Source organism: Oxyura jamaicensis, chromosome 2 (assembly GCF_011077185.1).
Source record: "Oxyura jamaicensis isolate SHBP4307 breed ruddy duck chromosome 2, BPBGC_Ojam_1.0, whole genome shotgun sequence".
NCBI classification, from domain to species: Eukaryota; Metazoa; Chordata; class Aves; order Anseriformes; family Anatidae; genus Oxyura; species Oxyura jamaicensis.
In genome coordinates this window covers 60432478-60534397 of record NC_048894.1, presented here as the reverse complement: position 1 = coordinate 60534397, position 101920 = coordinate 60432478, and the positions used below count along the sequence as shown (strand labels likewise).

At 37.4% G+C, this 101920-nt stretch overlaps 2 protein-coding genes across 27 annotated transcripts in view; one reads left to right on the top strand and one right to left on the bottom strand.

Annotated features, from left to right (window-relative positions):
- The first annotated feature begins 17637 nt into the window (after positions 1-17637).
- Positions 17638-73340, top strand: LRRFIP2 (LRR binding FLII interacting protein 2). Of its 24 annotated transcripts, none has more exons than XM_035317756.1 (27): positions 17638-17933; positions 27331-27437; positions 36844-36930; positions 37576-37626; positions 40366-40419; positions 42133-42198; positions 44203-44244; positions 45189-45254; positions 46619-46693; positions 47130-47177; positions 47264-47308; positions 48662-48709; positions 48812-48868; positions 51828-51935; positions 54338-54382; positions 54944-55048; positions 55501-55572; positions 59817-59987; positions 60549-60641; positions 61826-61918; positions 65738-65839; positions 66086-66218; positions 67292-67341; positions 68362-68482; positions 69035-69114; positions 70294-70398; positions 71170-73340. In XM_035317756.1, the coding sequence occupies exons 2-27, from the start codon at positions 27348-27350 to the stop codon at positions 71278-71280; spliced, it is 2118 nt and encodes a 705-aa protein (XP_035173647.1). In that variant the 5' UTR covers positions 17638-17933; positions 27331-27347; the 3' UTR covers positions 71281-73340. The 24 variants fall into 24 exon arrangements, with proteins under 24 accessions (XP_035173647.1, XP_035173648.1, XP_035173662.1 ...); XM_035317757.1 differs by lacking the exon at positions 17638-17933 and adding an exon at positions 18250-18608; XM_035317753.1 differs by lacking the exon at positions 17638-17933 and adding an exon at positions 19255-19277.
- A 17626-nt stretch (positions 73341-90966) lies between these two features.
- Positions 90967-101920, bottom strand: part of LOC118161830 (T cell receptor gamma constant 1) — a 30122-nt gene continuing 19168 nt past the window's right edge. For 2 of the 3 annotated variants that reach the window (XM_035317498.1, XM_035317497.1), the window contains exons 4-6: positions 94327-94620; positions 92766-92837; positions 90967-92042 (exon numbers count right to left, since the gene is read on the bottom strand). In XM_035317498.1, the coding sequence (XP_035173389.1) occupies positions 91909-92042; positions 92766-92837; positions 94327-94620 (500 nt within the window). In that variant the 3' untranslated portion in view covers positions 90967-91908. Of the gene's footprint in view, positions 92043-92765; positions 92838-94326; positions 94621-101920 lie in introns of those variants that run through there. The other variant, XR_004748185.1, reaches the window with a different exon arrangement.

Genomic DNA, 101920 nt, shown 5'->3' with positions numbered 1-101920 from the left:
TTGTACATTACAGATCGGTTACAAATAAATTGTTATTTTTTATTTTCTGTTTGGAAGTGGAGAAGGGGAGATGCTCTTGGCAGCCTTAGTTAGAGCCTGTGGTACAAGCTTTTGGCTCCTTGCTGAATATTTGTCTGTGTGTATTCACTTAGCATATTTAGTATTTAGTATTCATTAGTTAGTGTGTGTGTATTCAGCGTAGATGCAGAGCTGCTAGAAGCAGCTGCCACACATTCTCCAACAAGGGGATTGCTCTGAAAGTTGCTGTGTTCCCCGCAATACCATACAGAGGCTAGAAATACATTTTGTATTTGCAAGAAATGCAGAGCCATGAACTTCTATATAGCACAGCACCATACTATGAAGAAGGTATTTTGTAATCACAAACATACAGAAATGTTTTCACGAAATACACTGCTGCCATCTTTAAATAATCTGGGATAAAATATATATATATGTACATTGATCCCGCAAAATAAGTAAGATACATCCACAACAACAACAACAACAAAATAAAGAATTAAAATAAACTTTTTCATAATTTTTGCTACATGTAAGAAGAAAAATTACTTTTCAACAGTCTATTTAGCTGTAGACAGAGACTGGTTGTGATGCTTTTCTATGGGTGGACTTGGCAATGGAGGTGTAGGGAAGAGTCTCCAGGACTAGGAAGGCAATAACACCTGAAGAGCATTCCACAAGGAAATGAGATAAAGTGGGTGATTAAGTTTACTGCTGCTATAAAAAGCAAAAACGTTCTACTTCAGTCAGTCTCTGTTCCATGTAGATATGATATGTCCAGCATGGCTGGACAATTCTCAGGTTAGCAAGCGAGAGAACCTCCACTCTCCTAGCACATCTGTGATTCTCTCATACCTATGTGCTCTGTGCTGGCTCACATTCTCTTAAGCGTCTGTAATTAAACTCTAATTTTAAATCCAAGTCACTAAATGCAGCATGAGAACTTGATAGATAGATGCATATTAAAAGGAAACTAGTTCTTACAGCTATCAGATAAAAAAGCAAAGGTTGCACCTGCTTTTGTCTTGTAGATTATTATTATCCTAGTGGATTATCTGAAAAGAGATCAATGGGACAAGAAAAGTCTTTTTTCCTTTCTCTCAATGTTTCTCTCACTGCGTCTTCTACTGCTGCTGCCACTGCCTTACCTTACGTTTGTCAGGTTTCTTCTTTACATTATTTTTTATCATTTATAGCTTTGTTCATTTTTCATAAAATGTCTCCAACACAAAAGAAAGCTCTGTATTATTTCCTCGGAAAATTTAAAATCAATATGTTCTGAATATATATCTTTCGAATTTTGAAGATATATATGACAATTCCAAAAACACTATTTTAAGCCTTCAAATTTTGCAGTGCCTCGACAAGTTGGATTTAAACATTGCAATATACAAAGAATTTACTCCAAACTCAGCAGAAGTCCTGGGGGGAACTGTCTGGAACCACATTAACTCCTGTTCCTTCTGTGCAAAAAAAGTCCCTTATTTAACTGAACAGTACTTTATTTCTAGAAGGGCGATCTGATTTTAATAGATTTTTCTTGTGTGTGAAGTTAATAGTAGTAATTGAAAGTGAAGATTTGCCTTTCCTTTTTCACCTTCCTTCAGTACACCAGTTAACACAGACCAAATGACAGTTCTTTGACATTGAGCTGTCTGTGAAAGATAAATGTACTTCTGCAAACATTTCTGGTATGGTAGATAATTAAGAATAAAGGTTTGTTCCCAATTGAATCTGTAGCAGTTGTTAATGTATCTCTGTGGGAATGGGAACAATAAAATTCTGCATTTTCGTAGCAGTCTAGACTTCTCTAATTGTCAGTGACCGTAGCAAGCACATCCCTGCAGTCCCATTCCTCACCTTGTGCTCAGGCCAGTGCTTTTCAGACCTTTCCCTCCATTACTGCTGCGTGTTGATCTTGCAGAAAACTAAACTGACAAACAAGCAAATAATTTTTTGCTGACTTACTGTGCTGAGTCCCCCAAGTACAGAAGCTGCTGCAGGAGGGATGGAGGCAGCCAGAAGCTAGCTAGGTTTGCATTGCCAGAGTTCTTATTTCAGATCACTGAGGAACCTATGTATGGTCTTTGCTGAGCAATTGGCTTCATCTTAAACTGAAGTAATCCCATTAAGTGCTATTTCAAGGTTAGCTAACAAGCAGCTCTTTTTCTGAAAGAACTGATACTACCTCAGCCAGTAACTATCTTGGCTGCTAATGATGGTTGGAATATTCATGCATATGGCCTCTAGGCAGTCTGACCTGATTTTCAAAATGCTCTCTTTAAGTTATTGCAGCTTTCTGGAAGTCACAAGAAAGCCTTGGGCATAAATGATGAATGTGGCTTTTCAATACTCTTTTCCACACCCACAGTTCCAATTACATTGTGAAAAATGTATGAATTTGCTAAAAGCTAGTTTTTTCAATCCAGCCATCTATCTCAAATATGGGAAGAAATAAAGCAACATAGTGTATAATTTCTTACAACTTTTTTGTGTTGATTCATATTTTTTGAAAGGAGTTTTGCTATCAGCAGTGCTTCATTTCTCTTTACATCAGCATCGTGTTGTTAAAATAATGTCTGATACAAAATGTAACTATTACTGGATCATATTTGACATTGAGGGCATTACTTTAAAAAAAATAATATGAACTGATAATAAAGTAAACATAAGCAGAAGGAAGCAGTAATCAAACAAGCTCTGTCCAGGGCTGCTGTTCTTTACAGACTGCTTATGGAATGCCACATTTTGTAATAAACAGAGGAGCAGTTTTACTCATACATATAAAATTTAAAATATTAGTGTTGCTATTAAAGCACTCATACAGTATACAGGTGCATAGGTAATAAGTTTTAGTCAGGAAGTATTTTGATCTTCAGCACAAAGGTTACAAACAACAGCACATGATCTGATAGTGCAATGAAAACAGTGACAACTCATTATACAGACAACCTACAGAATGGGGAGAAATAGTTATGCAAGGTACAGACTTTAATTATATTACTGTGATTAGAACCCTACCAATCTTAAAATGAAAGATTGACTTAATATTCAGTGCTTGCCTAGCTTGATTTGCCATTTTCTTTTGCATCTAAATGTTGTGACTTTCAACTACCAGCAGATGTCAGTGTTCTAGAAGAGTATGACTGCCTCTGTAGGGTCATTGTGTTAAAAATGCGAAATTGGATCAACGATGGGATGAGAGTTTTAAAGTGTCCAGAACAGGGAATTGAAAATAATAGTAATAAGAATTCTACATCAACCATATAATTCTTATGCATACAAAGTATGGGCTGCTCTAACTAAGCTGCTGGCTATCAAATACTACATTTCTTTACCGTGTGGCTGACTTGATGGCTGCTTAGCAAACAGGCTATTTTCTATTTCTGCATTTCCATGTTCACCTATGGTGCCCTGTTATTCGTCTGATCTCAGTGAAGGGCAAACAGCAAAAAGGTTCATCAGTAGCCATTTGATTAAAGATAATGAGTGACTTAAGGAAAAAGATTTGTGAGCATGTTGAAAATGCATAAAGCTATGAAAAGATCTGTGCCTGAGAAAGCTGAAAGGCAGCCTAAAGGCTGCAGCTGTTTAAACTGATGAGACAAGAAACTCACTCTGAAAGTGAGGAAAAGCTGCTCTATACCTTGGGAGGGAAAAGAAGCTCTTTGCTCTAGTGGGAAAGTTGTTCAGAGATCACATTTCATGCCACACACCTCTCTTTCCAGAAGTACAAAGTGCAAGTTCAGGCACTGAAGACTACTAAGAACCACTGCAGTAAACTGATTCACTAGTTAGGACTGCAGGATGAGGAAAAATATTTGGATTTATTCAACTGAGTGACCATAAGTGATCTTTTTGTGAACAGGAATAGAAAACATGGAGAGATTTAAAAGCAGGGGGCAGGATTTGATCCTGCAAAAGTCTTACTTTCCTAAAACAAACAAACAAACAAAAACATCCATCATTTTACTTCTGCCTTGGTTAGAAGTTAAGTGGCATTCCCTTTCTGCTTTGTCTAGGTTGTCACAGATTTTCTCTTAGCTTCCATTTCACTTTATTTGCTGTACTGCTTTTAAAATCTCTTGATGCCACAGAAAGGGAGCCAATGATGGTATAAAACAGCAGACCCTTTATGCCAACAGTGATGCTAGTCATGAGTTCTAGTTTAAATTAGCTGGCAGCATATTCTCACTTGACTACTTTCATTATTATTTTTGCAATTGCAATATAAAAAATCCATATGGGACCTTGCTTCTGAAGGCAGTTTCAGAACTTGCTTCTGAAGGAAGTTTCTTTATGACAAAGCAGAGGGCTGGTTTCAAGGAGACCTGGGTTTGATTCCCAGCTCTCCCCCTACCCTGCTCATTAACCCTAGGCAAGTTATTTTGAATTTCTGTGCTCCTGTTGGTGTTTTAAATGAGAAAGTGATGCTACCCAATTTCTTGCAAGCACATGGCTAGTTTTTCTCTTTGTTTTCCCAACAGCTGGTACAAAGGTCAAAGGAATGACTGCTTATTTAAATGCTCTTTAAGAATATCAGTATGCACATTCATAGAACACAATTATTTCCCTGCTAGGATTTCTCTGATTCTGTGATCATACTTCTAAAACCACATCACTGGAGATGCCACACAAAGCAGAATTCAGTGCTGAGGAAAGTCACTGAGTCATAAGAAGATAATCTTACAGAGGTGTCCTGAATATCATTTGCAGCTATCAAGGTAAGCAACTATTTCAGAGCATCAGGAAGCATTTTTCCCAGTTACAGTACTGTGTAATTTGATAGGTTGTTAAAGAACTAAAAAAAACTAAATACACCCTACCAATTTTAGACTAAGATAATATCCTAGTACTGCCATATTGTTGCTTGAGAATTGTCATACTCTAAATTCCCTACTAATCTTAGTTTTCAAATGTTTTGGAGGGAAATGTTTCTTAGCCTCCTTTACTCCTTTTTCTAGCTCCCAGGATTTACTGCAAGCCTTGCTACCCACTGAGCAGGATGAAATATCTGGTTGAAGAGACCAGGCCTGAAGGCTTCAGGCCTGAAATTCCTTTCATGTCTTACTTAATTCTAAGTGACAGGCCCATAGGGCACTTCTACATAGAGAAGAGTTACTTTCCTACCTGGTGAAGCCAGTGAATACTTTATCACCTCTGCTGAACTACTACAGCAGAGATATTATTCAGTATCAATTTAAATGCATAATATCTGCTTTTCTTGAAGCACTTTAGAAACAAGTGCTAGGTAGGTCTGCTGATGTGCCCCTATAATAAACTCAAGCCGTTTTACAGTGGAGTAAAGTGGGTCCTGGAAGACTCAAATTCTACAGCACTACACAGTAACTCTATACTAGATATGGGATTGAATGGACTGTCTGATGCTGCTCCCAGATTTATAAATTAAAACATTTTTAACCCTGTGGTCTAGAAGACATCTTTACTTAATTGTGTATACACATAATGAAAAGGGGTCCCTCCCCTTCCTATATTCTCATGCTATTTTATTGTCTCTAGGAGCTCACATGTATGTAAGGATGACAGCCACTGCCATGCCCCCTTTTGTTATCCCCCCTTGATTAGCAAAGAATTACAGCCAGTGCAGAATCTTGAGACATGAAGCACTTCTTTGATTTGAGAAAACTATTACTTAAAAGGAAGCTATCACCAAACTGTTCAGAATGTTCCAATAACAGGATTTTGCACCTTCATCTGTTAACATACACTATTTCAAATTAAACTCAAATTATCATTATCCAATTGTTCTCTCTCAGACTTTGTTCACCTTATTTCAACACTTTGATGAAGTTTTTTCCTGCTTATTCCAAAAAGGCCATAGACAGAGACATTGGGTTTGGCTTAACAAATACCAGTTACAGCTCACAGCACAGTTATGCTTAATTATTAATATAAAATGTACTTTATTGATGAGTGCATCAATAAAAATGCACCACTTATTTTCTAAATGGTAAAATATCCAGAATTTTCCAACAACCTGGGATAAACTTGATGCTTGTAACTGAAGCATTGCAATGCTACATTTGCAGAGTTACAAACTGCCTCAGAAAACTATCACCACAAAATAGTGACGGGTCTTCCCACAAGTATCTCCTCTGATAATTTGTTTCAAACCTCATGGACTATCCTGTTGCTCTGAGAGGGGAGAGGGTGTTAACCTAAGGTTTGCAATTATATGGTTCAATTTATAGGAAACACAGTATGAACTCAAACTGTTATAGCAAGAAAAACTAAGCTGACCTCGACTTGTCCTCCAGCACCGGAAACTTCATTTGAAATAATATCTGTGGGAGATCAGATTTTCCCCTGACAAAAGAGATGCTGAGTTGACAGGGACTGCACCAGTTTTAAACTGCGTTCAGTGTCACTGGGTCAGACAGAGGTCAGAATCTGAAAGTTCAGATCTAGAAAAATATTAGCAATTTTACAACTTTGGGACTACAACATTAAGCAAACTAGCTTGGCATAAAAAAATAAATAAATAGAAAGCAAGACAACCATGTCTGGCTAGATTTAAAGAATTTCAAGCGACTTGATTTTTATTTTCAACACTGCCAGGTCCTCCTTATGAAACCAGAAGACATAGTGTGAGCTTCTTATTCTGATTTAGCAGCAATTTGCATGAGTAATGCAACCAAAGAAATTAAGTTATGATGTAAGTCCCTGCTTATTAAAGAGTTCACAGTATGACTTTTACTGTTTAAACCTTTTATATTAAACACGTGATAATACTTATCCACAGAAAGGCTACACTAACTTATTTACTGGAGATAAAGGCTAGGCCTTGCACTCAGGCAAGGGGACCTGCTGTGGATATTTGGGTCAGAATACACAGAACTCATGGAAGCACTGAGATGTAATTCTCCTACTGGCAATAACTGCAATAGAAACATGTTAGTTAGTCTTTGATTTCCAAGTGTAAAGTGCCATGTATTGTTCTTTTATTATATTGCCCTTATTCAGTTTATTCCTCTAAATATCATAAATAGCAAAAAGTGTTATTTATATATCATGTAGCTCCCTATACATCTGTTCAACTCATTCTTCACTATAAACTGCTACGATACCAAGATACTTTTGCAGTTAAGACACTGGGATAAGAGAAAAAGTGTTACAAACTGTTAAAAATTCATAATTATACTCTAAGTATGAACAAAAATACTTAGACGGAAGACATAACTTCCTTTTGGCTTCATTCAGATACTGTAAGAAAGATAACTTCACTTGCTGTCATGCATTAACCACTGTCATGCGATTACATAATTCTTGTTCAGCATGTACTCTAAACCACATAGTATTTTGTGCTGAAAATGTTTCATACAGCATTTTCCTCTCTTCCTCTGTATACTAAAAATTGCTTTCTTTTCAGTAGTTTAATCTAACCAAGCACAATATATAAGCATAATAAGCATAATTTAATTATGTATAGTTAAGCAGTCCAAATGTTTGCCAGTCCATTAGGGACGATACAAAGCAAATAACATACTGCAGGTAAGATTAAATATTGTTCTTGCTAACCTCTGTTGCAACCTTTTAATTTTTTATAGCTGCAATGTCAGAAAGTCTCATTGGTAATATATACTGCCCACAAACCACATCGGGCATGGAGTCTTCTGGTGTGGTCTATTTAGCATGTGCTCAAGCAGGAGTCACAGTGGATGGTTAAGTGTAGGGAGATAACTGTGGAATATTATGAAATAACAAACCACTGTGAATGAGGCTGCTTTAGCTTCTGTGGTGTTGGTAATCTAGAGTACACAATGTGTATTTATAAAACATTCTCTGGTTGCTATCGCCTTACACTTTGCAAAACAGCCATTAAAGTATCAAGCAGTTTTGGAAGCGATTTCTCTTACCTAAGCAGACTGACAAACTTCAGAAGCAAAGTGATATTTGTCTGGAGATTAGAGGAGAAATTGCTGCTTCAGGATAATACCTAGTCTCTAAAACCAAAACTGGAAACGCAAACATCATCCAGGTAAACACAGCAGTTGCTCAACAGAAGCCTCAGAGCAAAGAGAACAGATAGGCGGTAGACTACAAACACAATCTGGAGCAGAGAGACATGACCAGCCTTCTAATCACTCTTGGACCAAATGTGACTAAAACTTCTGAATTGCAAGTTCAAAGGTCTGCACATTTTGAATGCATTTTTGTCTCTTCTTAGCACTGACCTAAGTATGCACAAATCCAGTTGTACCATTTGTGTAGAGACACCCTAAGATTAAAAAAGTAGAAAGGATCAAGACAAAAGCTTTGTTACTTGGTGCAAAGGAAATAATGAGGCAGGGAAAAAGTCCTTGCATATGTATTTGGGAAGATTACACTGCAAACCAGTAATAACTCATATGAAATAAACTCTATTAACAACAACTAGTAATTGTACTTCTGGTCAGTGAAAATCAATTTTTGCTGCAATGGAAGAATTTGCTGTTTTGTTAATTTAGTCTAGCACTAAGACTTCTCAAAGGTGAAGGCTACTCAAAGATAGAAATACTGAAAGAACAGAAAAGTGAGATTTGCCCCCAGTGTTCACAGAGAAGATGAATGTATCGAATGTATTTTAATAGCTTGCTTACTAAAATGAAATGATTCCTTTAAGAATGAGAAAGATATCGGGTACAATACAATGCAATACAAAATATTCCTATTTTTAGAAATACAAAATTCAAATTGTACAATTTGAATACAAAAAATACAAAATACAAAAGATATTCTTATTTTTAAAATCAAGCCAAGAATTGTTTGCTTTTTTTACCACCACTTTACTGACTGCTATTAACAAAAGCTAATAACAATTCTAAACATAGGACTCAAAATCAGATTTCACAGTGCAAATACAGAACAGGTGAAAATAGGATTAGAAAATGGCATTGCTGTGGAGATACCAGCATGGTATTGAGAAGTGAGAGTAGTGGTGCTGCCTAATGTTAAGGATACAAGTATTGGGTCTTCAGCACACTAGTGAAGTGACACTGACATCTTTATGATCCTTCTCATAGAATCGGGATATTCTATGATTCTATGATTCCCTTCCAAATGCTTTTGTTACAGCAAACTGCAGCAAGCCTACTCCCTGCCGGCGAGAGGCTGTGAACAGCAGCAGCTCACAGCAACTGCGCAGGGATAACAGCTTCTACTTTTGCACCTTCTTTCTCATCTTACCCTTACTAAACCTCTGCCAGCTCCACTCCTTTGTTTTCTCTGTGGTAAACCACCGACTTCTCACTCCTGGGGTTTCGCCCGGCTGCCTGGTACGTGGTGAGAGCCGCAGCTTTCTGGGGTGGCCAGCCAGAAGAGGTGAGATTGTGCCCTTGTGCTCCCTGTGGGGCACCTGGAAGGCCCCATTGCCTCCCACCAACTCTGACCTTGTGCAGATTTAGCACAGTGCCAAGCAGGGGCTGAGAGCAGAGCAGCTCGGGCAGCCGCTGGCGTTACTCTCCAGGCAGTGTGTTGTGCTCTAAACTGTTCTTTTGCAATTCATTTGTTATCAAAGAAATAATTTCAAGTTAAAAGCATCTGCATTTTGTATTTTACAGAATTTGTAAGCCAAGCTCTCACGCTTCGTATCTTAACCTAGCATGGTGAGGGCAGATGTGAAATAGTTCAGTTCAGTTTTGTTCTTGAATCTTACACAAAGTTGCCAAAAACAGAGGCAGCAAGTAAAATAATTGTATCTAAGAAAAGGCTAGATGAGTTTCAGATTGTATAAGTGGATAAATATATTGATTACTGCACTAGTATCAAACATCTTCTTTAAAACTCTATTCTTGATCCCAATCATTTCTCAGGTGACTTTTTCAGAAACATCCCTCGATGCCTTTCTGGACGCTACTCCTCTAAGTCTCACAAGGATGAACAAATACAGCCTTCAAATAGATAACCTGAAAGAAGAGTTTCTTATTAATTTTCCTCACAGAGCATACAAGTTTATTTTTTTTGCTTTTGTGCAGGAGGAAAAGGTGTGTGCATTTTAACAATAACAACATATTATATAGTTAGCAAGCCGCTTTTCTCCTCTGTCTTCTCTGTGCTAGGTTATAATCCAGACAGACTACTACACTCATTGATGACACAATAACCATTAAATAGTTTTCAGCAACTAAATTTTAGTTGTATGACACAACTTACATTTTGATAGCAGTTATCATCCCACTGGTTATGTCCGGTACCATTTTTTACTGGCAACCCAGCCAAATGTCCTCTCTGTAACATAAAAGCAGATAAACGCAGACGCAGAGCTGGTTGTTCTAAAAATGAACCTAGCTGTTTTTCTTACCAGGAATTGAGAACTGTGGTATCTCCTGCAGGAAACTGGCAAAGCTTGAAAAGCCAGCATACATTTTACTTGTGCTGGTCTGGTAGCTATTTAAATTTCTTGAAGGTTTTGAAGTAAAGCAGACATGGAGAGTTAGTAAAATGCTGTGACATTGTCAGTAAAGCAGCAACCTAACAACATGAAATGGTTGTTTAAGTAATGGCTTGCCATAAGATATCATAACCTGTTTGAGATTCCATTTAGCTTAGTTTTGATATTTAATTTATGAGTACTGGATGTTCTGTTTTTTGTATATATACACACACATATCACATGCATGTACATGCACATATATACATACAAATAAAAGTTGTGATTTCTATTGATGATTAGAAAAATTCTTAAATGGGTTGATTAACCTTTTTATTTTTACTAATAAATCCTCAAAATATTTATTTGTCTTAAAAGATCTGATGTTTGTTGTAACTAAGTAGTAAAACTGACCTGTTGCATAAAAACTTAAGGTGTGATCTAAGGTATGATTTTGCTTTGAAAAATCACTGTTAAAGCAGTATGAAAAAAAAATATAATTTCTGTGTCTTTGTTCTGAGACCAAATGTGCTTTTTGTAATCATGTTGAGGTTATTTTTTGTTTTTAACCAAATTGCCATGCCCACAAACCCAACCTTGGCTCTCATAGTCAACCAGCACTATTTCTTGTTCATGCCTCACTTCCTGTAACATAAGTTCTCTCTGCCAAACACTGTCCTCATCATAATTGTGTAATCCTTTTCTTTTTTTTTAAAAAAAAAAAAAAAAAAAAAAAAAGGTGATGCCCTTGGTGATGCCTATGCAAACTGAATTGAAGTTGTGTAAGAAACAAAGTGGCTCTCTTAACTGGATAATAAACAAGTCTGCACAAGAAAATATAAACCAGTTTTTACGTTCTCTCTCTCTTTTTAGCCGAGTTGGTCTGAGTAGTTGGGTCGTTAATAAGAGTGCAAGATATTTAAGACATGAATCATCAAAAAATTTACTGGATCTCCTTTTGAATGCTACAGAAATATTGAGCAATACTGTCATGTCACTCTTCGGAATTAAATCATGCCTGGAAGCAGAACTGCTGTATATACATTTGCAGTGACATCTGCTTGCTTTTGTATTGCTTTTATACTTGTTCAGTCTAGAAACAATAGAAGACAGATTCTGAATCTTGAAACATCTGTAGTTTCTTTGTTTAAATCATTCTGACTTTTGCTCATATAATTCGAGAAGTCTCACAGAGTCGTGTATGTATTATGCATAGGTGAAGTTTAGGATGTCCCTTAACAATCATGGTTAGTTGCATGATTTTCCTAAAAAAAAATAAAAGAAAACCTTAAAAAATACAAAAAATCTTGTTTTATTATTGTTATTTTAAAAAATACTGAATACAAAGGTTTTTTAGATCAGAACTGTACAATACATATAGAAACATAGACTTACTTTTTACTCCTGGGTCATCAAGGCCACAACCCTCAGACAATACAACAAAGTACTCAGAGATAAATTTGCCACAAAATCCAAACAGCTGATGTTCAAGCTGTAAAATGGAAATGGAAACATTTTCAAATTATATATCCACTTTTCAGTTCAGACAGCTTTCTACTGTTTCAGCTAGACCAGTAGTCTTCTAGTTTCACGCTGTAACTGAACAAAGATCCACATAGTGTCATAAGAAAGACTGAAGAGCACAGGTTTATTTTATAAACCTGAGCAAAGTAAATGAGTAAATAATTAAATGAAAGCCAAATCAACTGGTTAGACCTTACAGACAAGTAAGGCAGAGTGTAAACTATATTGAATTTAAATTAATTACTATGAATTTAAATGAAGTACTATGAAAATTTCTTTCAACTTTTTACATTTTCTTTTGTCATTGTTTTCTAGTGTTTGAATTCTGCTAACATAGTATCTCTTTGATATCTTAAGATACCTAACGAACAGAAACTTACTATACAAATACAAAAAAAAAAAAAAAATAGACCTAAAATTTCAAGCTTTGGGCTTACTGCTCAAATCATAATTTGTCAAAGCTGTTTTTGCTTTAGATGTTGGGTTCTTGGGTGCACATATATCATACACAAATACTACTTAATTCCCACTCTTCCAAACCTTCTACATGTGCTGATTTTCAGTTCAGTAAGTAGAATTATTAAACCCAATCTCCGAATCTGCTAAATTTGATTGGGCTTTTTCCTCTCGGGAGTGTTGAGCATTCATTGACTGAAGTGGCAGCATCTACTCAGGACCTGAAAAAAAATGTACCAAAGGCAATGGTGACTAAGCCTACAGGAAAATACCAAGATGAGTGGCTTTCAGAAGCAATACATGTATTTGACAATCTCTTTTGAAAAAAAAAAGGGGGGGGGGGAGGGGGCAGGGGGAAGGCTGACAAATTTAAGATTTCAATTGCTGGGTTCCTCTTGCTTCTCTAATTTAACACTATTTGTATGAAGGAAGTATCAACCTTCACCTTCAAAGCATCATGACGGACATACAAAGAAGTGCACTGAAGCAGCAAGCAGCAGCACAGGCTCAATGCTAATGGAAAGGAAGCACCCCTCTCAAGCTGCCTTTCAGTTACTCCATTGGGTTGCTTTTTAAATGTGTTAAGCTGAAGGTCAGCTTTGCTGCTGGAGAACATGAGGTGAAGGCTCAGTGAAGGCTATTTTTGTTATATGGGAATCTGTGCTCTTGAGGGTTAGAAAAGAATTGTAAGGGAGTCAGTCTTTCACATAGAAAGCAAAGATAAAAGGAGTATTTTAATTATTTTTGTATTTTCCATAGAAATTAAAAATCATAGAAGGTATCTCTTAGTTATGTTAATAACTTGTTCAGCTTGGCATAGCCAGAGGGACCTCTGTAGTTAGTCAAGGTAATTTATGTTGTGGGGCATAGGGGACTTCTGATAAACACCTGTTAGATTTCCAGGTGTTATAAAATATAAATATTGAGAGAAGTCATGTTTAAGCTATACGTTCTAAGGACTTCTCTACTTAACACATAAAGGGTCAAAAAGTGACTGAAAATACAGATGAGCACATCCTAAAAGACCCACGTGTTTAGTTGCTTATGCATAATTTAGACATTGCTCATTAGTTTTTCAGGCTCACTACGACTATGTTAGAGTGAGGTTATTTCCTTTTCGTGGTTTGTGTCAACAACAAAATCAACTATGTAATCTTTTTTTTTGGTGATACAGACTGAGCTTTCCACAATGGTATCAGGCACAGGTTAATTGTTAGTATATACATGTATCAAACAAACCAAATACACTTAGGAGTATATGTATTAAGTCTATAAGGATGACAATATCTAGATCTATAGGTGTTTTTACACTGGCATAATAATGAAAAGCTTTATATGAAAATTAAATGTACTGCTAGGTAAATATTAACAAATGCAAATTTTTAAATAAGACTAATTTCTAAATTTAGTTTTCACACTATAGCTTCACTATTAAAAAAAATGTTTCTAACAAACTCTCAGCCCACAAACACTGTTAAGGTATTTTGAAATTTATATGCATCTAAATGGGATCAATCAAAATAATGCCTATCTTCTTATTTTTAAGGAGCCCATCTTTGGAAACCAGTGCTAAAATTTTTCAAGTATAAAATGGATACAGATCCATAGTGATCCTATAAATACATTCCCATCACAAAACACAGCATTCCTGTGCTTAAGTTATTTCTAAAAGACTTTACAAAGAATTTAGTGACAAAAACAAACAAAAAGCTAGGAAGTGGAGAGTTCTGTTTTCAATTGTTTGGTAAATTACAGAACCACAGAATGGCCGAGATTGGAAGGGACCTCTAAAGATCACCTAGTTCAATGCCCCTGCCGAGCAGAATCACCTAGACCACATTGCACAGGATGGCATCCAGGCAGGTTTTGAATATTTCCAGAGAAGGAGACTCCACAACCTCTCTGGGCAACCTGTGACAGTGTTCTGTCACCCTCACAGTAAAGAAGTGCCCTCTCGTATTGAGCTGGAACCTCCAGTGCTTCTGTTTGTGCCTGTTGCCTCTCATCCTGTCGCTGGGCACAACTGAAAAGAGACCAGCTCCATCCTCTTTACACCCTCCCCTCAGATACTTATACACATTAACGAGGTCTCCCCTCAGTCCAGGCTAAACGGGCTCAGTTCTCTCAGTCTGTCCTTGTTCAACAGGTGCTCCAGTCCTCTCGTCTTTGTAGCCCTCCTCCGAACTTGCTCCAGTAGCTCCATGTGCCTCTTGTATTGGGGAGCCCAGAACTGGACACAATACTCCAGGTGTGCCCTCACCAGGGCAGAGCAGAGGGGGAGGATCACCTCCCTTGACCTGCTGGCAACATTCTTCCAAACACACCCCAGGATACTATTGGCCTTCTTGGCTACAAGGGCACATTGCTGAGTCATGATCAGCCTCCTGTCCGCCAGGACTCCCAGGTCCCTCTCTGCAGAGCTGCTCTCCAGCACGTCAGCCCCCAATTAACAAATCTGCAGTGAAAACAGATTTTTTCTGCAAAAGTTTGTATTTAGTTGGAAATCCACCTTTCTGGGAAAATACTGGAATACCAAAATTTCAGGTAGCTCTACCCACAGTTACTCAACAAACAGTCTAACACCTTCCCTGCCGAGGATGCAAAGGATCTGACCAGAAGACCTCACGCAATTCTCCTGCTGGAAAGCACCAAAAAGATTTGTGGGTGCTAATTCCCATCAAAGTACATCATATGTGCATAATTCTTACTGTGCCCTACAATTTTTTGCACTATTAAGAGTAAATGAGGTTAAGTGGAAAGGCTAAAGCTCCATGGTTCTGCAGTTACTGGCACTACCAGAAACCTTCCAGTCTTTCCTACTATTTGGTAAATGTTTTAAACATACAAAAGTCTTACAGATGAAGTCTGATAAGTTTTTTATTTCTCCAATGAATTCTAGAAGATATTATTAAATAATGTCATGTTTATGTTCAGCATCCAGTCTGTACGCATTTACCTTTGTACCTATTTCAGTTATTCTCTTAAAAGTCTTAGATTATTTCCCACCACTTACATTTAAACCATATACCCCTTTATCTACTCCTTTGAATGTAACTGAAAATCAACATTACTTTGAGTAATGTTGAGTGCTTCAATGGAACTGGTACTGAATCAATAAATTAAACTAAAATTTCACAGGAGGATGAGAAATGATAAAGAGAAGGATAGAAAAGAAGACATTCAAAACTTCCTAAATAGTAAACATAACACAGGAAGATATATATTTCTGTAAATTCTCTCATCAAAGCTGCTTCAGTGACAAAATCTCTTTAAAACTCTATGCAAATTATTGCAGGAAGTTTACATTATTGAGGTAACATACAACAGACTTACAAATTCATCCCAGATACACTTTCTTAGGTGATCATTACTCTAACTAGAGCTAAGATTTTACCCACAGAATGGCTCAACAGAGGAAAACAGTTTTAGAGAGAGCTTTCCAGGGTATAGAGAGAGTACATCTGCAGGCTAAATAACATATGAGAAGCTTTACAAGGACAAGCTTTACAGTAGCCTCAATAAGATTTTGTTTAAGGTAGATTCATAAATCATTTTCTTTTTTGTAACTGCGGCCATTCCACAGCAAAAGTTTGATGTAATTTCATTTTCTGGGTTCTAATTAAAGGCCTATAATTAAAATGTAGGTAACCTGACTGTTTAACTACTCATTAATGATGCTGAACGCAGAATTGCTACTGTGACATCTTGTACCACTGCCTGCAGTAGCTGCTCTGTGTATACACTGTGCTGCGCACTGCTTTTCAGTAAAGTAAACAATTGCTCTTTCAAGCCACAAAAATGCATGTCTGCTCTCAAGGAGACATGTCTTTTGCTGCATCATTAAAGAAAAATGTGCTGCCTGTGATATCAAAAGACCAAACGTATGCAAATCCCAATGCTTCAACAGGAAAAAATGTACAAACAACTGAAAACATTTTTCCCCTTTATATAGCCATTTATTGACAGAGAGTCATCCTATGGAGACCTGGGACATCACACAATTCATAAGGTTCCACACAAAGTCTCCACTCAAGAGGGAACAAAATATTTCTACCACTAGACCAAACAAAACCACCTGAGACACTCATGAACAGTCTCTCCATAAGCCCCAAAAGTCCGTATCTGAGTCCTTCTGTAAGAATCAACATCAAGTAACTACATAGTTTTAAAGCCAGTATTTTTTTCATGTCTCTCCTGCTGATGTTCCAGGATAAACTTCTCCCTCTGCAACAGCACTTCCTTTCTACTTCATCTCTCTGCAGTGAGATCATCAGCTATTACAACAGAAATTAATACGATGTTAAAAATAAGCATGGTCTGGAGATGCTGTATGAGGAAGGAGACTAAGACACCGTAGCATTTCTCAAATAGAAAGTTATAAAATACTAAATAAACTCAAGGAAGTTGCTTTATGTCTGCTGTAGTAGATTTAATTCACTTGCACGTCCCGTTTTCTTCCCGTCATGTTCATCCACTTGAGCTTATTTTAGTAAGACATTTGACCTCTGCCAAGGGCTCTTGGGAATATTCTTGAGTCTTGCCACTAGGCTTGTCATCTGACTGCGCTTTTTCATTCTCATGCAGTGTCAAACATGCAAAATACCATCTCCAGCAGACCCCTGATCATCTTTATGTTCTCAGTTACCCCACGCTTGGTGACAGAGGTGTTAAATAAAATGCCTACAGATTTGATCCCAAATCTGTTTCACAGCAGAAACACAATTTGTGTATGAACTGAAATATATTTAATGGTACTGTTCTTTCTTTCCATGTGTTATTTCATATCCTTAGGAACTCTCGTTTGCTTGTATGTAAAATGTACTAGTATGTAAACCCAGCAGTGTGTGGGGACAAGGTTTAGACACTTTCCATAGGATTTTTGCCCACAATCATGCCTAGCACCACCCATGCAAACCTCCCAAACCCTTGCATGGCGTGTCAGGTAGGGAGGGCGGGAGCAGGACACAACGTGGTGGAGGACAAAACCAACAGGACCATTCTCCGGAGAGCCTATGAGGCCGAACCCTGCTGCTTGGCCTTCGGTCAAAAACAACCCCTAGGTAAAACCAGTAAGCCATCTGAGAAGAAAAAAGACAAAAACCCCAGCAGCAAACCCCTCTCCGCTCACCGCGAAGCCCCCATTGCGCACGCGCATCCCCCCTCCCAATCCCCACTCCCATCGCGTCGCGCCTGCGCACTCCGCCTCAGCGCCGGCCCCGTCTCCTCCTCTCTCCCTCCTCGCCGAGGCTTCGCCGGTTCGAATCCCGCTGCGGCTCCCTGCCGGCCGCCACCGCCCGGCCTCACGGGGGCGGGGAGAGGAGGGCGGCCCGCAGTCGAGCGCGGCCCATCCCTGCCCCGAGCTCTGGTTCCTGCGCTTCCCGTGACCGGGAAGAGGCGGGGAGGAGAAAGGCGAAGCGTGAAAGCCGGAGCGCAGCTGCCTGACCCGGGCCGCCAGCCGCTGCCCGCCCTGGGGCGGCTCCAGCCTCCGTCCGGCGGGCGTGCGGCGAGCCCGGGGCCTGCGGGGAGTCGCGGGGCCCTTCCCGGCGGGGCGAGGCGTGGCGAGGTAAGGCACGGCACTGGGCACGGCTCCGGGCACGGCAGGGAGGCCGCGCGGCAGCGGCCAGGGTTCGGCCGGGCGCCGTGTGCTGGCCCCGGCCCCTGCGGGGTGCCCCTCACGGAGCCTCCTGGCTGCTGGGTGCCGGGGAGGAGGAGGAGGAAGAAGAGGAAGGAGTCCCGCAATCATAGCCGGCCGCGTCCCGGTGCCGTCCCCCTTTGCAGCGCCGTTCCGCAGGGCGTGCCCCCTCGGCCCGGCCTTGGGGCGCCTTGCCGGGGCTCGCCCTGCACCCCATCACGGTGCTTTTTTTCTCCTGCCGCTATTAATGCAAATAGAGCGATGATAAGGGGAACGGGCACCTTCCTGGGCTTGGAAGGAGCTTGGAGACGGCTCTGGGCGGTGATCTGTGCCCTGTGTTGTTAAGTGCCCTCCAGTTTTATCCCTAATGTGTTGCTTGGAAGGGCAGCGTTTTGTACCTCATTGATGGTAAATCTCGTAAAACCAGCACTGTTACAACCTCCTCATTTCGAAGAGACTTCCAGTTATCTTCAGCGTGAAACAAAGGAGTATCAGTTACATTGCTTCAAAGTGTCAGCGTAGCATTGAACATCTCCAGAGCCTTTTTTTTTTTTTTTTTTTTTTCTTTTAACAAACTTCCTGTGGGATTAAATGAATGCTTCTCTGGTGAGTTCTATAAACATTAATTGCGTCTTGACTGTAAAGTGTTTAAATATATTGAGGCCCAGAAGCAGATACCTTCTTTACGTACACTTAATTCCTTGGTTAATGTAATTGTTTAGTGACGATGTAAGAGCAGATGAAAGGTACTCTGGTAGTACGAGACAGTTAGACATGCTTTTCCCATTGTCTTATGTTACCCAGGTTCAGAGATGTTTGCCTTTGAGTGTGAAGTCAGTTTTACCTGGACACAACTCCCAGCTGCAGCAGAGAGCTTCTGCATAGAAGACAGTTGTGGGAAATGTCAGGTGTAAGCTCGTTGACCTAAACGTCAGTGCTTCTTGTGAACTGACTCCAGAGGAGCTAGTTTGCTTTATGACTCAGACTCTATGGAGGATGACATAGTCCTTTAACACATGAAGTTTTAGAAAGTGCTGGTTAAATTGGACTCCAGGTCACAGGAGGCTGTGTAGAGCATGCTAAGGGCTTAAATTGAAAACAAACTAGGCTTCCACATGGTGTGCAAGCTGTATATATACCTTTTGATCATGATTTAGAAATACATATATTAATGAGTTCCTCTGGTACATAATGCCAACAGAGGTTGAGAAACTGATTACAGATTTGATGCTATGTTGTTGTCTTTGAAAAATCCTGATGTGAACGAGAGTGGCGGTAAGTTACAGGTCAGCACATCTCAGTAGCATTATAAAAATCATCAGAGATGCTTTCTGAGAAAGTAATCCAAATTTCTTATTGCAAGCATCTGGAAGTTGTTTACCAAGTAAGTATATACTGGACAGTTCGTGTTTCTGTGTAATCTTGTGCGTTCCTTGTCCTTCAGAATAGTGAGTAGTGGTGTGAGGTTGTGTGGATGGTGAAGTTGGTGCCTTTGTATTAGGCGTGTCGAGTTAGAGCTGCTGCCTTGGCGGAGGTGAAGGGGCACCTCCCGAAGGGCCTGACAGCCGCTGCCACCAGGGGCTCCTCAGCAGGAGATGCCAGCTAGTGGGAGAAGCTTGTGGCAGTGGCTTTCCTTCATTGCACTGTAACTGTAGTGAGAGTGTAGGTGTGTTCTAATATTAAGTTGTTAATGGAAAAATAACTTAAATAGTTGCAGCTTGTTACTGAACGTGGGCTGTTACTGTGGGCCTCTTTGTTTCATTCATTAAAAAATGGAGTCTCGATATAGTAGCAGTGTGTTGTGTTTTTATTTTTCAGTGAGTAATGAATCATTCTTCTGCAAAATGACAGAAAGGGTGCCCATTTTGAAAAAGCTGACAGTGTAAAAATGTCAGTTGCTTCGTTTTAGAATAAACATGGAAGATTCATGTGACTGTTTTTCATTGTGTGTTCCCGTAATTTTTTCATGGTGTTCATTATAGTACTGTCATTTCCTCATATTTTAAAATCACATTTGATTTTCTTAGTTTGTTCCTGCAGCATCTATGGTAGCACTGATTCTATAAATGTACAAATGTGTTACACTGCTTCTCTGAAACCTACGCGTGCTTTAGGTTGTGCCCGTGCCCTAAGACAGACTTAGCTGAGAGCTTTGCCAGTACTTCTTGTCACTGATGATAATACCCTGAACATATTTTTTTATTATTTTGTGGAGTAATGCTGTCAATAAGTGCAGCTGTTAGCAGCTTTGTAAAATAAGTGCCACTGCTTGAAGTTGTATTGCTGCATGATGTTGTCTCAGAAGTTTAGTAATTTGCAAAGACAAAGCAAGGTCACCAAGGTAGGTTGGTGGGTCTGTAGGTGCCTGGTACTCCTACAGGCCTGTAGGATGCATTGGTGCAGCTACTGTCTTGTGTTGCTTTAAGTTCACCAGCAGTAGCCAGGCATAATCACAGATTATGGCTCCATCAGGCAGCGCTTTTCCAGACTGCATAATATTTTTTTGGTTGTCTCAGTTGTTGACCTTCTGTTTATCCACAGCTTCATAACACTCAGGAACTAAGGGATTTTAGCTCTCTCTAAGGAGTTGCTATTCTATTGTTAAATACCGTGAACTCAGAAAAGTTGTATTTCTCAGCTTTTTAAATGGCAAATAAACTGGGAATATACTGCACTAAAGGGGTAGATTGGAAAGGTGACGGTTAATACTGTGCAGGCTGACAACTACACAAAGGGTATCTTTTACTTATTTATTTATTTCCTGAAGAGGCTGACGTGAGCTTGTTCATTCAGAGCAGAAGTTTTGTGCCAACAGATTCAGAGGTGGGACATGATTTGAGATGAACAGGTTTTCTTGTCTTTTTATTTATTTATTTTTTAATGGGAACACTATTCAAGAACTGGAATAACTACCTCCACCATAACAGTGAGCACTGTAATCTTTTGACAGATGGTAATTTTGTCTTTGCTTTTTCCTTTAATGCTAGGCTCTTTCATTTGTATTTTTATTTTTATCTCTTTTTTTGCAATGATTGTAGTTTCAGATAATCTTTTTCTGATTAAGGTTGTTATGAATGAAAACTCTGAGTAAGTCCTTAAATCCATTACATGAACAATTGCTGTTTTCCCTTTCCTGCTCACCCCTTCATTAGGTTATGGTCACCCTGTGGAAGTAGTACGTGCAGCTCCTCCTTTTCTTTCTCATGTGCTCACCTGGTTGGTGTCATCAGCCTGATGTCCAGGCCATCAACAGAAATTCTAATTACAAAAACATGCCCTTGCACAGGGGAGTTGTATAGGTGAGTCTTCTTGTGATTTCCAGTGTGATTTTTTTCTGCTCCCTCTCACATAAATGCTACTTCTGCTGGTTTGCAATAATACCTCAGATTAGTTTAAGCTATGTTGCTAGAGCTGCAGTTTCATTAGACAATTCTTTAAAATAGCTGGGTTGGGAGTGTTCTGCTGTGTGTGTTAAGTTTTAAAGCTTTGCTTTAATTGCAGGATGGTAGCTTCCATACCTTCTATACTTATGAAATAACCAGCATTCATCTGTTAAAGTAAAGGGCAAGTGTTCAATTAACTTAAGAAGTATATACAAATTCTTCAATTTCAATTCCATCATTGCATCGTAGTGCTGCTACTTAGCTATTTCCTTTTAGTTAGGTGTTTGAAAAAGTTTTTGCTCTCTTTAGTGTATTTTATGAGTTTATCCTTTTGGCATATTTAGCATTTGTGGAAATGTCAGAAATTAAAATGAGTTACTGCTCTTTGTTTTATCAGCAACCTGTGCTCCATTGCTACTTATGAGGGTGTTTTTCCTTTCGCTTCTTATATTCATCCTCCTTCTTTATTGCTGTGTTTCTAACATTGTTCATCCATGTAACCTTCATTCAGAGTCTTTTCTTTTAGGCTTTTACACTGTTTGATCTCAAGAAACTCCAGCCCTCCTTTGTGTTCAACTCTGCCTTCACTTTCTTTGTCCTTATGAAATCAAAGAATTTACCCACTAATTTAAATTGAATCGTCTTGTAATTGAAGTTAATGATGCAGATCTTTAGGTTTTGTTGAGAAAATGCTCAGTGCTATGTCTTATTCCTTAAAAAAAAAAAAAAAGGCAGATAAACTGGTGTAGCATAGACATGTATTTAATACTGTGAAATAACAGTTGGCTTATATTTTATATTGAACAACTTCCCGGTAGTATTTATCTGTCATGTTATATGTCAGGGATAGTTATCCTTTTGTAGAAGCAGGAACAGTTAGTGCTGCTTTCATGGTATTCCATAGAACCTCCTTTACTGTCCACTTACAGATAGTTAAGGTAGAACAAAACTTTGACTTTGCAAGTGGACAGCTACGTTTGTGCAAGAAACTGTGTGTTATGAGCAAGAGGTCCATCTCCTTCCCCAGATTAGAAGAACTGCTATCTCAGACTCTGGCATTAGGAAACTGCAAGGTTGGTTTGAGCAGCCAGTGGTTCTAGAGCAGGGCTGCTCTTTTCTGTTGTTGGATCAGATACACAGAGATTGTTTCTACACAAGTGATTTTTTTAATTGTTTTGTGGTGTTACTTGAAAGAGAAAAGGAGAGTTTCAAGGTGCTTATTTATAACCTGCTCACACTGTAGTATCTGAATGCCTCGTGTGTACGTGGTGCCAAATATGCTGGCATAGACCCAGGCATCAGGACAGGTGGTGCCACTGAAGGTGGTGAGTGATTAAAATGTAGAGTAGCTTGTTTTACATAAGACAGGTCACATTTCTTTTTTTTTTTTTTTTTAGGAAGTGAAAGAAAAACAGATTACCTTTAGTTTAGTCAGAAGGTAATAATAAGAATAGGAAGAAATGTTACACCCGGGGAAGAGATAAAATTTATATAGGCCTCAAGTGAAGAAAAATGAGAGAGGGAACTTGAGAGATTGCTTCACAGATCTTCTGGTTTGTCAGGAGACTTCAGATTTTTTTTGTTGCTGTTTTGGAATGAAATAAAACAGGATGTCACTTCATCAGTTGTGTAATATAACATGTAACAGCTTATGTTAGGAAATCGAACATGTAATAGGCGTGACTTGGGAATTCTGAGCTGTTAGTGCAGCAAATTATAATGTAGTTTCCCTTCTACAGTTTAAGATGGCCAGTGTAACGAACTGTTGTTCATGTGGTTGTGCTTTGTTTTGGAGTTATAGCATATTTTCAGTGTTTTACATTGTGTAGCAGAATTTTTTTCCTCTAACGTGCAAGTTACAGAAGTGAATTGCCTAAGGAATATTTTTGCTCACATCTGTGAAATATTTGGCACGTTATTTTTTTCTAAGAAGTAACATCTTGATATACTTAATAAAAATAGAACTAGATCTCTTTAGTACTGGATCATACAGCAAGGCATGAAATACTCTGTGATACATCAGCTTGATTAAAAGTTAGGTGGAATGGGAGAAATTGTGGTAAGGTTCTCGAGGGTTTATAAAACATCTTGTTTAAGCTTGTATTGAAGGTTAGTTTCAAAGCTGTCTGTGATAATAATAATACAATCATAAAATCTTGTATCTTGGAAGGAAGCTCTGGAGGACACCTCTTGCTTGAAGCATGGTCGGTCAGAGCAGGTTGGTCGGGGCCTTGTCCAGTCAAGTTTTAAATCTCCTCAGGTCCACAGGTTTCAGACTCTCCAGGTCAATGTTTAACTGTCCTCTGTTCTTCAAGTCCAGGGGCCTCTGTTTACACACCCATCCTGTTGGAGATGCTCTAAACTTGCCTGATTTTTTCTTGCACCCTGTGCTGGCCACCTGTTTCTTGGGGGGAGCTCACGGCTTCCAGGAGGGACGCTGTCTGGCCTGGAGAAAGGTCACGATGCAGAGTCAGCAGGGGGACTTCTGGCTGTGTCAAACCAGCTGGTTCCTCTCTAAGGCCTCTCCCACTGGTACAGGTTTTTGCACTTTTTTTTAAGGCTTTTTTTTTTTTTTTTTAATGGTTTGACTCTTTGTTTCAAATGATTCTTTGTAATTCCCTAGTTAGTGGTTTAATCTGACGGTCCTCTTGCTCTTTGTTTTGGGCAAATATGATCTCAGACAATCTTATGTATTTGATTCCCATGTGTACAAATTCATATCTTCATGTTTTTTATTATTTAGATTAAAGGTGGGCTTGTGAGCACGCCTAACATGTCCTCTGCCTTACTGAGCAATAGGTCTACTGTTTTCTTCATCTTTCTTTTGAACCCTATGTCTTTATGGTAGCCTTTTTTGTTGTCTTTAGCAGCCTTTGCTAGTTTTGATTCCATCTGAACTTTGCCTTTTCTAACTCATTGTTGTATACCAAGGCAATACATCTGTATGTCTTCTAGGTAGTCAGTCCCTGCTTTCTTTTCCAGGATTGAGCTCAGTCAGGAGTTTTGTGTTTATCCTTGGTGAGCAAGTGTGGCAGACAGCTGGAGGAGATGCCACACACAGCTGCACAGGGACTTCTGCACCTGCATGCTGCTGTGAGCATGATGAAGTTCTTTTTGTCCATTCATTGCTCTTTATATATACATTAAATACTTACTATTGGTCCAAACATATTATACTAAATATAGCTATACAACCTATTATATTTAATTCTCGAAATCTGCCAGCTAAGAGAATCTCACTGAATTCACTAACTCAAGTTAGTTGTCTATTAGAAGTGGTATGTTGTTCAAATGATGTCCACAAATGCAGTTCAAGTCTCATATGTGCAATTATTCAGCAATTTTCACTTATGTAGTAAATACTTAGTGAAGTAATAAAACTCTAAACATGCAAATTAAAAACTTCATACTAATTGATCTTTCTTAGTAGATAGGTTTGAGTTCTGTTGCTTACATGTACTAATTTATCTTAATAGCATAAATTCTTGTGTTGTTTTATGTAGACTAACATTTAACCTTGTGAAAACCTTCTGTAGTAGGGGACTATAATGTTATGTGTTGATGTAACTTCTACTTTGTGCCCCATCTGCTTTTTTTTTTTACTTGAAACCGGGGAAGAATTATTACTGAATGGAGATGTTGATTTTTGGAGACCTTTCTCCCAAAGAAGGTCAGCAGGCAGTAGTTCTGAGCTTGATTTTTTGCCCCTGAGACATCTCCAAACAGCTTTCTGGATGTGAATATCTGAATTCATCTGAGTGCAAAATCCAAGTTTACTTGCTTCTTTTTAAGACTAAAAAGACAGTAGTCTCTCTGAGTAGCCTGACAGTGGTGGTGCTCATCTCAGACGTTAGTTCAGAGTCTCCACTCTGAGTTTCAGCTCAGCTGACATCCTTCTAAGAACCATCCCAACCTCAGGTTAGAGTGAGGTTGGAACCTTTTAGGTGTTCTTGAAAGTGCACTGCTACCGAACAGCACAGTTAAAAGCAAACAAAAAATCATGTTTTGGTGGAGGAATAGATAAATTGAACCATGAGCCACAGGCAGATGGTAAAAACAGTCCCTGATGAGTCCTGCGTCTTAGTCCAAATGCCTGTGTTTTATTCAAACACTGCACTACAGATTCAAAGAGCAGCCTATAGAGGAATAGATGGAATCCGGGGGGTGCTTATTCACCCTCCTCCCTGTCAAGAGAGTGCTCATTACTGGACTATAGAAGTGCATCTTCTCTGGCCCCTTCAAATACTGTGTTTTTTATTCCTAACTATTCATCCGCAAAGGCTGCAAACTCTCCTTTAAGGTTTTCACACAATGGAGTTGTTGTGCACCTGCAGTATCATGTATGTTTAGGTTTGGTTTCAGAATAGCAACTAGAAATGAGTAAGGTTATATTGCATAATAGTAGTCGGTCCTATGCATGAGTTTTAAGAAGGGGGGTGTGCAGTCTTAAGTCTTTGTTGTCTTTTCTCTCTTCAGCAAATAGAATGTTTCCCTCCTCCAAGCACATAAGGAATAGTAAAATACCCGCAGAATTTGAAGCAGAATAAAAGGCCTGCCTGCAAAGAGAGGACTTGTGGCATAAAGTTATGGTGGGGGCAAGAAGTGTAGAAGCTAAAATTAGAAGGAAAAACAAGAGCTGTGATGCTACTTGATATCTTTGCCAGAAAATAGCCCATATGTTTTGGCTTTGTTACTGCTGTATAAAGATAATGGAGTAAGAAATAAAGAAATGCTCATGCACAAAAAAGAGCCCTTGTCATGGCTGGCTTTTTCCCATTTGATTAAATTACTACAAATCTTTGCATATTTCCTGGTTAGATGCAGTATAAACAATAGTTTTTATACAAGTTCATTTTCAAAAGTGTAGCCAATAATAGTCCCCTCCTAGACCTCTTCTATTTGTATGGAGATTTTTTTTCTAAATAAGGTGTTTTCCCAAGCCCTGTGTGGAAAGATGGCTTATCGTCTTTGTATCAAATAGCTGGACTACCACCACGTTTTGATCTGGCCTTTGTAAGGGCCTGGATGTCTGGAAGTAGTGTTTCTTTAAGATACTTAAGAAAAAAAAAGCAAACAAACAAAAAACAAAACAAAACAACAAAAAACAAACTAATTTACACTGTTAATTTATTTTTGAGTAATGTTTTGATGTCTGTGTATGCAGTATATGTAAACAAATGCTGTGTTTTGGCATGTTAGGGATTTTTGTTCTGCAGTTGATCGCAAAGGTTTTTGGAAGAAGACTAAGAAGATATTTTGTGTATTGTACTGGATATATGATGCTAGAATGTTTCTCATTTCTTTGTTTGCCAAATTAGGCAAGATAATATTTTTTTTTGTTTGTTTCTCCAGAAATGTCTTCTACTGTCATAAACTGCAGTTCTCATTCACTTGCAGCTGAATGAGAACAGCTGCATTAAAGTGTAAATAAACGCCTACTACTGCTTGGATGCTTTGAAAAGGTTCTGTCATCTGAATCTTTTCTGGTTTGGAGAGAGTTCTAATGAATGTATAATTCTAATGCTTGAACCTGCTGTTGACTATGGGTTCTCTCAAGTCCATAAAATAAAATGGACTATTATTTTTAGGAGTTGTGAAGAGTGACAGGCTACGTAAGTATCTTTACTGAGCTAGGAGAGTTAGGAACAGTTGTGTACAACCAAGGACTTTGAAGCTGTAGGTAAACTGACAGTTTCTGTTCAGTGGAAATAATTCTGCGTGCACCTTGCAGGGTGAAGAGGTGTAACAGAGCTTCCAAAAGATTTTGATAACACTTCTCCTGAGGTTGTACTTCTGGGAAAGTTTATATCAATGACGTGTGACTTTGAGTATTATAGAGCAAAAGAATTTGTAAATTTATTACATTCTTTCTTTCTTTGTTTTAACTCCAGATCTGAAAACTTAGCTTTTTCCTGTTTTTTTTTTTTTGTTTTTTTTCTAAATAGGGAATCAGAGAATAAAGATGGGGACTCCTGGATCAGGACGGAAGAGAACTCCAGTGAAAGACAGGTTTTCTGCGGAAGATGAAGCTCTGAGTAGCATTGCCAGAGAGGTTTGTTAACTTGAAATTGTTTCAAATTCAGAAGTAGGGATGAAAGCAAGTTCGTTATTCAATAATTAGACAAAAATATGAAAATTAATACAAACTAAGAGTCCTTTAAATCAAAAAGAATTACATTTACTGGAATATTGGCATAATGATTCATTGCTTGTATGGTTAATGTAACTTCATATGATCATGTGTAAGCTTAGCAAATATTTTTACAGATATATGCTGTAAATGATTATTAGTTTATGATAAATGAGAAATCTAGTTGCTATCTTAAAGTCTAAAAACTAAAAAACCAAACGCTTTCCCACTGCCGTGTGCAATATTCCTAAGATGGTAAGTGTAGTCTGTTAGTATTAAAGGTGTAATAATTATTATTAAATGTATTTGGAAGAGTTGACAAGCATTCTGTTTCAAATGTGAAGTCACTTTTCTGCCAAAATAAGCCTAATATATACTATACCAGGTCTTTTTTAACAGGATCAACAGCTTAAAAATAGACAGTGGAAGGTAGCCAACCAAAAAAAGCTATTGAGAAGAAGCTGATACAAAGGGGAATTTTGTCCCCCTGGTTATAGTAAGGAGATGTCTTGAATTCAGAGTTTTACAGTCCACTGTTTGGGCTTAAAGTTTTCTGGGAAGAAACATTGTGGATGTGGAAACAAAACTTTTAGTATTATTTGTATTGAAGTGGATACAGAAGCTTTGAGCTACATTATGTACAAAGTTGTTAACTGTAGTTGACATAAAGAAGTGCAAAGAGTGGACTCTAACCAGCCTTGTAAAGTACACTGGTCTGTTTGTGTCTGTGAAAGAAAATCATATAATAGGACAAAATATGTAGAGGACAGATGTCTGAAAACAGCCACTGTATATGTTTTCAAACAGAGCTATTGTAGACTGTAGGGAAAAAGTCATTTTCATTTAGCTGTGAACTTTCTGAAAGCTGTGTTCACACCAGATCTGATGGAAGTTCACAGTGCATCACATATGTTCTCTGGGGGACTTTGAGTCCTGTATGGTCCATCTCCTACAATTTGGGCAAAACATTTAAGGAGGAGAAGGAATCTAGCTTTAATTTTTCTTTTTACCTGTTCTCTGCATGGTTCCATTGAAGTAACATCAGCTTGCAACTTAGTCTAGTCAAAATGGTCTCAGTAGCAAGGTATAAGGTGTATTAAGTTTCTTAGAATTACTTCAGGGCTTTATGTTCACTTAGATCACTACTATCCTTAATTGAAATTTGGGCATGAGTTTAATTTAAAGAAAAGTGAAAGATATTCCCCCTTAATGCCAAATTAAATTAATACTAGGCCCGCAGAGGGAGGTGTTCTGTCACAGGGATTAACAGAGTCAAATATGCCTATTCTAGGGATTAATATGTGAAGTCTTCCTTCCTCTTCTATTAAAAAAAAAAGGCAGGGGGTCAAAAAGTTTATAACAATCAGCATTCATGATTAATCTAAATATACTGAATATAACTAAAATTTTTATGCTGATCATCCTGCCACTTCAGGGGTTACACATTTCATTACATCTTTAACTGTTTTATGTCTATTAATTTCTTATTCTTAAAACCTATTTTAATTGTTCTAAATATTCTTTCTGATTAGAATTATTTTTTCCCTTTCTAATATTCTGGCATTTTTCTGTATTTCTAGGGTCATCTTTCATGACTTGTTAGGGAGAAGATAATTTTATGTATTTTAAAATAAAATGATTTGCTGCCTTTACACGCATGTTTTTGAGGCTGTGTATATAGCACCATCTTTTTGTTTTGTTTTGCTGCATCAAGTTTTCATTTTGAGTCTTAGTTCTACTTGCTGTCCAATTTTAAGTAGTGTGAAAAGTTGTACGTCATGAATGTTTATTAGTACAACGTTTACTACTGTCAGGTTGTTAATCCCTTGGTCTGGACAAGCTATTAGATCACGTCAGACAGCAGCTGTTGTCATTGAATTGGTTGCTATAATTAAAGTATTAGCCAACTTACCCTTAAAAAATAAAAAACAAATAATTGTATTTTACTTTAAAGGAACAGAATTCACTTCCCAGGATATAACAGCAGAGGTCAGTTAGTAAATCTAAGTCCTGTCTTTGAATAACATCTCATTTGAAGCTGCGGAAATATTTCCATTTTCCATGATGATGGCATGGGACATTCCAATTCTCTGTGTACAAATATATAAAGTAGATGTTCTCTACTGTTCTGAGTCTACTATCTCAGCAACATGTTTTGTTTATCTTCTTATTGTCAAAGGGTGTCCTGTTCTTCAACTTCCTCTTCTGAAATTACCTTTTTAGCAGATGTTACTCAGAACAGTTGAATTTAGTCCTATAATCTACAAATCAGATGCCTTGTGAGGAAAACGTTTCTCAAAGATGTTCAAAGCAGCAAGAAACAGTAAACAGAGCATGCTAAAACAAAAGGCTGGCACTCAAGGATGATCTGCCTGGAAAAAACTCCATAGAAGTGCTTTGGAATTCAGAGCAGTCACAAAATTCCACTAGGAATTGTCAAAGTTTGTAATACTAGCAAAGACTTCCAGTGCAGTCTATGAAGTTTTGGGGTTGTTTTTCTCCTTTCTTTCTCCAAAACTTCAGATTTAAGAAGGCACTAATCTCAGTCTTCCACACCACTCTGATTTGACAAAATTGAGATTTCTTCATTTTATGGCATGTGTCAAAAAAGGGATTTCTTCCTGATGGTGTCACCAAACATTTGCGTGCCAGGAAATTTGGGGTAACAAATTCTTTGAAACTGATCCAATAAACTCACTTCTGTAGAGTCCTTTCTTTCTGCACTGATTGAACTTTATGCATTGTCTTGTATGAAAATATTTAATTTTAATTGCAGACAAGATCACTACTGTTGGATTTGAGGGATGTGGTCAGATTTTTTCATTTTCTCTCTTTACTCTGTATCAGAAAACTCTCCCTCTGATGGTAGTGCCTCCTCCATTTCACTTCTTGTAGCACTAGCCTTTAAGCACCATTATGTAGGGAGTTTTTGTATCTTTTGCTTGCCAAGGGAGTTTGCATTGAGACAAGCTCTTCCTCCATGCTGTTGAACTAATCATAGCATGAATATGCTAAAATATCAACATTGGAGTGATGGTGTATCACTGCCTTATCCTAAGAACTTCTGAGATACCAGACCACTTTCTTTGGGATCTACCCCTTGGTGCATCTGATTCTTCTTGGCATTGAATTCCCTGTGCTCACTGAAATTGAGGAAGGGGATAAAAACAAAGGGAATAAAGGGTATATACACCTATCTAGAGATGGGGATCTCTGCATCCTTTTCTAGAAGCAACATGCTCTGTGTTATCCTGTGTCTTATGAGAGATAAGTTGCCACTTGCTGTATTATTCTGTGTCTTAGGAGAGATTAGTTGCAGTTGGTAAGTTTGGAAGTCTTGGTACAACAGGGAGGATTGTACCAACAGGGCGTTTGTTTTAAAAGCTATTAGAACAGGTGGCAGCTATATTGTCTAGATGTTCCCTGCAAGAAAAAAAGGAACTCTTAACATAGTTTTTTTTGCATTGAAAGTTGAGTATTGATAAATGTCTTCAGATTATAGCAAAGTTGATTTGAAGTCAGCTAATCTTTTATAAAAGAATGCACATCTCCTGGATAATATAAAGCATTCCTTTAATGCTACTTTTGGGTTTCTTTTCTAATTGTCATAATGGATTCTGGAGGTGTAGGCTTTCTCAGATTGACAAAGAATGTAAGAATATATATATGTGTGGAAGACAGCTTATTCTCTCAAAGCTCTGCTTTTCCAAATATCAGGTACTGCTTGTCTAATGTGACTTCAGGCATCTGTCCAGATTAGGTCCTTCCATGTGAATCCCTTTTTTATTAACTATTTTTTTTTTTTTAAGTTGAGATTCTCAAGGCTATCTTCATGGTCGTACATTAGACACTGCTGATCTTAGTCTTCTCTCTGCTGTTTTTGTGTAGATTCTGTGCTTATAAAGCTGTTTTGTGGACATTGTGTCTGTCCATCAGCGTCACTTTCATTTGTTCTTATGATTTATTGTGTTCCTTTTAAATATTCAGTAGTAACTTCTTGTCAACAGGCTTCTTATACCATTGACACCTTTTTTCCAAGACCAGCCTTACATGCAAGAGCAGATGTTTTGATCACATTTTTGGTTTTAAGATTATATTATGAATTGAGGAAAGTTAACCTAGTCTTCGTCGTATTGAATCTACTCAAAGGTCAGTCAGTACCTGTTTCTCTCTGCATGTAACTTCAACTTTTTTTTAAAGAAAACACCCCAATCAGATTGTTTTTTTTGTAGAAGCTAGATGAGTTTTGAATGCATATTTTAATAAGAGATCACTCAGTTTTAAGTTGGCTATTTCAGTTTAAGTGTTAAGAATAGCAACAAACAAAATGTTGACTTAACAGTAGTTCTGTTAAAGATACTTTATTGATGAGGTAGTCTAGAGATTTTGTAATCTTTGTATAATAAATAGAAGAGAGAGTAAGTCATATCAGAAAAAATCCTAAACCTTTAATCATGTAAATATTAAGATTTTGTTGTTTATAGTCTTTCCCTGTCAGGGCGCCTACCTGGATAACTTGATTTAGGGAACCTGCTTTGGCAGGGGGGTTGGACCCAACGATCTCTGGAGATCCCTTCCAACCCCTACAATTCTGTGATTCTGTGATTTGCTTTGTGGGCATTTGGAGACAGAGCATGCACATCAGAAATAGGTGTGAAAGAAAAGGTGTGTCTGAGGAGGAATAAGCAATCCATTTGGCACGTGAATTATTATGCTGTCTTGAGTCCGGGAGATAGTAAGGAGATGAGGGTAAAAGAGCATGGGAATAAGAATGGAGAAGACGTGAGAAACAGGAGAGAGAAAGCATGCTCACGTTATAATAAATGATGAAATAAGCTTTTATGAGGCTGGTGAGGTAATAGTGCGTAGTAGTATGTTAAGAAATACGGTGAAAGTTTCTAAAATGCTCATCCTAATTTTTAGCTGACATGAAGTCTTGGGTATTCTCTCAGACACCCTGGTGGCAGAAACTGAATCTGGTAACTAAGCACAGGAAGCTGGTGCCCTCACAACTGCCATCTTGTGGAAGAAGAAAAAAAGGCAAACCACTTCCTTGCCTGAGCCTCAAGAACATTGGAAAATGCAGGATTAACACTGCATATACCTCGATAAAAATAGAAAATGAGTTGTATATCTTGTAGCCCATGACAAAGCAGTTTTAATTGTTTTAATTAAAGCATTCATATGTTTCCACAGGTTAATAATATATTTTAGCATAGCCTATATTTTATCTGTATGAAGCTTTTATACTGAATCTGATTAAATCCCCTTCTCTATCATATGGAAACTAAAATCAAAACACTGTTGTTTTCTAGTGATTGTCTTATTGCAAGCCAGGGGAAAGAGGAAGAATGCCTGTCTACACTGTGGAGGCAGATGTTATGTTTGCCTAACATAGCAGGAGGAAAGCTTCTACCATATCGATTCAGTGTAATAGCCTTTTCATTTTGTGAAGAACTTGATCATTGCTGTGAAGACACTAACAAAAAACACTTCAGAAAGGAAAGACTCTAGACTATCTGTACAAAGGTGTTCAAAATCAAATCTGTTTCTTTTTCCTATTTCTTTCCTTTCTTGCCAAAAATATTTTGTGTGTAACTGAAGAATTGGGTGTTATCCCTGGAAGATTAAATAGTTCCAAAGTTTTTCAAAAGATTTTGGCAGAGAATATATTTTTAAAAAAATCAGAAAAGAGGAAAAAATGGCGTAAGCAGAGACAACTTTCTAAATAGCTGTAAGTAGTTGTTAAAAATAATTGCTAAAATAATTGTTAGGTGAAAACAAGGAAACTGACTATGTCACCTGTAATGGAAAGAGAACATTCTGTTTCCACCATATATTTACTAAAATATATACAATAAAATAAACTACTCAGTGATTACTGCTACTAGGTATCTTATGTGCTTGAAAAGAGCAAAACCTGGTATATTCTTCTAGCATTAAATGCTGTTTATGTAGGCTCAAGGAAACATTATTTATATTTTTGAAATGAGTATTATGAATGAAATTAATTCCAGAACTCAGAGGCAGATGGATGTCTTAACTCTGTTACTCAGAGTGGAGCTAATACCCAAAGAAATGCAGATATGGCACTTTGTTTAAAAGCACCTTTGTGATTAGGATAGAAGAAGGAATATAAGAAATAGTGTTTGTGTGTTTATGTATAAAGCAATAGATTTAGATTTCATTATTAAGTAATCCTTTTTAACCCTTTTTTTCTATTCAAATAAAGTCTTGAGGGCCTCTTCCATCTATCTACCCAATCTCTTTCTTTTACAGAGATCTTATCTGTACTCTCATACTTCCATTCTTGGTCATTTCTCTGAATAAATTTCATGCAACATTATTGTCTACTTCTGTGTCCTATTTGCCTTCCATAATTTATATTCAAGGGACTTTTTTTCTTTCTATCCACACATGTAGGTATGCTGGTGTGGATCAAACAGGTCTGGTTGTCTCATCTCTGATTTGCAGTTGAAGTGACTAAGAAAGCTCAGCAATCTCATTTCTTTATAGCAGCTGTGGAAATCCCCTTAAGAAGTTTTCAAAATAGTGTCAAATTTGCTAGGTTATGGACAGTCCAGAGTTTAACTTTTTACTTCAGGAAAATAGGAATTTGGTATATGTTATAACTTCTTAAGAAGCTGCACTTCAATTAGCTGATATTGGAATATATTTAGTATAAGTAAAAACTGTATTGTTGTCTGGTCTATAGGCTGTATATAATATAACAGATGAAACAGAGATGAGGACTGTAACAACAACAAAGTCTTGATTTCCTTTCTGTGCCACTTTTATAGTCCTGACAGCTTCACCTTTTCTACTCAACCATCTATTCAAAGCTGGTGTGGCAGTGTATTTCCCCTAACAGATACTTAATGGATTTATTTCAATGTAGCTAAATAATTTAAATACATAACACAACAGAGTAGATAGCAGCACCTAGGAAGAAAGCTATGTCCTTTTGAATAATGGTTATTTCTTTATTAATATTAATTTTAAATTTCAGTTACATAGTTATAAAGATTTGCATGAATGCTCTTAATAACATGATTTTGCTCTCTAACAAATCTGCTGAAAACACAGAATTATTTGATGGCCTTTTGAATTCAATGTGATTTGTCTCTTGCCTTGCATTTTGGTCTTCTTGAAATGGTGTACTTGTTGGACAAATCTAGCTGCTCAGATTAATTGTTAATGTAGTACTGAACTGGCTCTTGCTAAAAATTTTCTCTAAAAACATAAGGCTTTTTCTTCCATTTCAGGCATGTATTTGACAACTAATACGTTTGTAGATTTTTTTCTGAATTTTATGAAGGGTTTAGTGAAATGGAAAAAAAATAGTTTTCTGTCTATTCTAGGAACATGGCTGTGAAACTTAGGCTGTAGGACTAAGAGAGAACGGTGAAACAGGCCTTGGTTTTTAGCACGGGCCAGTAAATGCATGAACTTGCTATCTTTAACCATAAAGCCCTGCCATGATCTAAAGGCTGTCTGCATATGTCTGCCGATCTATAGACAGAACTAAAACCAGATGTATCAGCTGCTTGAGTCCTTTCACACAGACACACATGCAGCACATAAAGAGAAAGTTTACGTACCGTATAAGCTATGATTACAGATCATTATAGAGTAGGGTTGCAAGGGAGAAAAGACTTCCTGTTGCAGGGGATTCTCTTGCTTTCTTGTATGGATCAGACAGGAAGAAAAGCGGCTTTATTCTGCTGTGAAAAATGATAAAATAGTGGCAGTCAATAGTGCTTGCACTGACTTAGAATCACTTCATCTGAGTATGGAAAATATAGAAAAGCATTCTTGACAAGTCACTTGAAGTTAAGACAAACTATTTTAAGTGACAAAGTTGTAACGTGTTTGCCTTCTTTCTTGTTATTTAATAGATATTTTTGTCCCTGTATTATAACTTAAACTCTAAGTTAAATACCTTTTCCTTTTTCCTGAAGCACAATAGAGATAGCTATTTACAGTTTTCACAATTTTTATAGGTTTTTAATGTTTTATATAAACCTATGCTGTACCTATGGCAAAAAGAGAAAAAACTGCTTGTAATACAAAATCTAATTGCATAAAATTGCTTTGGATTATAGGAATTTCAACGTTGTTGATGTTTGTCATAAGCTTTTAATTAACACTAAAGAGACAACTGAAATTTTTGGTGCAAACCTGTCTTCAGTGGTTTAATGCTTCAAAAAAATTAAGTGAAAATTTTCATAATTTCATTATCCAAATACTGAAATTCAAAAATTGAGAAACTTGAGCTTGTGTTTTCCTCAACTTCTAGCTTTCTGTCAAAATCTTTTTTGCCTCTTTTAATTTGAAGGTTACATTTGAAGTAGTATTTAGGGTCTGAAACCAATGTGTTTGGTTTTTTGGTTGAGGCTGGATAGAGGGGGGGAAAATCCATAGTTGTATCTGGCAATAACCAGGTTTCACAAGCAGTTCATCAGATCTAAGAGCTCTTTCTCACTGAACATTGGGAGCATTCATTGCTGTTTATCTTGCCCTTCTATTTGTGGAGTCTGGTGTTCATAGGATCCTTCTGCAAGCCAATTCAGTCCACTAGCACAGCAGAAAACTAATTAATGTTGTGTGGATGCATTTGTTTTCTGCTGTGGTAGTTAAATTGGCTTACTGCAGATTTCACGTTGTGGAGCTGTCTGAGGAAGCTGATTGGGGAATGTAAGGCCGTAAATGAAAAGTTAGGGAAGTTCCATTTTGGTCAATGCTTAAGTCAGTTCTTCAGAAATTGTAAACATGCATTTGTCTGTCTTATTTTGCCCAATAAACAGTTTGATTTTATGATTGCTATTATAAGTAATTCCACCTCTAATTGCTGCTTGCCTTTTGAAATTATTCCCATGAGTAGAGCCTTTAAATATGACATGAACAGTAGTGGTTGTTTAAAATCTGTTTTGATTCTTTTTTTCTGTTTGAATATCCTTCTGTGGCTCCAGATATTACATATGCTTATGTGCTTGTTTAAATAGGATGCACAGGCAAAGATCTCTTCAAGTCTGCAAGGCCTACATATATTTTAGATTTAGTGGTGGTAATATTTCTGAACTTAGTTCTTCTATCATTATGTAACTCTTTTGACTGCATCTTTATGGATGTAAGACGTTACATTTTAAAAGATTTAGTTATGTATGCTTTCTGAAATGTCATTCTGAGAACTCTATTTTGTCATCTACAAATGTATTGTTATTTTAGAATGTTAATGTATTTTTGTGAAGATGTTGTTAAACTGAATACTCAAACTGTTACACACATAATGTGTTATAAACTTTGAATTCTTCCAATTTACCTGTAGGCAGAAGCCAGGCTTGCAGCGAAACGAGCAGCTCGAGCAGAAGCAAGAGATATACGTATGAGAGAGCTGGAGCGACAGCAAAAAGAGGTAGTGTATATTATCAGGAATTGTTACAAACCTGTTCTAAATATATATATATATATATATATTTATTTATCTATTTTACTTGCTTGGATTTTGTCTTTCAGGACAATTCAGCTTTGTACAGGGTTTTTCAACACCTGGCAGCTCTTAGCTCAGTATCTAAAGTTTATCTTAAGTTTAATATCTAAAGTTGATTTAAAACAACTTAGTGGAATTGGGATAATATTTACACACAGTTGTGTTTTATTCCACATATTTCATTTTTTTTCTTTTTTTAAAAAGCATTTTTTGAGGGGGAACAAAATTGAAAAAGCAGATTTTCAGCACTGTTTGGTTATCTCATGGTTATTGCAGTTGATTCAGATTCTATATGGCGTGCAGAAGATTCAGAATTTATTAGTTATTCTAATTATGCAAATTGTGTAAATGATGCTTTTTTTTCTGTCGTAATGAATACAATTTATAAAATGTGTTTTGCTTTGGTTATTCTATACCTTGTTTTCTAACATCAGTAGGTATCTGATACTGTAGTGAATATTACATGGCAATTAAAGTAGATTTTTCTGAATTTTTGATTTAGGAATGCCATGTAGTGACTAAACTATTTTGTAAATGGCTTGTTTGTTTTTTTGTTTTTATATTCTGTAGTTTTCTCAGCATTCATATGATAGAAAATGGGCTCATATCCAGAAATGGATGGTAGGCTAAAACCGCCTCTTGTGCATGGTTTTGCCACTCAAGGAACTAACAGGATTTGGAGGATGTAATTCACTAATGGTTTGCAGTGTGTCATTTCAAACTGTTTTTTACTACTGAAAGAAGTGCACAAATTAAGTATGGGTGTGGATTTGCAGGGTGCATTATGGAAGCAAAAGGCAAACTGAAATGAAATGTTTTACTTGAAATGCTTTTTGTTTCCACCATGTGCTCGCTTCAGTTTATTAATTATTTCATTTAAAATGAAATTACTTCAGTTTTGATCTATGTAAACAGATAATTTGGGGACTTTGTGGCTTCCTTTTTTTTGTGGTGTTTAACTTTTTTTCTTGGCAGACTTGCATTTATTTATTTCCTTTTAAGTAATGTTGCAAACACTATTTTTATTCACTGATAAGTCAATTCTGTGACTTATAAAATCTATTTTTCAACAATTTGTTTAAAATGAAAAAAGCCCCTTTAATCACTTTCATCCCTTTGCTCATTTTCCTTTGTTTCCTCTAAGTAGGAAGGTATATAAATGAGTTACACCCTTAGAAAAACAGTTTATACTAATTTAATCAGATGTCTCTTTAGAGAGTTCTTTTCAAAGACTTCATGTGCCTTGTAAAAAAGAGTTTTGCTGGGAGCTTCTGTGTTTATTTAGTTGTTTTCTAATGTGGTGCTCACTGTGAATGATTTAAATCAAGAAGATTTAAGACATCCCACAAGTAAAGTTCAAATAATTAAAGCTACCGTGACAGTTAATTGGCACTTCTGTTGAAAAATCCTGGAAGTGCCATTACAATATTAATTGCAAAAGTTGTGCTGACCTGATATTGCCTCTTTGCATAGCTGACATTTGTGTATATTAGTTTTCATGTCACTTAACAGAAACCTTTGTGGTTCTTCATATCTCTTGTTGAAATGCACATTTGAATGCTCTCCCCACACCTGAAAAGCAAAATCTCCTCCGTGAACAATCTCAATTCAAAATTAATGCACATTCTTCCTGCACTTGCAGGAGGTACTTCTGCTACGGGAAGTTTCCAAGCAAACGTGGATTATTTTCCTAGATCAGAAGACATAGCCTCTGTCTTAGATAAAGTGCATATTTCAAACTTAAATTCTTAGAAATCTAGCCTAGAAATACTGCTGTTTGCAATATACATTGTGTTACTTTATCCTTTGGCTCCAATATGCTGAACAGTTAACACCAGCTTTCTATTTTCTGATTGTCTATCAGGAAGAGACTTTTCACTAACTTAGGTAACTGTGTAAAGAAAATTGTATCAAAATCTCAAGTTTTGCATTACCAAAATATAGTTATATATAACTGGGGGAAAGACGAGTGTTACACTGGCAACTAAGAATAATCTTACCTAAGCAGAAAGCTGTCTGCTTGCAAGCTGCAAAAATTAGTAACGTGTACTTGTCCATTCACAGTGTTCTGACTGATGCATTGAAAAGTTACATAGCACAAATCAATGTTCACTTTAAACCTCAAAGTATGTACTTTATAGAGAGGACTAAAACATAATTATGAAATGCCCTTCTTCTTTATGCACCCATTTTACAAGGATGGAGTAATAAAATTATGCAAAATTCTTTTATTGCCAAGAATTAACTAGGCTTTTTGAGTAGTTCCGCAATAATATTAAACATGATAATATATTTAGTAATAAGATAGGAAGTAATCATGTGACAATACGTAACATGAAAGCCAGTTACAGGCTTTAGATGACCATTGCTGACTTGAAGCCTGAATTTTTGACTCTGAAGATAAATGGCTTTCAATCTTCAGAATAGTTTGACATACTGAAAATGATAGAAAATGGGTTGTATGAGGAAAGATTGTAGGTATGGAGCCTTGTTCTGGTTTTCAAATGTGATGCTTTAAAATTATTTTTAATATGCGTATGTATTAAAACTAAAAACTTTGAGAAGCTTATGGAAGTTGAAGCATCTTAATGCTTAATTTTAAATTTGATCTATTTTTGTCCTACTTCTCATGTATTCTCTTGTTTGAGATAAAATTAGCATTTCCTGATCTTCAACCAGAATAACAGAGATTAATATGCCTTAGGTGCTGCCGCCCTCCCTTCCCACCCCCCAATTTTAAAAGCTGGTTCATCATTTTCCCTTGTTGTTGTACTTATGACCTACATACAGAACTTAAAATTGATCAGTTTGCTTAAGAAGCTTTGTTCTGATAATAAGGGAGAATATCACCGAATTGTAGGTGTTAGAAGGAACCTCAAGAGATCATTGGGTCCAGCCCCCAGGTATCAGGAATATCTGAAGTACATATCAGGAAATTGATGAGGGTCATCTCTATTAGGGCTAAAATACCTTTGTAAAATGTTAACAAATGTAATGTGAAACTTTTAATATATAGTTTTTTTATTATTATTTTCACTTCAACTTCCTTAAAAATCTTGTACTATTTTTTTCATTGATAAAGTGCTCAGAAAAAAAGTTTGCCTGCTGAATATTAATTAATTTTATTAACCTTCCTTATTTTCACCTCCTAACATATGTACTATGTTGGTATACTTATCAAAACTAGGTGAAATCACAGTTCTTCTGACTTGAGTGAGTTCACTTGCCACAGTGTATTATTCAAAATAATTCATGGCATTAAAAGTGCTAACAGCATGTTGCTCACCTTTGCTTGCTATTACTTTGGTGATTTTTTTTTTTTTCTCTTTCCATGAAATAACTGCATTTCTTCTTTCTCAGGAAGATTCAGAGAGGGCCAGGTATTCTCACCGGTCCAGTCGACATTCATATTTGGTTTGTGTTCAAACTGCATATTTTTCCCTTTCCATTATGCCCTTTAAAAACTACAATTTATTTGGGTTTTATGTTAATTTTACCAGGGAGCAGATGATGCTTTAAGTCTTCTAAGTATTAATAGTTTTAGGGGTCAGTATTTTAAGTTATGTGTTATGTTAAACTTCATTTGGCATTTTATTTCCATCAGTTTTAACAAGGTAGTTTATATATTTGTGTGCATTTAAATCCATGAATTTAAAAAGAATCTCAATTTCAATTCTATTCAGTCACTTCAATCATTTCAAGTATGTTAATACAATAAATAACTTGGACTTTTATTTAATGTATAATTATATTTTCATGACTGAAAATAATTGAGTAGGCTTTGGAAACTGCTTAGAAATACACATAGTTCAACGATGAGTTATTTGGAATAAGATATATATATTTACTGACAATTTTTGTCATCTTTTAGTGTTAGTCTAACACTATGTATTTCTTAAAAAAAAAATCTGAATAATTGTACTCACTTAGGCTTCATATATTGCCAGTTAGTAAGAATTGATTGTCTTGTCTTACATGGTAGAGTACTGAAATTCCTACACAAGTCGTTAATCATCTCTAAGGTTACTGTTACACATCAAATCTCATGGTTGGATGTGAACATCCTTATTAACCAATAACACACTAGTCTAATTTAGATAATGTTGGTCTAATGGGAAAAAATCTTTCCTGTTTTCCTTGTCTCAGAGGTTCTGCAAACAGGCAAATTTTATTTAATAAAGTAAATATTATTACTGGTGACTCAGTATTAGCGCCACTCAGAATTAGTGCCACTTACTGAAGATGAGTAATGCTAGTTTGTAGCTTCAGCTTTCATTTCAAATAATGCTTGTGGCCATCTGCTCACTGTTTTGTGAGCAGAAGTGTTTTATTTGCGCTTCAAGTATTACTGTTTTTCTATAGTATTAGTGGGAGAAAGAGAAGGAGTACCTTAAGATAGAGTTTAAAGAAGAGTTTTCTATGATGCAGGAGTTTATGGGAAACTCCTGCATCATAGTGGCAAAAACTTACCTGAATGATGCACGTTATTCCCAATCACTGTTAATTAAAATATTTATTGTATTGTATAGGCTTTCCTATAACCTCTTTAGGTGATTATATGGTGCTAAAAAACGGTTGTATTGAGGTTTTGTAAACTTTTTCCTGTTTTCAATTAATCTGCCTAGGAATAAGGTTGGCATTGATTTTCATATAGAGGCCCAGCAGGGGGACAAATTACTAAAATAAGCAGGCTGGTTTTCTTTATTTTGGAAGGTGGAATAAACTGTTTCTCTTTGATTTAAATAAAATAAAAATAATAGCCACTTAGCAATAGGTTTGAGTAATTAAATGTATTCTTTGATAAACTAAATTTTTCATAATATCGTATGTGTCCTGATGTTAAGTGCTTCTGCAATTTTTCACACAGGTATTTTCACCAGATAAATCTTCCAAATCCTCTGCTGTAAACTGCTTTGCAAACAGTAATTGATTTACAGGAAAAATAACATAGCCTATACAATATGAAGGTGCTTAGAAACGTTGAAATGTTACAGGTTTACTCAGTTCTACTTTTATTTTGGTTCAGTTAGCATTCAAAATATGTGAAGATGGAGAGTAATTAGCAGTTACCACTAGAGCTTCTTTTAATGTTTTTATATATTGATGTATTTTGATTTCGTTCTTAAGAGTCCTTTGGATATCAGTGGGTCTCACAGGAGCAGAACAAGTACCTCCAGAAGGAGAGATCTTGTGGTGTGTAGCCTGGAATGAGCATGCTTTGATGTGTTCACGTTCTAACGTTTTCTGTGTATACTTACCAAAGCAATAGTTTGGTGAAAGCATGCTTCTTTAGGGAAAACAGCAGTTATCGGACTGCTGCAATGATTGATGCAATCAAGCACTGTCTCTATGATAGCAAATTTGGAGGCTTAAAGAAAGCCTCAGCTTGAAATTTGCAGGGAGTTAACCTCTTCTAATGTTCCCAAAAGAGAAGTAAAATGAAATGACAAAGGTTGAACATAAGCCTTGGTAGGTATAAAGGTGTGGCTAAAAGTTCTGTCAGGAAGCCTTTTTTTTTTTTTTTTTTTTCTAAATTATATTGCTATGCTAATCCTATCTTTAGGACTGAAATGTGAACAAAAATTCTACTTTTCAGAAATCTGTATTTGTGTCTCCTTTGTGGTAGTTTAGGCAATTTATCAATGAATATTCAAATGCAAGTTAAAATATTTGTTAGTAAACTGTTGGGCTGTTAGTGCTTTACAGTTGTGTAAAGGTGTAAGTTAAATGTTGTGATGATAATGATTATATTAGTATGATCTGTCTTCATTCTCTGATAGCACGGGTACTCATTTATGGGTAACAATTACAAATTTTTAAAAAATAAAGTTGGTTAAAATGAATATAGAATCTTGTGGTCCTGTATGGTAATACTTCCAGCAACCCAGAAGGTTCCACAGGCTGTAAATTGTATGAATTAATAAGTCACATTAAGTTATGTACTTATATGAATATTACATATATAATAACACTTTGGTTCGTGCATTACTTACAGTCAGAATAACTGAGTTATACCTGTGAAATTGTGATTGAACTGGAAAGAACAAGCTTACTTTGTAGTGTTCATGGATTTTTTTACATTGATGTTTTTCAAATGTTGTTGAGTGACAATAGACATGGGGACGCTGACTAATTTTATTATTACAAAGCTGTTTTCATGAAATGCCCTTAAGAATTCCATGTTCCCAGATCCAGCTAGTAGTGGTGATGCTGAGGATGTAATCCTAATTGTGGGCAGACACACAAAGCAGGTGTACAACATATGCCTGTTTAATTTACATTGCTTGTTTATTGGCTGATAACAGATCAGCACAGGCAGAAGCACTCAGCATTCACCTGAACACGAAAGGCCTCATCCTATTCCCCTTTTTTCTGGCTTATGAAGATGAAAGTCTGTTAGTAAGAAATATACGCAATGTGGGCTGGCCTCAGACAGTCTGTCTGTCCACTAACTGTCCTGGGACTTCATACACAGGTGTGCACCCAGAAAAGGTTTTGGAAATGGAAGAAGACAGACCAGACGTGCCTGATTATCATGCAAAGGGCATGGCTAGACAAGGACAGTTGCCAGAAGTGCTTTCTGTGCACAGGCAGACCCTTTTGTCCCCCTGTTTTATCCCACTATCCTCCTCCTTCACACTTGATCCTTCTGAAAACACCTTTATCCTTCCCTTTCCTCACCCAATCCCCAGGTCATATTTCTGTACATTCCATAATGCTTTCCATGCCCTGTGTAACTTCCCTCAGTCTGTGAGATGCTCCAGAGAGCCCCCAGATCCTCATGGGTTTCACACTTTGACAGTGGGGCTGACTGATGGTCTTAGAGGCTCTCTGCCTGTTTGCATGCGAGACTTTCATCACCCAACAAATGCTGCCTCAGTTTAATTTAATCTACCATATCAGATTTTGCTTAATTACTTAAAATTCTGTTACCAAATCCACATGAAATATTTCACACAACATACTGCCATCCAAAATCATCTCACTTTTCACAAATTAGGATGCCATGGGGAAGAAATTAAGAAGTTTTTGTTAAACAGTATTCCAGCCTCAAAATGCCCTTTAGGTTGGTTAAATGGCATTCCTGCATGTATATATTTTTCATAGCAGAATGTTTTCTTGTAATTCCTAAGTCTTAGTCATTCTTTTTTTTGTACTTCAACATCAGTATTTTAATTTCTTTTTCTTTTATCTCAGTATGACAGTGCTAAGGATAGACCTACAAGATACTCGGTCCCTGTATGTTAACATTTTGCATGTTTTTGTATGAGTCTGCTGTGTGATTTATTTTTGTATGTGCCTTTTTTTTTAAGGTGTAATGAGACAAACTGCTACTTTAAAAGTGATTTAAAACTATATAAAAGATTAATACTATCACTTTCAGATCTAGAATAGCAATATTGTCTTAACACTTTCCTTAGAGTGCATGTATAAACTTTCCCTGGGAGAAAATCTAAAGAAATAACATATAGAAATCAGAACAGTTATTTTACAGTAAACACTGTTATTTATTGGTCATTGTTAAACATTAAGTGTAGTAATGTGTGACATACAGAGGACAATTTAAACACAAAACCAAAATTAGGTGTTTATACATATATTTGTATTCTGTATTTCTACGTAGAAACTTAATACAACTTTTTTTCAGTCTAGGGAAAAACAAGTTGTTTGTATACCTTTACTTAAAAAAACAGAACAAGGCAAACTCCTTATCAGGAAGTGGTAGCACAGTGCATCACATTCTTGTTGGTATTACACCAAGTAAGATTCATGTGCATCTCTAAACAAAGGCAAGCACCAAGTACCACAAAAAGAAGTGTGTAAGCAGTTTAAAAAGCTGAATTTGCTTAAACAACATCGTCACCTGATTTATGTGCAAAGAAGCAAACATAGTACAATGTTTAACATAGTCTGTAATGTAAAACCAATAGACTAAAAATGCTTAATCATTTTTCTGAAAGGCTTAAGCAAAGCCTGTCTCCTTCGAAGATGAAGGATGGTTGTAATTTCGCTTACTGTCTTTTTATACAGCAATAGAAGTATGGTGTGTTATTTTGGTCAAGTAGTTAGAATTTTCTATGGTGTTTTCATTGCAGGTGATAAATACCTAGAGTCAAACATAAGGTTTTATGTTTGAAGATGATGTTACTTAGTGGTATTAATTCTCTAAATTTTATTCTTAGAGTCATGCTTACAGTGAATGTCATAGTATGAAGAAGAAAACTGCTTATTCCCGTAAAGATTTCTTGGTTGGTTTTCTGCTATAATATTTATTACCAACACACTAACTGTGTGGGGTTCCATACTAATATAGGGCATGGATAAATTTATTAGCTTGCTGGCATGTTTATGTCTTTTCAGGAAAAAAGAAACCTGTAGTATTGACCAGATTCTGACCTGAAGTTGAGTGTTTGAAGCTGCGGTTATGTCAGCGGCATTAAGTAAATGGAACTCAGCTGAATATAAATGCTGTTCTACGAGGGCCCTATAGAAGGGTCTTTTCAAATTTAGAAGTTGAACCTCTTTGGATTATGGTTTATTCAGTCAGAATGGAGATAGGTGTTTTTTTTGCTTATGCTTTGAGAACTACTAGCTAGAGAGAGTTTAAATGTAGATGTGAATTAAAGTAGATGGTATTTCCCCTAAACTTTGACATTGTCCCATTGAGTTTTTGAAAACAAAAGACGTGGAATATTGTGATCTTCTGAAAACTATTATACAAAATACGGTATGTAATATAAATGACTGTAGTGCCAAGAAATGAAATATTTTAGATACTGTTTTTCAGAGGGAATTTACACTGATAAAATGGTACTGGCTTCAAGGGTTGGGGGAGTTAGAACAGTAGTGGATGCTTGCGTTGAGACAAGGCTGAAATAATTTTTATATTTCATTTTAGTTACTTGTATTACAACATTTTTCTGCGTGCTTTTAAGGTGCAATTGCAAACAAATATTTTTCCTGTACTCTTAGTTCTTAATTAAATGTATAATATAAATCTTTCTGCCTCCTTGGGATACAAAGCACTACTTCGCTGAAGTGCTTTTAAAGCACCACATTGTACCACATCTTTTTATCAAATTCTCCTTGCATGTGCTTATATATACTGACTGGGTAGGGAGTGTCTGAAAACAACAGAAATAAGCCAGAAGTTTAACTGCTAAGCTTCAGAATTTGTGCTTGGTATCAAGAGCAGTGTTAGGATTCACACTGATGCTGAAGAATCACGAAGTGTGATTCTTAAGAATTTTTCTTCCCGCCCCCCCCCCCCCCCCCCCCCATTCTCGTTCAGGATATTATCTAATGGAAAGAAGATCAAAAAAACAATTGTACTAATTATTAGTGAGTTATGTGTATTTTTTTTTTTGGATTTCATGCTGTACTTGTCATGTTGTAGACAATTTTAATGTTTTCTTATTTGTTAGGGAGGTAAATAAAACTATTTACTACTTTGGGCAAGACATTAAAAATACAGAATATGCTGACATACAGAAAACAATTACAATGTTCTGTGAGCTTGGGAATGTTTGGGGAATATTGAGATAGAATTTATATTCACAGAATCTTTAGATGCAACCTTTGTTCTGTCTTTTTTTTTTTTTCCCCTCCACAGAGTACACCTGACCATGATCAAAGAAATTATAGCAGCCTTAGATATAGTAAACCAGTTCCTTCGTATCATACTTGGGTCTGTCTTATCTTCCTATATACATTTATTAATACATAAAATATATGAAGCCTATTAAAAATTGAGCACCAATGTGCTACTTCATTCAACATTGCTGTAAATGATAAATTAACAGCCTGGTGAAATAGGTAGTGTCTCCCAGCAACTGCAGCTACTTTCATAGTCAGGTTTAAGTAAGTATTTAAAGGAAATTGATGTGTCTTTTGAAAGCTACTTAATTTTGTATAATTTTCTTCAAATCTTTTGATAAAAATTCTAGCCTGTTTTTATTAGTGTTTTACATTACGATTTCAAAGACCTTTTCTTAAAGGTTTTCTCTATTATAGCTATGAAATTTAATACTTCAGTCTTAAGAACTTTTGGTAAATGTAGAGCAATAGATAAAAACATTTATTGTACAGAGAAAAAGTTTCTTTTTCTATTCTTCATATTACAGTCGTCTTCCCTGTACAGTGATCCAGTGGCAACAACTAGGAATTACAGGGTTAGTACAACGTGATAGAATATTTTTTTTTCTCTTTAAATATTTTAATGGCCCTCTGAAATTTAAATTAACACTTTTCTTTATAGGTGTTTTCTCCTGTAAACACTGGTTTGATAAGAAGTATCAGTTTGGTTCGTAAGCGCCATTTGCATGGTTGCTTTAAATTTGTACTGTATGGCCATGTGGCTTGATAATATTAAACGTGCATTCATTTCATGTTTTTAAATATATGCAGCTTGTGTGTCTCATTTTTGGGAGGCGTCAGTTTAAGGTTCTTAACATTGCTAGATTGCCTCTTTATTTTGGTAACAGATGTTTTACTGCTATTTTTTACAGATGGTCATAAAGTTTATGAATAAAATAGTGATGTTCAAGAACACTGGCCTTAGAACAAATTAATCCAAGCATACTAAACAACAACTGCATGTATAATAAAAAAAAGTATCTAGCATTTGAATGGGGAAAATCATTGTCAGGAAATTACAGAAATTTGTGGTAAATACACTTCGCATACTTTCAAATAAGATGCCATATTCAAATTTCATAATCATACAAAAATGTAATAGGATGAAAACCTAATCTACATCTTTATTAAATATAAAGCAGATAGAAATGCTTTAAGAATGGCTAAGATAACTCTATAAAACCCTTATTGAAAAGATGACATGCATGCTTGAAACTGTATGCCTTTTGCTGATACAGTAATTCAAATCTAACTTATACTGCCATCTAGAGAAATTCTAAAACTATATAAGAAAATGGTCAAGTGTTTTTATATAATATTTTTATGTAGTTAGGTCCTACTTTGCACTTGGATTGCAAGCAGAGATCATTTACTTTTTGATTTTGTGCATGTTTTTGATAAAACATTAGAGGATCCAGAGAGAGAATGAGACCATTATAATTGCTATTGTGTGTAATTCATTACTGTTGGAGATCCCTTCAAAGGTAGGGAGAAAACATCACAAGACTGTACATTTTTATTTAATCTGGTGCCCAGAGCTTCCTTTATTATACCCTACGTAAACAGATTTCAGCCTTGCACCTTGAAACATTTTATTTTATTTTTTTTTTCAGGAGAACCTGTGTGGGTTAACAAAATCAAATTGATGAGTGTACAATAGAAATTCCATTCCCAGGGTGGTTGGCAACTTCTAAAGGCTTCAGAATAGCGAGAAACATACTTCACTTTAAATATTTTATTTTCTTGTGAAAACAGCTTTCTTCAAAAATTATTTGGCCATTTTTCAGGGGAATTTAGATTTATGTTGGGAAACAGACGTCCCTGTTAGTGGGAGGAAACTGTTGGAAATTTTTAAAACTGTTATTCATCCTTTTGAAAAGTATAAATGTTAACTGGAAAATGCATAGATGGGATAGGGTAATAAGAATGTTTCATTGCTCAATATATTACAGTGCATAAGTGTTTGACAATTATTTCTGAGACAGACTATAAATGGTACTTCATTCCCTCTGTTTCTCAGGCGTCTTTGTGTGGTGATGGATTTCATAGCTCATATAGTTCTCGCACTGTAAGTGTTACAGGCTTTTGGTTCCTTCCTTTCAAAATCTTTGTTTTCTGGAGACAAAAATCAATGAAAATTATGAAAATTTCCTTCATAACTTCTCTTTAGCCATCTGAATACAGTTGGTATTCTTCAAGAGCAAGCTCAATTCGAAGTAGTCCTGTGGTGAGCATTCCTTCTGCATGTTTTGCTGAATGCCTTGATACTAACACACAACGATTATGAGTATTTACACTTTTACTGATGAACACACAGACTTGATACTCACTTCGCATCGAAAAATGTCATTTGACAGATGTTATTTTTAGCAAGATATGAACTCTTAGCAATAAGATAGTAAAGTATAGAAGCAATAAAGAATTACCTATTCTAAGCATCTCTCACAAATCTAAGATGTACCTGCCTGATTTTTCTGATGATTGGTACTCAAAAATGAGAAAAACTATTCCTAGATCTGTATTGTATTAATACTGTCATTCCAAATATGTTTTTTTGTGCTGCAAACTGATTTTAAATAGTTGCACCATGTTTCTGCACCAGAACAACTGTATTGGTTTTATTAGTGCAGCAGCTCATTTGTTATGCTACATTAAAAAAAAAAAAGTGTTCGGTTATGATTTAAGCTGAAATGTTCAGTCCTGTTTTCATTTTTCACATATTCTCAGCAGTGTTACAGAGAAAAAATAAAAACAGATTTGTCAGAAACTGTTTTTTCACCTACAACAGACCTCAGAGTGAGTTTTTAAAGGCATGGGGAGAAAGGGAATTGGAGTTGTTACCATCCAATTCTGAAGTCTCTTGAACTGTGAACATAGTATTTGTCTCCATTAAGTTTCTGATAAGTTTTTTAAGACAAGTAGTCCTTAGTCCCTATTGAGATTAATTCATTAAAATATGTATTTGATACATATGTAGGAATTTATATAATTGGATCTCAGTATGTTTGTGATATCATTAATGCCAAGATACACTAGTGAAGGTTTAATAGGGTTCAAAGTATCTGTTTGACAAATTGAATGAAATAATTCTAAAGGGACTACATTAAGCAGACTAAGTAAAAATGTTATTCATAATGTAAGCATTGTTTTCTTGTACTTGTGTTAATATTTTGGTTTTGTTGCATTGGAAATCAACACACTACTCATTGGAAATCAAAAGGGAAAATAGGACATAACTTGAAACCAGAGTAGAAAACAATGTTGGAAAATTATTTATACATGGTGCCTCTCCATCTTAAAACCAGCATTAGTTTTGATAGACTGACCAAGAAAGAGAGAGGTGTGCCTGCTTCTGAGGCCAGTTTAATAGTTGACATTACTGGCCCCGCTCTGAGAGGGGATACAGCAATAAAGAAACCTTCACCCAGTGGGGTGGTGGTTTCTGTGGTTTCTTATGAGGCTTTTGAAGGTATGTTTTAGGCAGTCAACAGTAATGAATTAAATCTGTAATAAAAACAAAACTCTTAGGGTAATATTTGAGGAGGATCTGAGCAAATTGCAAATTTCCTTTTGCATTGGCCACCATTAAGATTTGAACATTGCCAATTGAATTTTATCACAAATCTAAGTGAATTTTGTTCCATTATATTCTCCTATTACAGATTGTATGAAAGAAAATAAATTGATTAGGGTTTTAGTCTTGTAGGTTTTTTTTTTTTTTGCATTATTAATTTTTTAATGTAAGCCATATTTGATGCCTCAACCTTCTGGCATAACTGTTCCCCTTTAAAACAAACAACAACAAAAACTGAAACCCCAAAAAACTTAATTTATGTTCAGAAAAATTATGCTGAAATATCTGTTCTTATTTTTATTTTTTTGAATGCTTTAATTAAAACTTCACTTTTTTCCCGTACAGAACAGATTTTTCATTCACGTTATACAAGTTCCTTATGCAAAATAGGCAAGCACTTGATTTTAGTAAAACATTAATTATTTTATATAATATAATTATGGGTTTATTATTAAGTTATAATTATTAAAATGCATAAATATATATATATTAATCCTTGTGGTGAACAGATGAAGAAACAGATCAAACTGAATCCTCTAATCATGACTTGCAAGTCTGGATAGTGATTTGGATTGTATACTGTCTTTCAATTTTTTTTCTAGTTCCTTAATTATTTTAAGATAGCTGTTTGCTGAATTTACTGTAGGCATAATTTGAGATGTAGGTGTTGATCAACCAACTATTTCATACGTAACTGATCCCATTTGCTTAAAAGACATCTCTCTTTTAATCGGAATGAGATGAGGCTACATCAATTATGTATATGAAGTACAAAGTTCCAAATTATTTTTAAATGGTGAAAATGAGATGAAGACTATATATTTTCAAGCTGTTCATTTAAAGATTTTCTTTCATGTGTATACTTTAGATATAACGTCCACAGTAACGTGCTTAACATGCGTAACATACTTTAGTACAATATTTTGCTTTAATTCCTATGGCAATTGTAATGATTGTAGTATGTTTAGGTATATCTTGCCTTTTTTACAGCAAGTGTTGTGTAGCATTAGCATATTTTCCTCGCTTTTTTTAGATGCCTGACATACAGCTTTGGGGAAGTTTATCTTTCTTTGTAGAGTTCCTTAAAGTTATGAATGAGAGGAAGCCCAGGTTAGATTGATCATAGTGTGGTGACAGGGATTTAAAGAAAAGTCATTTGTGGGGAAAGTGTTTTTCTATTTCTTGATTTCTTATATCACCGGCTTTTATCGTGTACAAACTTTATTTTTTTAAATAAATGTAGGTTGTTAATCCCAAACCCTTTTGTGTATCTGATTGTGTTTTTTATGGCTCCAAACAAATAAAATGCATTGGTAATAAATGCTCATTAGCCTTACTTCAAGATACCTTAAATTATCAAATAGTAAACGTGAATGGTGTTTAAAAATTATGTATATATTGACTGAAGTATTCATAATGTGTGGCATGTGCTTTATTCCTATAGAAACATTCTAGATAACAAAAATATTAAAGAAATTGAAATTTAACAGTCGTCAGAAATGCAGGAATAAATTGCAATAATTAAATTGATTTACTATATTTTAAATATGTTTTTGTTCATTCTGTGATATCATCTTCAGTTCTCTTTCAACCTTCTCCTTATCTTTTGAAGTCCTCTGATTTTTCTGATCAAAGTGAAACTGCTGCTGATTATTTTAGTCGTTCCAACCGCAGGGGAAGCATTGTTTCTGATGCAGATGATGTCCAAGTTTTGAATAGTGTGAGTGCAATGCTTGTTGTTACACTGTGGTGAACACATCAAACTTACTAACCACGGAGTTTCTCTTCATACTCCAAATGAGTACATGTTGTAAATGAATTTGGAGATATTTAATGGCATATAGGCTTGTTGAATGGTTGGGGCTTGTTTCAAACTAGTGGCTGACTTTTCTATAAAAATGTCTGGAGTCTGAATTTTTAAAAGGTATTTTGTCTTTGCATGCTGCTTTATCTTAAGGAGATTTTGCCTGTTGCTAGAAGCATGTGACAAGTGTTAACACTTCACATTTTTAATGTGTGATAACCTTAAGCATCTCTTCACTGTGATTTTTTTTTTTTTCCCTCCCTGAAAGCTCACTATATCAAGTTAACGGTGTCTAGACTTGTATGGTGTTTTGGAATAGCATTATTTGGTTTAGTAATAAAAATAGATACTTAGAGGTGTGCCGTTGTTACTATGTTTTAGTATTCAATCATCCATGATGAAACTTTGTCAAGATCCCTCAATGAAGCACTCAATGCTCCAATAAAAAAAGGGGGAGGGGGGGGGATTTTTCATCACAGGAAAATTGTGATGGCAGTTTTCCCATGCATTTGTTTAATGTGAGTATCCTTAATGACCAACCTAGCTGCCTTTTCTTTATTGTAACTATTAGTTCTAAAAATTTTCATTACTTTTAGTCAGAACTTTTGTGCTTAACAGTGAAAAAATAGGGGAATTCCTGTTCTTCGTCATGTATTTGAAATAGTGGTTAGGGCCAGCATATGCTGTAAGAGGAAAGATCAGGAGAACTGGGCTTGTTTAGTTGTGCAGAGGGAAGGCTACGTAGGGATGTATATCAGCTCCCAGCTCTTCTGAGCTGTGCCAAGCAGTGTCGCACAAGGTTTGTGTTCCTTGGGAGGTTCACACTAAAGACTAGGAAGAAGTTCCACAAGGAGGTAACTGTTGCTATCACGGGTTACACCAAGGCTGGAGACTTCATCCTCAGGAGCTAGTGGAAGCTAGCTAGATAAAGGCATGGTTCACCTAGATTTATGTTCAGAGCCATTCTGCTTTGAATGGGAGGCTGGTTCAGATGACTGCTACTGTATCCTTACGATCACTGTTTCTTTTGTATGTCCACTTTTATATGATTTAATATTCTTAAAGTGCCAGGTAACTTTCAGTAATATGCAAAATATATCTCTATATATGCTCCAAGTCTGACAGACTAGTCATTTATCCAATTTAAATCTGAGCTCTTATTTTCTTCTTAATAAAACTCCTTTTCTCAAGCTAATATTCTGCAGGGAGAAAATATGCAGGCAGAGACTGGCAATTACACTGTCTTCTCAGTTGTTTTTTATCATTGTTATAATGTAAATGTAATTTAGAATTGCATATTCAATGTAGTTTACATACTCTTAATGTAAATTTAGAATATGATAATGTTCTAAATTTTTCCAAATGGATACTTGAGATCAGTTGGATTTTTCGTATCATTTTTACCGTCACAAGGGTGACAAGTATTTGCAAATTAAAATTGCAGGTGTCATTGGAGATGATGAATTTGCCATGGAAATGCATTGTTGACCTGTAGAAATCATAACAGAAGGAAATAGATCTCACAGTGTAACATTTGTTTGTGCTGTGGTTATAGTAGACTTTCACATTTTAGTCCCAGACCCATGGCAACGTATATGTTTTTGGAGAAACAAGATTTTAGAAAGATCATGCTTTTAGGCAATATATCAATGAGTTGTGGCCTTCATTTAGTTTTACCTAGTTTGATTCATAGAAATGTTGAAAATATGCAATGCGAGTTTGGTTTGTCGAAGGTTCCTAGATGAAAATTTAGGTTTAGTCTGTTCTTCTGCTCAGGTTTCAGTTCAAAAAATATGAATTGAAATTATTAAATAATTCAGAGTTTTCACCTGAATTGTTGTTGCTCTGATGTAATTTCTGGTTTTACCAAAGAGTTTGAAGTACAAAATGTGTTTACTAATAACTAAGTTATTCACGCTGGTATTACTGATTGTCTGAAGTGCACTTGCATGAAACTTCATGTTTGTTATGCCACCAAACATTGTAGTCACTACTATGTTCAAATTTAAAGTAGTGATACTTGTTTTGATGTTCAGTACTTTAACCTTAATACTGACTTTCTGGAATACTTTGAAAAAAAAAAAAAGTTTCTGTTTTTTTCTTTAGAAGCACTCATTTATTTTGCAATAAAGGTAAAAACTGTTTTGAGGCTGTATATTTGTTACCATATTTTGATGTATGTTAACCTCTGGATTTTTTTCTTGTTTCACTTCATGTTCTTAAATATTTTGCAATATCTTTGAACAGAATAAGTTAGTGCTTCTGTAGTCTGTCATTGCGAAAGGTGTGTTGTAATTTTTTTCCCTTTTCTTTTTCAGCTGGAAGAAAAGAGTGAAAAATCACATTCAGAAATTTTTTCAAGGGTAAGAAGTTTGAAATTAAAACTTTAAAAATAAAATCTAAAATACTTTTACTCTTTTGCTTACTTCTAGCAAGTATTGGTTTCTTGCAGAATTCTTTTTCTGGGAGAAATACGCAGTGGGAGAGGTAGTATTTTAAGATACTAGGGCTGTAAAAACATTCTGAATCCTGTTTGGCAGAAATAATTTTAGCAGTGTTTTCCCAGCACTGACAGCCTCCTTGCGAACACTTTCTGAATAGAAAACTGGAAATTAACTTGAAATATTTAAATAACTCATAAGTCCTCTAGTTTTTTTGTGTGCTGCTACATAACCTCTGTGTTCCTATTCTGTGTAAGCTGCTCATGTACCAGGCGATGGCAAACAGAAACCTATGTTTCACCAGGAAGTAACATAAGTTTTGGAAAATATTCAGAGGAAAATACTGTCTCTAATGTAATATTAAGAAACAGTTGAAACAAGAGAAAAGTTATTTATGATTGTAAAGGAATTTTAAAAAGAGTAATGTCAAGTATACCAGAAATCCCAGTATTGTACCTGATACGTTGTTTTCCCTTCTTTAAGCCATCATCTCGCAATTCAATTCCTCTGAGTGGCAACTCTTCTAGGAGAGGAAGTGGAGATACAAGCAGTTTGCTGGATCCTGATGCCTCCCTCAGTGAATTACGGGTAAACTGCATTTTCAGAGAACTTGAGTTTAAGATTGTATTTGGGGTTACGAGGAATTCTTTTTGTTACAAAACTGTTTGTTTCTTAATAGTAAGAAAAAGTTATGAGAATGTAACTTTTGCAGGAAAACTTTTTTATTTCTCATGATGATTGCATTTGTAATGTTTATAATTATTTATGGTGCTGACAGTTTAGCTTGTTTTAATACAGGAATTTTTGTCAATTAGAAATAATTGTGTCCTATTTGAGATCTGTTTTAATTCTCATGGCTTGGATTCAATGACATAAACAAAATCTTAATTTCCATCTAATTTTTATGAATTAAATCGTTTCTGTAAATTATTGCAGGCTTTGGTATTTGACAGAAATTTGTATAAACCCTTTAATGCTCTTTCAGCTGTAAATTATTTCCCCATACTTCTTATGCAATGGTTCATTCCTATGTCCTGCAGGATATCTATGATCTTAAGGACCAGATACACGATGTAGAAGGGAGATACATGCAGGGACTTAAAGAACTAAAGGTATCAGGGCTTTTCCCCAGCATGCATTCTGTATGGGTATTTTGGGGTAATGGAGATATCACTGGTTTCACTAACTATATAAGGCTTTACTAACAAGTTTTTTTTAATTTCCTTAAAGCATGTGCCTAACTTTTAATAAATAGAGAGCATCAGGTTAAGTTTGTCATATGGGTAAAGATATTAAGTATATTATCTCAATATACATTCAAAATTATTATTTGGTTTATGTTAAAAATAGTATTGACTTATATATTTTAGCAGGTATTTTGTGGCAAGGTTATGAGAGATTTAATCTATTTTTTTCGGTGTTTTGTTTGTAAATAAATATCTATTCCAAGTAATTGCTATATATTGAATGTGGAAGAGAGAAATAAGATATAGTTGCAACAAAGAACTTAAGAATTAGTCTTCCAGTCTTCAGGAAGTACTACATTTTATAAAGCAAAACTGAGGTAATATTCTTGAAAGATGTGCAGCCACATTGCTTGCAGGAGAAGGTTATTTTTGATCACATCATTTGTAGCGTGCCATTAAATATATATTAAAAAATATATATATATATATATATATATATAAAACTTTGATGCTTGTGGTTTGCAATTTCAGTTATCTTTCTCTATATAGGTTGGTATTTTCAGTATTAGGTTAATGAAATTTGTCTCTTTTGGCTTGTTTAAGCAAGTATGCTTTTCTTACGTAAATTTGCACATTATTTACAGGTTACAGTTAATCTGAAGTATGATTGGTTTCCTCCCTTCTGCATTGAAGGGAAACTGAATACAGCAAATTACGTGGCTTACAATACCTTTTTTTTTCAGGATATTTGTTCTGTTCTCTTTCCAGTTATCTAATTGTGAATGGTTCTATATAAAAGTAAAGAACTCTTGGCATACTTGTTTTATATCCATACAGAGAAAGAATTCAATGAATGCTGCTTGCTACTAGAGCAATTTAACAGCTCCTTGAATTTCCATATTAAGCATGTTAGATGGTATAGTGAAGAGAAAATACGTAATTTGAGCTGTTTAGCGTAGAAAAAATTATTTGAATTTTAGAGGATAAGTAACCCTCTTTCAAACAGCTAGAGGCTCAGACATTCTAATCCTGTTTTAATCATATTGCTATATGACTATTAAAAGGACTTGAAACAGTAAAGTTGTTAAAAAGCTCCTTTTTTGATAGTTTTGTATTTCTTGGTGCTCTCTAAGTTTTCCTTAACAAATTTGAAGAATGGCAAGATTGTTTGACATAGCCATGATTGTACTAACTTTCAATAAAATGTGAGGTTGCGTCGTATTTTCAGAATTATCTTCCTCTAATGCTTAAGCATGTTTGCCAGTGTCTCAAGACTACAGTTCTGAATCATAGTACTAGGTGCTGTTATTTATTGTATGTGATCCATTGAAGTTGCCAGAGAGCACAGGAGTACAGTAGACAGTGAGATCTTGACCTATGTTGAGCTTACTAAATTGAATTTCATTTTATGCTGTTGTTTCACATTATTATTAATAATAAGGAATAATATGTTCTCAAGCTATATTGCCATCCAGAGACATTCTTTCAGGAACCTTTCTTTCTAATTAAGAAGACAATGCCTTTTCCTTAACCTCTGCTTTAGCTGTTTTGTCTTTTGTGTGTTAGAAGGTCTAGTAGGATGCCTGCTTCTACCTCTTTCAAGTGTTTTGTTTGTTTGTTTGTTTGTTTGTTTTTCCCAGAAGTTGAGTAACAGTAAGCTGTAGTAACACTACCAGCATCTCTCTGTGATTGCCCAACCCTTGTAGTACTGTGTTTTTTTTTTTTTGTTTTTTTTTACCTGGCTACAAACCTGCTGGGTTATCAGCCCAATAAACTAATCTGTTCTGATTTAGTCAGTTCTTCAAATCTTTTGATGTCTCTGTTTGCTTACTCTCTCCGTATTCCCTTGTGTCAGCTAGAAATGAATTCTTTCTCTTTCCTTGGTATTTTTCTCTTTATGCATTTTATGGAGCTGTCTTGATGTCTGTTAGGTTTAATCATCTTGTTCTAGCTAAACAGGCTTATTTGCATAGCCTTTTGTCATTGCTAGTAGAATTATCGGTGGTATTTTCATAGACATAGGTTTCATATGGAATCTTATTATCCATTTTCATTCCAGTCTGTTCCCACATGCATGCATTTCAGAAATTCTTCTAAACCCGTATTATTTTTTTGCAAGACTGGCAGATTACTGAAGCTGTATGTAATAACTCTTGTGCTATAGGGAACATGTGCAAGTCTTCCCTCAAAAAAAGGAACAGTTCCAAAGAAATATTAGCAATGTTCCATTTTTTTAATTGATCAGAGAATCTTAAGCGTAGCGTGTTTTTTTTTTTCCTGAAAGCAATTGTCACTCTTCTGTCTCAAAATTATTTTTTCCCTCTTCCATGACTGCAGATTTTTTCCCTGTTGATGTAATTATTTACATTTTAATCTGAACTTTAAGCTTCAAGCAAGTCTTTTTTTTTTTTTTAAGGCTGTTAGACACCTGTCACTGTCATTGTTTGCTTCTTTCTTACAGTGCTTGTAGGTGACTCGAGTCCTGCAGCACATGGCATACAGTAAGGAAGAAATGGTTTTTATTAAGATGCTGTTTTCAGCTGCCTGATGGGGGGGAGGCAGGGAAGACAGAGTGCATGCTCCTTTCAGAGGTGCACAATGATAGGGCAAGGTGTAACAGAAAAAAAGTTGTGTTGTAAGGAGAGAAACTCCAGTTGGACTTCAAGAAGAAGTTTCCACAAGGAAGGCAGTGTACATCCCTGGAGACATATAGAATGAACTGGAGAAAGCACTGAGCAGCCTGACTTTGGTTGGCCCTGCTTCAGTTACGTTAGGCCAGATGGTACCCAGAGGTCTCTTCCAACCTAAATCACTATATGACTACACTCATGACCCTCACAGAAGCAATCAATAACAGGCATTTTTTCCTAGCTCTTTTCTTGTTGTTGTTAATTCTTGTATATTCCCATAGAAGGACCCTAGAATTCATTTTAATGTTATTTTCCTTTTTCCTCTATATTAAATTATTGTTTGGAAGTCTTTGGAAGGTTACAGTCTCTGACATTTTTGTTTTACCAGTTCTTACAGGATTTATCATGATGACATCATCAAAAAAAGTTTTCTGTGATTTTAATCTAAAACTTAAATTACCTGAATCTACTTACAGATGATATTTATTTTTTCATTATTTTCTTGCATCTTATCCTGAATCTTATTTGCTACTTGGAGTTTAATATTTCCCAGATAACAATGGTACTTCCTTACCTTTTTACTTCTTATGTTGTCTTTTTCTCTTCTGATCTGTACAACTCTTGAATTATTTTTTCTGGGGTTTCTGAAATACTGTATTTCTCCAGCACAAAATTCCTGAATTCAGTGAATTAAACAGAGGTGTAAGCGTATATAATTGATGCAATTATAAAATGGAAGATACGCACCTTACAGACAGCTTTCTCAAAATGAAGATTCATCATGACATGGAATAGAGTTTGGTGGTTAAGCTTTATTTTTAATTTTTAGGAATCAGATTGTTACCAGCCTCTCCCCTAAAATCCTAGTCCCTACTTCTACTTCTAGGTTTTCTGGAAAACTCAGGCTTGGTGCTCTTCCTCTGTTGCCATGTCATATGTCCACTGTCATAATACAAATAATTAAACATGGATGTTATGATACTTATGCATGACTTTCTATGAAATTTTCTAGGGCATATTCTATTTTTTATAGAAATAGGAAGATAAAACAGTTTCAATATAATCTGAAGTACAGACCACTACTTAAGTAATGAATATTAAGTTAAAGCTACTCTTAGAGACGTTTCTGTAGTCTTTTATAGTTGTCTGTCTGAGTTTTGTCAGATTTGTTGCTGAATTCTGAAGTGGTTTCCTGTCCATACACTGAAAATTTAGTAAAGCTACAATAATACTTCTTTGCTCCTGTAAGTTAAGTTATGAAGGTGGCAAAGCAGAAAGTTCAAGTGGAATATTATCTTGTAATGTTCATACTTTTGTAATGATAACTATCTGTTGCTGGGTATAACATAACCTGAACAATTGAAATCAAACTGTGACTTCATATCTCTAAAGACATGACACAAATAATTGTTCAGAAACAAAAATGTTTTCAGAGTTTGTGAAACAGCTAAGGCTTTAGTTTTAATGTTAAAAATTAATTAAATTAAAATAACTTTATATTTAAAGTTAGACTAATGTAACACTTTCCGCTACCTCTAGGATTCACTAGCTGAAGTTGAAGAAAAATACAAAAAAGCTATGGTTTCTAATGCTCAACTAGATAATGAGAAAAACAATTTGGTTTACCAAGTGGATACTCTAAAGGATGTAATTGAGGAGAAAGAAGAACAGATAGCTGAGTTCTACAGGGAAAATGAAGAGAAGTCAAAGGTACTGATTTTTTTTTTTTTTGGTCACTAACAAAATAAATCATAGCAAGCTTGCAATTCTTAGTAAGAAATGGATTCACAGAAAAGTATATCCATCTTAGTGGGCAAAGATCTTTTATCTATTATGGAGTTTAAGTTCTTTTTTAAAAAAAGTTAATAACAAGCACTAATTAAATATATTCATTTGAATTGAACAGAGTGTGTTCTGTCACACTTTCTTGGAAAGGGAAAATCTGTGTGTCAGCTCTTTTCCAACAATATGAAGATAAATTCGGTATCTGAGTCTTTTTCTTACTAATCTTATACATAAACCTTTATCACATTTTTTTCTCTCCCCTCCAAATTTTATTAAATGAAATCTTCTCTATAGTAAGTATCTGGAGAACTTACCTAAAACTTACTTTATTTTTAGCCACTAGGTAGTTAGAATTTCTTAAGCTGTTGCAGGAATTTCTTAGGTAATGTTCTGTTGAGAGAGATTAGTATTTTTTTTTAAACTTCATATTTAAGATGTATGACAAACCACAAATAAATTCATGATTTATTTACTTATTTGACATAGGAATTGGAACGACAGAAACACACGTGCAGTGTTCTACAGCATAAGCTGGATGAACTTAAAGAGGGCCTTCGACAGAGAGATGAATTGATAGAGGTATGTTGATATGTGATAATGAATGATAGAGCCTGTGCAAATAAGAACAGTATAAGATTTGAGCAGGGATAGTTATCATACACAAAATGATCTTAATTAGTAACTCCCAAAGTCCTTTTTGCAGACTAAACATCATCCCCAGCTTCTAAAATGGTAATAGTTCCTTAGACATAATTGTAAGGTTTAAGGGCTTATTTTTATCCTTGATAATATCAGAATCAATTGATCAATTTCATTATCAATATCATTTGATGATGAAATTTTTGGTTTAGTTCTTCTGTTAACGTTTCCTGTGCATTTGCTATATTTCTAAATTTCTTTGAACAGATACTGCAACTTGACTATTCTAAATTGTGTACAAACTACTGGTATTTTTTGCTGGTTTTGCCTGGAGTTGCAATGCTATGAAGGCAGACTAGATAAAGATTACATCATACACGTAATATGCTTCTCAGAAGTTTATTCCTATTTTTTTTGTTAACGGACAGTGTCTTGCAAGCATAAAATGTTTTAAATTTATTGGCATTGGCTAAATAGTAGCTTTATTCATTTGATATTTATATATTTTGCTGCTGACGAATTTATGGAATGGAAGTACAGACTAGAAGTCCATTAATAAAGTTTCTTGCATTAACACTATTATTACATAATTAAAGTGTGTTCCATGGCAGTGAACTTCCTAATGTATTTGAGTAACTTATAAGCATGAATGTGGAAAGCTTTTTATATGTATGCAGTTCCCCTTAGGTCTTATTCCATAAACAAGGTTGTTTCTAAGTAACAGAATATGTTGGGAAGGGGCTGGGGGCGGTGGGTGGGTGGGGGGTGTTTGCTACTAAGCAGTACTTGAAGGTATATGAAAACTACCCCAAGGTTAATTGTTCTCCTAAAGAAAGGATGTTATCCCCAGTCTGCAGTGGGAACTGTTACTAAAGAGAAGTAGTGCTAGCTGTAATAAATTCTGCAATCAATATGAAACGATGGAATAAAATTACAGTTCTGTTGCTTGAATTTAAAGGGAAAATACTATGTTACGCTCAGTCACACCCTTTTTCTTTAACCTCATGCTCATAAACTCCTTGGTTGGCTTTTACTATTTTATTTCCTTTATCTATTTGAATGTTTTTCCCCATTTCCTCACTTGTCTTTCTTCTTTTATTTTTCCCTCATACTATTTACTACAGGAGAATCAACGCATGCAGCAGAATATAGACTGCATAACCAAAGAGCTGTTTGATCTCCAGGAGACAATTAATTGGAAAGATAAAAAAATAGGGGTATGAAACAAATATGTGGGGGGAAAGGTATTTTTTAAATTTTAGAAGTAGACAGATATCCCTCTTCCCCCTAAGGAATGCTGTGTACTCCAAAGAAATGAAGGCTGCTCCCAATTTGAATATTCACAATGTTTTGCAGTCTGTCTTCTTGTTAGAGAAAGAAAATTAGCTCCACTTTATCTTTACTTGCGTAATGGTGAATAATACTAAATCTATAACATAATAAACTGTTATGCACACAATTGTATCCTTTTTGCATTATTTTTTTTTACCTGTAATCAAGACTTAAAGTCACAGTTTCCTAATTCTTAACAAATGTAAAAAAAAAAGTCTGGTTCCATATATTGACCTACAGATGCATATCATGAATATTTAATACAACATTTAAATTATTTTAAAAACCTTTAACCTTCATGAAGGTAAACTATAATTTTCAGAACTTAAACAGAGTTCAGACTTTGCTAGTGATTTGGCTGCAACCTTTGTCATTGTCTTAGCAGTTTTCACAGGAATCTGTGAATTTTAGTATGATTTGCTTTCCACTATTTGTAATAAGATAGAGAACCAAAATATCAGAAAACGCAGGGAGCTGTAGGCATTAAGGATCAAAATGCAGGGAAGTCTCAGTAAATATTTGTTAAGCATGCTTCCATTTAACATACCTGGTGCTAAGACTACGACCAGACACAAAATGACTCTGCAGCCACACTTGCACAATTCTGTATCACATTCCTGATCCTTCTAGGGCCTTAGTTTGGATGCAACACTGAACCAGGCTGACATTGTGCATTAGTTTTGTGATAAGACAGTTTCCAACTCTTGGAGTTTAGAGTTGGAATCAAAACACTGGCAGTGTCAGCCCTTCTGAGGGGTGTCTGTAGGGCTCCTGCGTAGGTTGAAAGGTGGTACAGGTAGAAGAAAACAGTATTTGCTGTACAGCTAATTTAGTTCAGGCAGGGTATGTCAGTTCTGCTTCTGGGCAGTCCAAAACTGAAAAACTGATAAAACTGTCTCAGAGTCAGCCTGACTCTGAGACAGTAACTATGTAGCCCTGAACTTGTAGCTGTTCTGGGCCACAAATAAATTGCCTGGTGGTAAGAGGGAGTTAACTGTGGATAGCCTTCAGAAAGGAAGTGTCCTTCGGTAACTCTAGGGCTGTTTCTCTCTTTTACTGGTATAATTTTATACCAGGATTTTGACATACTCAATTTTCTTTGAATATTGCTGTATTCACTGGAGCTCAAGTCATTTCATAAAGTTATCTTTAGCTTGTGGTGCCCGATTAAAAAAAAAAAAAAAAAAAAAAAAAAAAAAAGTTATACTCTCTTATCTTCAGTCCATATTTATTTCATGTCTCAGTCTTTTGGTCCATATTGCAATCCTCTTTTCCATCATAAAGTGATATTTCAACTTTTATTTTTTTTTTTTCCTGAACAGTCTTTAGAATTTTTCTTATTTTTTAAATTATTTGACCATATTTCTTCCATGTTTACTCTTCATTATTTTGTTTACTGGACTGTCCCAGTTTGTGCAATCCCTTTTTTCTTTCAAATATGTCACCACAGTTTGTACAGAGCATATCCTCTATCTAATGTTCAAAGAACTATCAACTAGTTTGACAAAGATTTTTTCTTTTAGTGCCAGTGGACAGTCACTAAGTTGGAAGCTAATATTTTTCTCAGTCTGTGTTCTTTTTTTTCCGTAGATTTTATTTTTTAATTATCTCAAATTGGAAATCTCTTGATTCTTAAAAATGTAATAATGTCATTGTCTTTTTTTGCTCACATTACCTAATATTTTTTTTTAAAGCTCACAGTTTTTATGTCTTTCTCCCCAGTACTGAGTTATTTTGCTAATTTTACTCTATTTCAGCTTCACAGAGGGGTACTTGGACTAGAATTATAACCTATTTTTAAAGCATATGCAAGACTGCTACCTCAGAGGAAGAAAGGGAGGCAAGCAGAACAAAGATAGCATGAACTTCAGTTTTACATCTTCCTCCTTATATTGTCCTAGTTCTATAAAATGATTGAAATTTACAGTTGTACGTGATTTTAACTCTGGTCAATTTGAGGTTATTGAACTATAACTTCAAGGTTAGATTATTCCTGAAATATACAGCTATTTTGTGAATGTTTTGGAATATTTAGTAAATAGAACCTCAGATAAATCTGCATTCTGCCGAGAAGATATATTTTAATCATACCGATATGTTAAAAGATACCCGCAGATCTTAATTGGTCTGATTTTAGTATTGGTTTTTAATCTTCATCATTGAAGAATTCCAGCAGTAGATTTGGTACAAAATCTGTCAATATCACCTCTCTGTATACAAGAACTATGAGCTTTACTTAAGTTTTTCAACTTTGAATTATTAATATTTCCGAAGGCAAAGATGCATGGTTATAGAAATTTATTTTTTTTTCTCTCCATCAACATTTTCTGATTGCCAGCCCTTTTGTTTATTGGGGGAGGATCGAGAGGGTGTTTTAGGAAGGTCAGCAGCATCATAGGGCACTGCCAAGTACAGAGGATTTATATCTGGAATGTGATTTTGGGCCTTTGTGTCCACTCTTCCATATGGGTGAGTCTAAATCACCCCCCACATACTTCCTACTCCCTGCTATGCCTCAAACATGGCAAAGTCCTATCTTTAAGTGGAACACAAAATGATGCACTAATTAAGGTTCTTCACACTATTTATGATGTAGTTATGGAGATACAGTGTGTGTTAGGAAGTAATAGGACATCTTGTAAACCCTTAAACTATTAGGTGACAACTAATGCTTTCACACATTTAAAAATACGGGTGATTCAGTGTTAATATTTAGTAATTGAGTGCAACTGCACTTTTAAAATTTTTCTGTTGAAATTGAAATCTTGCTCTCATATACAGATTCTCCATAATTATTAAAGTTTAGCATACTGCAATTGTCATGTGGAGAAATTGCAATCAGTGCAATGGTATTCACCTTCATTTCTTTCATGGTATCATTCCTTCCTAAACATGCATGCATGACACAAAGTTTAGTTAAATAATTTTCTTTGCAAAACATGTGCATGCTCTAGCATCTGCTTAGTGGTCAGGATGATCTGTAATGCATGCAATACCGAATTTGAATGGAGTACTTGGATTATGCCCAGTCAAGTGAAAATGTCTGATTAACTGCCAAGTAACAGAGCTGCACTATAGGCAGGCAAATTCATCAATGTCTATATTGTACATTTAGCTGAGATTCTTTCTTGTGCTAATGTAGTACTGCTAGTGTTTGCTTCTACTTTTCTCTAAAAGTGATTGTTTTGATTTTAGTAAAGATTATACTTAAGTGAGTAGTAAACTATAACCTAGCGTTTCTAAGTGGATGACAGAATTGTATGTCCAATGGTCTTTTATGAGCTAAGAGTTCTATTTCTGTGCCCTACAAAGGTTATCTCAGTGAATGTGGTGGCTTAGGATCTTTGTCAATTGAGTTCCAGCAAAAATTATTTCTGGCCATGATAAAAATAATCACTTATTCTTTTGGTATTCAGTTTAGTTTATCAAAGCCTATGAAAAAAATACACTAAATAGATACTTATTGTAGAGTTTACTAAGGCCCATTTGGAGAAAAAATTGTGCTGAGACACATCTACCAGTGATGCTAGATATGTGAATTGTAAAAAGGTAGTTATCAGAGATATATATATTTTATATATAAAATACCCCCTTTTAATTTCTTTACTTTTGTTAAGCTCTTTATTTTTAGAAAATCTCTCTGCTATCTGTCATCTGCTTTTTTCTTTGTGCCATTCTTTTTCTTGCTATCTGCCTGAACCCAGGCCCTAGAAAGACAGAAAGATTACTTTGACTGCATTAAGAATGAGCGAGATGAGCTCAGAGAGGAGTTGGCTGACCTGAAGGAAGCAATGAAGAGAGGAGAGGTATGTCGGTAGTAGTTACCTTATAGTGACAGAAATCCAGTAATGGGGCATGAAATCAAGGTCAATGAAAAAGAGGAAGAATGGTTACTGTTCTCGTGTGATCTCAAAACCTGACCTTAGGGAACAAACGGAGCATTTCATTTAACTGTTTCAATCAATTTTAAAAGCTTTTTCAAAACTTTTCTGTCCAGTTACATTTTAGCACTGGTCTTGAATGAGTACAATATTTTTCTTTTTTATTTTTAGAAACACGGATTAGTTATAATTCCAGATGGCACACCAAATGGTGATGTAAACCATGAATCAGCGGTTGGTGCAATAACAGTTGTATCACACGAAGCTGCTCAAGTCTTGGAATCTGCAGGAGAAGGACCATTAGGTAAAAATATCCTAAAATACAGAGAGCTTATTTAGTCTTCTTTGCATTCTGTTCACTGTTTTGTGATTTGCAACCACAAAATGATAGCTGTGATGCTTCTGGAGTACATGCTTACTCTACTTTTAAACTTTTTTTTTGTCCTGAGTAAACAGACATGTATTTTTGAGTTTAAAAATATATATATATATATTAGGATATGTCTGGACATTTGTAACTGATTACATTGTTTTGGTCCAGATTGTTTTATTACTGTTGGGGCGGGAAAAAAAAAAAAAAAAGTAAGACTTGCCCAAAGTATAGGCTTTTGGATTGTGTGCATAAGTCAATTCAATGAAAAACTGTTAACAAGCAAAAAAATTTCTCTGTGCACTTGCATTATATTTGCACATTATGTATAATAGTTAAATGTTTAGACAAATTAAATTTGATACATGTTTCTGTTGTCATTCTATGATGGTGAAATACAAATGTCTTTATGCTTCATTACTCTCAGAGTTGTAATTTTCATGTGAGCTGCTATAATTTTAGCATTGTGTTGTTTGACAGTGTATTTTGTAGCTATTACTGATTGTCTGGCTGATTGGAGATACTGAAACTTTACTGTGGGCACTTTCTCAAGTACTTTTTTGTGGATTGAGAACAGGAATTATAAAACTTCCTAGAAATACATGCTTTCTACAAGCTCAGTGCGTTGCCTGAGGAGATAGCAGTCTTGAAGAGTAAGACAAGAAAATGAGTATACCGCCAGGAGTAAATTGTTTTGGAAATCGCTGTTCTTGACCACTAGATTGTTAATTTACTTTGAAGAATTACTAAACTCACAGGTCTTAACTTTTAAAACTGTTATACAAATACACAGAGAATTAATTGTTTTTTAATTTTCTCACTATTAATGAAGTGTTATGTTGTTTAGGATAACAAGGTTTTATTCTGACAGTGCTGTTAGCTTTGTTTGAAGCTTTGTTTGTTTGTTTTACTTTGAAAATGAACTAAAAGTTATGAAAAATACATCCTTAGTTACATATTTCTGGTTGTGGGTTGTTTGTTTTTTACTTTGAGTTATTTTGTTTTAGATGTCCGGCTACGAAAACTGGCTGGAGAAAAGGAAGAACTATTGTCCCAGGTAAAATAAACTATTATTTTTAGAAACATAACTTTGCATATCCTTTTACAGAATATGAATATAGTAGCAATAAACAAATATTAAATACCTTTGGTGTTTAATCAAATTACTTGAGCAGTAAAGCAAACTAAATATTCAACATCTAATCAGGATGACTACCGGGAATTATCAGCTCCTCTCACTAGTGTCCCTACCCATGTGACTTTGATCTTGGTTGTTAATGAGAACCCTAAGTTCAGTAACTAGCTAGCTGGAATCTAACTTGCTGCTGACTCTGCCATTTCTGGTGCTACAGAAAAAATTTGGTGTTACAACAAAAATTTTTTAGTATACATGCTTGGTTATTCTTCTGTCTTATTCAGAAATACTAAATGCAATAAAATGACAATCTCATAAGCTCAAGTATCTTTCTTTCAAGTTACCAAGCTGTACTATTTCTTCGATCGCTTCAGTTACTTAAATAAAAGATTAGTATGAGCAAAGTCAATGCAGTTCGGTATTGAGAACAGAGAATTCAAGAAAACATATCAAGTGGGCATTTGTTAAGAACACTAGTTTTTGTGCCTCTAGTTGAACATACTACAACTTCAAAATGGTGCTGTTTTTGCTGAGAAAAAACCTTAATTTTACTATGGCTATTTGGTTTAAAATGCCAGTAAATTCTAGTGTTGAATCAAGGCTATTAAATATTTTTTTATGTATACAAACATATATAACTATAGCTACGTAATTATGAAAATCAGTTAAAAGATTTATATCATGAATGGAGGTTTGCTATTCCCATTGCAAAACTGACATGCAGATGACAGTCACCCAGCAATGGGGAAAGAACTGCTTCCACAGACCTCTGGGAGTGGCTTCCCTGCCTTTCCTGCATGGCTCTGTTACTCCAATTTACAGAACCATCTCAGCCGGTGGCATTTCAGGACTACTTGGCCTTGTTGACCTATTGAATGTTTAGGTATACTACTACTGAACTCCTGCGAGTTGATTTTTCACAAAAGAAAACTTTTGTTTCAGGTTAGAAAGCTGAAGATGCAATTGGAAGAAGAACGACAGAAATATTCTAAAAGTGATGGCATGAATCCGGATATAATAGGCTTAGAGAATGGTTCTGACTTGCAACTAATTGAAATGCAGAGTACGTATAATGGTTACTCTTCAAAGGTATTAACTGGGGAGAGGAAACACTTTTCCAACTTCTTTTTCCTGTATTATTGTGCACTGGTAGTACTTTGGATGAATAGATCACCGAGCAGGTATTTTTTGTTGTTGTTGGTGGTGGTATGCCTACCTGCAGGGAATTTCTCCTGGTATTATGTCTACTGTGATTTAAACCATTTTGTGGTGTGTTGGTTATTGAATTGATCCTCTTTTTGGAGGGGTGAGCTTACTGATATAAATTTTTATGTTTTAAAAGGTGTGTATATGTGTTTATACATCTGAAATTTATTCAGTCTCTTACAGAGGCAGTAATTAATGTTCTTTTTTTAAAGGAAAAGAAAAAACAAACCAGGAAAACTATTTTATTTTCTTACTCTCAAAGATCTTAGAAAGAATATGTGCCACTTTATAACCCTGAATATAAGCTTCTGAGTAAAATGGTCTTCTAATGAATTTGAATTAAAAGGAAAGCTGCCAGTTTAGAGAGTTGCTTTGAGTAATATGTTCATTTTTTTAAATTTTTTTTTAGGAGATGCAAACAGACAGATTAGTGAATACAAATTTAAACTTTCAAAAGCTGAACAAGATATAACTACCTTGGAACAAAACGTAAGTCCTTCTTTAGATTTGTTTATATCATTACACATTCTCTGCAGGCATTTACCAATATTTTTTCCAACAAAAGCTATGAAAATGTATTTAATAATTTGATTTAGTGCTTGTTCTTGAGATTTGCACAGAATAACACTACACCTATGTTTTTTTCTATTTCCTGCAAATCAATAGTTGTGCATAGTCTTACCATAAGAGAAAATTTGGAGTTAAGTTACTAAGATGTGAATATATATAGCAGAACATAAAGACGGGCTGAAGCTAACATTTTAAGAAAACCTATTTATGTAAGCTTAATTGTAAGAAGGTTATATTGATCTGCTCTTAGAAATTCAAGAATTTATATATACACACATATGTACATGTGCATACATAACAGATTAGCAAAGTGAGAAAATCAGTGCAAGTCAGCAACACAGTACTATAGAGCAGTTTCTCTGTAGATCATTTAAAAGTCACTTAGGGCTAGAATTTGAATCGAAGATGCACGGCTGGTCTTTTGCACAGGAGCAGGCTACCAGTCTGTGCTATGGATTTGGGGGGATAGCAAGGAGCTAGAAAAAAAAAATCAATCATCAACAACAACAAAAAAGCAAATGGGTTTTAAAACTTGCATTTTCCAACCAGGATTTGTCTAATTGTTCTTGAGTCCCTGCTTTGCTACTGAACTCCGTGCTTCAGTGTAAGACCTCTCACATCATGTCATGATACAGTCTCCTCTCTCCTTCGCATTTTCATGTGGTCTCTGCTTTTACACTTTTCAGAGGTTCTTTTTAATCCCATGTATTCCCAGATCCTTGATTTTCTTTATCCAAGTCTACTCTCTGCTTAGTTCCATAACTTTTCCTATCTTCTGAAATATTTCCTATGCTACCTTCCATTCTCCTCTTTCTTGCACCCCTTGAAAGGAGGACACAAGCAGTAAGGGGTGTATTGCAAGTTCTGTCCACAGTTTATTTTACTTTTTTTTAGCTTTATTGTTTTTTTTAACACTTTTCACAATTACATTTGCTGCTAAACACATTTAAACCTCCTTTCTCCATAGGGAGATATGGATAATTCCCAGGATGCTTTGTATTATTGTGTTTTTTAGGAAAGGGAAGAACAGCTGCTGGCAAGTGAGCTCAGGGTAGAGCACCTGAGTAACCATTCCTTTTATCTTGTTTGGGTTTGCAGATTGGACGACTTGAGGGACAGGTTGCAAGATACAGAAATGCAGCAGAAAATGCAGAAAAAGTGGAAGATGAACTCAAAGCTGAAAAGAGGAAGCTTCAGCGAGAGGTAATTGACTTCATTTCATTTTCAGCTGTATACTTTCAGTCTTGAACTGCTCTGTTGTTACCTCCAAGCTCTTTTAAATCTTCCATTACTGCTGTTAATTGTTTTCAGAAGGCCTCCAAGTCTGTTGCATTCAGAAGACATCTGTAGCACATAAAAATAGTATTAAATACAATTCAGTGTAGTATTTTCCTTGAAAGGAATGATCTAAAGTTATATTTTCTTCTCAATGTGATAACTTGTATGATCTTAAACTAATCCTTCCATTAAATATTATTGAGGAGCCAATCCTGCATATGTCAAGTGTTAGCCTGGAAAGTTTCCAGCATGTACCTCACAGGGATCTAGGAAGAAGCTGTATTTAACTGTGCTTTGATCTCCTTTGCTTAGGAGCTGCTGCATGACTAGTGTAATGCCTGCTACCCCTGGGAATACGCATATCCATCAACTAGCACCAGTGGTAGAGAGGGCCTTACCTTTAAATAGCATGTAATGGGAAGCTGCAGACATCTAACTGTTCAGGGGATGAATGTGTCATGTTTAAATTGCTTCACGGTTATTTTTTTAACAGTTGAATTCTGGTTTGTCTAGCTGCAGTAATGACTGGCTACTGTTAAAATGTCATACCTTAACTTATGTGGTACTTCAATTAAAAGAAAGAAAAACAAAAAATTGTTGTATTAGATTCCTGATTTGATTTCCTCTGTCAAGTCTTATGAACAGCAGTAAGTCCAATTAAACTTAGTGATGATAACTTTTGTTTTTGTTTTATAGTTAAGAACAGCACTGGATAAGATAGAAGAGATGGAGATGACCAATAGCCACTTAATGAAAAGGCTGGAGAAGATGAAGGCAAATAGGACTGCGCTTTTATCTCAGCAGTGAAGTGGAAATTGAAAATACAATGCACTGCTCCTTGAATAACTAGCCCCTGGCTCGTTTTTAAATACAGACTTTCATTGGCACAAGCTACTTGAACACTGAGCTGTTCAACGTTGTTTTAGTTTGCTAATTAAATGGCATACATCTTTTTGTAACTTATGAGAGAATGAAATGTAGTTTGAATTTCCCTGTGAATGACAGCAATTTTTCTATAGCGTTTGATTCTAGAGTCAGAGCTGGAGCACAATGCCGTATGTTCGACCTAGTGATAGAAAATATTCTCAGAACTGTGGAATCAAGTTTACTCACGATTTCTTTTGGCTGCTTTAATGAATGCTTGATGCTCGGAGACAACTGCATGAATCCAAGAAGACACTGTATTATCAACTAACATACATTTGCTCAAGACATCACACAGCACAAGTGCCTTTTATCTGGTGCAATTTAAACTTCATTGTTGAAATAACCCTTGAAATCAGATAACATTTTATTTTAAGATACATTTGGGGTGTTCACTAAACTTTATACATTTTGAAAATGCATTTTTGTAAAATATTTAAATTTATAAGAAAATAGGGACTGTATATACAAATCTGCTTTTTTTGCATGGGCACATCCAAGTTCTAGGTGATTTTCTCAGATAATAGCCCCTAAAGCTCTTAGTACAAGAGTACAGATTTTAAACTTCTGTTTGTACACCATCAATTTGTCATCTGCTGCTTAAGTGTGAATTGAAATTTTAGGGTGGGAGGAAGAGATGGGAAATGCGGCTAAGGAGTTTATTAAATGGACACTTTACTGACCAAAACCAGATGTTTGTGTTTTCTTTTAAATACTGAGATATCAACAAGATAAAGTCTTCAGAGTAGTAAATTTTGGTCTTCATAAAAATATCCTTCTGTCTTTTTAATCTAAAAGTTTTGAAGTGATGTTAGCCACTGTTAGCCTTTGCTTGAGGCCAGCACGAGCCAGATATTTCGCCTAAGAGGACCGTTCTTTTGGACTCATATCAGATCTTTTTCTGTTGCAAATTGCTGCCATTCAGGAGTATTTCTCAAAGCAAAGCAGATTTCAGGACATTTGTAATCCAGAGCTTTAGTGGTTCTGTCTTTACCAGAGCTCCTTTACAAAGGAACAGCCATCTCTGCACTTCAGAAGTGTAGTTTGCTTTCCTTTTGCTTGTATGTTATGCCTCTGGGGTTTAGAAAAAGCTTTCCATGTTGAGAAACATCCTTTTAAGTAGCAGATCTCCAGAGACCTGCTCTTTTAACAGGAGACCATTGGATTTTGGTGATCAGATGGATCATGCTCTGTACTGTTAACTCTTTGCTTTCATGTTGTGTATGTGATCATAAGAAACCATTTTAGTCTTGATTAGTTGTTCTTACTATGTGTATTTTGAAGATGGAAGGATATTTTGAGGATTTTGAAGGTGTTCACATGTACAAACAAACCTCTGCTTAAACCTTATTTTATATATGGTGGGGAGCACACCTTCTGGTACACTTCCTCTAAACCACTCTGAAGCTGGATATTTCATGGCACTCAAACAAGTGTGTGATTTCAGTAGTAAACTATGACAGTCAGATAAGGAATTATCAGCTCAGAATTACCATCATCCTGAGAAACTTGGGAGTACAGGCAAAGCATCAATCAGTACATTCTTTTTAAAGATGAAGATTGTTAGTTTTTTGGAAAGCCTTTTACTACAGAGGTCTGTTAGGGTAGCCATTTTAGTTGTGGTGCTTCCCCAGGTCTTGCTGTAAGAGAACTGAAACAAATTCAGACAAAGAACACAAAACATGAGATTCCCAATGTTTACGCTAACTGAATAATACTGGATTGTGACTTACTATGACTCTTTAATTATAAAGTTTAAAAAGCAATTAAAAGAACTATGAGGGAAATACTCTGGGAAGAATGAATTGTAGACCTTTCCACCTTTTTCCAAAACAATTCTTACCTGGAAGACTGTTTCACTAGCCCCATGTGAACTACTTTTGTATATGGGACAGATCCAAATAAAAATGAAAAGCAGTAAATAAAAACACGATTTATTGAGCCTGTCTCATCATTAAATTTTCCTTGTAAATATTTCAGAATCCTGCATCTCAGCAAAATTTTTGCTATGACCTTACGGTAACCAACATTTCTGTTTGAAAATTTAAAATGACTTAGCTTTTCAAAGTACGATTTTATGGTGCTATTAGTTATGATGCAAGTTAATGTTTGCTAATGACTTAGAATTTATAAAAGGGGCTGTCTAGTAATGCAGTACATTAAAGTTTTAAAAACAGCCCTCCACCATGGCTTATGATGCTTAGTAGCTGCACTAAATTTGGCAATTGATATTTAACAAACTTTTTTTTTTTTAAAAAAAAAAAAAAAAAAAAAAAGAAAAAAAAAGGTGACTTAGTAATGCAGTGAGGTGACCGGCAGAATTTTGGTTTCTTTGATCATGGGAAGGTCTATGCTACACCGGGCCTGATGGCACCGGATGGGATGCGCCTCTCTCGGAGAGGGGTAAGGATCTTAGGTCAGGAGTTGGCAGGGCTGATAGATAGGGCTTTAAACTAGAGTCGAAGGGGGAAGGGGCTAAAACCAGGCGAGCCGGTGAAGACCTAAGGGATGGTACGCTAGAATCAGAGGGGCTGTGTGCCAGTGGGGTCCTTTGGTCAGATCCACAAGGTGCTGAGTGTAAGGAGACGCACCTGAAGTGCTTTTACACAAACGCATGCAGTATGAGGAATAAAATGGATGAGCTAGAAGTCCTGGCCCAGTCCTGCAACTACGACATCATCGGCATAAGCGAAACCTGGTGGGATGAGTCCTGTGACTGGGGTGTTGCGATAGATGGTTACAGGCTCTTCAGGAGGGACAGGCAGGGTAGGCGAGGTGGTGGGGTGGCGATGTATGTGAAGCAGGGGCTGGACTGTGTGGAACTTCAGGTTGGCGATGGCAAAGTTGAGAGCCTCTGGGTAAGGATCAAGGGACGAACGAATAAAGGGGATGTAGTTGTGGGAGTCTATTACAGACCGCCTGGCCAGGATGATAGCGCCGATAAATTATTCTTTACAGAACTAAGAGAGGCCTCGAGATTAACTCCCCTTGTCCTTATGGGGGACTTCAACTTGCCGGACGTTAACTGGGAGTGCCACACGGCTGACACGAGCAAGTCCAGGAGGTTCATGAAGCACCTAGATGATAACTTCTTGGTACAGGTGCTAACGGAGCCAACTAGGAAAGGTGCCCTCCTAGACCTGTTGCTAGAAAACAGAGAGGGTCTGGTGGGAGATGTGGTGATTGGTGGCCGCCTCGGTCATAGCGACCATGAAGTGGTTGAGTTCAACATTTATGGTGACAGAAGGAAAAGCGCCACCAAAACCTCATCCCTAGATATGGGGAAAGCGGACTTCAGGCTGCTCAGGGAACTAGTCAGCAAGGTCCCCTGGGAAACTGCTCTTGAAGGCCTCGATGTCCACCAGTGCTGGTCACTCTTTAAGCGATGCCTCCTAGAAGCACAAGATAAGGCAATTCCAAAATATCGCAAGTCAGGCAGGCGGGGCAGGAAGCCGGCGTGGCTGACCAGGAACATTCTAATGGAGATTAGGTGGAAACAGAGAGTGTTTCGCTACTGGAAGGAGGGCCAGGCGTCATGGAAAGAATACAGGGATGCTGTTCGTGTTTGTAGGGAGAAAGTTCGAGTGGCCAAAGCACAGCTAGAGTTGAAGCTGGCTGTGTCTGTGAGAGAAAATAAAAAGGGTTTTTTTAGATATGTAAATGGAAAAAGGAGAACTAAAGAAAACATAGGGCCGCTCCTTGATAGGGAAGGTCTCCTCACAGACGATGACGTAGGCAAAGCAGAGACGCTTAACGCCTTCTTTGCCTCTGTCTTCAATGCCGATGATGGGCTTCGGGACCCAGGGTGCCCTGAGCTGGAGGACCGGGACGGTGGGGATGACAAACTCCCAACTGACCCTGAACGTGTGCGGGATTTGCTACTCCACCTGGATCCCTACAAGTCCATGGGTCCGGATGGGATTCATCCCCGGGTGCTGAAAGAGCTGGCGGATGTCATCGCGGAACCTCTATCAATTATTTTTCAACGATCCTGGGAATTTGGAGAGGTCCCAGTAGACTGGAAGCTGGCAAATGTTGTGCCAATTTTCAAGAAGGGTCAGAAAGAAGACCCTAGCAATTACAGGCCTGTCAGTCTCACGTCAGTGCCTGGTAAAATCATGGAGAAGTTGGTTCTCGGACTTATTGAGGCGCACCTGGGGGACAAAGCAGTCATTGGTCCCAGCCAGCATGGGTTTGTGAAGGGTAGGTCCTGCCTAACTAACCTGATTTCCTTTTATGATAAGATCACCCGTATGGTGGACCAAGGGAAACCAGCTGATGTGATTTTTTTGGACTTCAGCAAGGCTTTTGACACGGTTTCCCATAGGATCCTACTGGACAAAATGTCCACCATACAGCTAAATAAAAACATCATACGATGGGTGAGCAATTGGCTAACGGGCAGGGCTCAAAGGGTTATGGTAAATGGAGCTGCGTCAGGCTGGCGGGCGGTCACCAGTGGGGTCCCTCAAGGCTCCATTTTAGGGCCGGTACTTTTCAATATTTTTATAAATGATCTGGATGTAGGAATAGAGGGTATTTTGAGCAAGTTTGCTGATGACACCAAACTTGGAGGAGTTGTGGACTCAAATGAGGGCGTAAAGGCCTTGCAGAGGGATCTGGACAGGTTGGAGAGCTGGGCGATCACCAACCGCATGAAGTTCAATAAGAGCAAGTGCCGGGTCCTGCACCTGGGACGGGGAAACCCTGGCTGCATGTACAGACTGGGCGATGAGACGCTGGAGAGCAGCCTAGAAGAGAGGGATCTGGGGGTCGTGGTAGACAGCAAGTTGAATATGAGCCAGCAGTGTGCCCTGGCAGCCAGGAGGGCCAATCGTATCCTGGGGTGCATCAAGAACGGCATCGCTAGTAGGTCAAGGGAGGTGATTGTCCCGCTCTACTCTGCGCTGGTGCGGCCTCACCTCGAGTACTGTGTGCAGTTCTGGGCACCACAGTATAAAAAGGACATGAAACTGTTGGAGAGTGTCCAGAGGAGGGCTACGAAGATGGTGAAAGGCCTGGAGGGGAAGACGTACGAGGAACGGCTGAGGTCACTGGGCCTGTTCAGCCTGGAGAAGAGGAGGCTGAGGGGAGACCTCATCGCAGTCTACAACTTCCTCGTAAGGGGTTGTCAAGAGGCAGGAGACCTTTTCTCCATTAACACTAGTGACAGGACCCGCGGGAACGGGGTTAAGCTGAGGCAGGGGAAATTTAGGCTGGATGTCAGGAGGGGGTTCTTCACAGAGAGGGTGGTCGCACACTGGAACAGGCTCCCCAGGGAAGTGGTCACTGCACCGAGCCTGTCTGAATTTAAGAAGAGATTGGACTGTGCACTTAGTCATATGGTCTGAACTTTTGGGTAGACCTGTGCGGTGTCAAGAGTTGGACTTGATGATCCTTAAGGGTCCCTTCCAACTCAGGATATTCTATGATTCTATGATTCTATGATTCTATGACTTGTGCTGCCGTTATTTTTTTTTTCCCTCTCTCAGCAGTCCAAGAATCATGTTTAGTATTTACTGACAGGTATTTACTTTATGGGTATTTACTGACTTCCTCCTGAAAAGTGATAAGCTAGTCATGCTGATAGTTCCTAAGAGTATGAGCAACAGTCACTTTCTTTCTGGTGTCATCTTTTCTACATTTCTAGTGCCTGTGTGTGGTCTCTTTCAGCAGCATAGAAGCAAAAAGGAAGCGTTTTCTTCTGTTGCTTAGGCAAAACACACACAGCAGGGGGCATGCTTGGTTCGTGTGCTCTGTTTTAACGCAGGACAAGCAGAAAGTTTCCCAAAGTTTCCACAAAAGACTTGCTTTACTTCTTAGGCATAAGTTGTTAGAAAAGGATAATTTATAGGAGAATTTAAAGCTTTCATACTAATCACATCAAGCATCTATTGTTTTAGCCAAAAGCCAATTGGATTCAAGAACATGCTTCAAATTATTGATATTTCAAGTCACTTTTCATTATAATCTTTCTGTAATACTAGAAAAAAAAAATACATTGAAAAAGACTGGCCTGAAAACCACTACTTGGAAGAGTGTTTTTATCTTCACTAGGATTACATCTGCAGAATTAGGTGATAAGTTTCCTATCTTTCCGATCCTCCCTCCTCCAAAAGGGAGGCCTACAACTAGAGACAGACTAGTGTGATCTGGTCAGGGGTAGTGAGGTACTGGCACCTTTCTTTTTTTTTTAGCATTTTTATCTATTTATTTATTTATTTTTTGAAGCTAACTAGAGTTTATTTAATCAAAATGAGTGTATATGACAAGTGAGTAACGGCTATAAAACCTTACCAGCTTTGCAGGAAGCCACAAATTGCTTGTTGGCCAAATGCATTAGCCATAATCATGGAAAACTCACAAGGGTAAAGTTATTACTTCTGGTCAGAATGACTGGGGTTTGGTTGGGAAAAAAAGCTAGTGGAATTTAATTATATTGTATAATTTCAGAGAAACTCACTTGCAAGGGGGCAAAGAAGGTTGCTAGTGTCTCTTAAATGTAGGATTTTCCTATTTATTTCCATGTAAAGGTGCAAATTTAGAGGAAAGTGGGTGTAAGGATGCCTGTGAAGTGGGGTAATACCAGCATTGTTACTGAGCGTGTAATTTTTAACACCAAGCATGACTCTCGTATTCCCCCTAAGCTTGAGGGGCTTTGCTTGGTCAGGTGGGGGTTGTTGGGGCTGGGTGGAAAGATTCAGTTATCATTTTTTAGGGGCTCCAAAGAACAATGCAGGAAGATAACACCAAAAAGGTAAAGTGAAACTAAAAATCTGCTGATTTACTGTTGCTTATTTTGGTTGTTGTTCTCATCTGTGGGATATAACACAGCAAAAAGCAGCCTCTGGTGCATCTTATTTGCTTGAGTTTTTACACCAAAGGCCTCATCTCACACGCCAAAACAAGACCTTCACCCCAGGCAGGGCAACGCATATCCCCAGGATGGCGAGGGGGCTGGGGACACCACGGGTGCCAGGGCTGTGCCAGGTGTTGGCTGCCTGGGCTCCCTCCTTCCAGACAGGCTGGGGCCAGCCATTAGGAACAAGGCCCAGGCCACAGTTATGGATCAGAAGCAGCTGGGGGCCCCTCACCTCACCACCCGCCATCCCCTTGGCTTGCCCCAGCTCCCAGTGGCCGCTTCCTGCCTCCTGCCACCACTGGAGCTGGCTACAAGTCCCCGAGCAGCAGCGGGGCCTCTGGCTTGGGCCGGCCTATCATGGGCCTAATCTGCCCTGTCCTTGTTCTTTTTAATTTCTGGTGTATAATGATGCATATTTTTCTTACATGACTGAAGAGCATCCAAGCCAACAACAGAGCTCTAGCTCTGGCTTTACAGAAGGAAGAAAAGCTCTAAGTGAGAAAAGCCTATGATGCCTTTTGCTACTTAAGGGAAGAGAATCAATACCTGAAGCTCCAGGTTTTTCATTTACAAACACAACTTCAATCAGAGCAAGTCATAAATCATTAGGGTTGGAAAAGACCTCCAAGATCATCTGGTCCAACCATCACCCTACCACCAATGTCACCCACTAAACCATGTCCCTAAGCACCACGTCCAACCTTTCCTTGAACACCCCCAGGGACAGTGACTCCACCACCTCCCTGGGCAACCCGTTCCAATGCCTGACTACTGTTTCTGAGAAGAAATGTCTCCTAATTTCCAACCTGAACCTCCCCTGGCACAACTTGAGGCCATTCCCTCCAGTCCTATCACTAGTTACCTTTGAGAAGAGGCTGATCCCCAGCTCCCCACAGCTTCCTTTCAGGTAGGTGTAGAGAACAATGAGGTCTCCCCTGAGTCTTCTCCAGACTAAACAACCCCAGTTTCCTCAGCCAATCCTCACAGGACTTGAGTTCCATGCCCTTCACCAGCTTCGTAGCCCTTTTCTGGACATGTTCCACGGCCTCCATGTCCTTGTGGTACTGAGGGGCCCAAAACTGAATGCAGTACTCAAGGTGCGGCCTCACCGGAGCAGAGTACAGGGGGTCAATCACCACCCTGGGCCATCTGGCTATGCTATTCCTGATGCAAGCCAGGATGCTGTTGGCATTCTTGGCCACCTGGGCACACTGCTGGCTCATGTTCAGGCGAGCATCAATTAGCACCCCTAGATCCTTTTCCTCTGCACAGATTTCCAGCCACTGTGCCCCAAGCCTGTAGCACGGCATGGAGTTGTTTTGGCCAAAGTGCAGGAGCTGGCACTTTGCCATGTTGAACCTCATCCCATTGGCCTCTGCCCATCGAGGCATCCTGTCCAGGTCCCTCTGCCTTCCCAGCCTCCAGCAGATTGACACCCCAAAGCACAGTGAGGAAATATATTGGGCAATCCTCTGTCCTGAAGGAGAAGGACTGTGCCTATGACTGTGTCATGAATACTTTCTTGTAGGAATAGTGAGATAATATATGAGAACTGAGAAATTCTGTATAATTGTAGCTGTGGTTGTACTAGCTGTGATGAGGAGCAGATCCTGATACCAGCAAAGGCTGCATGTTTGTTTTGAGTGAAATTGTCTGGCAGAATGGGAAAGGAATTTGAAGGGTCTGACTTGTATCCCTGCCTCCTAGTGACCTTACCTACTGAAAGCTGACTAGAGAAATGCACTTCCCTGTGGCCCTAACTCAGTGTTTATGATGGACTGACTACTTACTACATTTTTCTACTTTTTTTTTTTTTTTTTTTTTTTTTTGAAAAGCCTGATTAAAAGAACAGGTGTGAACTGCAGCTTAAATCCCTGGAGTCCTGTTGTTAGGACTCATGTTTTCCTGTGAGGAAAATAGCCAAACTGCCACCTAATTCAGGATGATTTTTGGAGACTGCATGCAACTGAGCTTATGTTGGTGACCATGGATTGGATCTTGCAAGTCTTTTTAGAAAGCTCTGCTGTTGGTCTGACTGATAGATTTACAAAGTGAACAAATCATCTCTGGGCTGTTAATCTGTAGTTCAGTAGGATTCTTGGTTCTTTGTGTGGGAAAGAAGTTTTCTTCTCTCTTGGTAACACAGTGCCAGAGCTGGGAGCTGTTTCTCCAAGCGAAGAGTATGTGCTATCTGGCAGTGTGTTCCACACAAGTATGTTGCTGAGGCAGAGCTATTTAGAAATGAAGACTCCTGCAGTGTGCCCATAGGGTTTTTCCCTTCCAGAGACAGGCAAATGAGACCTCATTCCACAAGAGCCTTTTCAAAGAGCAGGAAGTTAGGCCTGGGGAAAGCCTAGAGCAATATAATATTGTGAAAACACAAATACCAGTGTTTCTCAACAAGAAATACAAGAGAATGGGAGAAATTGAGATGAAATTGAGGCAAATAGATTCTGCAGCTGCTCGGCTGAATTCAGATGCTGAGCCTGCAGCTGCGTGTGAAAAGCTGTCAGGTAAGGAGAGAGCAGTGTCAGGAGGGAAAGCTGGAAGGTGCTGACAATGCCAGTTATAAAAGCAGTTGTTGTCTCTCCAGAGACATCCTCCCAACTCTGTCAGGACAGAGCAGCATTTCTACAACAAGAACTTTTTTCAGTGGGTATTACAAGTTGGCAAAGGCTAATAATTCAGAACCTGGCTTCTTCATAGGCAGGGTATGATTCACTGTGCTACATGTATTTCCTACAGTTTCCAAAAACAGAGGATGAGCTGTCTGTAATGAAAGTTTTAGAAGAAGTGAGGCAAGACTGCTAAATTTGTTCCTCCGTAGATGATGCAAATAAGCAATTACTTGCAGTATTTAAATTTCATGTGTGCCAGTGTATTAATGCTGGTCATTGAGGTCTTTTCTATGGTGTTTCTGGACTGCAGATGGCATGCCTGAGTGGTACTGAGTCCCAGGATGAATCAGATCCTGCCTACAGTTCCAGCACAAAAGATGTGACAGAATTCAAACATCTTTGTTATCAATCCCAGACTTCCAAGATGGGGATATATTGCTGACAGGTTTTGCTAGTAGCCCAGTAATTCATCTGTTTTATGGTAGAATGGATTTCTAGATGTATTTAACAAATTGCTACCTTTTCTGCTTGCTGTGGCTGTTTTCAGAAGGGTTCTCCTGTTGGGCTGAATTTACAAATATAACAGCTTTTGGAAGATAATTGACAAAAATAAAATAAAATAAAATAAAATGCTTTCTTTCTACGGTGATTACTAGCATTTGTGTAGAAAAGGTGAAGTTCAGCAAGCAAAGCAGATAGAATGGTGCTGTGCTCAGGCCATGGAGCTGTATCTTTTGCAGATACTGTTCCTTTGGACTCTTTTTTTTTTTTTTTTTTTCCTCAACAAAGTCCGTCTAAGTGTTATGAACTTGAACACCCTTGGATACTGACTTTGCAGTTGCAATGCTCAAGTGGAAATCTTTGGTTTGCTTTAGGTCTGCAAAGGCAAAGTCTATAAGCCTATTGAAGGAAAATGGTCCCACAAAAAAAAAAAAAAAAAAAAAAGTATTGTCTCCATAGTCTCCATAGTCTTGTGTAGTGTTCCCACTGCCGGGATGCTTATGCAGTTTCAACAGAAGTCCTCTGGACTGAAGAATCCCTGGTCTTTGCTTAACTGGTCATGCTCTACCTTCAACATAGATAGGTTTCTTTTTCCTTGTTCACATAAGTTTTTTGAAGGAAACATCACAATTATGATAATCATAAAAAGGCTGAATTTTTATTCCATTACATTTTGTACGTGTTTTTTCCTCGTACGATTATTATTTTATGTAATAGCCTCTTTATTTCCCTGTCGTGTTTTGGTAGCTCTGGGCTTTCAGTCTGGTCTACATTAGTCTCATGAACCCCAAAACTGTGTTCTACAGGAGGCCACCTTAGTGATTTCATCAATCGCGTTAAATAAAAGCTGCTTGCTATGCTTTCACAGGTAACTTGCTAAGTGTCTCTCCAGTTCAACATGGGATTAAAAGATAGCTTAAGTCAGGTGACAGAGAATACTGCTCTGGTTTTGGAGTCTTTTTCTTCCCTTCAATTTTTAAATCAGTTGAGGAAACTATTTAGAGAGCTCTAGAGACCCTTCACCCAAGGAAATAGTGTGAAGTCTGCTCTTTGGTTGTGTTTTGGTTTGCTCTGATTTCCCAGAGACATGAGTGGGATAAAATGATGCTTTCTATGGAAACCTCCCAGCTTTCCTAGTCACTTGACTAATGCACTAAAGCTCTGGCCCTCTGGGCATGTGGTTAAAATTTATCTTGATGATTTTGACGTCTGTTGATGTTTGCCAAAACTCATTCTGTGCTGCACTGGCTTCACAAGACAAGAGAAGGAAACAAACTTTTATTGAGTGGTGCAAACTTTGAGTATACAGAATGGAAGAAATTAGTAGGCTTTGGTTGGAGGGAAGAGATCAAGCTGTTTTTTGTTGTTGTTGTTTGTTTGTTTGTTTGTTTCACTTTTTCCTCTCTCAGAGAGGTATCTCCAATTGCCAACACCTTCTGTGCATTTTTTGAGGCACTGGATATTATACAAGTGGTTTGCTGGTCCACCTTCATACGGTTGCCTTTTCCCGGGTCTTGACCATCACCACTGTTATTGACACCCTCCTTTTTTTTAGCCCCAGAGTATCTATCTGTTGTGTAGGGGCACTTCAGGGGCAAGGGGGAGTCAGGGCATGCCATGCCATGTCCTGACTGACACACCACACCATGTTTGCCTGGCATGGTGGCTTGTGCTCCCTACGGGCTGCCTTTGAACATGTTGGAGAGGAGGCCAAAACCTGGCTCTGACCAAGCCTTGTCAGCTGCTTTCACAAGGGCTGCCACCTGCCTCAGTGCCTCAAGTGGCCTTGATGCAGGAAACCCCTCAGACATCAGTGCAATCACCCACACTGCTGCAGAACATGTCTGCCCCAAAGCCGATTGCCTCAAACAGCTCATGAAGGCTCTTAAACAGGACATGACCCACTCCTGACCCCTGGGATAAACCTGCAGGATGGGTGCAGATCTGCTGAATTTGGGCAGACCAGCAAGTCTTCAGGGGACGCAGGCATCTCTGCTTTGTATTGTTTAGAGGTTGTTGGTGGCTTTTCTGTATGGTTTTCTCCAGGTTGTTCCCTTGGATTTTGCATTGGATTTTTGGGCTTTAGTGGTGTTTTTTCATTAGGGTTTCTGTATTTTTTGCTGGCTTTAGCAGTTGATTTTGTGTGTGTATGTGTGTTTGGTGGTGACTCTTCTCAAGGTTTTTTTTCTCCTTTTTTTTTTCTTTTTTCTTTTTTTTTCTGTTTTGCAGTGGATTTTTGAGGATTTTTTTTTTTTTTCTGTAGGGTTTGCTCTCAGATTTCTGTTTGATTTTGCATTAGGTTTTGGGGGGCTTTGTAGTGGCTTTTCTGTTTTTCTGTTTTTCTTTTTCTGTTTTTCTCTTTTTATTTTTTTTTCTGTTTGATCTTTTTATTTTTTTCTGTTTGATCTTGTAGTGGATTTGGGGTAGATTTTCTTTCTTTTTTTTTTTTTTTTTTTTCTCATATTTTGATTTGGTTTTTGCTTTTTTTTTTTTGGGGGGGGGGGTTGGTGGTGGCTTTTCTTTAGGGTTTTCTTCACGTTTTTTCAGTGCAAGGAAAGGTAAAGGAGTAAGTCATCTTGAATTCAATCACACAGCATATGCAGGACAACCGGAAGATCAGGCCCAGCAGCCTGCATGAGTTCATGAAAGGTAAGTCCTGCCTGACCAACCTCATCTCCTTCTAGGACCGGGTGACCCACCTGGTGGATGAAGGAAAGGCTGTTGATGTAGTCTAACTAGACGTCAGCAAGGCCTTTGCTGTCTCCCAGTGTTCTCCTGGAGAAGCTGGCAGCCCACGGCTTGGACAGGAACACTCTGCTGGGTTAAAAACTGGCTGGATGGTCAGACCCAGAGAGTGGTGGTGAGTTAAGTGAAATCCAGCTGGCAACTGGTCACCAGTGGTGTTCCCTGGAGGTTGGTGCTGGGGCCCTACAATGGCATTCTTGGAGGTCTTTTCCAGCCTTAATGATTCACCAAGCCAGTGAACTTGCTTAATGTTGCAGTCATGGCCATGCTACAGGTGCCTTCATTTGACCCTGCCCAGCCACAAAACATCTGCTGCTGCCATCTGAACATATTCATTCAGCTTGCAGCCTCATGTCCCATCCTCACATCTCAGCTTTATGCTGCAGCCTGACATCCTATCCTCTTCTCACAGCCTCACACACCAGGCCCACTTCCCAGCCTCAAGGTCCAACCTCATCTCACAGCATCTGTACTATGCTTATGTGGCAAGGACTTGGTAGCAGGGGGCTGCAGCAGTGACCTCTGTGAGAAGAGACCAGGAGCTGCCCTATGACAGAGAAGAGCCAGTTCCAGACGGACCCAAAAGAGACCCACCCATCACTGGCCAAGGCTGTCACTTCTGTGTACACTGGTGGCACTTCTGTGATAACATATTTAAGAAAGGTTGAAAAATGCTGTGCAACAGCATCTGAGAGAGAGGAATGAGGCAATGTGAGAAAAACAACCGGGTGGACACCAAGGTCAGTGAAGATGGAAGGGAGGAAGTGCTCTAAGTGCTGGAGCAGAAGTTCCCCTGCATCCTGTGGAGAGCAACCCATGCTAGAGCAGTCCATTCCTGAAGGACTGCACCCTTTTTGTATGGTTCCCAGGCTGGCAGTTCCCAAGCAGGTAGGCATTTTCTTCTCTCAGGGTTTTAGGAAACTTTTTCTGTCAGCCTTTTTCCCATTAAAGCATGGTCACTTCATGGCTGCTCCCATCACCCAGTTTACCATTCCCATGATGATCTTCCATCCCCCAAATGACTTCCCTCACTCCTACAGGTGCCCACCACCCACAGCCATTCCCCATCCATCCGTCCTCTCCCATCCACAGTGCACATCCCCAAGATGCTCAGAAGAGGAGCCTGGCCCAGCAGCACGCATGGTCATTAGCACCCATCTCCTCCTGCCAGGTCCTGCACAGCCATGATGTATCCTTGGGTTAGGTGTCCCATGGAGACTGGAGCCATCTGCGCCTGTCCGGCTCCCAGCACCAGGAGAGGCCGCGAATATGCTGCTAGGGTGTGGAGGGGCTGCACACAGACAAGATGCTGCAGGACCCGTAGATGGAGGGGCTCCACCATCGTTGCCCCTGAAGCCTCAGCCCCGGTCCTGCTCTGGGCTGGAACCTGCCCCAGGGCTGGAGGGCTGAGGCATCCCACAGGGAGCGCAGCACCAACCACACAATGGCAATGATGGGCCAGCGGCAGAGCGGGCAGATGGCTCTGTGGGTGGCCCATGGCTGGAAGCACTCCCTGCAGGAGCATCTGCAGGGGTCCAGGTGAGCTGCGCAGGCTAGTGGGCCCAGGCAGATGGGGCACATCTTGTCCCTGGGGCCCTCAAGGAATGATTTCCCATCCCACAAATGACTCCCCATCCCTGAGACTCCCAGCGGTGTCCACCACCTGCAGCCATTCCCCACCCATCCGTCCGATCCCATCTGCGGCTGACATTCCCAAACCGATTTGTGGCTGGCACAGGCAGCAGGGCTGGGCTCCGTTCAGACCCCTCTGCATGATGCCGCATGAACAACTGCAGGCAGAGGCTTTGCAGAGTGGAAAACAATAATTTAATGAAACAGTAATTGCAGTTGCTGCCACCAGCCAGCTCAGATGTGGGGCCCAGCCTGGCGGCCTGCATGGTTTCCAGCCCCCAGCTCTTCCTGCTTGGCCCTGCGCAGCCACAACGTGTCCTTGGGGTTGATGTCCTGCAGGGACTGAGGCCATCTGAGCCCATCCTGCTACCTGTGCCACGAGAAGCTGCGGACACACTGGCAGGGCCAGGAGGGGTTGTGCTCCTTGTGCCCAGGCAAGACACTGTGGGACCGGTAGCTGGAGGGGCTCCACCACCACCGGCCCCGAGGCCACTGATCTGGCCCTGTCTTGGAAACTTCTGGAACCTGCCCTGGGGCCTGTGGGCGGAGGCATCACCCAGGGAGTGCAGCACAGGCACAGGATGGCCATGATGGGCCGCTGGCAGTGTGGCCAGTTGGCCCTGGCAGCGGCCCAGTGCTGGGTGCACGCTATGCAGAAAGTGTGCCCACTGGGGGTCAGGCCGGCTGCATTGGCCTGAGGGCCCACGCAGACATCTTGTCCCTGCAGCACCGCTGGGAGCTGTTTCTATCTCCTCCCCCTTGTGAAGGAGGAAGGTGGAGCTTCTCTAAACTGAACAAACCATATGACCTCAGCCACTCCTCCTATGTGCTGCTAGGCTTTTACCAGATCTGTTGCCCGTTTTCATGCTCTCTCGCAGCATTATGTTCCTTTATTGTGATGGCTAAAACTGCACACAGTACTCAAGGTGAGGCCACACCAGTGCAGAGCAGAGGAGGTGGATCACATCCCTTGCTATTCTGTGCTTGATGCACACTTGCACGCTCAGCAGTGCTACCTAGCATTGGAAACCACAGAGGGGAAAGTGGCAGCCATGTCCCACAGCCTAGGCAGAAACCCAAGGTCCCTGGGCACTGGACTGGGCCCCAGTGGCCAGGCAGGAGCAGTCCTGGGCTGGCGCAGCTCCCTGCGCTCCTCACCTCACCACATGAGTGTTAATCCATTCCTGGGTAAAGGGAGCAAGCATTTCTGTAATGACTAGACCTGACACAATCATTGTATTTATGAAATAATACTTACAACAAGTCCAGCCATTTCTCATGACGGTGCATCATGAATTGACTTTCTTAATTTCTTACTTTCTTAATTTCACTTTAAGCCCGAATTTCCCTTCAACCCAACCACGGTGTGCTATATGCATTCACATTTCCTGAGCTGTGCTGGAATGTACAGTTCTCTGTAGAATAGGAGTAGACTTTCAAATTCTTCTAATACTCAGAAATGGGGCTTGTATTTCTGCAGGTGTGTCTAATGTAGTAAGTTCTGTATCTAAATGAGCTGTGTAGGTATTCAGAAGTGATTGTTACCAAGGTGAACATCATGCTGGGGAATCTTGCCACTCCTTTGATGGAGACTGAATGGGAGACATGAGGCTTTGTTGGGAACTCGTAATCATAGTTCCCACTGACATCCTCTTTCTGTGAATCCTATATACAGACTAAAGGGGTCTCCTGGCAATATTGGGCCCATAGCATGGTGTTATGAAACACTGTGTACTAATTTATTATTGTTATTATTTATTATTATTATGTCTAACAGTCTGTTTCTTGGTGATTCATTTACTCCAACTGCCTGACTTCTTCAGGGCTAACCATATGTTTAAGCGTATTATTGAAAGCACCATCAAAATGCCTATTGAACACTGATGGGTATGGGGTATCAACCATCTCTAGGAAACCCATTCCAGTGTTTGACCTCCATCACCATAATTGTTCCTTATATCTAGTCTGAACTTCCCTTGGCACAGCTTTGTGCTGTTCCCATGTGTCCTGTCATCGGTATCATGGAGAAGAGACTGGCACCTCCCTCTCCACTTCCTCTCCTCAGGAAGTAGTGAAGAAAAATGAGGTGTCTTTTCAGCCTTCTTTTCTCGATACTAGACACCCCAAGTGCCCCTAGCTTCTCCTCCATACAACATGCCCTGTTTTGCTGCCCTCCTCTGAATGTTTTCAAGGACCTTAATATCCTTTTTATCTTGTGAAGACCAGAACTGTACACAATATTCAAGGTGAGACTATACAGATGCTAAATATAGTGGAAGAATCACCTCTTTGAACTGTTTGGGTAATTTTTGTTTGTTTGTTTGTTTGTTTGTTTTGTTTGTTTGTTTGTTTTTGTAACTGGTGGAAGAGATTTCTCTGGAGATGGGAGTGCAGGAGTGCCAGGAAGATATTTTCATTTTAGTTTAGGTCTAGGACAAATATTCTCATCTTGAAGATTGCATGGGCAAAACTACTTCAGTATTTCTCCTCCTCACTCTGTTGCATAACACAAATGGGCAACATTCCACCAGGTGTGTCAAGATTTTTGTAGTGCACTTCAGCTGGATATGAAAATTTATTTCCTCATTTTGGTATTGATTTAATTTATTTTCAGGATTATCTTGCTATGTGTTCACTTTACAAGTGGCAAAGCTCCAGACAGGGAGGAATTAAATCTTGTCAAGAAGCTGAAGCTTCTGATGTGAAATCTTTTGGTCCTCTTTGGGAATAGTAGATGGCTTTGTATTTGGAGCCTCCCCATATTCAATATCTGTTGCCTTGACTTGCATTGTCATTCATCCTGATTTTTGTAATCTGTTACAGAAAGAAAACCTGTGGGGGAAGTTGTTGGGAATTGGAAACTGCAGCAACAGAGTCTACAGATGACCTGCTGAAGGGACTGCTTACAGGATAATTTATTAATTAAAAAGTAAAGGGAATGGTTCCCATATATTCTAATGCCTCACAGAGAAGTACCTTGTTGACATGCATATTAGTTTTCCTCCCAGCTGTTTTGAAAATATTTGTTCATGATGCATACTTGAAATGATCTTCCAAGTGAATAGGTAATTAGTGGAAAGTGTTGTCTTGTGCATCTAATTAAGAGATTGGTAGTATAATGAAGTAAAACTGCTCTGTGCTGGAATTATATTTAATGATTGTTGGGATACAGTAGGTAAAAGCTAATTATTATAAAACTAAGTTATCTGTTGTTGTCATTTGTTCTTTTTTCCTCTTAATATCTTCAGGTGCAAAGGAACAAATCCTCAAACAATTTCTCTGAGGTTTTTGATCTGCTCAGCACTTCAGAGTGTGTGCTGGTGCCCCAGCAGTTTCAAAATCTCAAATTAAATAGTCTACAATTGGGATCTCTTTTTAAAATTTCTAAGTGTTGGTAACAAGCATCAACAGAAGTTAACTGTTGGGCTGCTATAATCCTTATGCAGATCTTTCTCACTTACAACTAAATGTGAGAGGAATCCATAGGCAACTTTCCATATCATCTATTCTAGGGCATTTTGATAGCTGAGAAATCAATATTCTCAAACATGCAAGTTATTGTAGGACACAGAATGTTTCTAGCAAGATAAAGAATACTTTGAAAATCCCTTTCTACAAATATTTTCATCTGTGCGTTAATACTTTTTGCTGTAGAGCCAAGAGTGCATTCCATTTTGTCTTCTTTTCATTAGAAGCACCAAATTGACTGTAACCATTTCTCTAGCATTTTTATTAATTCTGTAGCTCTGTCACAGAAGTAGAGCAGCTGCAAAGTTCATACCTGTAGAAGCTTGAAATCACCATAAGTCAGTAGTGGTAAGATATGTATTTTAGAAGACATGTCTCTCAAGTCTCAATAAAATCCTGACAGCAAAAGTTTATGCTTAGATAATATCTAGCTCTGGCATTCACTAATGATAAATAAAAATGCAATTCCTGCAGACTTCCTGCAACACCCATGTTTTTGCAGCAGCAATAGCTCTTACATGTACATATCATAAGCATGCAGTTAGACCAACATGCGTAATGAGTGGTAAGTTTCACTTTATTTTTTTTATATATATAACTTAGGCATGTGGTTTTTATCACTTTGTATTTCCATCAGTATGGTTTAGAAGTATACTGTGGTAAAAGACAGGACGGCTGTGGTCTAACTGTCCTCAGCTTATCACCCATTCTCATCATAGCCCACCTCCTCTGAACCAGTTGTGACTGGTTCAGTTTACAGGGTTTTTCCACTAAATAACCAAACCTTCCTGCAGACAACCCCCTCCAGCACCCCAAGGCTTAAAACATCAACTTGTCTTCTTATCTGGGCTAAATAAGTAAGAATAAAAACTTGCTATGAACAGTATATGCATGTATAAATACACTTCAGGAGCAGTTGCAAATAAAAAACCTGCATCCATGCACTTGAGAAGCCCCACAAACTGTGAGGTGAGAGCTGTGCTCAATGTTGTTCAGCATTCCATGTTCAAAGAGCTTAAGTATCTGTTTTTCTCTGTTTGCTTGTGCAACAGGGACAGCATCTTTCACTTCTGAGTATGAGGTGGGACAAGGGGATGTGGGGATCATTTTATTAAAAGCAGTCTTGGTTCATTAAAGCAATCAGGTGTTTGCCTAGCCTGATGGACTAGCAGGGATAGTAGAAGGGGAGGCTGGGACAGTGATATTAACAATGCTACTGAGATCTACAGTAACTGCATTCGCCAAAATACCTTTATAGCTATTGTTTCACACTTGTGTTGAAGGCAAGCCTTAACAAATAATAACACAGGAAATCAGCTAGTTCTCAAGAAGAGTTTGGCTAAAGTTTAGACTTCCAAGCTTCCTTCAAATTGAAGACTAACGCTGAAGACCTTAAGTAGCTGCATTGGCTTCAATATATTCTTTGTAAAATAGCTTTCTCTGTGATTGTGAGAACTGAGCCTGTCTTATGTTTTCCTCTTCTTGCAATGGCATGAGCTGTAGAAAATGGACCTGTTGTAACAGCATGGTATTTCCTCCCAGCTCAGCTGTTCCATAGCAAATATTTAATGGGTCAGCATTTATTATTCTGTGAAAAACATTATTCCCATTTAATAAGCTGAAAGAGCAAAAAATGGATGGTTTAAAGGATCCTTCATTAGCTGAGGAATTCATATGAGGACGGAGAACCAAGTTTTCAAAACACCTTGTTATAGGCTATAAAACAAATATAGGTCTCAAGAATACATCTGAAGAAAAGCTTTTATTGCTCTTGTCATTACAGATTTGGTACAGGCATTCATCTCCAAACTTGTGGAAATCATTAGCCCCCAAATGAACAAGTACTTTACCCCAGTGCTTCTACTTCTAATTTTTCACAGGATTTTGAAAGGGACTACTTGGAGACGAAGTTTTTCCTCTACTGTGAAAACAGTTTCTCCACTGAAGCATCAGATTTAAAGTTTTTCTTAATTTGAAAAGTTTTCTCTAAACAAAATTACCATTGCAATCATTTTGCATCTTTAAAAATATGGCGTGCAGGTTTTCAGTTTGTGTGACAGTACTGCCCTATGGCCTGGTGACTTTCTTAAATTTCTGTAGATGTGCACCTTTGAATTGCTTTTTTACTCATCTAACTGTTACAAAATATTATGCTTGCTTTTTAAAATCATGTTTAATCGACTCTCTTAAAGCACATATCATTACAGAATATTCAAGTCCTGATTTGGTGGATACATACAAGTTGCAATAAAACATTGAAAGCAAAAATGAACAAATATCTATGAGTTTACAGCACTGAAATGCTCCTAACTAAGCCTTAAAAGCAATCATAAAATGCACCTCTGCTTTATATGTTTCTATGCTCTAAACTTACGCATCTGAAACCACATTTAGTATGAGAACCTTCATCTTGCAATACAGAACTTCTATTAAAACACAAGCTATGTAGCCTTACTCTGATTGCCCGCCTCCCCCTCAGTTCATTACTCAGAAAAAGTGAGAAAAAAAAGGCCGATAGGAAACCACTAGTGGTAAAGCGCAGCAAGCCCTGCACACTAATGCCAGTAAGTTCTCTTGGGACTGTTTCTTTGTTGTATTTAGCACTGAGAGCAGGGGAACCTATGTGAATAAGTAAATAGCAAAGCAAATTGAAGATGATTTTGTAAACCTTTCCAACACCAACATTTATGTTTTCTTTCCTGGGAGCTTAGCTGGAGTCCTCGTTCTGTATATGAAGAAGAGTACGATGACATAGTACATGGAGCTTTTCAGAAGAAGGACAAGGTATACTAGATGTGCCGCCCTGTGCATCAAGTAATCTGTAACAAACATAAGACAGAAAAATCTTGTTGAACATCAGTATCGAACAACCTACTAGAAGACAGAAAAAAACAGGGCTGCGTGGTGTGTTTACAAGGATTGTGGTGGGCAGTGTGTAAACAAATACAATGTCTGACTGTCCTCTGAGCAGGTCTGCACCGCTCGTAACTTCTAGATGGAGAGGGTTTCTGAGCACTAGGCCATCTCACAATGCTGCCATGTTACTGTTCCCTGCAGTGCAAGAACATAACTCGAGCTCTTTCACCACAGGTATCACAGTTTTTGCCTAAGTCCTTTTGCATCTGTTTGTTTGAACAATATTTCCTAAATCCCCATTCAAGCTAAAAGAAAATTACTTTGTCTCAAGTGCTGTGCAGTTGCTAGTCTGAAGGAGCATCAGCTGAAGCACTGAGCGTTTAACTGGTATTAACAGGTATTTAAAGCAGTGGCCCTTAATGCAGGCTAACGATCTAGGACCATAGCACAAACAACATCTGTAGTGCAAACAACATCTGTAGCAGGCTAACAAAGCCCAAAGAATGAGAGCACCTTTTTACATCCCACAACGTGTTAATGCAGAGTAGCACAGAAGCCTTTCTAAATTGTGGCCCCCACAACTTTGGATATTTCCTGCAGACTATTTAGAAGTACCATTTTCAGAAGCATACGTAGCAATATGGAACTCCCACATTGCGTTCCCCATTTTAATTATTTTTCATTACCTTTGTAAAAAACTGTGCTGTTTCCAGAATATTTGCTGCAGTACTCTTCCTGAGAAGGAGTCTCTGAAGAATCTAATGGAAAGAGTTTAAATGCCCAAATTAGGCTTTTCTTTGATTTTAACAACCTTTAACAGAGACATGGGGAAAAGAAGAGCTAATATAACAACAGTGAAGTGTGAAGTTAGTATTAAAAAAAAAAAAAAAAAAAAAAAAAAGAATTTTTAATTTTTTTTTAAAAAAAAAAAAAAAAAAAAAAAAAAAAAGTAGGATATTTAAGATCTGTCTGAAGAGCAGATATTCACCAGCAGGATGCATTTTCAGAGACAACTGAAGGCAGGAAATGCTCGTGTAGTAGTGAATAAGTAAGTGTTTGTTGCCTTAACTAGAAGCTTTGCCTGTGTGCCCTTTGGTGAACGTGTCCATAAGGCTGTTTGCAGTATCATTTTTATTTCCAAACTATTTATTTTCAGGTCAGTTTGACCACCTGATTGTCACTGAAGTAGCTGGAGTCTCTTGCCAGAATTTAGTATTAGCAGAAGCACAGAATAATTCACATCAGAAGAGACCTCAATTATTTTGTTATTTGTTGCTCAACACTGAAAAAAGTCTTGAGGAGGGTATGATCTGATTTTTCCTCTTTGGAATTTGCTATTTTGGCCATGGATTGTTCTGTAAAATAAAATTTATTGTGCTTGAAGCAGAAATTTTGTGTTTGTTCTTGGTTATGGTATTTATCTTCATTGAGACCTACACTTAAGTACATACCTCTGTCAAAATAAACTTAATTCATATTTTTTTCAGAATACATTTGGAAGGTTGAAACGTAATATTTATGGCTGTGTTCTCATGGAGTAGAGCTATACTCATTTACAGTAAATTCAACAGAGTTAGTTACTTAGAAAAGATTCGCCTAACTAGAATAAGCATTTGTCTTGAGGTTATTATCCCGATTTAAACATAGGTTTAAACAATTCATTATATATATATATTTTTTTAAATATATAATCTTTTTCATAATCAGTCTCTTAACAATTATATGCACTCTTTTTTTCTTACATTATTCTTAAGTTATTACCTTACTATCACCAGACCATGAATAAGTAATATATTTAAACATTGTTTTAAAAACCTATCAACCTTATTTTTAACTCCTTAATTTATTATAGCTGTGATTAATGTCAGAGGGATTTATGCCTGCAAGCCCTGGATAGCAGATAGCTGCATTTTGAAGCTGCTGTTTTGAAGAAATTCTGTGTACTGTCAAGAAACTGACCTGGCTCAGTGTAGACCTTTTTGAGCAATTCTAATTAACACCTGGTGGCATTAAAGAACTGCTCTTTTCCTGTTACAAAGGGACCTTCACTTGAGGAGCATAGTACAGACTAGGTTTCTTTTCCTGGGAGGGCTTTGATAGTTTTTACTGGTGTGTTTTAAGTATTGGGAACACAGAAGCTTTCAGCAATAGTAACATACATCATTATTTCTCTAATTGTATTCAAACGATAAAAAAAGGACATAATAACATGTAGAATGAAAATAAATAATAAAAAGTAGTATATACCATGAATGTGGAGTTTAAAATTCTCTTGACTTTCGTGCTCATATTTGCAATAATAGTTCTTGTTCGTCGTATTCGCTGGTAAAGTTAACCAGGTGCTGATTGAGTACTTATCATTTGTAGATTTCCAGATGTCTCCTTTTACTACATTTTCTGTTACCTCCTTATCTGCTTCATCGACCCATTGCACCCGAATAACTTCTGGGTAGAAATTCTCAATAAGACAAACATAGAGTAGTTGATCTTTATGCTTCGTCTGCAGGATTTCAGAGCTGTCTGGTTTAGAATTCCCCTTGTCTGGATTTGTTTTTGGAGGGAAAGAAATAACAAAACAGAGGAGTATCAATAGTGTGTGACAATAAATTCTGTCAATAATGTGTGGCAATACATTTTTGCTGTTGTTGTTTTAAAGAAGTTACATGTGTTTCATTTATGTAAAGCTCTTGATAAAAACAGGAAAATGGAATCACAAAATGGCTTGGATCTGGGGGTTGTCATTGTTGTTCTTCTGATACTAGGTTTGTGTAAATGTTTGAATTAACACAAAAAAAATAAATAAAATTTGCACAAAATTAAACTAAACAAAAGCAGAAGAACGTGCAATATCCAGATAAGATTTCTATATGCAAATAGTGTATCTATCTGTACCAGGCTTCTAGTAGGTGATGTGCTTTGTAAAACTTGCTTAGTGTGAACATAGTTGAATATATCTTAAAAGAAAAGTGAGCCACAAACTAACTGTAGCTAATCTCCATTTCACCTGCCTCTCTGGAATAAAACTTACGTTGTTGGAAGTCCAAATCAGCCCAATTTTGTCCATACAAAGAAGACTTTGTGATATCATCAAAGTGGATAGCAAAAATAAGACTTTTTTTTTGTTACACATGCAAACTTCTGCCATACAAGTATAGGCAGAGCTCATGGGCAATCATTTTTGTCTATGCTTAACTGCAAGTGAAAACTAGATGCAGTTTTCAAACTTCACTTTTTTTGTATTGAAGATTTTTTTTTTTTTTTTTTTTTTTTAAGGTAGTGAAGAGATTTATTGTTCATCTCTTCAAACCACTCTCTCCCACTAGATTCTTGAGTAAATCTTTGTACTGGTTTTCAGTGGGATACACAGTTTACAGAGTAATCTGTCTGAGTGGTGCAGTTTTCACGCCCTGTGAGAAAACACATTAATATAAACTTATGCTTCTGTCAAAATGCTTCTACTTTTCTTTAAATGATCGAGCTATTCTAGAACAATCTTAGAGTATTTCATATGTAGCATTTAAAAACAAAGATGACCAAAGCATAAGATGGTCTGCCTTCAGAATGATAACACATTATGGATTTCCCTCATTTTGGAGAGCTGTCATTGAAATGAAAATGTGGACTGAGTTTTCTGTTGTATCCAGAAATAAACTTGCTAACAATTTTATGGCACTCAAATGTTGATTTAGGAGTTAATTTTTTCTCTATTCATCAGACATTCCAGGAATACAAGATTAAATTCTTTTTCAAAATGATTTATTTGTTCCAGAGTTGTATATCAGAAGACCCTGATGTAGTTCTTTTTTCAGTGACATTGTGCTCTGCAAAGCCTCATGACTGTTTTAGATGTTTCTTTTAGATTTTCAAAGCTTAGAAAAGTACCCTGCATAATTTTGTGGTCTTAATTGACTAGTTTGATACTGCTCTCTTGGATTATCGTATCTACACAGAGAGACAGAGAGAGATGCTCCCATTTGCTATTTCATTGTGCCCATATTAGAGACTTCTATTAATATAGAATAATTTCCACCTCTAGAATAGCCACTGCCTTTCTATTTACCATACAAAGACCCTGTGCACCTGACTTAAATGAAACACCGAAATTGTATCACAGTACTGAGGAAACATGTTGCTTGAATTACTAACTGTAAAAGTGTGCATGTGAGAGTCTCCTATGCACACACAAGTAAATAGATGACAAAGGAGGACCGAACAATATATGTTTTGCCTGTATTCATGAATATATGTATGTTTCTGTGTGAATATATATACATACATAAACTATAAGTATGTTTAGAGAAAAAAAGGGATGAAAACATAGAACTCCCTGTAGATTTTGATGTATTCTTAGGCTGATTTATAAAATTACTGAAGTCAACAAGATGATTTACACTGACTTTTCTGGGCATATGATCTGATACTTTCTGAAGAATTTTAAAGTCGTGAACTTCCATTTGACTTTTTTTTAGTCACGCTTTACAAAATTTTTGGTGTTTACTTTGTTGAACACTTCTCTAAGACAGATTTGAGTAGGTGTAGGTCTTACTTTTAAAATAATATATAACCACGTATATATAACCTGCAGATATTTCTTAAGCTAAAATCTGGCTTTTCTTGTGCTAGAGCAGCAAGTTTAAATTGAGATTTTAATTCTCCTTGCTTGGATGATCCCACAAAATGCAGTAATTGTGTCGGATACTGAGAGCTCCTTGGGTCCCCTTCAAGTCGGGGGAGCCGAGAGCACTCAGCACACAGACAGCGTTCTGGTCCTGCTGCCAGCGGCTACAGACATTATCACAACATCACCTACTGTGAGCCTCCCCGGGTACTTTAAAGAAAGAGCCATCAAACTTCACTCTCCAGCTTTGCCATTACAAAATGTACGAAAACAGTCTTTCAAAGTACTTACTGGAAACGATGAGTTTAGTGCCCGTGCCAAAGACCAGATAACCCACACTGCTATATTTCCTTACACAAACCATTTGCAACTTTTTGCCATACAAATATTAGCTTACCAACATTTGAATAATAAGAGTCTACATATTTGGCTACAAAACTAGAAAATGTGAGTTTAATTTCAGCTAACACTGCTACTCTCAAATATCCTTTATTGTTATGTATATTAAATTCCATTTCAAGCTAATCTTTGCTATCACTTGTTTAAAAAATATCAGAACAAATAAATTTTCATCACCTTTTTGCAAAATCAGTCCTTGCTTTGATGATACTGATTTTTACAGGTTATTTCTCTATCTCAATTTGTTCACACACAAAAGCAGAAACACATCACACAATATTACTCATCCATCCATATCTAATTTCTATGCAATATAAATATTGTTTTGAGTTACCAAATATAAATATGAGATATTGTACATGCAGAAGATTCATGGAGGTAACTGGAAGGAGTGTTTAGATAGTCCTATTTTATCAGTAGCATTGTAATTAAGAATGATTATGTTTGGTTATTAAATAATTTAGAGAAAAAAAATAATCTTATGACAGAAAATGGTGTGCAAGAAGAAACCTTGGACTGCTGTTTAATTGAATTAATGAAAGACACTGCAGAAAATGTGAGCCAGGCCATCCTCAACAGCCACCACTCTTCTCAAGCCTAGTTGGAGAGATGCTTACTCATTTTGGACCTAACCTTCTGCATGCTGAGCTCACAGCAGTCTGTATAAGTGTATGTGGGATCGGGACTGTTCATCCTCAGCTCCTGGCACACTTGCCTACAGAGTACTGATAATACCGCAGGCTGTCAATGCCAAAAAGACAACATCACACATGCATCTATGCGTTCTGCTGAGAAGCATCAACTTCTCAGCATTACTCCCATGCATGTCTGTCCGCAGGACCTTTTGGCTTATCCCTAGGGAAAAACATGTGCATTTTACAGGAAATTCTGCGTAAGCTGAAATTAAAGGCAACATTTCTGAAGTTCCAGGATTTCACCCCACAAGCTAATATTTTGTTAGTTTATTTATTGTCTGCCTGCAATTAACCTGTGCTGAGATGCATCAGAGAGAGCTCAGTTCTCCTCAGCTGGAATAAACTGGCTTTTTAAGAACAACTGAATGGGGAAAGACTGTCCCCTCAAACAAATTGAGATATGCAGAACTTTAGACATAGTTTAAGGTATCTGTTTGCATCCACAATGTTTTTCCATATATCTCTTCTGTTCCCCCTGCTCTGAGGCTAAGGGGTGATCTCCAGCTGTGTTTCTGAGTTACCCCAGCCCCTTTGCTCTGGGCAGGGAGACTTGCACAAGGGAACACAAGGGATGTAGCACAGTGTATCCAAAAGAAGTTAGAATGTCAGAAATTCATGGTTTATGTGAAGTCCTACTGTTTGCCCTGACCTAAAGAGACAAAATTTACTATTGCAAATTCCACATCACTTTTTTGTCATTGCTCTTATACTTTTAAAATAGCATATCATTCTCTCCCCCCTTAAAAGAAAGGGATGGTGAATTTGTCTTCATGCCCATGAAATCCTTGACATTTTTGCTAAAGTCTTTAGCAAATGTACCTAGTAATGGTAATCCTGAAAAGAGACTTTTACTCTGCAGTTTTCTTTGAATGGTGACATTTTCCCTTATTTATTTAACACTCCATCCTTGCTCCATAACACTGGTTTGGACTTTAAAGTCTAAGGGATTTTGGTTCAGTATTTAATGTCTTTCTCCATTAAAAAAAAAAAAAAAAAAAAAAAAAAAAAAAAAAAAAAAAAAAAAAAAGCTGACTAATGTATGCATTAGTCTTCGCCTTGACTTAAAAGGGCAGAAAATCAGTTTAGTCCAACTTAGATGATATATAAATAAGTGTAAGTATAAACTACCTCTAAGCAAGAAATCTGTTATAATATATGGTTGCAAAATATAATTGTAGCTTTTTGAACTACTGAACTTCAATGCATTTGATGAAATCAATGTAGATACTTCAGTAATATTTAGGGGTTAACATAAAATATTTCTGCTGTAATTTCTGCTCTGAATTTATGTACTAGAAATATTAATAGATTGTTCTCCATGTTACTTCAGAAAAAGTTTGCAATATGCCTGTGAGGTACCAGAGAGACACAGTTGCAGACCTAGCAGAAGAGATGGCACAGGGAGAACATCGCCATGCTGAGTAGGGTAGCTACTCCACTTGCATGCTGGAGGGAAAATTGATTTGGATTTTGGTTCACTCTGCTGTTCAGTCTTGGCTTCCCTTGCCTAAATTCTCTGAAAAGATACTTACACAAAAATCCTTCATTGAGAGTTGATGTTGGATTAATATTCACATTCTGTTGGAAGGTTTTAGAAACTAATCTATTCTACCGAATGCAAACATCAAACCCATCTCTCAAATCCCAGCCCTTCTTTTACTTGCATTATCATAAGTCTACAGCAACTCTGTTTTGATCACAGATAATTATAAGAGACCAAAAAGAACAAAATCAAGTTAATTACATATTGTTGAGACTTTGGCTCTTGATACATATGGCTCTTTCAATGTAGATCTGAAAAAAAGACTCTGCTCAAGCTCAAACTGTGATGATTCAATTGCATGAAGGTCACTCATCCTAAGTCTTGGTTTTCTCCATTTCTTTTCATTATTGAGCTAATGTTAGGTTCTCATCGCTGAAAATACAATTTGGAATGAAATGCCTGATCATAAGCACAAAGTAAATACATCCCCTTCTACTCTGATTAACAATCAGTTAAGAGCCTTGGGCCTTGTAGAAGAAATAGAATCCTGCAGGATTAGATAAATGCTTGAAAATAAGTTATTTTAAAATATAGATACTAAATAAATGATCACTACCTGCTTAACAAGGTAAGGACTTTCACTTAAAACAACACATTTGTTCTGATGTGGACGTTTCTATTAAATTACAGCTTTGATTCAATTAGTCTTTCTGATAGGAATCATCAAAAACAGTCTTTGCTTGGTACGCTAATATAAGTTGACACATTTAATCAGGCTTACAATATTTGGTTGTGACAGTTCCTCTGCGTTGTGTTTCTGTAGTAGTCTACCCCAGGGTTACAGCATTTAAAACACCACTTAATGGGAAAAAGAAGATTTTTATCCTCAACTTGCCATTCAAATATATGTCTCTGCAGGAGAGACAAAAAATAGATCACTTCTTCATGTGTGTAATAGTAAACAAAAAGCTTATTTCTACTGCCAAAGTGCTGTGTACGTGACAGAAATAATTAGGCATATATTCACTTGTACTAGTCTAACTAAAAAAGGACTTCAGCAATGGCCATTGCAAATTGCTCTTTGAATTTGTATTGAGAAGAGGATTTATTATTATTATTATTTAAATGTTTAACTCACAGCTGCTTGATTCCATGCTTAATCCTTCAGTAGCTGAAAGAAAGAATGAGGGCTCTGGAAACTACTCCAGGTCATTTTCCACCAAATTTCTAAGGAGGAATATGATCATAAGTGACACAAACTAGCTCCTCAGTATATTTGTGATCCTAAACTATCGCATTACAAATCAACAGGGTTCAAGGTCGGAATGACAAGCTTAGGCAAAACCCAGGCAGGGAGGGCACTGACCAAGGCTCTAAGCAAACAGTGTCCTCTGGGACACTAACACTGAATCTGCATGACCACACCAAGCTCCTACATTTTATTTTAAGGAAAGTGGCTTACCTGACACGATGAGCTTTGTACCGGAGCCAAATACTTTGTAGTAATTACCAGACACAGTGGATAAAGTCTTTGCAATAACAGTACAGATCTATTATTCTTTATATCATACAACAAAGAACGTCTGAGGTTGGAAAGGACCTCTGGAGGTCATCTGGCCTGACTCCCATGTCAGGCCAGATAGGATACCTCTGCAAGGATACCTCATGCAGGTTTTCCAGGACCATGTCCAAGCAGCTTTTGGAGATCTCCAAGAGGGAGACTCTACAAACTCTCTGGGCAACCTGTGCCAGTGCTCCTTCATCCTCACAGCAGAAAAGTATTTTCTGATGTTTAGAGGGAACCTCCTGTGTTTCAGTTTGTGCCTATTACCTCTTGTCCTGGCACTGAAAAGAGCCTGGCTCTGTCCACTTTGCACCTTCCCTTCAGGTATTTCTAGACAATGATTGAATCCTCCTGAGCTTCCTCTCCTCTGTGCTGAACAGTCCCAGCTCTCTCAGATACTGCGTGTATGAGAGATGTTCCAATCCCTTAATCATCATTATGGCCCTGTGTTGGACCCTGTCTAGTATGCCCATTTCTCTTGAGTACTGGGGAACCCAGAGCTGGACTCAGTGCTCCAGGTGGGGCCTTCCCAGTGCCGAGCAGTGGAGAAGGATCACCTCCCTCAGCCTGGTGGCAGCACTTTGCCTCATGCAGCTCAGGGTACTGACAGCCATCCTGGCAGCAAGAGCACATTGAAACACATAGGTAAATACTATTTTTAAAAGACAAACAGATTTGCCATTTAATCAACTTTTAGGTCATAAAAAAGGAACAGCAACATAAACTTTACCAAAAATAAAAATAAAATAAATAAATGTGTGGAGGTTTTGAGAACAGGTATGTTGTTAAATGGGCAGGATTCATCTCAACTAAAATCAGTTTTCTGAAAGTTTAGGTGGACAGTACTGTGCACCTTGGCTCCATATCTGCTCTATGGAGAGAGGCAGCACCAGCAGAAGATGTATTTGATCAGATATTAGCTAAAGTTTTTGTTGTACATATATTAAGCAAAACCCTGACTGGATTGTAATCAACATCAAAACTCCCACTAAGTAGACACCCCATTATCAGATAGTCAAAATTAGGCAAACTGCTTTCATCCCAGGTGCTAAGTATCAAAGTGGCTGAAGTTTACTTGATGC

Excerpts from the sequence above, each read along its gene's own strand:
- LRRFIP2 (XM_035317756.1), top strand. The coding sequence starts at position 27,348 with ATGGGGACTCCTGGATCAGGACGGAAGAGAACTCCAGTGAAAGACAGG. Across the intron at positions 45,255-46,618 it reads ATTCCCGTAAAGATTTCTTG|AGTACACCTGACCATGATCA; the intron begins GTTGGTTTTCTG and ends TCCCCTCCACAG. Across the intron at positions 69,115-70,293 it reads TAACTACCTTGGAACAAAAC|ATTGGACGACTTGAGGGACA; the intron begins GTAAGTCCTTCT and ends TTGGGTTTGCAG.